At 42.5% G+C, this 144,179-nt stretch overlaps 1 protein-coding gene and 2 long non-coding RNA genes across 4 annotated transcripts; all 3 read left to right on the plus strand.

Annotated features, from left to right (window-relative positions):
* The first annotated feature begins 28,300 nt into the window (after window positions 1-28,300).
* FOXA2 (forkhead box A2) lies at window positions 28,301-33,642 on the plus strand. 2 transcript variants are annotated; one of them, XM_066386971.1, is made up of 4 exons: window positions 28,301-28,444; window positions 29,936-30,241; window positions 31,102-31,171; window positions 32,186-33,642. In XM_066386971.1, the coding sequence occupies exons 3-4, from the start codon at window positions 31,103-31,105 to the stop codon at window positions 33,491-33,493; spliced, it is 1,377 nt and encodes a 458-aa protein (XP_066243068.1). In that variant the 5' UTR covers window positions 28,301-28,444; window positions 29,936-30,241; window position 31,102; the 3' UTR covers window positions 33,494-33,642. The 2 variants fall into 2 exon arrangements, with proteins under 2 accessions (XP_066243068.1, XP_066243067.1); XM_066386970.1 differs by lacking the exons at window positions 28,301-28,444; window positions 29,936-30,241 and having other exon boundaries at window positions 30,455-31,171.
* Window positions 33,643-36,819: 3,177 nt separating this feature from the next.
* LOC136406799 (uncharacterized) lies at window positions 36,820-78,188 on the plus strand. The gene is made up of 4 exons (XR_010751708.1): window positions 36,820-36,871; window positions 60,869-60,962; window positions 77,418-77,573; window positions 78,168-78,188. It is a non-coding gene; the product is annotated as an uncharacterized lncRNA (long non-coding RNA).
* A 24,602-nt stretch (window positions 78,189-102,790) lies between these two features.
* Window positions 102,791-111,048, plus strand: LOC136406800 (uncharacterized). The gene is made up of 4 exons (XR_010751709.1): window positions 102,791-103,774; window positions 104,275-104,468; window positions 106,486-106,727; window positions 108,047-111,048. It is a non-coding gene; the product is annotated as an uncharacterized lncRNA (long non-coding RNA).
* Window positions 111,049-144,179: the final 33,131 nt, after the last annotated feature.

Genomic DNA, 144,179 nt, shown 5'->3' on the forward strand with positions numbered 1-144,179 from the left:
AAATTGTCTGCAAATGTAAAATGCACATATACATAGACCTTTTTATGCAAATGGAATTAAACTATTTATACTGTTCTCTCCTTTTCGTTTTTTCAAGCCTATATCTTGGCTATCTCTCAATGTCTATACATTCCAATTAGCTGTTCTTTTACATGGTTGCATAGTATTCCTTTCCATAAATATTTTGTAGTTTATGTAAGAAGTCTCTTATTGGTTAGCATAGATGTTTTGTCCATGTTTTGCTATCACAATAAATGCAATACATAAATCTTTGTTCTCTTCTACAGTTGTAGGATAAATAACTAGAAGTGTTGTTGGGGGGTAGATTGTGCTGCCAATCTATCCTCAAATGTCACACCCATTTTATTCTCACACCCAATCTTAATAATCACAGGCTAGTCATACTTTTGTCAATGCTACATGTTAAGAAATTTAAAAATCTTTGCCAATGTAGTAGGTAAACATGCTGCCTAACTTTTTTATATTGCATTCATCTGAATTTTTCCATCTCTTTGCAGAATTAATCTGCTGAAAGGATCCAGGATATTAATAGAATTTGACATTAGGAATAAAACTCCCAGGGATGAAGGGGGGAGAATTATTGTTGTGTAAGAATATTCACTGTAATGTGCTCTACACCCCACAGGTGGTCATGATCTTGGCAGACACCCATGAAGGTTTGGAAACTTCCTTTTTTTCTTCTAAGTTGCCATATAATCTGCCTAGGGTGTAATTAAAGCATTATTAGAGAATCAGTATACATTGAGCACAATTAAGATATACACTGATTACTTAATGAATATCAGAAATGACTTGTTACTGGAATGTCCTTCTATAGCAATCTTTAGGAAAGGAAAGTTTAAGTTTCTGGGGTGATTGTTATCCATAGTGTGGTTCATGCTTAGAGGTTAAAAGAACCCAAACGCTTTTTCTTTTCTTTCTAGTTCTTTAAAGCTAAAGAAAATTACTTAACAAGACCTTTCTTATAAACCAATAGATGTTATTAAGAAAATAAACCTCACAGATTTACAGAAGACGAAAAAAAGGAAATGCTTAGTTAACATGTATTAATATTCTGTTTCAACTGTGTTCAACAACTTTGAACTCCCGATGAGCTCACCGAGCTGTGGGCTCGCTGCAAAGGAAAACACAGCAAAAACTAAAGGGGCTACTCAGGTAGCTCCATCGTGGAAGAGACTTTGCCAAAGACTGGATTATTTTTTAAGTCTATTTTTGCAGTGAAAGGAAGCCACAGGCATCTGAGTCCTGGCTCCCCAGCCCGACACCTCATTTCTGCCAGGACATGAAGAGCACCTTCTGAAACGACACCTCTGGAATTTGTGTGGGTTCAAATTGAGATGGAAGCCTTCGGGTGGCTTTTGTGTTTGTTTCCTACCCAGTTCTCCTTCATCCTGGTATTTCTTTCCTCCAAGGGACACTGTGTACTCACCACACTTTACTCCCCATCATCCCAAAACACAAATCCAGGTTCATTTTTTAAACACTCATGACTGAGGGCTTGTCCTGTATTTTTGTTTTCCCTCAGCTATAGTATACCTATGCCAACAAAAATGAGTGTATTCATTTATTTTTAAAAACCTCCTATAAATCTTCAGTGACTCTTTGAGTATAAAATATTCATACCTTGACTCTAAATTACAGCTGGGAGCATAACCACTCAACAAGTACTTTTAGTTCAGATTCATTTTCGATTCAGACAAGCAGGGGAAGGAAACATGAGATACACAAAGTATCCTTTGAAGGAACAAAATCCTGAATGGAGAAATGGGTGGGAAAAAATTTGCCATTTCAAAGCAACCCCTACGCCTATGGCGCAGGGTTAAACTTATTTAGGGTGGAGGAGCCAGCTTTGGCAACTATAGAAGGCGGCTGCAGGGCAAGGACCACTGAAATGAGGAGCTTCCTGGGCAGTAAACTGCTTTAGAGAATTATAGTAAATCAATTAAATATGACGATGTCCCAGATACACATAGTTTACCGTAACTATTCAGCACTTTCAAGAGAGCTACTCTGAGCATTTAATCCCATATCTTCCAAACAGCCACAAAGTTGATTTTACTATGGATTTGGATGCTGGGAGTGGGGGTGGCAGTGGAAATGACCTAGATATTCAAAACCCACTTCTTGATTTCCATGAAGTGCTACCTGGCAGGTCTGGTTGCAAATTATTTTGCAAATGCAAATCCCAATCCCAAAAGTTTTGGGATTTATTCTTTTCAGTAATCTTTATAGTTGTTTTAATCTCAGTGTAGATGTTTCTAGAAGAAGAAAAATCTATTTTTATAAAAACCTCCAGACTTTCAAATGTAAATTAGAAATGAGCATTGCCTTTAGACGGTGGTTTGAGGGATATTTCCCAGCACAGGTGAAGTCTAATGGGCTGTGAGGTCTTCGAGAGGTGCAAACGTAGAACTACTGAAGGAGTTCTTTTTGCTAATAAGGTTCTATTTTGCTAACAATTTCAGCTAACCCAACTAAGCCCTTGATGGGAAAGACCACTCCCAAATTCACACCAGAATGAGCTTCAGGGATCATGTCACTGGAGGCCCAGAGGGAGGGAATCTTCTGAGTCAGTTTGATTCAGAGGTAGAGTAGGATCATCAAGGCCCTGGATTCATCCTGTTTTTCTTGTCTTCCTCTATGTGATCGGCTTCATACAGGACTGCAAATACATCCTAGCAACTCGCACAATGACAAACTTCCTCTACTACATCCAGGAGGAAGAGTGGAGCTCTCTTTGCAGAAAAGCACCTTTTGTTCCAGAAACCCCTCAGCACATGCTCGCTGAGGCCCATTTTGAATGCAGAGTCCACCTCGCAACTCACACGTGTGGCCAGGAGAATGAAGGTGAGTGAACTAGCTCAGGCCTGACCCCCAGCACATGTGCCACAGCAGGCGGGCAATAGCATCCCCCAAATGCAAGGACTACATGGAAAAGGTATGAATACATAAGATAGAGTGTTAGCAAGAAATGACCAGGAAAAGAGGAAATGGATGTTGGGGAGCAGGCTTATCTAGAAAGAGAAGCCTGAGCAGTCACAGCGTGTCCAGGACTCCAAGTAGTCCCAGTGTCCTCCAGACCTGAGCAGGTCATTGACTTCTGGGGCTGCTGGCATGGTTATAACCACTTTTAAAAGTGGGCATCCTGAAATGTTCCCATTTTCCCTGTCTGCCTCTGCATCAACTTGTAGAACTGTCCCAGCCACCCTGTCCCAAGCTTAGACCAAATCTGTCCCTAGGAACCAGGAGCAGGTTGGTGCTGGCAGGTTGTTGTGAATAGACCCTAGCCATGTGGCTCTCTCCATAGGTCAGCTTGCCACATTCCAGCTCCTGCGAACCAGTCAGGGAGAACCTCTGACCTCGATGAGGGTGTAGGCTGCATTTAAGAGTTCACCTGATGAAGTCAGCCTCAGCTGGGAGCATCATCCTTGATCCATGGAAAGTCAGCGGGTTTGGGACCTCTCTGACATCCTACAAAATCCCTTCCCCTTTGCCATATTTTTTGGGCTAAAGCAAGTCACAGGTACTGTCATGGAGGGGACTCTAGGTCATAAATACCAGCAGGTAGGAATTATAGAGAAAATTTTAGAATTTTTCTTCCCAGGGCTTCTTCATCCATGCCCTCCCGCATACAGTGCACCTGCTAAATGTTTCACATGCAATCCCTGCATCATATCAAATTCTGGATGTGCTGCCCTATGTCCATGAGAATCAGTACCTAGAGGGAAACTACTTTTTGTGCTCAGTGGGCTTTTGCAGTATGTCTGCATATCTGTTTCAAGGACTGCAGAGCCAACTGGAGATTTTTGGCCAGGCTTCTCTTTCTTAAAACACATGCTTGAACCAGTGAAAATAATAGGGTTTATGAAGTTACCCAATGATAGCCCTGCTTCATGTGTCTAACTGATCACCAGAAGTCCCTCTTATAGACTTGAATCAATTGGCATTGTATCAGGAGCCAAATATAGCCCATGGGTAACTTTTGAGTGACTCAAGTAGAATTCACTATATGGCATTAAGGACAGGGGTGTTATGCAGGATTGTTGAAAAAAGTGAAATAGGGTAAAAGCTTTTCAAATATTTGTACCCTAAGTATAGTACTACCAACAGTCAACATAGCCCATAGGACCACAGGTTTCTGATTACATGACCCAAAGCTGAAAAAAAAAAATAATTTAGAAATTCCCAGTGAGTTCTGATGGTCTAAACTCCACTGAGAAGAAGAGTAAGTAGGGCTTTCATCCCCATCTCTCTCCCCACCAAAGGTCGCCTGGGCATGCACCCCATGGTGGGTGCCTTGTTCCCACGGTGAATCTGCACTGAAGCTTCAGGGAAGAGCCTTCTTCTGAATGGACACCAGGGGCAGAGTTGAGCTGGTACACCCATTCCAGGGCCAAAAAGAAAAACAGCAATACTGGCAAGAAAAAGTTAGAAAAGGTTCAGGGAAATTGAAAACAGCCAAGAGAGAATGCCTGCAGGGCTTGTCTGAGGGGGCCAGTATGGGCCAATGTGCCCATCTCCAGGGGTTACCACAGGAAGACACCATGTCCAACGTTTACCCAGCCAGTCTACACCATCTTGATCCTCAGGTGCTGCGTTCTGAACCTGAGTTCTGTTATAAATATGCTAATGTTTGCAGTCAGCCGAACCAATGATGCTCATCCCAGCCAGCCTCAGAAAAGGCAGAGACTTCCAGCTCTTCACACTTTCAGATTTGGCACGTGGCAGCCCGATAAAGGATGCCAAACTGTGTTGAATTATTTTATTTACCAAAAGAGAGGGGAAAGCAAGTGCCGCATCCTGACATCTTCTCTCCTGAGCCCCTTCTCGCCCTCTTCTCCGCTGACGCCTGGAACAGTACGGCGTCCATCTATTTTCCTATTTCCAGTACAGCGTTCTGCATTCTGGATGTTTCTACCAGGCTAAGCTACCACTTAATCATATGAATTCTCAACTTAAAAAACTTAAGTGACTCCCCTTCCCCATTGAATAAAATCTGGGATTCTGGGCCTGGGATCCAGGCCTAGCATGCCCTAGCCAGAGTCTGAACTTCCTGCCCCCCTCCGTGTCTGGCCCGTATTTGCAGTCCAGTCACTACTTTTAGAATCTTTTCACCACCTGCCTGCCTCCACGTTATTGCTCACACCGTTCCTCTCAGATAGGATGTTCCCACATTTCACCCACCAAAAGCCAACTGAGTATCACCTCCCAGACCTTCCCCTCCGAGCCACTCCAGAAATTTTTATGCTTCTTATCTGATCTTCTAAATTGCCACATAGTGGGGGGAGTGTACCTGGATGCACAGCCTTTAGGACAAGGACTGTGTCACCTGCCACAGTCACCACAGCATCTGCCATGCCCCATACACAGAAGGCACTCAGTAAACACTTGTTGGAGGGGAAAGCCAGAAGAATTTACAATTCTAAGTCATCTCTAACTTACTAGAGTATTGTAGGAATTCATTATTTACTATAGAAGGAAGATTTATAAATTTGTCTAATATATATAGTCATGCATTGCATAATGATGTTTTGGCCAAAGAGGAATAACGTATAATCTTATGGTGGTCCCATAAGATTATTATAGAATTGAAAATTTTCTATTGTTAAATAACATTTTAACATTGGGAATGAGGCACCCACTATGTGGTGCATGCTTTCTTCTGGGGTTTGTCCAGGCCAAGGATACAGAGCTTCGGTGGGAAAGAGTTGGGGATGAGGGACCTGCTTACTACTTATGCTACTTCTCAATGTTGTAGAGACCATCAGAACTCACTGAGAATTTCAAGAATTTGTTTTCAGCTTTCGATCACATAATCAGAAACCCATAATCCTATGCATTAAGTTGACTATACTTGGGATACAAATATATATTTGTAAACCATTGTTCACCCTATCTTCTTTTATCCCCCAATAATCTCACATAACATCCCCAGTCCTTAATGCCATATAATAAATTCAACTTGAGCCCCCTGAAAAGTTACCCGTGGGCTATGTTAGGCTCCTGTCCCAGGTATCAAGAGAAAAGTGATTTCTTTATTTCCTGTAGTTGAACTCAACTTTACAGTCCTTCTCACTTTCATGCCTTCTAAACACTATGGGGTGTGGGGGAGGGGGGGAGGAGCCTGAGTAAGCCTGCTAATTAAAAGTCACACAGTCCCCTCTATTTAAACACCCTCGTCAGCTAATTATCACATTTATTCAAAAGCCACCTTCCCACCAGAGCCATTTCTCCCTGTCCTTCTGCCTCTTCAGGAAGACTCCAGTATCAAGAAATGCTTCCGTATCCTCAGATGATAGGGGACCCCTGATCCCATACAGGAACTCCTCTTGGTCTGACTAATCCCCAAGTGTGGAAATTCTCTTACATAGTCTAGACATTAGCCCCTGGTGACATTGTGCAGTGCTGGCCCTGCCTAGTTCTTCTGGGGAACTGTGGAGCCCCCTGTGCTGAAGTATCTGCATAGCATACACCTAGATCAGGGCAGGGGGCGGGGGGTGCTGGCGCATGCAAGGACTGCTGACTCTCACCTTCAGGGACTACAGATCCTCTGAGTCCCAGGCATGTTTACATTCAGTCCCACCTTGAAACCTTCACCAAACAGCATTTGCCAGAAGGGTCCTTCTGACCCTCACCCTGCAACCCCCAGCAGGCAAGATAGAACTCATGGCCCTGTGCACTGCCCCTGGGTGTGCCTGGAATGCCTTCCATCCACAGAGGCCGAGGAGGAAGATAAAGCACCCGTTCAAGACCCTCCACCCCAAAACCACTTCCTTCTGTTCTGTTCTACAACTGCCCTCCCATATTGGAAAAAAGAATATACGGCCAGATGCCTATGGAATCTCAGCAAACATCTTCTAGATGTTTTCATACTCCTCCCTCATCCTGGGATTTGCCCTAAGGAGGAACAGCCAGGGTCCCGCCTGTTAATCCAATCCCTCAGACCCTCTTGGAAACCAGGGGGTCTTCCCTCCTGTTCACTGTTTGCTGGAATGGTTTAACATCATGTCCTGCAACCCTCTTTTGTTGTAGCTTACGGTAAAGTTTTGTGGTCAGAATCTGTCTGCTTTTATTCTTCAGATGGAAAGAAAGATTTAGAGTGTAAAATATTTATTTCTCTTTCTCTAAAACTTGCCTTTCAAAGGTGTTTCTTTGCTATGTACTCAAGATAGAGAACTTTGAACCTTAGAACTGGTTAATTGCCATTTTATTCTTGACTTCTGCTGCTCAAAGACTGGTCCCCAGAATGACAGATTGGCATTACTTGGGAGCTTGTCAGAATGCAGAATCTCAGGCCTACATAGACCTTCTGAATCTAAATCTGTCTTTGAATAAGACCCCTGGTGACTCGTGCAGAGTAAAATTTATGTTGCATTGGTTTAGAAAAGATCTTTATTCTTTCCCTCATGGATTCACTTTCATGGTGGACAGAATTGAAAGAGAATGTAGCTTACAAAGGGACTGTTTTAACATTTTCAATAATAGGGGTCTATTCCTAATTATCATAAATAGGTGTGTATACCTTTGTAAAAATGAAAACAAGAAAAACCCTTGAGAAGAACCAAACTCTTTCCATGCCTGGAAAACTGTGCCTGGTTTCTTAGAGCCTTTCAGCTTGCATCTCCATGCTTCTAAGCATCAGACTGTGAGTCATGGCCTCTGTTCCTCTACAATATCATATCCACCTTCACAATCTCTGATCACAGGACAGGCTAAGTTCCCAAGGCTCAGTGAAATTAACAGCTCACTCGGGATCACCAAGCTCCCAAGAGATAGTGCTGGGGCAAAACTGGGGCATTCAAGTCCATTCCCAATGTCTTTTCCAAGCTGTTGAAGAAAGAGTATGCCAGTAAAAACCTTGTTTCTCTGATTTTAGAAATAACCACAAAAAGAATAAAAATGCTTGCCCTGAGTCAGAACCATTGGTTCTTCTATGTAATGTTTTGTAGAAGAATAGGATATGCCTTCAAAATATCAACCTCAGGCCCTGGCTGAGTTGCTCAGTGGCTAAAGCATCATCCCAGGATGCCAAGGTTGCAGGCTTGAGCCCTGGTCAGGACAGATACAAGAAGAAATTAATGGGTATGCAACTAAGTGGAACAGAAAGTTTATGCTCTCTCTCCCTTTCCCATCACCCTCTTTCCCTTCCTCTTTCTCACTCAAATCAATGGGGGAAAAATTAAATAAGATCTCAACCTGGGACTCTCAGAGCTGTACAAAGGGAATTTATCAGGTACTACACAGCCTGTATTGTAAGTCAGACCAGATTCAGTGACAATCTTTTAAGCTGTTTCTACTACCTGCAATAACCATTGTATAGAGAAATCTTACTGTATTTTTACAGGTCACGATTAATACACCTAGCAGTCTTACTGTAAGCCACCACTGAGTGCACAGCAGGCATGAGGTCCATGATGCTTAGAGAAAGGAATAACCATTATCTTCTTGAGAGGTGAAGAAACTGAGTCTGAGGAAAGCTAAATAACCTACCCATGGGTACCCAGCTCAATAGCGGCAAATCAGAGACTTAAATCAAGGTCTTGATTCTACAGCTCATGATCTTTACCACTACAACCCATCAATTTATATCCTCAATCAATGAAAAGCTTTGGTCTAGACCACCTGTTAGAAGGGGTGATAGCCTCAGGGACGAGCAGTCACTGACAGAGCCCTGAAGGAAAAGAATGCTCAGCAGTGCCTGATGAGGATCTGTGGGGACAGAGAGGCAGGAATGCCCAGACATCAAAGGTGGTGGTGACTAACAGAGACGATCCTGTCCACCACATTGACACAGTTGCAGAGAAAAGGTGGTGCTGATAACTAAGGCCAAAGCAAAGCTGAGGATCCCTCAGCCCCCGCCAGTTCCTTTCCACACACCCTTTGGGAAACAGTGATTTCAATACCTGCTCTCGTAGTGTCTTCACCTTTCCTCGTAAAATCTTAAACTCAATCATAGCTATTCTAAGGACTGAGATGCTGCAGTTTTAACACAGACCATGGAATATTTTAACGTAGAACTTTTATTACCAATCTGATGGCTAAAGGTTCCCTTTCCAGTCCACTTTCCAGCACATTTTTCCATAAGATAAGAAAGTAATCCATGCAAAAGCCTACATAAAACCAAGAAAAGGATTATTTCTGTAATTTTAAACCCTAGGAAACAGGATATTTCTTGCTAAGGAGATTGTTTAAAGGAAGGAACCATCCCCATCACCTACCCTTCAGCAACTGCATACACACACAGCCTCTCCACTAGTTGGTGCAGCCTGCTGGCCACTCAACTCATCCTTTCCTGCCTTCTCAAGTCTAGTCAAAATAAAGGCCTCCACTTTGATTCCTTATGATTGGCTGCTGTTGAGCACTGATGTCCAATCAGCATGCTCAGAGAACACAAACCCTGCAGCAGACACCAGCCATTGGGATGAATACAAATTCTTCTGCAAAGACCCCTGGAGAATTCATTATGTGTGTTCTTCTTCTGAACACTTCTTTAAACATGCAAATCCCTTCAGCACTGCTATACTGGTGATGGAATAGAATATGAATCAAAGGCTCAGCCATTTCTTTTATGCTCATATCATGAAGTATGTTAATATCTCAAGTGTGTTTGTGTGTGTGTGTGTAATTTTTTTAACCAGAGGAAGTTAAGGCATTTTGTATTATTCAGGACTGTCCCTAATGAGACTAGGAAATGGGAAGTAGTTCCTCAGATGTTATCTAGATTCAAAAATTAAAATGATTAATATCTGGAACATATAATTCAATTATAAGAAGGACCATTGGGATAGTGATAAAAACAATGAGAGGGTGGAATTTCTAGATAAAGACTGAAGGATCTTGTAACTGATTTAAGGTCCCATTAACCTCATGGGGAGCTAATCAAAGGCTTTCTGTTAAAGTAAATCGGAAACTCACAGAGTAAGAGTTCTTATAAAGACAATAGAAATTCCATCAGTACTTTGTGGAAATGGCCCTGAAAATGGGATGTTTCTCCTCACACATGATGGGAATTATCACAGTCCAGGTATTTACCCAAAAGTGCTGAGGATCAAATTATAAGAGCTTTACCCTGTGATCTAGACTCTATTTGAGCATGCAGTGAATTGTACTTTCTGGCCTCCAAAGTTTAGGGAACAGCTAGAGATTTGGTACTCACTATGATAATGTTCCATGCCTACAAAATTTTGTCATGAGTCTCCTTTCATAGCAAGTGAATCATCTCACCAGGAAGCAAGGCAATAGTTTAACTTCTATTTAAGGGGGAACAAAGTTCACCATTACTCAGTACGTCAGCTGCCTCTTTCACACTGCACATTAGAAATGCATGGTTTTAAAATGTTTCTGCTTAAACTGGGTATTTCTAACTGTCTTTCTTCAAGCAATAAAATGACCTGTGATTTAATGAGCATTACAATGAAGACAGGAGGATTCTGAATCCTGTTAACCCTTTAGTTCACTTAACCCTGACTTCATTATTCCTAGATGTTATCCCTAAAATGTGGGGTAATAAAATTACTAAATTCTGAGGCATTTTCCTGAGTAGTTCATTTAATAGTTCTAGAGGTAGTTGAAAAAATGTAACTTTTGGTGAACGCAGGTGATTTACATTTGGAAGGTTGATTCTATCTTGAAGATGTCGGAGGGGACTCATGGCATCTCCTCACTTGGGAATGCAATTCTGAAGTCCAGGGCATGTGATGACCATTAATATTACTATACAGATACTTGTCTCTTTTTGCCACATCATTCATTCTGAAAGATGAAGATATTATTTGAGAACTAAAGCAAAGTCACATTTAAAGCTCACAAGCATTATGAGGCACTTATTATTATCATTTTATCATGAAAGAGCTGAAGCTCGTGGGGGCTAAAGCCTATAAACTCTTGCCATCAGAAAATACAGACACTAGAACTTAAACAAATGATATCAGGGCCCTGAATATGTTCCTAAGCCCAACTTCCATCTTCCTGCACCTGTACCTTTGTGTTTGAGGTGATTTCTGGCAGCAGAATCCTACCCTTCCTGCACAGGATTAGAAATGCCTAGAGAAGTAAGAGCCCCCAGCAGAAGCTGTCAATCAAAAACTGACAGGAATTTGTGGATAAATATCTCAGCTCCGCCCCTACTTGATAGGAATATGTCGGAGGAGCAAGTTCTACCCTGCCTCCCAGAATGCCCAGCAGGTTAAGCCTCAGTTGCCTACAGTAAAAACTAGATCCATTGGCCTTTTAGTGGCTGCCATCCCTCCCTAGAGTAAGTTCTCAACTTCTCGTTAGTGTTTCTTGGGCCAAATACCCTGTTTCCACTTGAACCCTTGCATTTACTTCTAGGAGAGCCAAAACTAAGACACAGACCTTTAGGATCCCAGGTTATGTTTTCATTTCGAGCTAGGATAAAAAGAAGTTAGGAAAAACTGTTGACCAGAAGAATGAGGAAGTAGGAGTGGACACCACAGGCTGATAAGCCCTTTGTCTGTCCTTACACCAGAGCCCGCACCTCTGCACTTGATCAAAGGGAACAGTTATGGCAGGAAACGCCTGTGGTGGTCACACAAGTCAACAACAGCAAGAACTGGCTAAAATCATATCAATCCAAGATGGAGAGAAAAGTGACCAGAGAATGGCCTCAAAGCTCATTATACTATCAATATAATAAAAACTGGCAGCATATGCAGAAGGGAGACCAAGGCTGGCAAAGCCATGACGCTTCCGGAACAGATTATAGTGGAAACACAACCCGCTCCCACCTGGAAAATGGAGCTCGAATTTGGTGCCACAAATTTCAGAAACAATCCACCCTTGGAAACACATAGAATCCCAAGAACTGACTGATCATGGTACACAACTTGTGAGTCTCCCACGTTCATTTGGACGTATACTTTTACTTCTTTCACAGCGGTGCCCTGTGAGACTTGCAGCCAGGGGAACAGAGCATGGTAGCAGTTACTTCTGGGCTTACCTCCTGAGTCTATCTCCAGGAACCTGTGTCTTGGCCTCTTTTTTTCTATATCTAAATAAACCTTGCTTTTGTTCTCAGATGGACTTCTTTTTTTTTTTCTTTTCAGAGACAGAGAGAGAGTCAGAGAGAAGGATAGGGACAGACAGGAACGAAGAGATGAGAAGCATCAATCATTAGTTTTTCATTGCACATTGCAACACCTTAGTTGTTCATTGATTACTTTCTCATATGTGCCTTGACCGCGGGCCTTCAGCAGACCAAGTAACCCCTTGCTTGAGTCAGCAACCTTGGGTCCAAGCTGGTGAGCTTTTGCTCAAACCAGATGAGCCCGTGCTCAAGCTTACGATCTCGGGGTCTCAAACCTGGGTCGTGCACATCCCAGTCCAACGCTCTATCCACTGCACCACCACCTGGTCAGGCTCAGATAGACTTCTTGAATGCTTTCTTGTGAGAATCCAGAGCATGGAAATCCTGGACTGTGCCAGGACAGGGTTGCCCCAACTCAATCCAGTCTAGTGACAGCCTTACTTGACACTTTTCTGTCTGTATCACTTTGGAGTTTTATGGAGAGAGGTAAATCTCTCCCACCTAAACAAATCATCATGACTGTGTAGTAGAAAACAGAGAATGTTGGTTCCAGGTAGCAGCCTCCACACCTAGACCAGTGCTCAAGTCTTAGCCCCTGAACTGGAGTTGCACATGTGTCAGGTTCATGAACAATAAGTGGGATCAATGCCTGGGGGGTGGAGGGTGGAAGAAGAAAGTGGGAGTGGACAGATAGAGCAGTTGAGCTGCTACAAATCCCCAAAGTACCCTTGGGGGCCTCGCTGGGATCCCCAAGCCTGTGTAGCACTCAGCTTTACCTAGAGTTGGGCTAAGATGGCTTGGGTTTGCACACTCTCATCCATTGGTATTGGATGTGGGCCACCCAGGAAGGGCTGTGATCTCTAGAGCCAAGGTGACCCTGAAGAAACTGACAGCTAAGGGTGGCCTATGGTCAGCATTCTCAGTACCAGACAGTAAACTCTTTCTTGGCAAGGGCCAGCAGAGTGGTGCGTGGGTCCAACCTCACTTCCCTTCACACTGCTGAGACAGCAACCTTTCCAAACCCTCAGTGGCTCCTCATCTTCTAGAAAAGAGGCCAAACTCCTTAGCCTTTAGCTTCTTCGGTGACCTTCCCTTCTCCCACCAGCTGGTTTCCTGTCCCAGGATGGCCCTTCCCCAGGCTCACTGTTGGGTCAAGCCTGTGCCTTTGAACACACTCATGCCCTTGCACTGGTGCTTCCATTTACTAGAGGAGCCCTCGGTCTCTTTCAGTCTTGTGAACAGTTCTTCCTCCAGGGTTTGACTTAAATATTGACCCCTCAGATGTCCCAACCCTTCCATCCAAGAAAGAGCATGTTGCTGCTATGTCAGGGATGCACGGTCTGCAGCAACGGTAACACAATGCATTGTCTTTATTTCTGGTGGGCTCCCAAACTGTGAACACCTTGAAGATATCTGTGGTGCTTGAAGATATCTATGGTGCTCCGTGAGCAATGAACCCATGAGAATATTGGGGATTCTGTAAATGTTTGTTAAATGCATACTGTTTGAGCCGCTCCAGGAGCATGGATAACTATACCTTTAAATGACAGCTAATATCAAGATTAATTCATACCCCCTGTCACAATTGTGGCAGGAATTAAAAAAAAAAAAAAAAAAACAAAACGAGGCTACATCAGGATCTTCAGGACCACAGAATCCCTGATTCCCAAGGCTGTAAGCAAAAGAGAATCAGGTCACATCTCTTCTACCAGTGGCTGCTTTTCCCAAAAGGAAGAGGGTCAGGTCGAGGAGAGACTTGGCTCACTTATTGACTGGAACTGCTAATCTTTACAATAGTTGGCACTCTTGGAAATATTTTAGCATAACAAATGCACAAACAACATGGAGATACATTCTCTTTGCAGAACAATTAAAATATTATGAATAAGGGCAAACTTTCCTATAAACCCCTCACCTAGTGTTCCCTCTTCCCTCCCATAGATAACCATTATAGGATATGGTGCAGATCTTTCCATGTCCTCCTCCATGCACTAGAAAAACACAGTTGCCCTGGCCGGTTGGCTCAGTGGTAGAGTGTCAGCCTGGTGTGCGGAAGTCCCGGGTTTGATTCCCAGCTAGGGCACACAGGAGAAGCGCCCATCTGCTTCTCCACCTCTCCCCCTCTCCTTCCTCTCTGTCTCTCTCTTCCCCTCCCGCAGCCGAGGCTCCACTGGAGCAAAGATGGCCCGGGCGCTGGGGATGGCTCTATGGCCTCTGCCTCAGGCGCTAGAATGGCTCTGATTGCAACAGAGTGACGCCTCAGATGGGCAGAACATCGCCTCCTGGTGGGCATGCCGGGTGGATCCCGGGCGGGCGCATGCAGGAGTCTGTCTGACTGCCTCCCTGTTTCCAGCTTCAGAAAAATACAAACAAACAAACAAAAAAAAGAAAAAAAACACAGTCATGTTCATACACAGACATGTACAAGAATATTCACTGCAGTACTCTTTGCAATAGCAAAATTTGCAACCCTCCTGTGACATAAAATGTTAGTACACCACCTCGCTTTCCTCAATTTAATTTTACCATTTGATGTGCCTTTGGTGAGCTTTTGTACCTGCTACTGTATCACAGCCTGCCCGTGGACTCTGGAGCCACTTGGTGTGCTTCCACAGAGTTCCAAATGTCTGGGAATGTATGGCGTGGGACCAGGAGGGCAAGCAGTGAGGCTTTGCTAGAACCAGAGGTCCCTGCAGGCTCTTCTCTGTGGGGCTTTGCCAGAGGTGTGCCTTGCTTGGATCCTCCACCTTCCCTTATTCGCACTGACTTCCACTCAAACCACCACCTTAACCCTTTGAGTAGTACGAATGTTCATGTATGTCCTTGTGCCTCCTGACTGTCCAGAGTACGATCAAATGTGTGTAAGTCGACATTAAAAAAAGGCAAATGTATATTCTTATTGTTTCCATAAATTGGTTATCAAACAAACATGATTTTAGGTTAATAAAACTAACTGGAACTAATTTTATTTTTTGAAAAAAAAAAACCAAAACAAACCTTACTTCCAGGGGTCAGTGAACATGAAAAGAATTCACTACTCAAAGGGTTGATAAATTACATACACATGAGATACCCAGCCCCTTTAATCCACCTGCTTCTGGGGAGCTCACTTGAAATACTGACAAAAGTGGATTGACTAAAGAACACTGGAATATACATGTTGCAGTACGATGAAAAATAAGGTCATTCTGTATGCATCAACTTAGTAAGATCCCAAAAGCAAATTAAAATACGATATAGCAATATGTGCTAAAAAAGCACTGAGTAAAAAGAATACCACTGAGCAATGCTATTGGAAAGTCAAGAAATGCACACATCCCTCTGACCCTGCCCAGGCGCTCCCGCCATGCTCCTGCTCCTGCTGTCTATTACCCGCCTGACTTCTGTTTTTCCAAACAGTGAGCAAAGTGGCTGCTGATCAGGAGACCTCTGCTCTCAACAGCAAAGCGGGTCCCATGGAAAAAGGTAAATTTCCCATCACTAAGAGCAAGGTTTCTATTTTCTTATAGAACAGGTGGCGGCTATGCTTAGCTTAAGTTTATGAGACCCTCAGCTGAACTCCAAACTGCAGTTTGGCTTTTTTGTTTTCTTGTTTATCTAATGGTTGAAACTTGGAAAATGCTCTAAGAGCAGGTCCACCAAGTTGGTCTGAAGCAGCCAGTGGAAGAAGGGGGCAGACCATTGGCAGCTGAGGTCCTTCTGTGAAGATGGATGAAGCGAGCTTCTGACAGATTTGGGTCACCTGGAGAACATCTCGGGTGGAAGATGTCTTGATAAGTGGGAGAGAAAGGGAGTCAGGGGTCCCCAAACTTTTTACACAGGGGGCCAGTTCACTGTCCCTCAGACCGTTGGAGGGCCGCCACATACAGTGCTCCTCTCACTGACCACCAATGAAGGAGGTGCCCCTTCCGGAAGTGCGGCAGAGGGCCGGAAAAATGGCCTCAGGGGGTCACATGCGGCCCGCGGGCCATAGTTTGGGGACACCTGGAAGATAAAAGAAGAAAAATCAGAGAAAGGAATGGCAAGCAACATGTATTACTTGGAAGGGCAAAGAGGGGAGATACAAAAACATTTGGAAGGTGAGGCTTTCTGGAGCAACTGACTTCAGGATGAAGACAGAAAAAAATGGGGATGGTTTTAGCATGGAGTAAAGGGTTTAGAAAGAATTGGAAGCAGGAAGAGGTTGGGAGTTATTGTCAGCATAATGCCACTATGATTGTCAGTGGCTGAGGCCAGACAGGTCCACATTGGATCCTGGCAGACCATAGAAAAATTGTGGAGCCGGAAAGTGTTGGGCCATTACCATTTAATAAAGTCGTGCAATGGTGGATGAGCAAACAGATAGGGGAAAACCTCTTCCCAAGACAGCAAGTGAATGAACAGCAAAAACAACCCTCCACAGCAGTGGGCAGGCAATCCGCCATCTTCCATCCACCCTGAGCTCAAGCACCCATAGCCTTACATAGACTATACACACTTGACACTGCCACGCACTCACACACCAGTCAGGCAAAGTGCTTTCAGCAAGTAAACCGTGAGCAAACCTAACACAGCTATTTCCCCCACAGCAAGTTTGGGTGTCTTTCAAGAGGGTTGTTTTTGGTTAGAGTTGAGAGGACAAATTGTACAATGTAGGACTAATGCCTCTCTCTGCAAAGCAATGTGATCTTCCTCTGTGATGGTGAGACACTGCACAGGACGCAGGGGAGGAAAATCAACATTGGTCAGATGTTGTCAATATGCCAGGTGCCCCAACCCATTTTGTCCTCACCCAGTCCATGAAGATGGCTCCTGCTCATACCCTGTTTTTCAGCTGAGAAATATAAAGCTGCTTTGCATAGACACCTAATAAGTCCTCAGCCTCTAGACTACTTGGTCTTTCATTCAGGCTTTTCAGGTGAGAACCCAAAATAAGAAATACATTTTCCCTCCTCCTGATGCAGGTCACACATACTTATAATGGAAACAGGTTTTTCAAAACTATACATGCCTTGCCTGACCTGTGGTGGTGCAGTGGATAAAGCATCGACCTGGAAATGCTGAGGTCGCTGGTTCGAAACCCTGGGCTTGCCTGGTCAAGGCACATATGGGAGCTGATGCTTCCAGCTCCTCCCCCTTCTCTCTCTCTGTCTCTCTCTCCTCTCTCTCTCCTCTCTAAAAATGATAAATAAAAAAAATTAAAAAAAACCTATACATGCCGTTACTATGTGAGATGCATTGACCTCTATCTATTCTATTCCCTTCCTTTTTTGTTTAATAATAGTTTCAGTGAAGAAATTTGCAGCCACAACATATTAATGAGTCATCAACTGAAATTTGAAAAGCACTCACCTAATATTTGTTGTAATATGATGTTATCCCTCCAAAACTAGTCCTCACAGGTAAACTATGAATTTTTAAATCAAAGTCACAAAACATCTTTCTCTATTCTTTTATCTACCCAACCATTTATTTACTACGCATTCATCCCTCCATCCATTCAGTAAACATCTATTAGCATGCAGAAGTTGAACCAACTTTAGGGTCTGAGGTCCCCATTACAGGAATTGATACTATCTTATTAATCCTCAGCTCCTAAAATGGAAAAACTCAAATAATTGAACCATGAAAACCATCAGTAAATAGCAGATATACACCCTAGAAACACCCAATAGAGCAATTATAGATAGTTCCAGAGCTAACATCTTTGGGCATAAGCCATGCCCCTCAAAAATGAAAATCTTCCTTCAGACAATCAGTCACAAAGAAAAAGAAAACGCACAAGTAAAGATGAGTGAAGCAGTCACTGCAGCATTCCAAGATGTCGGTATTGAAGGTCTCATACAGCATAAAAAATAAATGGGGAAATGCAGAAAGCTAGAACCACACACACTGTCAGTGCCCACAGCCCTCTCACTTCTCGCTTCTGAATGTGTTCTGAGTCCTGCTAACCGTGACCACAGGCTGTTTAAAATTACACCGTTTGCCTTATTTAATTTTCTTCTGCAGTCATAAATATTAATTAAGCTCAACCACAGTGAGGCTGCATTTCAATTCATTCACTTCCTGAGGACCATAAGCAATTAGGACCCACAGCACTTTAAGTACTAGCTGGTTCTTTAAGACTGCCCTGTAACATCCACTTTTTTTTATTTTTAAAATTAGGTCAGATTTATTAAATCTTAGTGGTTTCTTTTTCCTACTTAACATTTCCTGCTCTGTGGGTGTTCAAAATTTGATTCCCTTTTTTGTGAATGTGATCTGTGCTCCTCCAAAGGACTTGCTCATTTTCTCTAAAACGGGATGCAGCCAAGTGTATGTTTTGATTAATAAGGAACAAAAATTTTTGTGTGCAGCCATTCAGCTATTTAGTGGCAAAGAACATGCTTTACAAAGTTTGTTCATTTACTATAATGACAAAACCATTAGCGTACTAGCGACAGTGGTAAAAAATGAGAAATATATAGAAAATGAAAGTCTTCTCCTGACTCCTCCCAGACCCAGCTTTTGGAGGTCAGTTTATGAGAAGTTTTGTGTATGACCTTCAAATATTTTCTAAGCATAGAAAAACAGTCAGGGTTTATTTTTTATAAAAATTAATTCAAATTACCCATCTCTGTAACTATTGAACCCTTTACCATAAATTGGATATACTTTCCATATGATTTCATAGAGATTTATATAATTTTTATAACAGCTGTGCAATATTCCACAATAAAGTTGGGTTATTGCTTATTTGTTAATTTTAAATTATTTTTTTATTTTTCAATTGATATACAATATTATATTAATTTCAGGTGTACATCCCCAGTAATTAGGAATTTATATAACCTTCAAAATGGTCACTCCAATAAATCTAATACCCATTTGATACTGTATATATTTATTACAATATTATTGAATATTCCCTATATTGTAGTTTGCATCCCTATGACTATTCTGTAACTACCAATTTTTACTTTCTAATCCCTTCACTTTTTTCACCTATCCCTCTAAACCAGCAGTTCTCAACCTGTGGGTCACGACCCCGGGGGGGGTCGCCTAAAGCCGTCAGAAAATACATAATGCATATCAGGTATTTACATTCCGAATCATAACTGTAGCAAAATTACAGTTATGAAGTAGCCACCAAAATTATTTTTTGGTTTGGGGTCACAGCAACATGAGGAACTGTACTGCGGGGTCACGGCATTAGAAAGGTTGAAAACCACTGCTCTAAACCCTCTATCATCTGGCCACCATGAAAAAATTCTCTATGAGTCTGTTTTTGTTCTGCTTGCTTGTTTATTGTGTGTTTTAGATTTGATATATCAGTGAAATCATATGGCATTTGTCTTTCTCTACCTGACTTATTTCACTTAGCACTATACCCTCTAGGTCCATCCATGCTGTTGCAGATAGCAATATCCCATTCTTTTCTATGGTCAAGTCATATTCCATTGTATAAATGTACCACTTCTTCTTTACCCATTCACTTATTGACGGATATTTAGGTTGCTTCCATATCTTGGCTACTGTAAATAATGTTGCAATGAAACTTTGGATGCATATGTCTTTTCAATTTAGTGTTTTTGGTTTCTTCAGAGAAATACCTAGAAGTAGAATTGATGGGTCCTTCTTTGTCCCTTGTTATAGCCTTTGTTTAAAAGTCTGTTTTGTATAAGTATTTCCACCCCAGATTTTTATTTCCATTTTCATGAAATATCTTTTTCCATCCCTATACTTTCAATGTGTGTGTGTGTGTGTGTGTCTATCAATCAGAAGCATATCTCTTGTAGATAGCATATGTAAGGGTCTTGTTTCCTTATCCCTTCAGCTAATTTATGTCTTTTGATTAAAGCATTTAATTCATTTGCATTTAAAGTAATTGTTGATAGATATGTATTTATTGCCATTTTATTATTTATATTTTTTAACTTCCCCCTTTTTTATTATTTCTTTCCTTTACCACTTCTTTGTGTGTGTGTATATATATGTGACAAAGAGAGGGACAGGTAGGGATAGACAGACAGGAAGGGAGAGAGATGAGAAGCATCAGTTCTTTGTTGCAGCACCTTAGTTGTTCATTGATTGCTTTCTCATATGTGCCTTGACAGGGGGGCTACAGCAGACCAAGTGACCCCTTGCTCAAGCCAGTGACCTTGGGCTCAAGCTGGTTAGCCTTGCTCAAATCAGATGAGCCCGCCCTCAAACTGGCGACCTTGGGATTTTGAACCTGGGTCCTCCGAGTCCCAGTCCGACTTCCTATCCACTGCGCCACTGCTTGGTCAGGCAGCACTTCTTTTAATATTTTTTCCTTTAACTTTTTCCTGACTAGGAAGCTGTTTATCTGTTCCTTGGTTCTAAATGATAGTTTTGCTGGATAGAGTAACCTTAGTTGTAGGTTCATGCTTTTTATCACTTTGAATATTATATGCCAATCCTTTCTGGCCTGATTTCTGGTGAGAAATCAGCTGACAGTCTTACGGGAACTCGCTTGCAGGTAACTAATTGCTTTTCTCCCACTGCTTTAAAGATTCTCTCTTTGTCTTTAACCTTGGTGTTTTAATTATGTGTCCTGCTATAGGCCTCTCTGGGTTCATCTTGTGTGGGAGTATTCTGCCCTTCCTGGGCTTGTATGTCTGTTTCCTTCTCTAGGGTAGGAAAGGCTATTATTTTTTTCAAATAGAGTTTCAATTCCCTGCTCTCTCTCTTCTTCTGACACTTCTATGATGTGAATGTTGGTACACTTGAAGTTGTCTTAGAGGCTCCTAACACTCTCATTTATTATTTTTTTGGATTTTTTTTTTTTTTTTTTTTTTTTGCTGTTCTGATTGGGTGTTTTCTGCTACCTTACCTCTTAAATTTTTGATTTGAGCCTCAGTTTCATCTACTCTACTGTTGACTCCCTGAAATGTCTTCATCATTTTAGTTACTGTATTCTTCGTTTCTGACTGTTTTTTGTTTGTTTTCTATCTTCACTTCTATGTTTTTTATCTCTTTGTTGAAGTTCTCACTAAGTTCATCTACTCTTCCCTTAAGTTCATTAAACATCCTAATAATCAGTGTTTTGGACTCTGCATCTGAGAGGTGGCTTTATCTCCATTTTGTTTAGTTCTTTTTCTGGAGTTTTGTTCTGTTCTTTCATTTAGGACATGTTTCTTTGTCTCCTCATTTTGGCAGCCTCCTTGTGTTTGTTTCTATGTCTTAGGTACAGCTGCTATGTCTTCCAGTCTTGGTAGGGTGGGCTTATTTAGTAGGTGTCCTGAGAAACCCAGTGGCACAGCCTCCTTGATCAGCAAAACTGTGTGCTACAGGTGCTCCCCAGTGAGGGGTGTGTGCACTCTCCTGTGGTAGTTTAACCTTAATGGTTGTTGGCATGTCAATTGGAGGGATTTGCCCTCAGGTCGGTAACCTATAAGAACTGGCTAGAACCACAGCAGAGGAGCTATTGCAGGTCTGACCTCATGGAGCAGGACTCACTTCAGCAGGGCTCTGGTGTGTGCCAGCTCTGCTTTTTGAGTGTGTCACTCATGGAGATGATTGGGTGGTGCCCTTGCATGGTCTAAAGCTGTTCACCAGGTGCATTGGCTCTGGGGTCTCCCAGGAGGTACAGACCAAGATCAGCCACCACTTGAGCCTTGTCTATGGCTACCTAGCATAAGCTACAAAGCTGCTTGTGCTGGGTTTGGAGGTGCCCAAGAGAGGCCAAGCTGTGAACCAAAGCCAGTTGCCACTAGTGCCGAGATTGGGTCCACCTAGCAAGAAGCACAGAACATGCCAAGGTCAGATGTTGCTTGTGTGGGATTTATAAACCTTTGAGAGATTTCAGGAAAGTCCAAAGCATGAACCAAGACAGACTGTTTAGATGGAAAAGCCGCTAGAAATATCTTGGGCAGGACCACAAGTTAGATGTGGTGGAGTCTCCAGGTTAGTGGAGACTCAGATATTGTACCTGCCTGAGCCTGAAGGAGGAGGGTTTAGCAAAGGAACAATGGCCTCTGCCAACACTCTGTCTAGGGTAAAGCTGCCCTCCAGCTCTCTCCCTGAAACCAGAAATTCAGTTCCTCCCCCTATGTCTCCTGCACCTTTTGAGCTGTTGCCCCAGAGATGGAGTTCAGAGCAAGGGAGTCCAATTGAGTCTGTTTGCAGGACTTTTAAGAGGAATGCCTGGGACTCCATCAGCCTTCTGTCTCACTAAGCCACAATTCTCACTGGTTTTCACAGCCAGAAGTTATAGGGGTTTCTCTTTGTGGCACTAGAACCCTGGGCTGGGACCCTGGTATAAGGATGGGACTCCTGATCCTTAAGGGAGACTTCCACAGCAGAGACATCCCTCCTGGTTCTCATCACAATGGGTGTGGGGGCAGCGCTTTCTATGTCTCTGCCTTTCCTATTAGTTTAGAGGGGACTTCTTCTGTACGTCCTTAATTACAGGACTTCTGTTCAGCTAGATACCAGACAGTTCTGAATGATAGTTGTTCTGTCATTTAGTTGTAATTTTGATGATCTTAGTTTAGGCATGTTGTTAATAACACACACACACACACGATACCAATAACTGAAAACTTCCTGTGAGCATTTTATTTTCCCATCTTCTGATGTCTTCTTCATCTCACTGAAAGAGTGTCTATTGGTAAAAAAGAGGACACAAGGTGGACAAAGGTCAAGATTTGGGTGAAAAGCTTGGGCTGCAATTGAAGGGCTGGACAACCTGAGGAAGACCCTCCACATCTCTCACTCTCATTCCCCTGACAACAGAGAAAGCAAGCTCCCACATGGGAAAGGCCTGCTTGAAGCATGAAGTCTGAGGGAAGACCCTCAACATCTCTCACTCTCATTCCCCTGACAACAGAGAAAGCAAGCTCCCACATGGGAAAGGCCTGCTTGAAGCATGAAGTCTGAGGCTGCTATGATCCCCTTCCACAACAACTCTTTGCTCTCCAAGACTCAAGTCATTGGGGGGAGGGGGGCTTGAGAAGTGAACATAAAGAAAAACCTTTGCATTTCTAAATTTGATATGTTAAAAGGGAGAAAAAAATGAAAGAAACCAGGCAGTAGAGCTCAGCTTTCTCCTTCCAGTTTCTATATATTGAAAAGCGGGTCTGAGGTCTGAGACACAGAACCCCTATCAGGACCAGATGTTCCCCTTCATTAACATCTACTTAGCACTTTATTTTGAAGACTTAGAGAAATACATTTTCTCATGTGTTAAGGTTTTTCTCTTCAAAGGAAGTGCTGAATTCAGGCTTTTGTAGGTATAGACCTATGTAGACTATCCTGGGGAATATTATACAGCACTGTTATTTTTCATTTGATATAAAATGATACATCTAAAGTCAGCATCATCTATGTCAGTTCTCTAGTCTGACAGAGGCAACTAATGGGGAGATTTAGGAGCCAGGTGTGAAGGGAGTAACTGCAAAATAAGTGTGGACTTTATATCCAGCTTCATCCAGGGATCTCAAAGCAGCTCAGTACAATCTCTTCACCCACTTTCTTGTTCCCAATTCACACTGCTTTAACAGCAAATGTAGATGAAGTACTTGGTCCAGAATTTTCACTGTGTTTACATTAATTCTTTGTGTGCTTATATAAATGTGGAAAAAATAAGAATTTTCTCACAGGAAAAAAAAAATGTTTCCTCCCTTTTCGCAATTCTCACCTGGAAGAAAGCAGCTGTTTTCAGAATGAATGCCCTATGACAAGGGTAAGATGATCCTAGCACTAATTATGAGTGAATATTGCAAACAGAATGAGCCTTAAGGAAACATCTTGAATTTTGAAGTTCTTCTCACCTTTGATAACCAAATTTTATTCCTAGATGTTTTCTATTCTGTGTGTTGGGAGGTATTGGGTGACAAAGCAAGGGAAACAGTGTGTTTCTTAACAAGGGAGTTAATTGAGATGTTGTCTGTGGGCTCAGTTTCCATTACCTAGGTTCCATTCCTTTTCTCATGTGTTGGCAGCTGTGCCACTTCTGTATCGGGCCAGATTCTATGGAGGAAAAAGACATTCTCAGATGCCACTACAAGAGGCCAGCTATTGGGTCTTCTCCAGGAGGAGGACATGCAAACCCCTCCAAAACTCAATAAACAGAAACCTTCTTGTCACTTTCTCTTCCTTTTGATCTTTCTATTTTGCTTCTTTAAAATAGATATTGGGATCAAGCATTTGGGGATGTTTAGGACCTGGTCAGTCCTGTACATTTTCTTTTGGGGGAGAGGTTCGCAGGAGGCAGGATAAACCTGGGTTTCTTGGGACCTCTTCCTTAAGCAGAAAACTTAGCAGAACTCGGTGGACCTTAGCTGGTAAAGTATGATTGCTGAAACTTTGCTTTGACTGTTTTCCATGTTTGGAAAATGACAGCTTCCAGATTTCAAACAGAAATTGCTGCAGGTTTCCTGTGCTCCCCAGTCAACCAGGGAGGTCCCTGTTAGGAGACCGGGAAAAGAGATGCAGGAGGTGTTGGGGGCGCTAACAATGTGCAATGGGGGTGGGAGGCTTTGCTTGCAGCAAATTTATCCCACTACTTAGGTTTCCAGCAGCAGATGGGTTCTGAGTCCTGAGTCTGGCGGGCTAGGAAGGGGAATTCTGGCATCCTGGCAGTTAGGGAGGGTCAGTGTGGTTGGAGGCAAATGGGCGGAGAGAACTGTCAGGCAATGAAGACGGATTTACCACTTCTAGTTTTATCAAATCACATCTCTACATCCAGCTCTGGACATACACAAGATGAGTGAGAAAAACAGTCCTTTAAGGGCAGGGCTATTCCACCTGTGGTCAGAAACCTGTGCCACTAAGAAGCTTGTAGAATGCAAACTCCCAAGCACCTTCCCAGATCTGCTGAATCCGAATCTGCATTTTAACAAGATCCCCAGGGAGTTCCTGTGCACAAAAAGATTTGAGGGGTGGTAGAAGGTCTAGTTAATTACCTCAGTCCCAGTGGGTCACCTTTGCTGTAACATGCTGTCCCTCCCTGTAAAATAAAGCTCCTGGTTTTTCAGGAAACTCCAGGACCTTTCCTCTGGACTTACTTGTGGAATTAAAATTGACACTGAGTGAATGCCAGCATGTACATCAGAAACATCCACACATTCCCTGTGAGCCAGCCCAGAGCTCTCACACAGACAGGACAGGGTTCTCAAGCCAGCGTCCACTACCAGTGGGAGCGCATCCCTGCTGCCTTTTTCCTTGTTTTGAAAGTGAGAAGCGTGTGTGATGGAAAACTGAAACTCTAGAGAGATTACAGATGGTGGTGGGACAGGACTGGCCCACCTAGTGCTCCTGTGCGCCCGCACTCTGGCCAGACCTATCCTGCTGATGTCATGCTGACCGCTTCAAAGGGCTGAGCCTTTAGTTTTTCTATCAATTCTGGATCAACACGGGCAGAATGTTTGTTGGGTTTTAGTGCATCCCTGACAGCAGAAAACAGGGGAAAACAAGTGCTGTGCTGGAACCTGTGGCAGGAAGAAGGGAGGAAATAAAAGAAGGAAACAACCTCTCCTAACACCTGACTTTGCTACGTTGTTCAGGGCTGTTTTTCCAGCATCTGGAATATAGTAAGTCCTTGTTAAATATTGGATGAATGGACCAGAAATACATGAACTAGTCTTCACTGTCACTTCTTAATGTTAGAGCAAGCTATATATTATTCTTTTGTGTTTACACAGAGTCCCCCCCACACACACACACACACATCACCCCTTATCACTTTGAAATGGAAACAAGAAGTAAATAAGTGCTGCATAAGCATAAGACTCAAAATCCATGCTTGGCCAAACTCTTTCTGATCTCCACATCTGTCAGATGCTTCATTTTTTTCATACTTATTAAAAGTATGTTTATCCACGTGAGTAATCAGTATCAAATGGAGCTACCTCTGAATTATCTCCCTGTTTAAGGCAAAGGCTTCCTAAGAAGGAATACCATGGGCCTGATTCTCCAGGTCTGTGACTCACTCTCCACGGCTTGTGTTCTTAATGAAGTTTACTGCTTGCCTTTTCAGCAGGAATAGCTGAGATTTCCTCCTAGAATAACATCTAAATGTATGAAATAGCTCACAGGGCCACAAATGTAGACTCATCTAATTTAGGCATCCCTCAAAGGGCCATTTATTCTCACTCACGTTGACATGTTATTATTGCTACTAAAAGTTGCTGTTTCTTTATTTTTATCTCTTCTAATTATTTTAATTACCTGTTATAATAGTCCCACATACCAGAAATGTGCTTTAAAAACTCAAGAATGGTAGACAGGATGCCAGGTATATACCAGAAATATTTGTCAAATCTAGGATCCAAGTGGGCAGAGCATACCAGGCTCCCCAAAGGCCCACACAGATGGGCGTGGAGTCAACCCGACAATGAGAAAAGCAATAAAAGATGAACAATCCATAAGTACACCCAATCTTCTAAACAGTATCCAGTTCTACGTCCACAGAAAAAGATCTACATGCCTAATTCCTAACAGTATCCTGAGGACAGGATACTCCTTGCCCTGCAACAAGTTAGGGAATCATCGCCTGTGGTTGGCATGAATATCACTGTCTACTTTCTGACACAGGTAAGAGAAAATCCTTGTTTGTTTTTCAGAAGTCAAACCCCTGATTTATTGAATGATGGCTTCACTGATCTTTTTTCAAGTGTAAGAACTAAACAAGTAGCTGTACCAGTTATTTTGCTAATGTTTCCATGACATCGAATCTAATAATCTAACTCCATATTTTGACATAAAATAATAAAAATGCAATGAGAAAATAATTATGAAATAAAATTATACTAATTATACTGCACAAAATAATGTAAATCAAAGATATAATTATTCTACACCCAAACACGATTAGGGCAGTTATCACTGTATTGATCTTATTTTATTATTATTTGTTATTACTTATTTTCCATCTTTTCCTGTGAATATTACCGAGGAGAGGCAGATTGTATGCAGGTGCGCTGTATATTAAACTTTTGCCCACAGTGATCACCATTTTTGGTGTTTCTGCAGAAAAATGTAATATGCTGAATATTTCCTGCAGTCTTTCCCATAAATCTCCTTTGATAAGATAACACTTAGCCTAACTTTTCAATTGTCCCTTCCATAAACAACTTGTGTGTTGGTCATCCAAGAACTAGGAAAGCCAGAAAAAGAGTATCTAGCTGAAGGTGTGCTCAAGTAGATTACTTTTAATCGTCTGATTTTTTTAAAAAAAAATGGAATTTCAGAAATAACAACCCACCCACAGAAAGTGAAATGTTGATTAGAACCTTTGACAAAACTATCAAATATATATGTGCCTGTTCTTTATTAAGACCTAGGATTCACTGAGAATTCCACCCTGTGAATATAGAAGTGTGGGCCTCTGACGTTTTGCCAGTCCAAAGCTGATTTGAAAGTGAAATTTGTATTTTCACAAGACTTTGCCAAGTCACCTTTCTGTCTCCTCTATCTTAACCTCACCTGCAGACCTGCCTGATCATGCCTAAAGCAAGGCCTGTCCAGGATGTGTATTCTCTGAAAGGCTTCAGGAATTGGATACTGATCAACTGAATGCGGCTTCCCCCACATTTGATATTTGACCGGTTATCGCTTAAGGAAGTTGAGTTCTGTTTGTCGATGTCGCGTTCCCCAGACTAGTCTGACTAGTTTCCTATGACAGAGGGCTCTGGGAGGAAGGAGTTTGGTAGGAGAGGCGGGATCATAGCGTCCTCTTTACAGGAAGAAAAGAGGAGGCCCAGATTTGAGCCCAAGTCGAATCCACCGGTACAGCATCTAGAGGAAAAACAGCATGCTAACCCCAAGCATAGTCGGTTATAAGGCGGCTTTATAAGGAACCGAGGTAGCACCGAATGAAAAGAAAAAGAAGACACGAGCCAAGGAAAGCTTTGTGGGTCTCAGACCCAGATGGGTTTACACTAAAGGGGGATCAGGGGAAATATCTGTTTTCAGCCCGAGTTACCCGGGAACTTTTTCCTGGAGAGAAGCTCCCGGAGCAATTTACAGCATTCCAGCGTGGGGCCGTCGTGCCAGACGCTCTGAATAAACCTTTAGAAACCGAAGCTGCCGGGAAGGACCAGGAGTGAGGAGGGGAGGTAGCGCCTCCGAGACCTGGGCGCTCGGATAGGAAAGCGAACCCCAAGCTGGGCGCACGTTCCTGATCCCTGTGGGACCCCTCGTGCTGGGTTCCGCCTGCTCGCCTCCCCCCACTCCGTCCCACCCACCGACCCCTCCCAGCGAAGGCGCGAGGCGGCAATCCCGGACTCCGGCGGTGTCACCGCGCCGGGACCCTCTGCGAACCCTCGTCGACTCTCGAGGCAAGAGGAGGCCGACTGAGTTTGCGCAGAACTTCGGGGGACTCCAAAGAAATGCCAAACCCCCTAGAGGCGTTTCCGGGAAGACCGAGAGGCAGTGAGCCAGCGTTGCGGGGTGAGAAGCACGGGAGTAAACGGGGGTTTGCGTTGATCCCGAGGGCCTCGCGGCCGACAGGGGGCGCCCTGTCCCTGCGGACGCCGGTGACGAACGCTCCCCGGAGTTGGCGGATCCTGGCCATCGAGGGGAGGAGAACTTGCAAGGTCCGCTTTTTAGGAAAGTAGCACCCCTTCCTTCCGCAGACCTCTTCTCCCCGCTCCTCTCACTCCTTTTGCTCAAGGAAATTTCTAGAACCATATTTCGACTGGGAGCTAAAAGAGAAAAGGGAGTGGATACTAATACACATGCACAGACTATATATATATATATATATATATGGCCTGTGTGTGTGTGTGTGTGTGTATGTGTGTGTGTATGTGTGTGTGTGTGTGTGTGTGTGTGTGTGTGTGTGTATATATATATATATATATATATATATATATATATATATATATATATATATATATATATATATATATATATATATTTCATTTTCAGTTCCACACACAGAGAAAACTGGCGTTGTTTCTCGGGATGTCTCTATCTGCTTGGAGTCTCTTTTCTATTGAATGTGAGAAGCACCTCTGGGGAGAAGAAACAATTTAAGGGTGTGTGTGTGTGTGTGTGTTGTGTGCTTTTCTGCCCTCGGCCGGCGCAGAAAGTTTTGAAAACCAGGCAGCTCTGCCAGTGTTCACCTTCTTTTCCAAGTCCTTGGAACTCTGTAACAGATGCTGGTGCTCTGGTCACTCTGGCTTTCCCTTTCCACTGCCCCTCCCAGAAGCCCTCGGCGGGACACTCGGCTTCAGGGTGAAGCAGACCTTGGCTTTGGGGGGTCCTGCCCTGAAACTCTCTCAGCGGTTCATTAACGCCCTCAGTATAAGTGAGTCCAACCGTCCTCGGCATTCAGCGCAAGGACGCTGCCACCGGCTGCAGGGTTGGTTCGAAGGGATGCAGGGCCCGAGGGACCGGGGACAGAGGGCAGGGCCGGGAGCGCCCTGAGTCTGCTGCTCTTCCCTGCTGGCCTTCTAGCCTGATTCACCCGGACCTCCCCTTCCCAGTGTGCATCCCCTGTCTGCCTGCTACCTCGCTTGTTTTTTGCCAACATTACCCAGAACTTTGGAGAGGTGGGCCAGGTGCCCACGGTTTCCTAGTTTTCCTCTGTCTCTGAGGTGGAGATCGCAGGGCCGGATCCTCAGGCCCCGACGGGTGTTTAGAACCGAGGAAGGGCATCCAGTCCGAGCACCTGTAATACCACACTTCCCCCCAGATCTGGGCCCACTGGGCTCTTGGGGCTGGCTCAGGGCAGATGACAATTGGAACGCAGAAGCTGGAGCAAAAATTAAAAGGAAGTCTATGGTTGCTAGGGTTTCTAATGCTTATAAAACAGCCTCCTCGGGAAAGCAGAGAGGACGGAGACCCTCCTGAGGTGACTAAATGTGTCTAGTATTGATTCCTGTCTTCCTTTCTCTCCTCCTGCCTCACCCCCACCTCCTGCCCTGTTTGTTTTAGTTACGAAATTCTGTGGGCACCTCGGTTGTGACTGAAAAGTAACCTTGAAACACAGCGTCCTGAATGTCAGAGACAAATTACAGCCTCCCAACCGTCGGCTGCAGCTAGCGGGGCCGCGCGCGCCCCGCGCCCGCCTCCCGGACCGCGTTCCTCCCGCCGGCCGCCCCGCCCCCGTCGGCCGCCGGAGGAGACGAGAAGCCGCGGCCGGAGCCGGAGCCGGAGCCGGCGCCCCGCGCCTTCCGGGCCGCTCCGAGTCCCAACTGGAACTGGGAGGGGCCTTCCAGGAGCCGCGCGGGCGAGTTGAAGGTGTGTACACAGTTTTCCTAAATGCGACAGCGCTTTGCAAAGTGGCTCTGTCGCCGTCTTGCTGTTTTGACAGGGAATGAGCCCTGAGAGCGGAGAAACCGCTTTTATAAGGCTCCGCGGAGGGAACCGGGGCGCCGAGGCCGGACGCGCCCTCGGACAGGAGCGCCGGGCGCCATGGGACGGGGCGGGGGGCAGAGCGCGGGGCGGCCCCCGGGACGGCTCCCCCCGGGGCCGCGCTCCGGGCGCCCGGGCTGGACGTGGAGAGAGGGGGCGGCCCGGGGAGGCCCCGAGCCCGCCGCCCGGCTCGCGGGCGCCGGGGGCAGGTGCGGGGCCGGCCGCGCTCCCTCTCACCTAGGTGTGAGCTGATTATTCAAATGCGCTGCCCGGGGTCTGGGGATTGGAGGCCCGCGCCGCGCGCCGCGCTATATCACCAGGCGCCCACGTCACTGCGGCACTTGGCGGCTCCGCGGGCCGCGCCGCCGCCTCTCCCCAGCCCCGCCCGCCCCGCGCCGCGCGCAGCCCGCCGCCCGCGCTCCGCACTGCCAGCCTCGGCCTCCGCCCGCAGCCCGCGAGCTCGACGGCGGCGGGGACGGGCGGCGGGAGCTGCCGGCGCCGCGGCTCCGGTCCGGGCCGCCTCCGGCCCTCGGCCCCCTCCTTCCCCGACTTCCCTCTCCCGCCCCCTTCCAGCCGCCGCCTCCGGCCGCCCCGGGAGAGGGAGTGGAGCCGCGAGGGAGGGAGGGGACAGCGCCCGGCAGACTTTTTTTTTTTTTTTTTTTTTTTAAGGGGGTGGGGGTGGGGGGTGATTGCTGGTCGTTTGTTGTGGCTGTTAAATTTTAAACTGCGATGCACTCGGCTTCCAGTATGCTGGGAGCGGTGAAGATGGAAGGGCACGAGCCGGCCGACTGGAGCAGCTACTACGCCGAGCCGGAGGTAGGCACTGCCTTTCCGGGGGGACGTGGGGTGGCGGCGCCAGCTCCTTCCCCAGCCCCGGGACCGCTCTCCCCGCCGGCATCCCCCCTCCACCCCAGCAGCTCTGGGCGGCCGCCTTTTCCACCCTCCTTTCCCTCAAATGGGTCTCTTTTTTATACGACACACTGTTAGCCTTGAGATAATATTAACTTTGTGATCAAATATTGACTTGCGGCGCCTCCAAATCCTCTTCGTGGCCGAGCCACGCACTATCCTAACAGAGTTATGTTTGGCAGCGCGCGGCTGGGGAGGGGTGGGAGGCCGGCGGCGAGGGGGTGGGGAGCCGGAGGGGAGACGGCGGGCAGGGGCTGGGGCTGAAGTGCAGGCGGAGAGTCCAAGGCGGGAGGACAAAGAGAAAGTTTGTGGCTGCGAAACCGCAGCTGCGTGTATTTCAGTGCGCGGTTCCCCCCCTGTCCCTCCAGCCAGTGCCTCCTCCCGGCCCCGGATTCCGCACAGGCAGCGGGTTTCGGTTCCCCTGGGGCCAGGAATGTGGTTCCGGGAGGGAAACTGAACAGAGAGGACCCTGTGCCAGTCTCCTCTGGAGGCCACCTGGTCGCCCCGCACAGGGTCCCACAGGTTGCTCGTTGAGGTCGAAGCGGCGTCAGAGGCGGCAGCACCGACTTGGTCCGCTGGCCGGAGCGCTGCGGAGACTGGGGAGGGCAGACGCACTGGAGGTGTCCGCACCGGGCCGCCCCGGAGCCTCTGTTCAGAACCCTGAGCCAGTGGGAGGGGGGCTAGCGACTAGTCACGCGCGCAGACCCGAACCTCGCCGGCCGCCTCCCCAGGGCCGGTCGTGGCTGTTTCTGAGTGAAGCGGCCTCGGTGTGCCGGTGGGGGGGTTGGAGGGCAGAGCGAGGAAGGACCCCCCCCAGAGGCCTCCCCGGAGGCGGCGGCCGCAGCTGTCCCGGCGGCTGCGGGGTCAGGGCGCGCTCAGGTGGTAACGCCGTGCGCCCCCGTGTCTGCGTTTTGTCCGCAGGGCTACTCCTCCGTGAGCAACATGAACGCGGGCCTGGGGATGAACGGCATGAACACCTACATGAGCATGTCGGCGGCCGCCATGGGCAGCGGGTCCAGCAACATGAGCGCCGGGTCCATGAACATGTCGTCGTACGTGGGGGCCGGCATGAGCCCCTCCCTGGCCGGCATGTCCCCCGGGGCGGGAGCCATGGCGAGCATGGGCGGCGCGGCCGGCGCGGCCGGCGTGGCGGGCATGGGGCCGCACCTGAGCCCCAGCCTGAGCCCGCTCGGCGGGCAGGCGGCCGGGGCCATGGGCGGCCTGGCCCCCTACGCGAACATGAACTCCATGAGCCCCATGTACGGGCAGGCGGGCCTGAGCCGCGCGCGCGACCCCAAGACCTACCGGCGCAGCTACACGCACGCCAAGCCGCCCTACTCGTACATCTCGCTCATCACCATGGCCATCCAGCAGAGCCCCAACAAGATGCTGACGCTGAGCGAGATCTACCAGTGGATCATGGACCTCTTCCCCTTCTACCGGCAGAACCAGCAGCGCTGGCAGAACTCCATCCGCCACTCGCTCTCCTTCAACGACTGCTTCCTCAAGGTGCCCCGCTCCCCCGACAAGCCCGGCAAGGGCTCCTTCTGGACCCTGCACCCGGACTCGGGCAACATGTTCGAGAACGGCTGCTACCTGCGCCGCCAGAAGCGCTTCAAGTGCGAGAAGCAGCTGGCTCTGAAGGAGGCCGCGGGCCCCGCGGGCGGCGGGAAGAAGGCAGCCGCGGGGGGCCAGGCCCCGCAGGGCCCGCTCGGGGAGGCCTCCGGGCCGGGCTCCGAGGCGCCGGCGGGCACCGAGTCGCCGCACTCGAGCGCCTCCCCGTGCCAGGAGCACAAGCGCGGAGGCCTGGGGGAGCTGAAGGGGACCCCGGCCGCGGCGCTGAGCCCCCCGGAGCCGGAGCCCTCGCCCGGGCAGCCGCAGCAGGCCGCGGCCCACCTGCTGGCCCCTCCCCACCACCCGGGGCTGCCGCCCGAGGCCCACCTCAAGCCCGAGCACCACTACGCCTTCAACCACCCCTTCTCCATCAACAACCTCATGTCCTCCGAGCAGCAGCACCACCACAACCACCACCACCACCACCAGCCCCACAAAATGGACCTCAAGGCCTACGAACAGGTGATGCACTACCCGGGCTACGGGTCCCCCATGGCGGGGAGCCTGGCCATGGGCCCGGTCACGAACAAAGCGGGCCTGGACACCTCGCCGCTGGCCGCGGACACCTCCTACTACCAGGGCGTGTACTCCCGGCCCATCATGAACTCCTCCTAAGACGGCTGCGGCCCAGCTACCCAGGACAAGGAGGAGAGAGGAAGCGGGGTGGAGACTCCGAAGTAGGGGTGTTGGAGACGTGGAAGGGGGAAGAAATCCAAGACTCGCCCACCCTCAGGACTGCAGTCTGCCCTCACCCTCTGCAGCTCTTCCCTCCCAAGCACGTGGGCCACACTCACCTGTATCGTTCTGTATGAGGAAGGACAGGGGGGAAAAAGACAAACAGTCAAAAAAGACAAAAAAAGAAAAAAAAAAAAGGCCCCATAACTCCCCGGTTTCCACTACTGTGTAGATGCCTGCTTCTTGAAGCATCTGCGAGTTCTGATTTTGGTTGTTGTACTCCATTACTGTTGTTGCAGGGAAGTCTTACTTTATTAGAAAACAAGCAAATGAAAAAAAAACACAAAACAATCCCCCACAAACTTTTGTGACTCAGTGTAAAACAATGTAGTTTTAACAAAGAACCAGAGAGTTGTGCTGTTGTTTTAAAAGAGGGGGATAACGATGTAAGGGTCTATTGTAAATGACCAAGAAAAAAAAAATGCATTCCCGCTCTTGACACAGTGAAATCCAGGTCTTGGGTCTGATTAATTTATGGTTTCTGCGTGCTTTATTTATGGCTTATAAATGTGTGTTCTGGTTGCAAGGATCAGAGTTTCACAAATCTATATTAAAGTGTTATTGCCGGTTTTATTTCTTGAATTGTCAAGATTTTTTTTTTCCTTTTTCTTACTTTAAAAAATAAACAGGTCTGAAAATTATTTTCAAGTGGAGGGAGGAGACCCCAGCTGGCTGCAGGTTTTTATTTGGGGGGGGGTGTTATTTTACCAACATTTTATTAACACTTTTATACATCTTTAATTTGAATGGGTTTTACAGAAAATACACATGTACCCATTGACCAGATCTTCAATTATTTCACTGTACTTGTTACATTGCATATCTGTCCCTCTAGCTACACACCATGGTCAGTTTGTCTTATATTTTAAGGGCATTTCAAAATAAATTTCAGACATCAGTACACTTCTCCCTAAACACTTCAATAAACACATCATTCAGTAGAACTCAATACTGTTTATGGTTAACTTTTAGATTTTGAGTTTATCTTTACACACAATGAAGCGGAGATTTCAGGTTGACCATTCCAGGGATTTGAAGCAAGGTTATCTTTCAAGCTGGGAGCAAACCACATACCTTGCTTTTCCAGCTGGGCCATGTAAAGGTTCAATGTTGTTGACATCTTGGGCCCTAAGGTTGGCTTCTCTGGGAAGAAGCTTGGATTTTATGTTTTGCTGTATTTTCCATTCTAGCCTCCCCCCCCCCCTACACACACACACCTTCAAGTAAGTGAGCCCAGACTGCATTTGCAATTTCCTGATGCTGCACTTTGCCCTTTCATCGCTGCCTCTCTGTGGCTCCTCGTCACCCTCCTGTGAAATTGGAACGACGTCTGCACTCCAGGTCCCTATCCCAGCTTTCTCCTTCACTTAGGTGTTCTGCATCACCTTGGCAGACCTGGCTGAAATCTGGGAATAGTGCGGCATCTGGAGAAACAGATGGTTTTCTCCTGGAATTGGTTATACGGGGATTGCTTAGGGTGATGTTCCACGTCTCTTTTTAAAAGTAAGGAGTGTTTGGGGTGAAGCAGAGACAAGAGGGTGTCTTACGGGGCTTGCCAAGTGAAGGTGGCCAGTGGAGAGACCCCAGCGTCTAGTGGGTCTTCCTCCCCATCTCTCCCCGCGCCAGCGCCCGTGTGCAGCGTCCAGTTAGCCGGATTGGCAAACCGGGATGGAGGGGTTGAGATGATGAGGGGTGTTTTGTGAGCCTTAAAAAAGAAATCAAACATATAAAGAAATACCCACAATAAATTATTTCAATCATGCTGTCTCTCCCCACAGACGCCTTAAATCGGTTGCCAATCACAGTGGAACCCCCGGAGGCGGACCGGGCCTGGGTGAGCGAAGGGGGCCTGACTCTGGCTGTGCCCAGCGCGTCTGCGGGCCCGCAGGCTGGCGGGAGAGGCCAGGAGCCGGTGTCGGCGCGGCTCCCTCAGACGTAGGGCCCTCCAGGCCCGGCTAGTGTGCTGTGGGGAAGGCCTCTCCGCAGGCCTCCGAGACCGGCACGTTCTGCCTCAGCTCTGAAGCCCAGGCTCCAGTTTCGGGGACTAATCTTTGAGCTTCCTGGCCTCCCAAACCTGGAGTGTCCCAGCTTCGCCCCAGCCCTGGAGACCGCCTCTCTGCGCGCCCTCTGCCACCTTCAGGGGTCTCTGCCCTCGCAAACACCAGCCTTCCCACGCGCTCGAAGGGGGTTGCCCTCGCTCCGGCCACCCTCTCCCGCCTCTAAATCCTTGTTGTTAACACGCCACATTGTCCCGAGCAACACAAGGCAGAGAGATCGGGGCGGTGGGGGGGTGTGGTATCCGGAGGCCGAGTCCAGCTCTCTGGGCCGTCTCTGCCCCTGGCCAGGACACACACGTCGTGAGCCCGGCCTGAAATGTGTTTCATTATCACATAAAAGGCTCCCGTGGCGAAGGAGCGAAGAGGCAGGGCTGGGGGCCGAGTGGGGCACAATGGAGGCTGAAAGCGCTGCCCTAACCTGCTCTGTTTCGTATCGCGCGCCCATTGTGCGAGGGTCGTTTTAAACTACTTAGCGGCCCCCCTCCGCCGATCCCGCCGATAAGATAGAGTTCTGTCCGAATACATAGAAAGGATGTCGGGCAGCGGGCGCTTCGGGGTTTCTGCGCCTCTTCTCTTGCACACCCCACCCTCCGACCGCCGCCCCCCGCCCCAGCCCCCAGCTGACGAGCTCACGGATCCCACTCTGCCTGCCTACCCCGGCTCCAAGTACTGTTAAGGTGCAGCGTGTCTTTTTTACTCTCTCTCTCTCTCTCTCTCTCTCTCTCTCTCTCTCTCTCACACACACACACACACACACACACACACACACACACACTTTAAATTCCTTTTTACCCCCTCCTAACGCGCGCCGGTTTAAGCAACCGTGATCTGTGAATAAACAAAGTCAGTAAACAACCGAAAAAAACATTCTAGATCCGAATTCCAGGAGGGTAAACTTTCCGTGCCACGTCAGACTTCAGTAAATTTGCACAGATATTATATTGCCTCCCCCTCCTTTATTATTCTTTTTTTTTTTTTCCAGGATCCCATTGTACTTAACTGAATTTTATAACGCTGATCGATATCTTGGTAAAATATTCATTTTTAAACTAGCGGGCAGTGAAATCTTTGCTTTGTGTGCTAAAGTCAACAGTCGCTGGGTTTGAGCTCAAATAAATGCGGGGATGCCTGGGCTGGGAGCAGTCGGCCGCCACCCTCCGCGCGCTGGACGCTCCGCCGCCCGCTGGCCCGAACTCCGCAGGTAGGGAGCGCGCCCGTCGGGGGCCGCGCCCCGGGCCCTTCCCAGCGTCCGCCCCCCGCAGCCGCTGCCCGCAGCTCGCCTCCCCTCTCCTCCCCCAGGTGGTACTGATCCCTTCCGAGAGCTCCGACCCCTGGGAGGGGAGGCAGGATTGGCGGGGGTGGGGTCATGAGAAACTAAATCCGTGAAGACGGAGGGATTTGTGAGGTGGCCCTTTTTGGGGGGGATTTCCGAGAACGCACGGCCTGGGAGGATGAGGAATGGACGAGGTACAAACTCGGACTAAATCTGAGCTCCGAGCAGAGTTGGATGGAGCCCCAAGCTAGGGGAACGCAGGACTAGTCCCTGCAGCCCCTCGGGGCTGGAGACCCAAGCACCGCGTGTTTCCTAAAGACAGTGGGACGGTGAGGCGGGTCACACGCTCGGCCTCAGAGTCAGCGGCGGGGGTCAGCGGGAAAGGTCGTGCTGGTAGTGGGCTGGTTGCAGAGACAGAGGCTTGAGAGGGGCGACGCCCTTCCCTGGCGTGCACGCGTTCGAGACCAGCCTCTGCGTTTTCCCCGAACCCTCGGGCGTAGGCGGTGGTCCGGGTGGACACCAGGCGGAGTCAGGGGAGAGGCGGCGCCACTCCGAAAAGCTAGTGTGCTTTCGTTCTGGAGCCAAGAAGCGGCTGGTAACCTTTAGGTTCAGGCGCGCCAGGCTGCAGGAGCGTCCGAGAGCCTCCGGGGTTACGGGCTGGGGCCGGCAGGAAAGGGCAGAAACCAGCCGCGGAGCTTTTTATCGCTTCCCTCTGCCGGCGCGCGGCTCGACGGGGGCGCGCTTCGGCGCCCGAGGACACGGGTTGGGAGGATCGAACAGAACCGAACGCATCTTTCTAGGAGGACGCGCACTCGGGAGACTAGCGGTTCCGATTCCGCCAGTTGAGACGACAGGGCCCTCAGTTTTCCAGGGTACGAAAAAGTTGTTTTTCCGTTGGGGTCTACCAGGTACTCCCCTGAAATCTGCATTCCCCCCGGGTGTTTGCTTTAAACGGCCTTGAAAGAGGCCCGGCCAGCTCAGTTACCCTGGATATTTCTCCCGGCAGTGAGTAGCTATAGATACCCAGCCCGCCCCAACTGCCCGCCACCCCTACTGGAAAGCTCTTTCCATCATGCCAGATACCCAGATCCCAAACCCAAACGGGCAGAAATCGGTCTCAGTCATGAACAGGATCAGTTACGTGGGCACCTCCATGTGTGGGCACCTTGGGTCTCCTGCCCTCCTGCGCCGGCGCCCCAGGGCGCGCGCCTTTGTCCACCGCCCCAGAGGCCGGCTGAGCTGCTAGTCCGCGTCTGCCGCCCTCCAAATCCGGGCCCGGCTCGCGTGGCTGGTTATCTTCCCTGAACAAGATGGAACGTCTGCAGGACACACGGCCAGGCTAATCGTTTTTAAATAATTAATGCCTCCCCATTCCGCTGGTAATGCGCGGCCTCGAATCCGTCAATTACTTGTCATTAGACGTGTGTCGCCCCACGGCCTTCCCTCGGTCCTTTGATGGCGCCAGGTCACCTAGCCCAGCCCACTCCACGGCCGAATGAAAGGTGTCCGGCCTTTGAGAGCCGAGTGGGAAGTGGCCACAGCCCTTGATTCAGTGCAAGTTTTGAAAGAAAGACCCTCACTGAAAAGATGTAATCTTCCAAATGGCCAATTTAGACGCTTGATCTTTATCACTAGCCAACTGCCTTCTCCCGGCTTTATGAAGAGAAGCCCGTGCTCGGTGCTTCCGGGGCTTTTCAGTGTGCGGGTAGGGAGAGGATAAGCGACATAAAGCTTAATAGGGCAGGGACAAGGGTGTTTGCCCAAGAAGGCACCTGAAGGTACTTCAGGGTAGCTGGTTTGATCAGGGGCAGGACATTTGTCTTATCAGAAGTGGGGCGGGGGGGGGGGGTTCCACTGGGAGGGAGGGTCGCCTAGACAATTTCTTCTGGAATGTGTAGGTCAGAACTGTTAGGGAAAGCAGTAGGGTGTTTTCTGGATGCGAATGCTCAGCCTGCAGGAGATGGAAAAGAAACCTTCTCTGAGTCCCCACCCATACTTGGACCAGGCATTGCAGAATATTCCGTGCCCTCTATTGTCCATAGACTGGTAGGCACCAAGCCTTGCAACACAGTAGAGGCATCACTCACTCACACACACACACACACACACACACAATTTAGAGCCACCAGTCCCAATCTGCTGTCCCCTGCTGTAGCAGAAGAGCTGGATTTTAAACCTTAAATGTTTTTGTAGAGGACACCAGCCCTTCCCAAAGCACCATAACCAAACCAGGCCAGCCAAAGATTGAAGTGAAATTTACAAAACAAAAGCACAAGAAATAACTTTCCCAAAGCTTGCAGCTTCATTTAATTCCATTACCGTTCCTTCCTTCTCTCATCAAAAGTTCTTTTTTTTTACAGTAAATAAATATCTGAGGTTCTCAGCACCTTATATGCTCCCCTTTGAGCCAAAACTGTGTGCGGGATCTACAACTGTCCTTGACTAGGAGGATGTCTCCTCCCAGTTTTATAGCAGTTTTCAGATCACAGTTTCCTATAGCGTCCACCCCCAGCAACTGGCCTTCCTCTGGGAGATTTAGGAGATGGAGAAAAAGATTGTAGGCATGGGAGAAACTGTTTAAAAAACAAATGGAGAGAGACCGACTGGAACCTGCCTGTGTGCCAGCAGGCCCTTCAGCCTGGGTTGCTCTTTAGGCTTTTGGCTTCACACTCACATCCTTCCTAGGGCATGTCACAGTGATTGGGATTAAAAAAAAAAAAAAATCCTTTTTGATGAGATGCGCCAGATATGGGCAGGATGTTACAGGCACCTCCAGAGATCAGCAAACAAAAATTTCATGGAATAGATGCAGGTCCTCAGTGACACTGCAGCGGGATCCCAGCTCCTGCTCCCTTTGACAAAGCTCCCAGGGAGCGCTTTACCTCTGAGCCTTCAGGGGTTGCCACGGAAGCCTAAATCCCGAGGCATCTTCCCCATTCCGTTCACAGCCTTCCTGCCCACTCTCTTATCCTTTTTCTCCTTTCTTCTTTAAAACAATCATGTGCGTACCCCACCCCCACCCCCTCCTGCCATTGTATTTGTTGATGACCTAACACGCTCACACCAAAAGCCACACACAGAAAACCAACAATGTGGGATGGGAGGAGAGACCAATTATGATTGAGGCTAACAAGCCAGGAACACCCAAGTTGAAGCTGGCTGTCTCCTGGGAAACTGATGGAGGCTTATTTTACAAGCTGTCATTCCACCCTGGTCCCTATTGCCAGACTGGAGGTGATTCCTATTCTCCCCTCCCCCTCAGCCCCTGTATCCTTGGGCTTATCCTCTGTAGACGCAGCTGCCACCAAAGCACCTCTTTTGCACAGGTAGAGAGATCAGGGCTGTATTACAAGCACATCTTCATGACAGTATGCTTAATTTTTACCTTAGTGCCTGTTTGTCAGAGCTTGAGCTCACTGCCAAGAAGACAAGGATTGTTCAGATGCCACTGTCACACATGCCCTCCCTCCCTGCCAGGTTCCCTTTAAAAGACATTGACTTTTCCCTTTACACCATTCTCTCTTTTTCTCTTTCTCTCTTTTGCAGATGGAGTGTTTTACTATTAGATAATACAACTAATAGCTGGGAATACTGAAAGCCTCACAAATAAAGTTGCAGTCATTCATTCATGCTAAACTAGAGGTCTCATGTTCTCATTAGAACAAAAGCCTAGGGTTTACACTGTCCTGAAGCTAATTGGAGGCGGCAATAATCCCTGCAATGTCAGGACACCATGGCAGCAAAGCCATATATATATATAAAACTTAAAATATCAAATTAACTGAGAGGGAATAATGACATACTTGTGTGAGAAACATACTGGCACTATGCACATTATAATTTTTGAATGAAAGTTGTTTGTTGTGTTTTGGTTTTATTTGATTAAGCAGTTTCACTTCTCCTTGATAAAGTGATTGAGGACTAGACTTTTTCATAGGAAAATCAGCTTTTCATTTGTTTCATTCATTTGAAAAGGACAAAACAGAGGTTTCAATAACAAGCTGGGATGTTTTTAGACCAGGATTGTTCATGACCTGAGCAAATCAAAATAGGATTGAATACATGTCAATTTTGACTTGCTATTTCATTAGAAATATGATCTCCATTATTTATCTTTTTTTCAAAGCAGACATAACTGTGTAATGGATTTTGTTGGAAAGTTTTTGCTCATGTAAAGAAAATTATACCGATCCTAATTTGAGGACATAAATGTTAAAAGCTCATTACTTGACAGTACAAACACCATCTTAGGAAGAGTTTGGAGGAGAGGGCTTGAGAGGAGCTAAGGTATAAAGCGGGTGGCTGGAGAACTAAGAAGGGAAGATAATGATCATATAACATTTTCTGTGACGGGACAGGGTAAAGTGTCAGCCAGGGGAGGACATGGGTCAAAAAGAGCTCTCTGTACGTAGGAAGAGGCACCTTTTGCGAAGAAGTCAGGAAATCAACATGTGAATACTCTATACTTAAACTTGCCATACATTCCAAAATCCAATCTAAAAAAATTTTAAAAAGAGAGACCAAGTCTACTATATAGTCTTCATTTAGTCTGCAATTCTGAACTATGTTAATCTGTTGTTCACACACTGAAAGAAGTTCCAATTTAAATGGCTCGCTGGTTGAGAAAATTCACCTTTTACCCAGAAAAGTGAATATATTTCTTGGTAAAACCTTGCCCTTTATTCTATCATTGTAGGTTTCTTGCCTCTTGCCCTCACTCTTTTTTCCTCACCAGAACTGTTTTTAATCCAACAACCACAGAGTGGAGTTCTCTGAATACCATGCAAGGTATCTGATGAACGTGACCTCATTTTAGCTTCCTCATCCCCACAGGTGGATGGCAGACTCTCGGTGATGGGCCTAGGACAGAGACAAAGGAGGGAAACTGCTCCAATTTTAAAGCTCAGTGTTGAACTCAAGTTTTTCATCTCCTTGTTCTTTCAATTTATCTTGGCTTCATATGACCTGCGCTCAGGACTCTGACTCAAGTTCAGTAGGAAGCCTGCCTTCACCGGAAACCCCAGGTTTCGAAGTGAGCTACTTCTGGTAGTAGAGTGAAGCCTGAAATGTTAGAAAAGGCTGGAAAGAAAGAAGAGCTTGAGAAGACTGAGGCTTGGCCATTCTTCTTCCAAGGATGGCAGAAATCTCACCCACTAACCTACAGGGCAATAGGGTGGGTTACGACTGGAATCAGGCTGAATTCTCCTTTTCTCTTTTGCAGCACCACAGTTAAAATTCTCCTGTGACTGTAGTCCCCCAAAGCCAGCCAGAGGTTCAGTCAGGACAGGGCCAGCCACTCTTGCCCATTGAAGGTTTTGGGGCCAGCTGGTGAGTGTGGAAAGAGGAGACAGTTCTTGCATTGTGATTAGAAAGAGAAAATGCCAGAGAAGAGAAAAATGTCAGGGGCAGAAACAATGGCCTGACCCATGGGCTTAAAACAATACACATAGCCAAATGATTTCTTGAGAGGCAGCCTGTCAGCCTTATTCCTTACTGGGGAATTCTGAAGCAGGGCCAGGAATGTCCTGAGTCTCTTGCCTCTGACCTCCCCCTGACCCACACCTGGTGGCCTGACAGCACAGGTGACAGCGTAGCTGCAATACATGTGCGCACACACCGCCCACAGCTGGGCTTTGGTGTGTTCTTGTGCCTAATCCAGCCTCCTCCCCTACAGCAGCCTCCCTCCCACATTATACAAATGCAGATCTGTATAAAGCACCTGCCTCAGAGGTTTGCCGGGGAATAGTAGGCCGGTCTGGACTGACTGCCTGACTCCATCACAGTGGGAGCATGTGCCCCAGCACTCAGTAGGCCTACAGGCTAGGAGAATAGTGCCACTCACCCCGGTGTTTCCTGCTGAGCTGCACATGGGTGTGCAAGCCAAAGATGGCTGACACCTGCTTGAGCCAGGTCCTGGTTACACGGGGCTGATTGAATGCTGACTCTCCTGACAACAGGGTCTCAGGCTAGACATGGAGGGCTCCTTTCCCCACAATGTTATGGAATATAAGTTCCCCAGACTGTCTTGTTTCAGTGGTGTTTTTCTTCAGACTTAACATCTTCCATTTGGGGATTTTAGGGGAGGCTCTGGACAACTGGATAGATTCTAAAGCCAGTTTCACACATAGTGATGTCTAGGACATGAGGCTGGACTCTTGGAAGTGGATGGGCTCCTAGTTTAAACCAGATTCCCCATTCCAAACTGGATAATGGAGGGGTTAGGTTAAGGTAGGGAGAATACATTGAGAATATCAGTTACTCAAACTCATATCAGGTGTAGAATCCTCTAAAGATTTCAAGAAAAGGGGAATGAAATTTTAGGATTATTCATGGGGTAAATGTCTGTGGGAGGACAGGTATCCAATCTATATTTTGTCCATTCTCCATCTTAGTTACCATTTCCCTCTCACCAGCACAGTTTGCCAATTAAAGGCCAATCTCTCTTGATTTCTTTGCTTTAAAAGGACATTTTGATTCACCCAGGCAAGCAGTTAAATCCCCTGCCCACCTCTCCTTCCCCAAAGCTCTCATACAAGTTGCCTCCCTATCTCTTTTCAGCACTGAGCAGTAGAAAGGAGTTGATCTCGGGTGCTAACCTGCAGTTATCAGAATGCCAGACTCATTTAGGGAGCTCAGCTCTGAAACCTGAGGCAATCATTTCATTGATTGCAGAAAGCGCTGTTTAGATTTCACCCTTGCTCAGTAAACAACTAAAAGTAACTGCAGAATTTCTTCCTTGCATTCAAGGGAATCTCTCTCTCTCTCTCTCTCTCTCTCTCTCTCACACACACACACACACACACACCCTCCTTTCCTTCTTCAGGCTAAGAAACACCCAGATTGTGGTCTTTTTATAGCAGTCTAAGCCCTCAGCTGACCTCCCATCCCCAGCAGCTGACTCTTTTAGGAGGTTTTAAACCTTCCTCTGAGTACTCAGGTCTCTCCCAAAGAATATAGGCTCACAAATTTCTAAATCTACAGGGAACACTGAGAAGGTGTTGACCCTTTAGGCCCCCTACGCTGTTACCTCCAGAAGTCCCCACCTGGCTAAAATACTTCCTAGGGACTTCTCGGTGCCGCTCCTCCCTCGACTCCCTCCCCCCACGCAGAGGTCATCATTCTCGGTCAGTCTTTGATAAGCCTGTTGCAGTTCCCACCCAGCTGACTAATGTTGGGGATGGAGCGTATTCGTATATATAGTCCCGGTCTGCAATGCATGAGCGCTGTTTCTGCACCTGGCCCTCTGGTCGTGGATACAGATCTCTTTGAGGGTAAAGCAAATTAAACTGGTGGGCTTACGCTGATGATCAAACTCTTAAAATTTTCAACAAGATCCCCACTTTACTCCTCAATGATGAACAGGAAAAGAGAAATATGTTTCCTGTTGTCCACAATTTGCAATTCTCTGAATAGACCATTCATTTAAATCGGGTCCCTTCATTTAGCTCTATCTCTAGGAATAGGTTCGCTCTGAAAGGGCCCTCTGGAATGTGCACACGCTGCCACCTATTTGCAAAATAAATAGAAAGACATAATTGCCAGTCATCACAACAATGTAAAAGATCAGTACAAATCCTATATAATGATAATTTTAAATTCAATAATTCTTAGGGGGAAAAGAAGAGTTGATAAATGATAAAGAACAGTTTTCCTGAAGACATTTAACACAATCAACCTGCAACGAGTATATTTTTAAAAATTAGGGAACTAATTTTTTCAAAGTTGGTACTATTTCAAATGGAATATATTTTTTGTTTGCTTAAATGCCTTTCACATGATAAAAAAAATATTTTTGAAATTAGGTCACTCAACTTAAAATACAATTTTCTGAAATATACCAGTCTTGATCTCAAGCAAAGAGTTTTTCACAAGTCTCATAAATTTAATTTCTGAATCTGTTCTTGCCAAGATGCCAAAACTCTAATATCTTTTAAATTTTAAAATCGCTATATTACCCATCAGCCTATCCAATTGAACAAAATCCTAAAATATTTTTAAAACACTGATTTCTTAAGATTTAAAATGTAAAATACCTCTCACAGTATTGTGTTCCACAGAAATGAACATTAAGCAAATAAATATTTTTAAAGGACAGTCCCTGAAATCAGATTGCTATTTTATACATTATATTAGGCACCATGGACAAACCAATCAAGTATTGACATTTCATTGTCCTTACCTTTCTATCACCATTTTGTGAAGTCTAACATGCATTTGGGGTTTTTATATATTTATTATGGGCCATCTACCTCCATATTTGATGAGGCTCAAATATGTCTTTGCAGTATGTATAATCTATGCTGTGTCCTGAGAAATCGAAAGAATGACAAATGGCCGTCTAGGCAAGTACAGCCTTTGGTGTAGCTGTTCCCGTGCAGTCCAAAGTATCCTCTTTGGGCTGTACTGACTGCTATCTAAATATCAGCTTTGGTACGGCTGAAGCTAATTACCCAATTTGACTTAACATTTTCCTCTGAATTTTCCGTTTGATAAAATAGCTCAATGGCGCTAATTAAACCTCTCTTTACAAAGACTATTTCCTTGTATTTCTCAATGTTTGTCTTTTTAGCCATGAAATTTACTTGAAAAAACATTTTTGCGGGAAGCGAATCCATTAATCATTTTTTTAGTTGATTGAAACATTTAGTGAAGTCTATAAAATGTTTCCGGGTAAAAATAGAATAGATACTACGTAGAATAAGAATTTGTTCTCCTTAGCTCCTCTCTTTGTGCGGGTCTCCCGACACCTGGGATGTTTAGATATTTTGTAATAGTTCACCACCTCTCGAGCCCAGGCAAGGCCGCGCTAAGTTCTGAAATACAGTTCAGGAGAAACATGCAGATACGTGGGGCATAACCTCCCACCGCACTCGGAGACGAGCGACATTCGGTTGGGTGCAAGGAGCGAAAACCACGACCTAAGTGTTTACATGTGTATTCAGCCATGAAATTGAATATTATCAAAGTTGAAAAAATGCAAATCAAATTAAAACCAAGGAATATTGTCTTTGGAATTACAGAGACCCGGAACCCCCAACTGTTTGCTTAAATTGAAGCATTTAGAAAATGAAAAACCTCTGAATTGCCCCTTTCTGTTCCCACACCTCTAGGTATGAAATTGGTTCTTTAATTCTACTAGAAATGTATTGAGACTCAGGCATCAATCACGTTGGGATATATATATATATATACCCTTTTCTTAAAAGTTAAAACATCTCCCTATACCTAAGTGTTACTAAAGTCAGGCCCGGTTCCGAAACCGAAGGGACCCGCTTTCCTCACTGGGAAACGAGCTCCAAGCCTCTAGCTGCGAGTGGCGGCGGGCACTCTGCGCAGCCGGGTCGAAGCGCGCACGCGGGCGCGCGCTGCGGTGGGTGCGGTGAGTCAGTTCCGGCCGCCGCCGCCGCCGCCGTCCCCCGGCACGCGCAGCCGCCCGCTCGGCGCCAGCTCTGCGGAGCCGCGGGCCGAGCCCCGGAGCCTCCTCGCGCGCCCCGGAGCCTCCTCGCGCGCCCCGGAGGCTTCCCCGCGTTGGCGATGTGCGAAACACGAACATGTGAAAGGGTGCCCGCGGAGGACTTTGCCTTGCCCCCCTCAATGATCACTTCGCCAACACAGCATTTTCCATGGACTTGGTGGAGGAAGCTGAAAAAGGGAGGTGTCAAATATATATATATTTAGTTAAAGAGGGAAAGAAACAGAGTGTTCTAAAAAAGCAATATGCAGACCAGCGGTTATATTTTCTTTTCCCCAGTTCTAAAGCGCAGGGAACCAACCCACCCGAGGGACCCAGTCCCACCCCCAGTCACCTGGACGCTGCAAACTCAATTCCCTTCTCCTCCCTCTCGCCCCGTTCCCCTCCAGCCTCGGAGAAAACTGGAGCACCCTGGGTGCTTCTGCAGGTGCCGTGGGAAATGTGATGTGGTCTGCACGGTCCCGCAGCGTCCTCAGGAGGAGCGCGTGGACACGCGCTCTGCGGGGACCGGCTCTGCGGTCAAGGGTGGGAACGGGTCCCAAGCAGCCACGCCCACCAGCCTGAACTAGAACAGTTGTGGACGCTGGGGAGTCCAGCAAGGACTAGGGGGTGCTGGCGTGGCCTTGGAATAACTTCCGTCTCATTCTCGGACTTCTGAAGATTTTCTTTAAGCCCCCCCAGCCTCTCTTCCTCCCGTTCTAACACCCATCTCCCCCACCTAAGCTCAAGAGCCTGGTGTCAGGCCTGCGATGGCCAGAGGCGGTCGGGCTCTTCTCACCTGGAGAGGAAACACAATTGGTGGCCTTCACGTCACTGTGTTCTCTCTCCTGACCCCCTCCTCAGTCGTACATTTGCAGGGAAGCCCCTGTTCCAAAACTCAGTAACTCCGGTCCAGCCAGCTCCGATCAAAACCCGGTGGGGAGTGGTGGAAGCCGATTTTTATTCGAAGCCTATACTTCCTTTACAGGAACCCCTGGATGAGACTCATGCTCCCCAGAGTTTTTAATATGCTTGTCAACAGTGGCCGCGTTTTGGAGATTGGAACCCTATTTCCAAGGAGAGCTATGGGGGACATGTTTATATTTGTTATTTTCAAAACTAGGCGGAGGAAACAGTAGCCGATTAAAATGAAATATTATTATTTGCCTCGCACATTGTCAGTGATTTGTCCCTGGGGATCCACAATTTTCCCAAGCCTGTTAACGGGTGACAATGAATGAGTGCCTCGAGTAATTTAATTTTCCTGTCACACTAAATAGAGCTACATTGTAAACCTTAGATCTACTCTTACTGATAGGATCGCCTTGTTTTTTCATTTGCACCATAAAGACCCCCAAAAGGGACACTGTATTGTGACCTCTACTCTTGAATTATTCAAGAACTTAATGACATTTTCCATTTAAAAAAGGGAACTAATTGCCATTGATGTAAAGCATGTGACCTTCTTTGGGTGCCCAGTATGAGAATGTAACCATCTGTATTTGATGCAGACATCGGACAAAAATTGGAGAAAGATGTAAACACAAAATGAGTTCAAAATGGTCACTGGAAAAAAGTATATTATTTAGTTTCACCTGAAGCCATGCTGTATATTCCCACAAAGCTCTTGTACCTGACCTAAAACCGGTAGGAAATCTCACACCAACTCAGGCCTGTTTTCTGGACATGACATGACTTGCTATCGAAGACAGGAACATTTAAATTTTTGAAATCCAGTATCCTTTCATTAATGTGAAATTACTCTGTGCAATGTCAAGCAAAATATCTACTAATGTGCTCCCCTTCCCTCTCTCTTTTTTTCTTTTTGTCTTTTCTTGACTTAATTATTTCTTACTCAATAGGAAAAAAAAACTCACACTGTAAAGAAATTGCACCTCAGTACTTGCTATTTGAATCAGTCTTGAGTTTTCAGGAATGCTGGCATTGAAATTCTTTGTAACAGAATTCTCACTCTTCAAATTATTTGAAAATAGATGCTTATCTTTTCTCAAAATAAAAAGAATGCCAGTGTATTTTTTCATACTGTCCTTCCCCTCTTTCCCTAGCTCCTGGAGGATACCAAAAGAGAGAAAAAAAATGAGTTTCTGGTGATGTTCTTTGGTTTCATAAATTCACAGATTGAAGTACAAAGATACTTTTCCTGGTATATCTGACAGCCAACATTAACCATTGTAAAAGCGTGAGTGAATAGGGAAGTTAAGCACTTTTTCTATGCTGAGCTGCAAATACTTCTTTGGAACTTTTAAGTGATGTTTGTGACAAGGAGTCATCATTTCTGCAGTTCCCTTTAAAATGATACTCTCAATAAACATACCCTGTTTTCTTTGAGAACTATCCTCTTTGTGAATTCACATCTCTATCTTGTAGAATTTCTGGGAAAGAATATAAAGTACATTTGCACACCTAACTTGATTCTAATGAATCCTACATCATAGCAACATATTTGACTTGACCCAACTGCTGCAGTTGTAGTCTGGAGTCATGCGTGAACGATGCCTGCTGAGCCAGCTGTGGAAGTATAGTAGGGAGACTGTCATAAAACCGTTACTACCTACACTGTGTAGTAAAGTAACTGTTTTTATATTTCTTTAAAAGAAGCCAGTTTCCCTCCTTGATATTATGTACAGTCTTTGTGTACAGTAACATGGCAAAAGAAATTGAACAAAGATATGTAGTTTTTATTAAATAATGACATACTTAAAATATAATTAAAATGTTTTCAAATTGAGTCAGGTTGGGACATATCTGGAATGAGTGGTGATCCACCTTCATGAGTGTTTCTTGTAATAAATCACCATTTTATGTGTCAAATGTTAACATAGTTTTAGAGATTTTTCATTTAGTTCTCCACATTTAAAAATGTTTTAAATAATTATAAGACAAGGAAGAAATTATAAGTCTCTCATAGCATGTCTATACTCTCTAGCATTTTATAGTTTATAAAAATTTTTTTCCACTGTGACAGTATGCATTCAAAATGAAAATTTTATTTACCTTTCAAATTGTCACTAAGAATTAGGTACAATTATTTTTTCTTTTCATCTTAAACAACTCTCTTGATCTAGGACCACTTGGAGGAGATTTTAAATACTGTGGAAAGTTTGTGGCATGTTTCAGGTGCAGCAGAACCCTCTCCTGGCCCTGTTTCTACATATTACCCTCTTCTGAGTGGATTTCTGTGTTGACAATTCAGAGAGCCAAGAGGAGGGACTTTATCCTCACTGAGCTCAAGTGAACGGTTCTGGGGGAGAGTGTGTGAGATTCTGATTTAGGGCCATGCAGTTATCCAGTTCCCATTTTCACCTTCCCTCCAGAAACAACAGCAACAACAATAAACAAACAAAACCACTTTGACAAGCTTCCCCGATTGGCCTTTATAAAAAGTAAACTTCATACCTCTACCACAGAGGACAGGGGTGACATTTCAGTTCTTCATCTCTAAAATGGGTTCCTCATTTCTCCATTAAGCCTGGTGTGAATGGACATGCTGGGGCTTTGCAGCTGAGTCCCTTATATTGGTGAAGATCAAGAGTGCTCTTCAAAGCACTCTTCGAATAAAGAAGTGTACCTTCGTTATTTTCAAAGATGCTGTGCACGCACTAGAAGGCAAGAGAGAGGCAATTATTGAGGGGAAAAATGAGTTAGCTTACGATATCTTGGCAGATAAGTATGATCAGGCCTGCTTGCACTATCCGTGTACAGTTCCCGTCTCCCAGGTACTAGCAGATGCCCCACCACGGCAGCACGCCAGCAGCCCGAGAGTCTTGCTCTCAGTCCAGACAAGGGGACCAATAGGTGCGTATGTGCACCCTCATTCCTGGATTTGTTTACACCCCTCATCTCTTCTTTAAGTATTCTTACCGCTGAGATATATATTTTTTCAAATATCAGAGCTATTACTTGGACTTCTGCCTGTCCATTTTTCTCCCCTTGACATTATTCCTAAAAATACCTGCAAAATTTTCATTTCTTCTGTTGAATAAATATTTATTTTATAACCACGGATTGCAATCTGACTCTGTGTCAGAATTCTGCTTGTCTAAAGAGCGCTGCCCCTGACTAAGAAGATGGTGATAATGTCAGTCAACAATGACATTCTTAGGGCATAAGCAAATGTGTCTGTGGAAGTGGAGTACCCTGTTTTGGGATGTTCTCTTTCCTCAGGGAGCTCAGGGATACAAGACTTCTGAAGGACTGTCTATATGATGGGTAAATTTCACGTATCATTATACTTGTTCTCTAGTGCTCAGAGTAAGTGAATGTGGAGTAATTAAACCATAGATAAAATATACCTCAGGTTCATGGAGGCTGATTACTTGAGAAATAGAAGGTATCAATTTTGTAATTGAAAATATAGGGACTTTTTGAAACATTTCATCAAGTTGTAATTCACTTTTCAAACCAGACTCTAATGAGTGTCTCAGTTTTTCAACCAACAATCTTATGTTTTCTCTAGATTTGCTTATTCACAGCTGCTGGAACAAAAAAGATGAGGTGTAGGGAGGATATTTGTTTTCCTGAGTTTCACATGACTGAAAGTGCATAAGCGAGTTTCACCCCATGCAGAACTTTGACCATCACAAGTGTCCCCAAAAGGTCGTAACCCTGTTTTCAGATTGTTCCTGGATGTGATCCTTAAAAATTTCCATGAGGATGTGACAAAAAAGAGACTGTTAATAGGAGAGAGTCCAGGTCTGATGGACACAGAGCTCTTGGGATAAAGGACAAGGGCACATGAAAGTAAAGACTTGCAGATTTAGACCAGCCTCCCAGACCGATGACTGTTTGGATTTATCAACGCAAAGATATTAAAATATGAATGTTGATTTGTCTTACTGTTGGACAAATTGAACTTTTGACAGCCCAGGAAGACATTTAACTTTCTCTGAAGTTACTAAAGCTTGCTATGAATAAATAATGATTAGTGAACAATTTTTATAAATCCTTGGCCTAAGAGTGAATGAACAGCTTAAGACATCATTACTTTTCAATGACCAGAAATAGCCGCTGTACTCAGAGTGACTGACTGACTGACTGACTGACTGGAGAAAAAAGTGATCTAGTGCCCATAGCTTGTGGGTCTCTCTTTGCCAGCTCAAAAGGCATGGGAATGAGTTTCTCTATCATAGGAAGGAGAAGAGTGACCAGAGTGTAAAGGGTCCTTTGAGGTCCCCAGGCCAGCAGAGTGGGTACATTTTCCCTAAAGATCCCTGAACCTGACTGGGCACTTGACCAGTCCAGGGCCCTCTGGCCACTGTCTCGGCCATCTGCCCCCCCAGGGCTCACACATGCAGTGTAGACAATGTCACATTCCGAAAGGAAGGGGGTCTCCAGGACTGGAACATGGCTACTGCAGAGAGAGTTAACTATTCCTAAACCATTTGTAATTACTGGGGTGAGGAAGAGCACGCAAAGGATGTAACTCAACTTGTTTACAGTAAAAATAGCAACCCAAGGCGAGCAGCCCAACTCTCTTTCCCTTTAGAAGGCTGAGTGTCCTTCACAAGCTGGCCATTTCTGCAGATTGGGGGCGGGGGCTGTTCTAACATAGTGTGATTTTTCAGTGTGCTTTGTCTCTATGGAGAGGCTTCAGAAGGCCCTTGAAGTCCTCAGCCCTAAATCCATGTTAATAGGGGAAGGTATTTTTTTTTTAAAGCGGGACAGTTTGTTTGGGAGGAACACTGACCCAGACCGCACTGTGGTAAACCAGGGCAGAACACCTGATATCATCTGCAGGGTACTTATTAACCACTGCTCATTCTGGGATCAATATTTCCAGCTAAGCAGTCAAAACCAAGATATACCACTATGTCTCGTTTTTTTTCTTTTTTATCCTGACACAGAATTTATTTTATAAATGCATCTGCTGGAGAAGAAAAGGCAGTACGAAGGACTGTGTCTTTTATCGTCAGGATATGCAAAGCACATTTATTTTCAGCTTTTATCTCCGGAATTGTATGTTGATCCCATACATATAGATTGATTTTGTTCAGGTAGATAATGAAAAGTCAAGTGGAAAATTACACAATGGAACTCACGATCCTGGTCTTATATCGGTATATAAATTGGTTTATTATTTCATTCTATTAAAGAGCACTTTTTTTTTTTTTTTTTTGGTACCAGAAAAACTTCAAATTGAATCATGTTCGCAGCTTCACTAAATTTTGTTTTGGAGGAGGAAGTTGAGAGAGGAATAAAGAGAGATGCTTTTTTTCTGCTCCCTTTGCTAATTGTATTGGCTAAATGAGTTTTCCCAGGGTGGTGTCTTTGCAGCTTTCTGTCCCTCAGTCCACTTCAGGGTCACACATGCAGTTTCCGTAACTCTGGGACGCTCTGGGCCAGAACAAAGGTGTCTATCATACATATCTCATTACATAGGTGAATATTTTTTCACTCCAGGCAATTCTAAATTTTGTCACAATGACTGAAAGAGGTGAGCTTCCCTTCTTCCACACCCCCCCCCCCCAGCACTATGAAGCCAGGGGTGAGAGGGTGGCTGCCAGATGAAGGCCACCACCAAGGGACAGCTTGAAGCCAAAATCCTGGAGGAAGTGTTATTAATAAACATCTCCTGGACATTTGGTAGCTTGTGGAGCTTGCTCCAGCTTAAAGCAATTAATTCAGGACACTGACATCAACTCTCCAGGTCTTTGACAGCTTGGAGCTGAAATAAAAATGCTAGTTCTCCGGGGAAGAGAAGAGGCTGGCTAGCTCTTTTCTGGACTGTTTGCTTATAGGCCCAGAGAGCAACCTTCCTTGCAGAATGAAATGCAAGGGCACAAACAATGTACCAGGGAGAGAATAGAAGATGGGAATGAACAGTTTGAACTATTTGCTCAGCAGAAGGGCACCACAATGCCGGAGCAGTGGTTTTCCCAGGCATCCACCACCCCTTCTTTTGGGTCTTTTGTTGTCCCCTGTCTCCTTTGGCCAGATAAGAGCACAGCTGCAGCATTGCAACTAAGTAAGACTGCACTTATCCCCCTAAATCTCGGGGTGCCTTTACTGTAACGGGTTAGCCTCTGCTGCTTTCTTTTATTTTACAAGGCAATGGATGGGAAGGGAGAGAATGGGAGTGAAGGAGAGTGGGGGAGATAAGGCTGTGACATCACCTGTGTCTCATTTAGGATTTTTTTTGCCTTTCTTTTTTCAATCCAGGTTATGATCAGACATAATCTTTATGGAGCTTTTAAATTGAAGGGTTCAGTGATTTGTATCAATCACCACGCCAAAATGTTGCCTTTTGGCAAAAGGCAGAGAAGGAGGTGTGTCTGTAGTTTGCGAAAGTGGGGAGGGGGTCGAGGCAGATTTTTGGTATTAATAACCAGGCTTCTCTAGCAGCTGAAAAGAGGAGAAATTTTTGAATTGGCAATTTAAAAACTGTTCAGTGATGACTTGTCACTTCTAAAATCATTTTAGAATTCTATTTTCCCACACTTATTTTGTTCAGAATCCTAATAAAGAGAGGTTGCTGGATTGAGTAAAAGGTGGATGAACTGGAGATCGGACATAAAATGTACTTTTATAATTGCCATAATTTGCACCTCTAATCAGAGTAAATGCCACCTAAAATGTAATCAAGATGGTATTTCCCGTTTGCTCTTTGAAGCAGATCCTATTTTACACATTGTTAGGGAAAGTAGATGTGATGATAGTATAAATATAAGCACAAAGTATGGTTTACATTAAGTTGATTTTAAAGTCAAAATCAAAACTAGGTTTTCAGTGTTGGATTTTCCAGTTCTGTGTTTTGCCCCAGATTTTGGTTTTGAGAGGCAGGCTACAAAGGCTTAATTCTATTGCAATAAGGTTTTATTTAGTCTGAAAGGTTTTCTAAGGTGAAAAGGTAAACAGTTTAACAACAAAGGAAATTAGAAAATAAACGGTTTAGTATTATGATTGTATTAAACATTCACAGGCTAGAAGCGCACCTGCGGGAAATACCAAGGTTCAACGCTGTTTTTTTTTTTTTTTTTTCCACACTGACAAAACTCCCTGGAAAAAAAAAAACCCTTCTGTATATTATTCCTGCTGGGTGGTCAGAAGGAAAGGCCAGGAAGCCAAAGGCCTCCCATTGAGACGCTGCTCTGCGAAGAGCCGACCTCGTGCCGCTGCCCGGGAGATGAGAGCACCTGTCGGTCTCCGCGCTGGTGCTGTGCTTTCTGCGGGGACGACCGCGCGCGCGCTCCTATGGAGGGGACTGGGGGTTTTCTGCAGGGAAGCTCCCACCCGATGAGTCTCACGCGGGGTTCAAGACATCCTGTAAATATCCGTGTGACTATTGTCCAGTAGAACTGCTAAGTAGTATTAAGAGTTTTATTAAATTTAGTTTAAAAATGTATGTGGGGTTGGGGGGGGTGAGGGCGGGGGTGTGTGACAGAGCAGGCTAGCTGTGTTCTGGCTTGTGTGTGATGCAAGGAGAGAGGATAGAATGTGGGGGGGGGGGTTCTATTTAGATATTTGCAAGTGTTTGATGGCACCATGAAAAAAAAGGGATCCTATGAAACATCCTTTTTTTTTGCTATGATTTTGTATCATGTAAGTATGAATGGCAACCCTTTTTCTATACAGATTGCAATAAAACCATCAAGTACAAGTTCTGCATTTTCTTTGCAAGCATCAATTTTGAAATTTTTATTTAGTACAGAAATATTATCACATAATAAAGGGAAAACCCTCAGCTCCATTAGGTGCTTAGGCTTAATATATTTTATCATTAAGAAAACTGAGGCCAAGATGAGGAAATTGTAGTCTGCCTGGGTAAACGTGTTGTGTTTTGTTTTTTTTTTCCTTTTTTATCTCTCTCTCTGCTCTTGACATGAAGAAAAACTTGTCCAGGGAAATTTTTCCAGCACCGCATTTTAAGAGTGATCTGAAAACACCATGTTGAATCATTGTGGATAACCCTGAAAAATGACTTTCTTCATTTGAGGTCGTCGGTTTCCACATGAGGGGCATTGCCAATTTCTGCAGAGTGAACATGCACCTGGTATGCAGTAGGAAGCTGCATGTGGAGGGAGACCTCCAAGGGAAGAGTGCCACAGCAGAGGGCAAATGTGCAAATACTGAATCGAGTTTGAAAGACTGTGGTCAGAAGCAAGGAGCAAGTGATACTGATCTTATGTGAGACTGGCTTGGTCATCACACCAGCTGCCACAGGGTTTGATTAATGAGGCATTAAGGAGATCGAGTGACACTTACAGCTAGTTACTTATGGTGCTAATTTCAAAACACTTTGCAATAGACAAAGAGACTGCTCATAATGCAAAGTAATTTGTGGTGTCTTCCTGGTGGATGCGTTTAGTGAAGCAAATATAGTTATGCAGAATTTAAATTAAGGTTGACACTAATGTAAACAGAGCCCACGAACCACTGTCCAATAATTTGATGAGGACACAGGTTTTAATCAGGCCTCTTCCACTAAAATAGCAATTTAAATCCCAATCGTTTAAACTGGATAAAATGCTTAAGCCATGAAGATTCGGTGGAAAAAATAGAAATTTACTAGAGAAGAAAACCAGCATCTCTTGGGGGAGCTGTGACTAGATTTTGACCCAACAAAAAGATCTCCATGTTGAGATAAATATCACATTGACTTCAAGGGAAGATTCTGGAAATTTGAAGGCATTTTCCATGTATTTTGTTGTTGTGAAGTGATGGTTTAACACATGCTGGTAATACTGACTTCAGAATAAAAATGATTCTGGTAATGAGAAAAATTAGACTCTAAGCTGATTAAGAGGCCCCGGAAGTATTTAGCTTACTTATTAAAAGGAGAAATATTATATTCCCCTGCTTCCACCTATAAGCGATTTCTATTTAAACTAAAAATTTACAAACTGACTTGGGGTGGTGGGCTGGGGACAGGTCTGGTGAACCGTTCTGAAGTTTGGCTCTTGCAGGAGGTATTCACACTCATGCATGGCTTTTCCCTGGTTTGCTAGTTTACTTCCCTTACTAAGGAGCAGTGTGGGAGGGGTGCAGGGTCAACCGAGGCATTAACATGAATCAAAATGCCAGCAGCCCAGGTTTCAGGGCCTGAGAAACCTTATGGGTGGGACACAAAACAAAACAAAACAAAACAAAACAAAAAACAAAACAGCAACTTCTTCTCTCACCGCTCTGGGAAGCAAAAACCGGTGAAGGTTTATGCATTTCCTAGGGTGACCCCGGCTTCACTGCTGGCCAAGAAGTAGGAAAGTGAGAAAATTCTAAATTCTCTGAATTGTGATCTGACTGCTCCAGATCATGTTCATCATGTGAGAAAAAGGAATTTGTCTATGCCAAAGAAAGGGCCAAAAGCTATTTCTTAAAAATAGTCTTAAGTGTAAAGTGCTCTGAAAATGTTCCTAGCAGTTATGTATATTCATGCTCACCTACATTATGGAACTTAGTCAAAAGGGAGAAAACTGGAGACTGTCACATACTGTGATGAATGACAGCATTTTTCTTGATTCCAACATCACTGCAGGGGAGCGTGTCTTGCACGCACAGAAACTGAACCCAGTGTGGTAAGTCATGTCCCTAAGGTCATATGGGCAGTAAGGGCAGGGTCAGCCTGCTGTGACTCCAGACACCCTGTCCTCTGTCCTCTTAGGAAAGAGCCCAGTGCCCTTTGTGGTACTTTTCCCTGTGTGGTGGTTGGGAAGCCACCATGCAAACTCCCTGCCTCCAAGAAAGTCTAAGGGAAAAGGGAAAGCTGATATTCTCAGAGTTAGAGAAAATGAACTGAAATACATCTATCTGTGTGAATCACACCTGCAGAAACAGCGATTCTGAACTACTGAGTCCACATTGCTTTCTGTGTCCTAAAAGACGGATTTTTGGCATCCTAATCTCAGGGTCAGAGGAGCCAGGAGGGGCATCTTTGGAGACAAATGGAGGTGCTTGAGAGCCAGTGTGGCCGAGGCCCCCACACTGGGCAGGCAGCCGCGGGCTCCCTGCCTCTGCCCCCAGAGGAGCTGCAGAATGCCTGGGCATGGTGGGTTGGGAGGACAGAAGTGTGCCAGATGGACTTGGCATATCAGCATGCCTTCAAGAATAAGGTAAGAAAGAAAACCTATGAAATAACGCTTTGGGCGGCCTCCAGTGTTTGGGAATGCTTTGGACGTGGACACTTTGCTCCATGTCCCAGCCTCTTCACCTCATCTCTGATGCCTACTGTGACAGTGGAGATCCATCCCTGAGGGCTGGGGTGCACCTGGCATTGACACAGAATGCTGATTCCGCCTGTGGGAGGCACAGCCCTGAGTGTGTTGGCCAGAGTTTGACAAACATTGCTCATGGCAGTTCCCAATCCCTGGAGGACAGGGGTGTGCTCCTCCTCTGGGGACAGCTCTGACAGGTATTCTTCACAGTGTCCTGGTGGGCTGGAGCCTGTGTCGCATGTGGCGGTACCCAGCCCAGTGGTGCTCCCCTGAATCAGAGTTTTCTCTTCACTGCCGCATCTTCTCCCGCTTCTGAGGTCCCCTTCCCGGGGTCCACACCCACACTTTCCTGTTTCCAGATGAGAAAGCTGTCCTCCACACTTCTCCGTGTGTTCGCTAGTCCTGTCCACCAGTCCACATTTGAGGAGCAATGTAGGAGAGCCACTTAGCTCTCCCCTTCATTTTATCCTTCTGGTCATAATTCTAGAGACTGCATACCTCTGAGGTTGCTTGTCAAACCCTCTCAGAAGCACCCGAGTCTTTCTGGCTCTGATCTACTGGTGGTGCACGGTGGACCCGAGGGCTGCCTTTTTAAAAATTTTTTATTTATTTATTTATTTTTATTATTAAATTTAATGCAGCAACATTGATAATTCAGGGTACATATGTTGAGAGAAAACATCTCCAGATTATTTTGACATTTGATTGTGCTGTATACCCCTCCCCCAAAGTCAAATTGTCTTCTGTCACCTTCTATCTGGTTTTCTTTGTGCCCCTCCCCTCCCCCACCCCCTCTCTCCTTCCTCGCCCCATCCCCCCTCCCCCCAACCCCCACCCCCGTTGCCATCACATTCTTGTTCATGTCTCTGAGTCTCATTTTTATGTCCCATCTATGTATGGATTCATATAGTTCTTAGTTTTTTCTGATTTACTTATTTCACTCCGTATAATGTTATCAAGGTCCATCCATGTTATTGTAAATGATCCGATGTCATCATTTCTTATGGCTGAGTAGTATTCCATAGTATATATGTACCAAAGCTTTTTAATCCACTCATCCTTCGCTAATCATTAGAGAAATGCAAATTAAAACCACAATGAGATATCACCTCACACCAGCCAGAATGATGCTCATTAACAAAACAACACAGAATAAGTGCTGGCCAGGATGTGGAGAAAAGGGAACCCTCCTGCACTGCTGGTAGGAATGCAGACTGGTGCAGCCACTGTGGAAAACAGTATGGAGATTCCTCAAAAAGCTGAAAATCGAACTGCCTTTTGACCCAGCTATCCCACTTTTAGGAATATACCCCAAGAACACCATAGAACGGCTCCAAAAGGAGAAATGCACCCCCATGTTTGTGGCAGCATTGTTCACAATAGCGAAGATCTGGAAACAGCCCAAGTGTCTGTCAGAAGGCTGCCTTTTAATCCTCACTGTCCTTTAATGTGTGTGAAAGGCATTGAAATTCCACCTTGTCTTTTTGGCCTCAGTCTGTTTCTCTGTCAGGATAAAACAAAACAATTCTGCAGATCATCTTTAAAAAGTTTGCTTCTCAAAGTTTCCTGAAAATGAATGATGCCAGTGAGGGTGATGTGTTTTGGGCTCATTTCTCATTACAGAAACATGCGGTGGAATACGGTGTGAGCAAAGCCAATTAAGTGGCCAGTAGTCAGCTGTTCAAATTCACTAAAAAACCCTCACATTCTTTCCCTGATCCATAAAAGAAATCCAAACCTGTTTCTCTCCTGCCTTACCTCTGGATTTCGAATCTCAGTCAAATCTCAACATCAACAAAGTTGCTATGGTTTTTGGGGTTTTTTTAATGATTATCTGAAGAATTTGTTTCAAGTGAGGCTTAAGTACCATTGGGGAAGGTGCTGAGATCTCAACCTGCTAGCCTGCTGCTCTCAGCTTAGCACACACCACCCACTTGTCTTCTACACAAGATTCTGTGCGCCCACGTGGGCGGTCCTTGTCAAATGGCAGCATCTGTCGTTGGGTGTCTTCTCAAGGAGGTACATGGGAGTGAGGAGACCCTGGCCCTGCACCAATGTAGATACGAATGGGTTGGCAAAATAAAAAAAAAAAATAAAGTAAAATTTGTTCTGAGAATGCCTACTGATAAGTAGGTTTAGTGACTGGCCAGAGGTTTGTCCACTGAAACCATTAACCCTGGAGATTTACCTTCTTTATGTTAATGTACGGCTTCTAATAAGCTTATTTGGGGTCAGTTCCAGGATAGAGTGGTGGTTTATCTCATATTTTTATATTTAGGTTTGCCCATCTCCCTAACCTGTTCCCTCACCTCCAGGGCCCAGGTCTGGGCTCACAAGTGTCTCAGGTCTCTCTGTAAGTCTTCACACTCCCATTGCCCTAGGCCAGTGGTTCTCAAAGTGTGCGCCAGGATGCACTGGTGTGCCCTAGATTTCCAGGTGCACCCTATGGTATTCCAAAGAAATATGTGCCTTTTGGGGACCAAAAAACCAACAGGGTTTTTGGAGTTTAGATTTTGGGGGGACAGAGGTGTGAGGAATTGGCTGAAAGCTGACAGTCTGCCCCCCCCCTCACTTGCCTGATTAGGTTGCAAAAGGCTGTTAAGCTGTGGTGCTGGATTGTTTACACTACTCCTTCTGTTCTCTGGAAAGACTGAAGACAGGTTTCTTCTATCCTTTGTTTGGTGTAAAGTTAAGATGATATGTATGGTGGGGGTTTTCTGCACTCAACACAATTAAGAGTAAAAAGAGGAATTCTTCAATGTATTGATGAGTAAATGAGAGTTTGCCATTCAAATGTATGCCCAAACATTGAAGAAATCGATAGGACACATCAGGCTCATGTTTCCCATAAACACAAGAATGAAAAAACACATTCGTGCCAGGACCTGCCAAATTTACTAAATCTTACTAAGAATGTATCTATATATATATAAAAAGATAACTTTTTTGTCATTTTTTATTTTTTAACCCCTCTTTTTTTACGAATTCTAAAAAGTGTACCGCAAAAAACGTAACATAAAAATGTTTTTAATGTCAGAATAAATTTAATTTTGATGCATTTATTTCATTTAATTACCATAAAAGCACGCTTGAACTTTATATTTTTTCTTATATATTTGACTTAATTATTATAACATATTTCTCAGAAATTTGTATATAGTATGCCTACAATTATTTGTAGGATTTTAAATGTGCTCCGACTTCAAAAAGTTTGAGATTCACTACCCTAGGCTCTATCTACCATTCCAGGAATCATTAAGAGCATTGACTGTAAAGGAGAGCTCATCATTTTAACTTACTCTGCAGAATTCTTTCCATGTGCAGGGGTGTTGGCAGCTCCCCACTGTATTTACTTAACCAATTCATGACACAGGAACTGAAGCATTTGGATACTTCTCAGGTAAATAGGTTAATGTTTTATTTCCTTAAAACACTATTTGACACATGACTTAGGTTTTTAGAATATCCTCTAGCAGTGGCTCCCCTTGTTATTTAGTAGAAGGTTTCTAAGAAATATAGGGATGAAAGAGCAGATTCTGATGGCTTAGGAGATTTCTAAGGTTATCTGTGTACACCAATTATCTGCATGGTTATAGTAATACCAGCTGGGGTGTCCATGGCCTAAACCAGTAAGGACATTTTTCATGTTCTTGTGAAATTTCCAATTCACATTCTTGTGTTATTTGAGAGTCAGTTGGTCAAGGTATTGGCAATATCTCAACTCTCCTTTCCTTTAATTATTTACCAAATCCTGTTAATTCTTCTTTCGTAATATCTCATTTATCACCACTTTTCCATTTTCTCTGCCAGAACAGGTTCTTTATAACAAGGAGAATATTTATGACAAGGCAAATCAGCTTCTAGCACCATCTGTGTTGCTACCAGTACTTGGCTTCTAGAAGCCTGTGTCAGTGTTCACAGAGGGGCAGTTGCACAAGTTGCTTTCTCCCCAGTTATCATTTCACTTTATATTAGGCATTTTACACCTATTATTTCAATGTCAGCGGCAGACCATTCTGAATGTGGCTTTCACTTTAGAAAAGTAACCTGCTATAGGTCCTATAGTTTATCATGGATATGGGCACATACTTTTTAAATTTAAGAACAGTTCATGTTTTATAGGTATTGTCCTACCAACTATAGTCACAAATATTTTTCTAATCAAAATAAATTAGGTTTTCTGGAAGTAAGTGAGAACCTGGCTGTTTAGCTCAGTTGCTTAGAGCGTTATCCTGAAACACTGAGCTTGCAGGTTTGACCCCCCATCAGGGCACATACTGGAAGCAACCAATAAATGCACAACTAAATGGAACAACAAATGATTTCTTATTTCTGTCTCTGTCTCTGTCTCTCTCTGTCTCTCTCTCTCTCTGTCTCTCTGTCTTTCTCTCTCTGTTTCCCCCTTCCTCTCTCTGTCTCTTTAAAATCAATCAATTAAAAAAAAAAGAAAGTGAAAACTTGTATTTTTCTGCCAGTATAATGAAAGGGATTGGAAATTCACAATAAGAGGATGGGGTAGATGGCCTCTGTTTCCACACATCAGTTTAAATCTCATAAAAAGAAAAGCCACAGACATTTGCATCTACTGATGTAATGCAATAGAAAATATACAGCATTTTTTTGACAAAAATAAAACATAAATGTCATCATGGATTAAATTCTCAGCTGATAGGAAATACAGTTAATAATGGAATTCGTTAAATGGCACTACATGGGTGGTGTCACTAAAATCCAGATAATTAGAAGTGGAACATATTACCTTGTTTTTCAACAAATAATCACCAAGAAGAAAAAGAAGGAAGAAGAACTTATACATTAAAAAAGAAACAAAACATATGTTAGCCAAATGCCATGTGTGAACTTTGTTTGGATCTTGATTTCAATTAAAGCACATCTCTAAATAGTATGAAATAATTGGAAAAATTTAAATATTAACTTTTTATTTTTTATTTATTTTATTTTTTAGATTTTTTTAATTTGGGGGGGGGGAGGGAAGAGATAGAGGGAATAGGAGAGGAGTAGGAAGCATCAACTCCCATATGTGTTTTGACCAGGCAAGCCTGGGGTTTTGAACTGGCGACTTCAGCATTCCAGGTCCACGCTTTATCTACTGTGCCACCACAAGTCAGGCTAACTGTTAACTTTTTAAATGTAGCAAGGGTATATGGCTATATCTTTTAAGGTCTGTACTTTTTAGAATAACATTTAAGGAATTATTAAAAAATGGGTGATTTAATATCTAGATTTAACTCTCAAATGAACTAGCTAAGAGACTAAGTGGGTAGTGTAAAGGTGAATCTGGATTGGCCAAGGGTTGGTAACTGTGGGAGTCATCTGATGTGATTCACTACTCTCTCTAATGTATTTGAAATTCCCCCAAATTGGGGGTAACATCCATTAAGATATTTGCCCCAAATCTCAGAAATTTTCAAAAATTTTTTTATTGATTTTAATTTATTGTGTTTATATAGATTCAAGTGTCCCACCGAATATATCTCCCCCACACCCCTGTATTCCCCTCGACATCGCCGTTGCCTCCCTCTCCTCAATGCCTTCCCCCCTTCCCTCCAAGATTTGCTTTCCTGCTCCCTATAACGCTGTGTTATGTATATATAATTTCACTAATCTCTTTCCCTTCTCTGATCCCATCCTCTCATCTCCTTTCCCCCTTTCCTCTTTCCCTCTGGTCCCTTTGATCCTGCTTCTGTCTCTATTCTGTTCCTCAGTTCACACTGTTTATTGGATTCCTCAAATGAGTGAGATCATATGAGATTTTTCTTTCTCTGCCTGGCTTATTTCACTTAACATAATAGTTTCCAGGTCCATCCATGTTGTCACAAAAGGTAAGACTTTCTTCTTTTTCATGGCCGTGTAGTATTCCATTCTGTATATGTACCACAGCTTTTCAATCCACTTGTCCACTGACAGACACTTGGGCTGTTTCCAGATCTTGGCTACCGCAAACAATGCTGCAGTAAACATGGGGGTGCATTTCTTCTTTTGAATCAGTAATTTGGTACTCTTAGGATATATTCCTAAAAGAAAAATAGATGAGTCAAAAGGCAGTTCCATTTTTAATTTTTTGAGAAATCTCCATACTGTTTTCCACAGTGGCTGCACCAGTCTGCATTCCAACCACCAGTGCAGGACGGTTCCCTTTTCTCCACATCCTCTCCAGCACTTATTATGTGTTGTTTTGTTAAGGAGCACCATTCTGACCGGTGTGAGGTGGTATCTCACTGTGGTTTTAATTTGTGTTTCTCTAATGATTGCTGATGTTGAAAATATTTTCATCTGCCTATTGGCCATCTGTATGTCCTCTTTGGAGAAGTGTCTATTCATTTCTTTTGCTCATTTTTTGATTGGATTGTTTATCTTCCTGGTGTTGAGTTTTACATGTTCTTTATAAATTTTGGTTATTAACCTCTTATCAGACGTATTGTTGAATACGTTCTCCCATTGTGTGGTTTGTCTTTTTATTTTATTCATATTGTCTTTAGCTGTGCAAAGTCGTTTTAGTTTGATATAGTCCCATTCGTTCATCCTGCCCTATATTTCACTTGCCCGTGGGATAAATCAGCAAATATATTGCTGTAAGAGATGTCAGAGAGCTTACTGCCTATGTTTCCTTCCAAGATAATTATGGTTTCATGACTTACGTTTAAGTCTTTTATCCATTTTGAGTTTATTTTTGTGAATGGTGTAAGCTGGCGGTCTAGTTTCATTTTTTTGTAGGAAGCTGTCCAATTTTCCCAACACCATTTGTTAAAGAGACTATCTTTACTCCATAGTATGCTCTTACCTCCTTTGTCAAATATCAATTGTCCATAAAGGTGTGGGTTTATTTCTGGGTTCTCTATTCTGTTCCATTGATCTATATGCCTTTCTCAGATGTGCCTTGACCGCGGGCCTTCAGCAGACTGAGTAACCCCTTGCTGGAGCCAGCGACCTTGGGTCCAAGCTGGTGAGCTTTTTGCTTAAATCAGATGAGCCCATGCTCAAGCTGAGGACCTCGGGGTCTCGGACCTGGGTCCTTGGCATCCTACTCCGACGTTCTGTCCAATGCGCCACCGCCTGGTCAAGCTGGTTTGCTAATATTTTGTTGAGAATTTTAGCATCTAAATTCATCAGGATTTCTGTATAGTTTTTTTTCTTTGTGTTGTCTTTGCCTGGTTTTGGGATGAGGATTATGCTCGCCTCATTAAAGAAGCTTGGAAGTCATCCCTCCTCTTGAATTTTTTGAAATAGCTTGAGAAGGATAGGAGTTAATTCTTTGAATATTTGGTAGAATTCGCCTGTGAAGCCATCTGGCCCAGGGCTTTTGTTTGTTGGAAGTTTTTTGATAACTGTTTCAATCTCTTTTATTGTAATCGGTCTGTTTAGGTTTTCTGATTCTTCAAGATTGATTTTTGAAAGATTATATGTTTCAAGAAATTTTTCCATTTCTCCAAGGTTGTCTGATTTTTTGGCATATAGTTCTTCATAGTATTTTCTTACAGTCCTTTGTATTTCTGCTGTATCAGTTGTTACTTCTCCACTCTTATTTCTAATTTTATTTTTTTGAGTCTTCTCTCTGTTTTTCTCTGTGAGTCTAGTTAAAGGTCCATCTATCTTGTTTACCTTTTCAAAGAACCAGAGTTTGGTTTCATTAATCTTCAGTATTTTTTTTTTTTTTTTGCCTCTATGTCATTTATTTCTGCTCTGATCTTTATTATTTTCTTCCTTCTACTTCCTCTGGGTTTTATTTGTTGTTTTTTTTTTCTAGTTTTTTTAGATGCAGGGTTAAGTTGTTTATTTGAGCTTTTTCTTGCTTCTTAAGGTATACCTATAATGCAATAAACTTCTCTCTCAGGACTGCTTTTTCTGTGTCTCATAAATTTTGAGTTGTTATATGTTCATTTTCATTTGTTACAAGGAAATTTTTTATTTCTTCCTTGATCTCATTGTTAACCTATTTGTTATTTAATAACATGCTATTTAGTTTCCAATTGTTTGAATGCTTTTCAGTTTTTCTATTGTAGTTGATTTCTAGTTTCATGTCATTGTGATTAGATAAGATGCTTGATATGATTTCAATCTTCTTAAATTTATTGAGATTCATTTTGTGCCCTAACATGTGGTTTATTTTAGATAATGTACCATAAGCACTTGAAGAGAATGTATATTCTGCTGCTTTATGATGAAAGGTTCTGAAAATATCTATTAAATCCAGTTAATCTAGTGTATCGGTTAAGGCTGCTGTTTCTTGGTTAATTTTCTCTCTTGAGGATCTATCCATTGATATTAGTGGGATAGAGCCCCTACTGTTATACTATTGCTGTTGATGTTGGCCTTTATGTCCATCAAAATTTGCTTTATATATTTAGGTGGTCCTTTATTAGGCACATAGATTTTTTTCATTGAATTTAATTTATTGTGTTTACATAGATTCTAGTGTCATCTCGAATGCAACCCACCCTTCCCCCATATTCCCCTCAACATCTCCCTCAGCCCCCCTCTTCATAGCGACCTCCCTCCTTCCCTTCAGGTTTATCCCATCCTATCATTCCCTTTCCCTCTGTCCTCTTTTCCTCTGGTCCCTTTGATCCCTCCTCTGTCTCAATTCCATTCCTCAGTTCACATTGTTCATTGGATTTCTCAAATGAGTGAGATCATATGATATTTTTTTTTCTGCCTGGCTTATTTCACTTAACATAATAGTTTCCATGGCCATCCATGTTGTTGCAAAAGGTAAGATTTCCTTCTTTTTAAAGGCCCCATAGTTTTCCATTTTACATATGTACCATAGCTTTTTAATGCACTCATCTACTGATGGACACTTGGGCTGTTTCCACATCTTCACTATTGTGAACAATGGTGCCACAAATAGGGGGGTGCCTTTCTCCTTTTGAATCAGTGATGTGGTGTTCTTGGGATATATTCCTAAAAGTGGGATGGCTGGGTCCAAAGGCAGTTCCATTTTTAATTTTGGGGGGGATCTCCATATTGTTTTCCACAGTGGCTGCACCAATCTGCATTCCCACCAGCAGTGCAGAAGGGTTCCTTTTTCTCCACATCCTTGCCAGCACTTACTCTGTGTTGTTTTGTTGATGAGCGCCATTCTGACTGGTGTGAGGTGATATTTCATTGTGGTTTTAATTTGCATTTCTCTAATGATTAGTGATGTTGAGAATTTTTTCATCTGCCTATTGGCCATCTGTATGTCCTCTTTGGAGAAGTGTCTATTCATTTCTTTTGCTTATTTTTTGATTGGATTGTTTATCTTCCTGGTGTTGAGTTTTACATGTTCTTTATAAATTTTGGTTAACTCCTTTTCAGATGTATTGTTGAATATGTTCTCCCATTGTGTAGTTTGTCTTTTTATTCTGTTCATATTGTCTTTAGCTGTGCAAAAGCTTTTTAGTTTGATATAGTCCCATTTGTTTATCCTGTCTTTTATTTTGCTTTAGGTACATAGATATTTATAATGGTTATATCTTCTTGTTGGATTGCTCTCTTTATCATTATGTAGTGACCTTCTTTATTCCTTACTGTATCCGTTGTTTTGAAGTCTATTTTGTCAAATATAAGTATTGCTACTCCAGCTATTTTTTTATTTCAATTTTCATGAAAGATTTTTTTTCTATTCTTTTACTTTCAGTTTATGTGTATTTTCCGTTTTGAGGCAGGTCTCTTGTAGACAGCATATGTAGCATATGTACAGGTCCTATTTTCTTATCCATGCAGCTACTCTGTGTCTTTTGATTGGACCATTTATACATTTAAGGTTATTATTGATATGTAGTTGTTTGTTGCCTTTTTGTTCTTTAAATCTACATTCCTCTTTTACTAGACTTTCCCTCCCTTTTGTTCTGTTTACAACAGGACCCTTAATAATTCTTGCAGCATTGGTTTGGTTGTAATGAATTCCTTGAGTTTTTTTGTTGTCTGGAAAGCCTTTTATTTCTTCTTCAATTTTAAATGATAGTCTTGCTGGATAAAAAAAGTCTTGGTTGTAGGCTTTTGTTTTGCATTACTTTGAATATTCCCTGCCATTCCCTTCTGGCCTCAAGTGTTTCTGTTGAAAAGTTGGATGTCATTCTTATGGGAGCTCCTTTGTAGGTGATTGCTTTTCTCTTGCAGCTTTTAGTATTCTTTCTTTGTCTCTTAGCTTTGATATTTTAATTATGATGTGTCTTGTTGTAGGTCTCTTTGGGTTCCTCTTTAGTGGGATTTTCTGTGCTTCTTGAACTTGTGTGACTTTTTCCTGCATCAATTTAGGGAAGTTTTTACCTATGAGTTTTTAAATCAGGTTCTCTATCTCTTGTTCTTTATTTTCTCTTTCAGGAATCCCTATGATGCGGATGTTGTTTCTCTTTATGTTGTCACAGGGCTTTCTTAGAGTTTCCTCAGACTTTTTGATCTTTTCATTTTGCTGTTCTTCTTTGTGCTTTTGTTTTACTTGTCCTTTAAATCGCTGATTCTATCCTCTGCTTTGTCCAGCCTGCTTTTAATTCCTTCTATTGTAGTCTTCATTTCTGATATTGCATTTGTCATTTCTGTCTGATTCTTTTTTATGATTTCAATGTCCTTTTTGATGTTTGCTACCTTTTTATTTAGGTGCTCATTTTGTCTGTCCATTGTTGCTGTAAAATTTTTGAGCATCCTAAGAGTCATTATTCTGAACTCTGCATCTGGTATCTTGGTTATTTCTGTCTCATTCATATCTTTTTCTGGGGATTTCTCTTGTTGATTCGTTTGAATTGAATTTCTCTGTCTTCTCATTTTGTGTCTGTATAGACTGCTTTTTTTAATGTGCTGTTTGTCTAGCTAGCTGAGTATAGCGTTAGTGTTGTCTGCCTCCAGCTTTCAGTTATGTTCTTTCTAGATCTTCTTGGATTAGCCTCAGTTGTTGTTTGTAATTTGCTGGGGGCTAATTGTCTGCTGCTACTGCTCTTTTTGCTATTTGCGTCTGCATTTTCTATGTCTTAGCTGGGTCACGTGTGAGGAGCCTTTCCTTAAGATACTGCTCAATTTAGGGTTGTTATGTCCTGAGCTGATGCTCTCTATATCTGGCCACTGGATGTGCCAGCCCTGTCCCTCCCTGGCTGGAACCTGGTGCAGACCAGTGGGGGTCACTGCTTATGACTGACCCTTAGTAAACTTCTTGGATCTGCAGGTGATCTACAATTTGTGGTTGCCTCTGTTGGACCCAGATGCCATTGTAAATGTCAGCTACACTACTAAGCTAGCTTTTATCTACTCTTGTCCAGTGTGTGTGGTCTATCTATTCCCAAGGTGTGGTCTGACTGCTGGCCTGCCACTGCCACCTCCTCCTCGAGCACTCAGGCACCAGCACTGCTGGGTGCGTGGTTTTATGGGCTGCAGCTTGGGGTGTCCTACTGATGTGCCACCTCCTCGCAGGGCCCCACCCCCATCACCAAAGCATGAGCCCCCGGGTTCTACTCCCAGCCACTGCCATGTGGGCTGCCTCGTTGGGTCCTGCCCCATGCCACTGCACAGTCCAAGTGCCACGGCTGCTGCCACATCCAGTCCCTCCCACCCTCAGAGAGTACTCAGCAGTTTTTTGGGAGGCGGTGTATCCCAGACCTCAGCATTCAAAACCTGTGTCCCTGATATGCCTCCTGCTTCTAAATGACTCTTTTCACTGACTGGAGCAGGAAAACCTCTGGTGGGCTGGGTAATTGCTTCCCTTTGCTGGTGTTGGTTCTCCCAGGAAAAATGGCCACTTTAGGTTTGGGGAGTGACCCAGTACTGGGCTCAGGGTGGCTGTCCCCCACAGTCTCTCCATGTGCCTCCTAGACTTAACTTTCCTCTCACAACTCCAATCCTCTCTGTGCTCACTGCTCCTGGAGCTCTGGGTAAGTGTCTGTTAATGAGGTTTTCTGTGCAGTCCCTTTAATATGGAGCCTGGGTCTGAGAGTTCTGTCTCCCTCTCACAAACAGTAACCCGGCTTTTCTTTGAGCTAACTACTATCCATATGCCTCCTCTAGTCTCTGGGGCTCCAGTCCTGGGGCTGTGGACCCACAATTCTCTGGGCAACCTACCCCGACATGAGAGACCCTCTGGACCACCTCTTGCTCCTGGGAGTGGGGCAGCCCTTTCTGCATCTCTGCTCTTCCTATCAGTCTCAGTGTGGTTTCTTCAGTGATGCTTGGTTATAGATTCCTCTTAGTTTAGTCCAAAGTTGATTTTTTTACGATGATTGTTCCTAAGTTAAGTTGTAATCCACTTTGGTTTTGGGAGGTGGGAGTTGTAATGTCTGCCTACTCCATTGCCATTTTCTCCCTCTCTTAGTGATTTAATGTTAAAGGTGGATGAGATTTTAGAGTGACCATCTTCCTGTCCACTCAAGTCACATGCTCTTCTTGACTCCTCTGCAACTGCCATCCCAGTGGTGACTGCTGACCTCATTGAAGAAGACTCCTGTGGGCAACACTGGAACTGCCTTGCTACTTAGGTCTTCCCCAGCTCCCTGAAGTTTTGTTTGCTAAGAAAGGGAGCACTTGCAAAGGTTGATCTCTGAATCACAAAATCAATGGCCATCTATCTGTGACCATAGCAGTTTTGACACATTCATCAACCTCTCCTTCTTGAAAGACCCATCTATGATGAGATAGCTACTGGTTTTTTTCTGAGGCTGTAATTTCCTTCTAGCCATCCATGAAGGTGCTCTGTGGGTCTGGGTCTCAGCTCTCTGTTCTTTCTGTTAACCACTCCATCTGAGAGGCTTCATCTGCTCTAAGTACAGCTATCAACTTTGTGCAGAGTTCTCTCCACTCCGCATCTAGCCATGCATCCCTCCTGAGCTTTGTTATCTCACCTTGTCAGCTGCTTGCCAGACATCCTTACTTGGAGGTTCTGTTGCTTCCTCATATTCAGTGTTTCTAAGAAATGAGTTCTTTCCACCCCCCACCCTCCCACATATCCTGAGGGACCATATATACTGTCAGCTCTTCTTTCATAATGTCTCTTCTCACACTGTTCTTCTTTTCCATCCTCACCTCCAGTACTCATGTCCGGGCCCCTCTGTCTTACCTTCTTGATGAGTTTTCCAGCATTTTCAGCTCTGTAGACTGGTATACAAAAGGATCCTTGAGCCTCTGTTTCTATGTTCACCCTTCTAAGACCATCAGAGCGATCCTGTTTCTTGCAAGATGATAGTCTCAGCTGATTTTTCCATCATTCCCTAGGTGATCTCTAACTACTATTTCAGTCCCATTTCTCACCACACAAATTCCACACTAACTTCCTCACTGTTAACACTTTTCCCCCAAGTTCTGAACCTTTCTAATTTCTTCCTCCTGGGGGTGAGACAAGTCTTATCAATGTCTCAAGACCCAGCTCACTGGCAGTCATAGAGAAGGACTTCATTATTAGTTTGTCTCACCTGACCTTCACTTTGCACACAGTAGAAAGATGACTCTGAGATGGCTAGTCCTCTAGGGTGTGTGGCCTTACACCAGTGTTCAGCCTTTTATGTGCATTTTAAAATGGAGATAAACCCAACTCAAATGCCCACCATGGATGGGTAAGCTGGGCACTGTGCTCGGTCATTAGAGCACATTAACTTGTTATTTTTCACTTATTTATGTGTTCATTGACTGATTCTTGTATGTACCCTGATTGGAAATTAAACCCACAACCTTGGCATATCAGGACAATGCTCTAAGCTACTGAGTACCTGGCCAGGGCTAAATTAGTTCTTTTCATTCTCAGTTCTTTTCTCTCTTGGATGAGAATATAAATTTTAGGGTTGAGTCACTTACCTCGTGACTCTCAGTCCTCAGCACAGTGTTGACAACTGAAAGTGTTCAGTATGGGTTGTTGAGTAAATAAATCATTTGTGATCATCTTCCCTTCACCAAGTCCGAGCCCATGCTCCTCTCAGAGATGCCTATCTGCCCAAGCATGAGTCAGCAGGTTTTCTGGGACATGCCCATTTTCAAACACTCTGCCATTTATTCCCAACAAGTGTTCTTGTCAGATTGTGCACTTGCATTTCTTGGTCTTAAGAATATCACTGACTAGAGCACACTCTGGTTTACATAGACTGGAACATTCTAGATGATATTCTTCACGGGCTAGCTAAGGCAACTTGAAGTGGATGTTTGAGCCCACCGGGTGGAGTGGGCAAGTGTACGCCATGAAGATGTGTGGCTGTTATATATAATCACCTAGCCTGACTCCTCTACCTTCCACTTCTTCAATACATTCTCTGTATGCTGCCTTTTTCTTTTTAAATATGTTCTGAAATATAATTTCTAAACATACTTACTTTTTTTTCTTTGTATTTTTCTGAAGTGAGTAGTGCAGAGGCAGAGAGACTCCTGCATGTACCCGACCAGGATCTACCTAGCAAACCCACTAGAAGGCAATGTTCTGCCCATCTGGGGCACTGCTCCATTGCAACAGGAGCCATTCTAGCACCTGAGGAGGAGGCCATGGAGCCAACCTTAACACCTGGGCCAACTTTGCTTCAATGAAGCCTTGGCTGCTGTTGGGGAAGAGAGAGAGAGAAAGGAGAGTGGGAGGGCTGCAGAAATAGATGGGCACTTCTCCTGTGTGCCCTGGCCAGGAGTTGAACCCGGGACTTCCACATGCTGGGCTGATGTTCTCCCACTGAGACAACCATCCAGGGCCTAAACATACTTTCTATATGTTCTAAACTTCAAAATTAAAATAAAAATGTTATTACTTCAACACTTTTTTATTTATTGAACATATTTGTACACTTGTCCTGTTTATATAAACTGGGGGTGCAAGTGTAAAATTTATGTTATACCTTGACGAGTTTCTACTCAGTGGGGAGAGAGATAAACCTGCAGAAAGTGAATTCAGATTCTCAGTGGATAAGAACAACATCTTTGGTAACAGAATGTATTTCTTTTCTATGGCTATTTTGACAAAGTACTGCAAACCAGGTGTTTTAAAGTACCATCAGTGTATTGTTTCATAGTCTGGAGGCAAGATGGTGATGTAGCTGCCTCCTTCTGAGGCTGGAAGACAGAATCTGTCTCGTGGTGGTCTCCTCTCCCCTGGTGGTCTGCTGGCAGACTTTGGCTTATGGATGCATCACTCAGTCTTCATGTGGTTATTCTGTGTCTCTGTCCCTTTACATTGGGTTCCCCCATGTGTGTCTCTCTGCTCAAATTTTCCCTTACCGTAAGAACACCAGTCACTGTGGATTAAGGCCCACTCTAGTGATCTCATTTTTACTTGATTATCTTTTTAAAGACTGTTTTCAAATAAGATCACATTCTAAGTTTCTAGAGCTTAGAAATTCAATATACCTGCCTCAAGGGGGAAACGATTTAACCCATAACATAGAGGGAAGAAAAAAGAAACTAATTTCAAGTTCAGTGTCAGACTGTATTACTCTTGAACATTTTCTTAAATCTCTAATGTATAAAATCAGGATAGCAATATCTCCCTTGCAAGGTTGTTGTGATGATCAATTTAGTTAAAAAGATGGTGCCCTTAACAACTTTCTGGGTATACAGTAGGTATTCAATAAAAATAAACTATTATTATAAAAGCTATATTATATATATATAATTTATATATTAGTTTCATTGTATATTTTAACTGAATTTTTTCTTAATTAAAATGTTTTGATTACTCTGGCTGGCTGGATAGCTTGCCTAGTTTGAACATCACCCTGATATGCAAAGGTTGCTGGTTCTATCCCTGGTTAGGGCACATACAGACATAGATCAATGTTTCTCTCTCTCTCTCTCTCTCAAATTAATAAATAAACTTAAAAAATAATTTGTAAAAAATACATTAAATAAAACATCATAAAATGTGACTAAAGAGATAGTATGATTTATTTGTGACAAAATTAAAACATATTTTATTACTATTAACAAGGCATATGGTGGGTATGGGAAAAAAAATTACAGGAGTTCCTCGGGTTACAGCACAGTTTCGTTCCTATAACAGTGATGTAACCTGAATTTTGGTGTAAGTTGAAACACACCTTAGCCTAAGTCACTTTTCTATCCTAACACAGTTTTAAAATCATAATATAAAGTATAGAAACACAACTAAACCATAGAAAAAGAAAAGGACATAAATATACTGTACTGTACACTGTACTGTAGTAATAGAAAAAATGTAAAGAAATGACTAAAAAAAATTTCTTACCTTTATTCCTGTGGTTGGCTTGCCCACTGGAAGGGGCACTGCAAGGTGGGAGAGAGTGACCTATTAGGAGGAGGAAGCTGGAGAGGCAGGAGAACCTGCAGAAGGTGCTGGAGACACTGGGTCAGGTGAATCAAGATTGCCTAAGGGACATGCAGGAGACGCTGGAGATGAGTCTACCTGTACTACAGGTGTTTCATTTCGAGAAGTAGCTTATATAGAGGGTACAGGATCTGTTGCAGGCCTCTCTACCTTCTCAAAGAATTGTTCCAGGCTAGTCTGTAAGGTTGATGACTTCTTCTCTTCCAAAATCTGCCTATAGCATTGCAAGACATCCACAGCAGCTCTGTAGACCTTACTGAATCTGTCATCGCTGGGGTCCTCAGCCTGAAAATTTGCCAACCCATCCTCTACCTTAGAGAAACCTTCCACCAAACCCTTGGTAGTAAAGCTCCTGGTCCTGAGGTTCCTATCTCTTCCTCTTCAATCAGCTGTTTCTCCAGCTGAATGAGGTCCTCAGCAAACGATTCTGCTCCATGTAATGCCAGTAGCCCTGTGACATCCATCATGATGACTTTCCTCTTCTTTGAAGCACTACCTTCTGAAGACTCTGACTTTCGCTTAGGAGTCATGATAAGGGCCAAAAAGTTGCCAAACAGAGCAACACAAATGGAACACTTGTGCTTTTAACAGTACAAAATGGCGTAGGTAAGAGTACTGGGGGATGCCAACTCCCTCACTCATATGCTGCGTTACTGTGAATTCTTTCTTTGTGTGCAAGCAAACTAGTTCACCCCTGTTGTTCATAAGTATGATGTTAACCGCATAAGCTGAAATACTCACATCTCAATTTTTTAAAATTTTATGGGAGTGAGAACCATAAACTAAAAATGTCATATGTTGAGATTGTCATAACCTGAGGAATCCTGTAGATTGAAAATTTTAATATATTTTTTCATATTTTATTATTCTATCATCTATCTATCTATCTATCTATCTATCTATCTATCTATCTATCTATCATCTATCTATCTATCATCTATCTATCTATCATCTATTGCCTATGTTTCAGTTTATCTGATTGCTTCTCTGTCTATTCATGTCCTACAATACAAGCCAATTGATTGGGTGATGGATAAAAACACCTTCCATAGTTTAGAGTTTGGAGGGGAGGTATAAACATACAAACAGGTAGTTTTAATTATAATATAGAATGTGCTAGAGCAAAGGGATGGAAAGGTGTCTGAGTAAACCAAAGAGAGCTATTTATCTCAAACTGGAGGCTCAATGAAAGACTGTTTTTGACTTTTAAAGAGTAAGACTCATCCAACTGAGCGAGATAGGCGGCATTCTTCATAATCTGGGTGCATGAGTTGGTGCCACCAATATTGGAATCTCAAGCAATTCAATAGCACCACAACAGTCATAGTAGCTGACATTTACTGAACACATATATACCAGGCATGATACTGAATTCTTTACATATTGTTTTTCATTTAAACTTTACAAAAACCTCTGAGGAATCTTTATTCTCATTTTACAGAAGAGGAAGCTGAGCATGGGTAGTCTGCATGGTTTGCTGATGGCTACCTGGCAGACTCCTCCTTTTAAGTACCTTACAAACCGAGTGTCAAGTTTTAGGGACTATCTCAGAGAGAGGGGATCAGAGCTCTCAGCAGAGATATCAGCAGGGTGGTGAGAAAAGAGGGGTAGGACCTTTCTAATTTTTGCACCATTTAATCCTCCAAGGAACCCTCTTCCTCCTTGATAGGTAAGAAAACTAAGGCTCTGCAGAGTTGAGATCCTTTTCACAGACCTTGTGACTTGTGTCCTGGACCAGCTGCTCTGTAGTCCAGCAAGTGGGGTGGGAAGCACAGGGTTAGACCCGCAAGCCTAGGGACTGCAAGTAGTGTCATGACTCTGCCACATCATGATGGTGGATGGTGCACAGAAGCCCTCTTGTTTCCAAAATATCAGGACAAATAACAGATTTCAAGCCTAATAAATTTCTACCATTTTACAGATTTGCTGATTGTTTGACCTAATGCTTTTAACAAAACTGCCAAGAGACATTTACAATTTATTTTAAGTACAAATGCTTGTCTTAAACCCTTGAAATTCTCATCTCAGTAGAGACAGCATGAGCAAAGTACAATGAAAGAATGAAGGACAAACATCTAAGTTGTTGGGGAGTTAGAAGTGGTTTTGAAGGATGAGTAGGAGTTTTCTAGGCAAAGTTTAGAGAAAGACTATTCCAGGCAGAGATCCTCTATACTGTCTCTTAATCCTGAATTTCCTGCCTGTGTAAATGGCACTACCTACTCTGAGTCAGGTGGGAAGGGAGACTGCTTTACCTGTTTTGCCCTCTGCTGTGTCCACAAGTCAAGAGCAAGAGCAGTGCCTGGAACACGGTAGTCAGTCAGTCACTCAATAAATACTTGTGCAAATGGCGTTGCCATGTCCAGCAGTGCTGGCAGTAAGAAGATTCGACTTGACTCTCTTGGTTCTCAATCTGTCAGTTTGTCACCACCACCTTTTCTTCTGTTTCTCCTCCCATCCTCCTAGCAAGAGTCTCTGTACTGAAATGAGGGCAGTGACCTCACAAATAATCTCTCCACTTCATTTATGTGAGTACTTCATTTATCCTACCCATCTCTGTCAACTCGGTATTCCTGAAGAGCAGTTAGAATGCTTTCTTCCTCTGCTCAGAAACCATCGGTGCTAAGTACCAACATATCTCAGCTTTCAAGACACTACAGTATGAGCACTCTGCTTTTTCATTTTAGGGCTTACATCTCATCTACTTAAGTTCTATGTTCCAGAATGATGCTTCTTTTTCCCATGACATGCTCTCTATTTCCCTCACCTTTAAACTTTTCCAGGATATGGAAGCTCTCTCTCCCTTCCAAGTATACCTGTTGATATCAGCCCATCACCCATGGCTAAACTTGGGCACCACTGTCTCCATGAGGGTCTCCATGAAGCTTTTCTAACACTTTACAGCTTTGTGATGATACTTGGAATTTTATTCACTGTACCCATATTCCTAGCCCAGATGCTTGAATAGAGTGGACATTATACACTATTTGACTAAGCACCGGTTAGGTACCAACCGCACTGCTAGATGCAAGGATCACATTTTGAGGATGGTACAAGAGAAGCACATGAAATTATTTTGTATGCACATTTGAGGTAAACAAAAATGAGGATGAAGATGATGGTGATGATATGGAGATGGTGGTGGTGGTGATAGTGGTGGTGAAGCTGAATGTGATGTGCAGAGTATTCACATTTCCTTTCCAGATCTACTCTCCACCTGTCTCATCCTGTTCTTTCCCTGAGAGACTGCTCCCTGTGACTGTGTCAGCCAAGCTCCTTTGCCTTTTGGTTCCTGTTCAGTTCAGCCAATAGGAAATAAATCAGTGGGAAATCAGAGAGTGACAGGAGAGACTGTTTGGGTATTTATCCCCCCAGCTGTCTTTGCTGGGCCTCAATTTGACAGTGGTTGCATTTGGAAAGCCACAATACCTTTCAGTTGATCCTTCCTATATATTAGAGTCTCATAACTAGTCCCTACCTTGCCCCTTCAGGGCCAGGATACTAATACCCCCACCCCTCATTGTTGTCGGTCTCTAGTGTGTCACTGATAAGTTCCCTGAGCTGTGCCATAACCACCTTTGCAAAACTCTCAAAACTTTTCCTTTGTAGTGTGGCATGTGCATTTCATGCTGAGACCAATGAAAACCAATGATGATGGTGGTGGTAAGAGTGGTTGTGGCGGTTTTACCCCCAGCTGGCAGTCTGAGAATTCTAATATACAACTCCATGTGGAGAGGATGGAGAATTGTGGCAGAGACTAGCAAGGCACTCACTGTATTAGTTATCTGTTACTGTGTAATAAGTTACCCCCAAATTTAGTGGCTTAAAGCAGTAATAATGATTTATTATTTCTTATCTTTCTTTTGCAAGTCAGAAATTCAGCTAGGTACAGCAGAATAGCTCATTTCTGCTCCATTATGTTTAGAACTTACTGTAGAATGTTGAAGGCTCATTTACTGACAGGTCTAACAGTTGACCCTGGCTGTTGGCTGGGGAACAGTTTGGGGCTTTCCACTGGAACATACACACGTGGCCTAGGCTTCCTCACAATATAGTAGCTTGAGTCCAAAGGTGAGCATGCAGAGACACGCAGAGAGTGAACCAAGCTGAAACCATTTGTCCTTTATAATGTCGCCTTACGAGCCATGCACTGGCACTTTCACTATGTTCTATAGGCGGAGATAGCTATAAAGTTCCTCCTAGACTCAAGGGGAGGGAATGTAGACCCCACCTCTCAGTGGAGGAGTGTTAATGTCTGTGATTTATTGTCGACTCTATAGTGAGGGCTAGAGTGAAGTAAGCCACTTCTGGACCTACACATTAATCTCCATGGACTAGCTACTCTTTTACCCCATACAGTGGCACCTGTGCAGAATGCATATTGAAGATGACAATGACACAAAAGTCAAGGAGCCTGAATTCCTGAGTCATCAAATGGAGGAGCAGCAACCATCCATATTGACCTTTGTGAGTATGATAATTAAACTTCATGTGTGTTAATTCTCTGGGATTTTTAATTATCACAAGAATTTTATAACCCCAAATTCTGTTTGAGCCAATGTATCCCTCTTCCTGTATTAACAGCGGAACTGTTAGGATGACACATCTATGATGAAAACAAGACACTAGGGTTAAGTTCTTCTCTTCTGTATGATCTGTGCACCTATCTCCCCCCTGAGTAGTGCTGAGCAGTAAAGTGACCATGAAAAGAGAAGAATATAGTCATTGGGACTGCCTAGGTCTTGACCAGCAGGATCACTGACTGTATCCAAAAAGGTCTTGTTCAAGTCAAACAGAGGGAAAGGGCAAGTGTTGCTATAACTGCAGTAACTATTCAGTCCTTCTTTGGAGGGTCTTGGAGAAAATGGATATTGTTGTGTTGAAAATGACTGGCAGGCCAACATCCACAGAGGCCTTACCTCACCACAGAAGGCACTGTCTGAAGGAGAGAGTGTGCATGACGTCCGTCCCCATAAAAGGCCTGGAAGAACATCTGTCAAGTGATATTTAGAACTGACATTTATAAGGATCCAGCCTACAGAGGGTTTCACTGGGCTTGCAAAACCACGTTTTCCATTCTCCCCCCTCCCCAAATTCTGTAATTAAGCAATGTTCATGGTGTTAACTGTGTGTATAAAATGACATGCTTAAAAGACTTTATTTTCAAAAGCTTTTTTATTTAGAAATAATTTTGACAATAATAACAGTTTAATAATAATACAGATAATAATTTAAAAAATAATATTTCTTTCCTAAACAGTTTGAAAGTAAGTTGCACACATCTTGGCTCATTATCCTGGGTATTTCCTCTTTACTCTTAAATAATTCCTAGCATATTTTCTAGGAGTAAGGACATTTTTACATTACCATGACAAGCACAATTGTCAACCTCAGTGAATTTAGCATTGACAGTATTTTCTCCTAATCCACAATCAGTATTCAGATTATATTATTGCATCAATAACGTACTATTTAGCGTTTTTCACCTCAGCACGTCAGTCTCTGTGATCATCTGTAATCTGAAACATTTCTAACTTTTCTTTGTACTTACAACCTTGGCTGTTTTGAAGAATACAATTCCTTGTCTTTGTTTCTCCTGTTTTATCACGATTAGATTCAGGTTGCCTCCCGGACTGGGTACCCACTGATGATGCCATGTCGGGCCTGGAGCATCTCCTCTGTTGTACAGTGTCTGTCTTCCCTCATTGCTGATCTTGATTTTAATCACAGTGGCAGTTACTTCTGTAAAACTCTTAAAAAGAAGTTACCTCTGAAAGTATAATTCCCTGAAACTATTTGCCAAGTGTAAGTCTGTGGAGTTTCAGTCTCTTCTAAGAATAAAAAAATTAGGTGTAAATGTTTTCCTGATAGAATAAAGTCAATCAAGTCATCCTGAGTGCAGCAACTGTGCTTCTAAATGAGCCTGGTAGGGTGATGCGGATTCTATACTCAGGCAGGGAGACCAAGCCAGAACACAAACAGGTGAAGTCCAATGTCAATCTGGGAAATTAGACACAGAAGGAGGTCCTATGTTTGGTTGCTAAGATTTGGGAAATAGAAACCCAGACTCTGAAGTTATTCTCCATCAAATGGAAAGTTCCTGAAGGAGAACATTGGCTGGAAGGCTTTCTCATGGATGGATCTCAGTTTTCTCACCATGAGTGCAGTCCGGTCTAATATATTCACATTCTGCTTTGGTACAGAAATAGAAGAGATGCTCACTCCACTTCAGCAATGCTGATTGCAAAGCAGTAACTAACACATAGCTTCAGGGTCAGAAAAGATCTAATAAACTGTACCTTTACATGATTAAAGTCTATGCTGAGAGTCATGGAATTACCTTGTGCATTTCTCTGGTTCTAAGAGAATTTTTTCTAACATTTATTATTTCTGAACTTTAGATGTCTATATCAAAGGCAACTAGCTATAGTATTTATAGATAGAGTAGTTGTAAATAGAAAATCTATCTTTATGTTTTTAAAGATTCAACTAATTGGAACCTAATTTTTCCTCCACCATTGGCTGCACTATAAAGAAATACATATTTTATTGAGGAATAATTTATATACGCTAAAATGTATCCTTCTTAGTGTACAGTTCCAGGAACTTTGACAAATATAATAGTCATGTAACCAAGACCAAAATCAAGGTACAATTTCCCTAAAAATTTCCCTAATGCCCCTTTGTAGTCAAACTCCCAACTCCAGCCTCTTGCAATCATGGAACTGTTTTCTATCCTTATAGTTTTGCCTTATCCAGAATGTTATATAAGCAGGTACATATATATATATGTGGCCTTTCTGTGTCTGGCTTCTTGTGCTTAGTGAATGCAGTTAAGGTTAATCCATGTTGTTGTAAGTATTAGTAGTTTGTTCCTTTCCACTACTAAGTAGTGTTCCATTGCAGGGATGTCCCACACAATGTTCACCTCTTCATCAAATGACATTTGTGTTGTTTTTGGATTATTATGAATAAAGCCATTGCAAAGATTCATGTTCAGGTTTTTGTGTAAACACACATTTTCATTTCTCTTAGGTAGTTAAAAGTAAAATTTCTGGGTCATGTGGCAAGCATATGTTTGAGATTTTAGGGAGCTAGCCCACTGCTTTCTAGGTGCCATAACAGTTTGCAGTCATGGCAGCAATGTATGAGTGTTCTGCATCATGATGTTAGCATTCTTTAAAAGAAATTTTAATATGGACAATTCCTTCCTTCCTTCCTTCCTTCCTTCCTTCCTTCCTTCCTTCCTTCCTTCCTTCCTTCCTTCCTTCCTTCCTTCTTTCCTTCCTTCCTTCCTTCTTTCCTTCCTTCTTTCCTTCCTTCATCTCTCTCTCTCTCTCTCTCTCCCTTTCTCTCTCCCTTTCTCTCTCTCTCTTTCTTTCTTTCTTTCTTTTAAAAAAATTTTATTCAGTGAGAAGAGGGGAGGCAGACAGAGAGACTTCTGCATGCTCCCCAACTGGGATCCACCCAGCAAGCCTACTAGGGGGCGATGCTCTGTCCATCTGGGGCATTGCTTCATTGCTTGGCAACTGAGCTCTTCTTAGTGCCTGAGGAGGAGGCCATGGAGCCATCCTTAGTGCCTTTGGCCAACTTGCTCCAATCGAGTCATGGCTGTAGGAGGGAAAGAGAGAGAGAGAGAGAGAGAGAGAGAGAGAGAGAGAGAGAGATAGAGAAGGAGAGAAAAGCGAGGGGGGGGAGGAGTAGAGAAGCAGATGGGTGCCTCTTCTGTGTACCCTGACTGGAAATTGAACCTGGGACATCCACACTCCAGGCTGATGCTCTACCACTGAGCAAACTAGCCAGGGCTGACATTTTTTTATATGATGATTTGTCCATATTCTGTGGCAAAGTGTCTGTTCAACATTTTTATTTGATTTTTTTGTTTCTTTTGTTGGGTTAAAAAGTTTTTAAAAGTTCTATATCTAATATGTATTTTGAAAATATTGTCCTTCAGTCAGTGGCTTGCTTTTAATTTGTTAACAGTGTCTTTTTTAGAATAGATTTTCATTTCGGTGAAGTCCAGTTTATCAATATTTTTCTTTCATATGTTTATTTTTGGTGTCATATTTAAGAAATATTTGTCTAATCCAAGGTCACAAAGATTTTCTGCAATGTTTTCTTTAAGAACTTGTATAATTTCACATTTAAGTCTAAGGTCCATTTTTAATTTACTTTTATATGTGGCATGAGGTACAGATTAAAGTTGTGTACATTCATCATGGTGAATTTTTTATTTGTTTTTCTTCTTAATATTAAAGATAATATTAAGTCAAAGGTGCAACTTATGAAAGATAAAGTTTTTAAGTAAAAGAAGTACAAGAAATACAAGATCAATGCTGCCTGGGTGAGTTTTTGTGAGAAAGACCTAGAGTCAAGGTAGACTCCAAGCTCACCTAGTACGGTCAGGGTGCCTCAGCTGTTTAGATAGGTTGGCAATGTGGCATCCAGGAAAAAGAAGGCACTAATTCTATTGTTTTCCATCCTGGACAAGCTCTACTTGAAGTTATGATTGTGTATGATTTTTTTTTTCTTAGGGACACAATGTGACAAAAAGAAAAAAAGACGAGTATAATCTTGGTAGGTTTGGCCTAGGGATGGGAACAGGAAGGCAAGGGAGCAGAGGGTCTGAACATCATTTCTGAGAAGCAATAGTCTTTGTTCTTTGGAAAGGCAGCAGAAGGTTAAAACTCAAACTTTAACATCAGGCAAACTAGTTTAAAAATCTCAATCTTTTATCATTCTATCTGTCAAACTTTAAGTGACTTCGTTAACTTCTCTGAATTTTTGGTTCCATACCCACAAAATGTACATGAGAAAACTTCCTGTCTCATAGTTTTTAGTGTGAGCAATTAAAATAAGATAACCCATGCCAAATACTTAACTCAATGCCTTAAGTTTTGTAAGTGCTTTAAAAATGTTAGCTATTTTTCTTGCTATTTATTATTTATTCTTTTATTCATTGAACTTTTACCATGTTATCAGGCACTGGGAGTATCAAAATGAGATAATCCCTTAAGAGGCTTAGCCTAGTAGAATTGGAAATTGGACCAGTGGAGGCAGGCTAGGAGTGATTGAACTTTGTTGTTTGCATAGGAGCTACCTTGGGTGCTTGTGCGTGTTTGTGTTTGTGTGTGCAGTGTGAGATATGATTGTGGATGTATACATTTACCACGGTGGGATTTTTGTTTTCTTGCAGAGAGATACTATTAAGCCAAGGATGCATCTTCCAGATGATGGAATCTTCAACTGAGAGACGTATAATAAATAAAAGGTTAATGAGGGATCTGAGACGGCCTGGGGGCAGAAGGCCAACCACTGTTTTCCAGAGGGCTGACCCTTGAACTAAGTAAGACCTGTAAGAATCAGCCAACCTGGAGTGGGGTGGATGAGGACATACAAGGTGGTCCACAATGAGCAGCTAGCCAGCTTTCTAAAACATGGTGGTAAAGAGCATGGATTGTGCAGCTACTGATAGACCCCATTTTGTGAATTCTGGACAAGTGACTTAACCTCTTTGAACCCTATTCTCTTCATGTGTGAGACAGTAATTCTACACGTCACGTAGCTGTAGGGATAACAGGGAACACTTGTGTAGCTTCTAGAGAGCACCCAATGGGCTTCACTGTTTTTCTAATTATCCTCATAACTCAAGTGATCTTGGTAGTCTGGAGCAGAGGGGAAGCAGGGGATGCTGGGGGAGACCTGAGAGGCAGCCGGAAAGAAGATAAATGAGCCAGGTTGTATGATAAGGAAGGGAGACGTTATCTATCCTACAATGATTATCCAGGGCAGGGTCATAAGCAAGGACTACTGATTTTTAAAGAAGCACTTGAGCCCTGAACAGGACTACAAGTTGCAAGCGGTCTGACTGGAGGCAGGGAGAGTAGTCAGAGGACTTGCAGAAATCCAGGCAGGAAATAAAGCCTGCAGGAATGGAGGCCATCACAGATGGGTAAAGAGTGGAGGGCAGAGGGGCAGTATCCAAGAGGCGGCACTGGAGGCTTGGCTGGGTGAGAGAGAGGAGCAAAAGCTGGAGTGCAGGTGACTTCCAGACATCTGACTGCTATGAGATGGAGAAGACGGGAGGGAACACATTTGTAGGGAAAGAAAATGAGTTCCCATTTATCTTGAAGTAGCTGTGGTTCATCAAATCGAGAAACCCTGTGCGCAGTTAATATGTAAGTGCAGAGCCTGAAAGAAGTATCTTCCCCGGAGAAGCTGACATGGTGACGCCCTCAGATGGTAGACAGAATCTTCAATGATAACAGACATTGAGCAATAGCTAAACAGCCTATGTTTACATGACTTCTCCGACAGACAGACCTTGGGCATGCTGCTTAATCACCCTGAGCCCCAGTTTTCTTAACTGTATAGGGCAAGCCATGTTACCTCATGTAATACAACACGTCCACATGCCCACTATCCTCATTTGACAGCTGAGCAAACTGAGGCTCAGAGAGGTTGAAAGACTTGCTCTAGGTCACACCACTGGTAAGAATGGAGTTTGATCTCAGATTGACTTGGGTTTAAACTCTAAATCCAATAGGTGAAGGTAGAAGGCAGGAAAAAAAGGGCTCAAATTAAAAGGACATTTTAGCAATTAAAAACACCTGGGGATGGACTAAACCAAATCACAGAATAAGGACGCGCCTCCAGGGGGGGTGTTGGGGCTCAGCCTGGATGACGAGCCTCCAGGAGGACCCGTTGCTTGTATCGTGTAGACATGTTTATGTGCTTGTGTCCCGCTCTGGAGGATGAGTTTCTTGAAGTTTTATTACATGTTGAATCTCCTGACTTACTGCAGGGCCTGGGGGGTAGTGAGAGCTTATTAGGTGTGCTGGCTGGCTGGTTTTAGAGAGGACTGTTGTCCTAAGAAGTTACACATGCTCTCTGTGTCCTATGACCCTTTCTTGGGCTGAGGCTCTGAATTCTCAGAGACATGAATAAAACATCTCCACTGGACATCAGCTCGGAGTACCTCGGAGGCTGGGAATGGGAGACATCAGCAATACAAAAAGGAGCATGTACTTGATCTCCTTTACCCAATTCACAAATATATGGTAACATAAAAATACTAGATGTTTGGTATTGAGCACACAATAGAGTATACAGATATTAAATTATAATGTTGTACACTTGAATTTTTTTTTATAAATAAATTTTTATTTTAATGGGGTGACATCAATAAATCAGGGTACATATATTCAAAGAAAACATGTCCAGGTTATCTTGTCATTCAATTCTGTTGCATACCCATCACCCAAAGAGAGATTGTTCTCCGTCACCTTCTATCTAGTTTTCTTTGTACGCCTCCCCCTCCCCCTCACTTGAAATTTATATAATGTTGTTAACCAAGCTTACCTCAAAAAAAAAAAAAAAAAAAAAAAAAAAAGGACATGAAAGGAGGAGGGTGGTGATGGGGATGTGGAGATGTGGAGACCCGGAACACTGAGGGTTTACTACAATGCCTGCCTTTAGACCAGTCCCAGGATGGAACAGAAGCCCATTCTCAGGCTCTGCTTTGTGGGGTAAGCTGGCGAGTAGCTTAGACTCCAAGGGTCTGGGCCATGTTTGCATTTACACCCCAAGAATCCTGAGTGAACTGAAGTGTTTTCACCTGGGGTTGCTGGGAAGGAAGTGAAAAACCCTTCCCTATCTGGCTGGACAAGGTTAGACAAGAGTAAGTGCCTTGGAGGATCCTGGCAGAAATGCTTCATAAATGAAGGGTCAACAATGAGGTACGTCATCTACGACTTACATGACTCAGTGCTGAAAGCAAACCAGCCAAATTGGTGTGATGATCCTGTTTTTACCCTGACTGCAGCTGAAGCTCTGAGAGGTGCAGCATCCAGCCTAGGATCACACAGCCAGGATGTGGGAAGCTGCGAATTAAGCCCGGACTCCCAGGGGTAGGAAAATAGAGCTTCTCAGGTCACAAAACTTCTTAAAATTGTTCCTTTCTCCTTAAAGATATCAATATCAGAGGGAAAACACTGATGTAAGATTAAGGTAGTCTTTTCAGAGCTGAGGATCTCGGTTGGAAGAGAAGAAAAATTTTGTCTCTTAGGTTGTGTTCGTTGATTCCAGATGCAGGGCTAACAACCCCACCACCCCTCTGGATGTGATTGGATTCTTCTCGGAAGTCAGAGCAGTGTTTGGAATTGCTGAGGAAACTGAATGTGAGATGATAAGTGTGTGGTGCATATGAGCGTGTGCAGCTGTTGTGTTAATCTTTTCAAAGAATTCTGCGGGGCACTTGTTCTGTGCAGAGCGTGGAAAGCACTGTCCAGCAGGCTCCTCATGGGAGCTGGATTCCAGTTCCGTGGATGGCAGGCGCCTCTCCAAGCATCACACCTGGAGAATGACCTCACGTCCTTGGGAAGTGCTTTGTTCTTTGCTCCCTGCCTCCACTGACCTTTGTTCCTGGCTGAACTAATTTGCCTCAGTGGTTAATTAGCAGGCTGCAAAGTTAAGGAGAACAATGCAGAAGCACAGCTAGTTCCCTCCACTTGGCTTCTCATTTGTAGAAGGTGGGTAATTGGGGCTGGAGGTCTTGCCTTCACACCCTCTCTTTCAAGCTATTTCCTCAGTCACATAATGTGCTAAATTCTGTCTTTTCCTAAACTCACCTGTTGGCGCTGTGACATCCTAAGCTCATGGGTTGTCCTAGTGACCACTGGGACCCATTTGTGAGAAAGCTAAAGTTTTGTTTTTGTTTTTTTTCCTGGAAAGTTAGCTGCCTCTGTCTGCGAGGGTGGAGAAGGCTTGGTGGGGACCACTGGGGTCTACCAGATAACCCATGATAACGTATTTGACCTCATGATGTTCCCCAAAACTCTGGTGCTTGGCTTACTTAAGCTCAGAAATATACACAGATGTTATTAAGTTTCCAAACTTTGCACTATACTTGCACAAATCATCAGTTTGTAAAAAGATCTATTGTGATTTCTACAGATTGGGGCATGGCTCCTTACCCAACCTGGCATCTGAAGGTTAATCAGGTCTGTTTATTTGTGGACTCTTGGTCATAGGAAAGGCTCTTAGAGATTTTTATATCTTATTTTTTTTTACCTTGGGGTTCAGAAAATCCAAAAAATTTATCTGAACTCACTAAGGAGTAACTAGGACCCGAACTCCCTGTAATTTTCAGCAGGACCCTAGCTAGCATTGGCCGACTGACACCCACAGATGTGCTGAATGGCTGCAAGAACCAAGGCAGATCTGCATGGGAGTGACTCTGTCTGTTCTCCTCCCGCCTTCCATTCCTCCCCCCCTAGAATCTCTAGTGTTTATCTGGAGGCTGGTTTCCTTGTAATTAATTCATATCGAGTGACCAGAGACAAAGTACCCCTACTCCTACAAAGTCATACACTGTAGAGGTTAAGATGGAGTGTGTGGTCACAAGGAGGGTTGGGATTCCCAATCGGCCATTCATAAGCTACAAGACCACTGGCTCTGTCCTGTGACCTCTTTGTGCCTCAGTTTCCACATTTGTGAATGGGGATGATAAAACCTAAATTACGAGGTTATTCTGAGCATTAAATGAGTTACTATGTATAAAATAACTTAAAACAATAGATTATGATTGTCTTAGCCTTCCAAAGAAAACAAACAGATGGGTAATGGTATAATTCCAAGATGGTCAATGCATGCGAACACTATGAAGGTGTGGCTTGCTGGTCCTTCCTGTTGGAGACCATTTCAACGTGTTTGGGACCACGGTTGCCCAGTGCTGAAGCTCGTATTCTGTGTTCACTTTTTTCCCCTCATTGCCAGGTTTTCTACATGCTTTGGTTCTGGAAAAATCATTTTTAACAGGCATTAAAAAAAAAAGTTTAATAACCAAATATTATATAAAAATTTAAAAGTATAAAAATTGTTCTCTGTCTGTGGCATGTGGTCTCTAAGAGGAAACCCAGTGGCGCTAGCTCCTGGCTTTGTGTGGTCTTTTCCTCGTGAGCACTGTGCTTCTGACGAATGGAGCATGGGCACAATGAGGGGATGGCTCTTCCACTACTACCTTGCAAAGGATTGTGACTCCTTGCCAGCAGCCTCTCCCTCCTCCTGCTTTGATGGAGCAAGCTGCCATGTTGGAGTGGCTCACATGGTAAGGAACTGAGGGGTAACCTCTGGCCAATAGCCAGAGAGGAACTGAGGCCCTCAAGAAACTGAATCCCACCAACAATCATGCATGTGAGCTGGGAAGTGGATCCTTCTCTAGTGGAGTTTTCAGTTGAACATCTCAACTATAGTCTTACAAGATATCCCAAAGCTGAGACTCCAGCTAAGTCATGCCTAGGTTCCCACCAACAGAAACTGTGAAATAATAAATAGGTGTTGATTAAGGTAGTCCGTTTTACATGGACTCATTATAGAGTAAGAGGTAACTAATAGTACACACTGGATTATCTGATTTTATCCTTGTGTCTTTTCTCAGAGAGGTTATGTAACCATGGTCAGATCACACAACTATAAAGTTGTTGACATGGCACTTGAACCCATTCACAGCTGCTTCTCAGAAAAGGCTACAAAACATAGGGTCTCAGAGTGTCTCTTAAGATTTCCTTTATGAATCTTAGCTCTGTTTTTTTAGAATGACTACCCTGCTTTCATTGTCTGGTGTGGGAAAGGAACAAATGATCACTGATCACCAATTCTGCCAGGGACCCTGGCTGGTTAGGTCGGTATCACTGCACCCAATGCAGTACTGGGCTTCCTAAGGTGGCTTTTGCAGGCACTGGTCCCTCCAGGTTCTCTGTTCAAAGTGTCCCATGGCCCAGTATGTTTGGGAAAGCACTGTATGCTCCTCTTGGAAACTCACTCTGCACGTGATTCCTTTAAAGGTTCAGAGGAACTGCAGCAAGGGGACCTGCTAACAACATCATGGATCTAGTTACGTCAGACCATGGGATGTGTCATCTCACCACTCACATCTCTAGGGGTCATCCACAAAACACTCTTTTGGAGATGTTGGTTTACAGGCAGTTTTGACACTTGGGTTTTTTGTTTGTTTCTCCAACAATACCTCACAAAAACTTTGTAATTACAAAATAACATTTTCAATTGTATAGATGAAAAAACTAGGAATCAAGGAGTTGTGAAATAGTGTCTCTCCTGGGATGATGGCTGAGCGCTGCAGCCTTGAGGTTAACCCCACATCCCCTTCCCTCTTTCCTCCCTTTCCTTCTTTCTAAAATTTCTTCTAAGGTCCCTAGACATATACATATAAAATTTAAAAATTAAAACTTCTCCTGTGACTTGGCAACACTGTTTTATATTCTCTTGTACTTTCAGATCACTCTTCATCCTCATCGCCCTTTTCTGAATCCTCACTGTCTCTGGTGCCCCGAACGTCTACTTTCTGTCAGTTGTGTCCTCTTTGGTCCCCTTTAGCACTCTCCATGGGTGATGACCTCACTCACAGAGCTTCACCTTAGCCCCGAAGAGTGGACGTCCTCAAGTCCAGCTCCTTCCCCGGATCCATCCCCTGGGCTCAGATCCTATGTACAACTTTTTTTCGATAGTACTCCTGATGGACCCTCTATCAGTGTCTCAGATTCAGATTATATTGATCACCTCCCTTCATACACATCTTTCAGACTTTCTTTTCTTTTGTGTGCCTTTTTTTAAGCTGGGTGACATTGAGTCCATGAACCTGGGACACATCTAAATTCTTCTCTCCTGATCAGTTACATTCAAGTCTTAACAATCCCATATCCCTCACTCCTCTCTTGGCCTCCTGTGATCACTGTCTTCTCATCATCACCATTCTCCCAGCTCCCTCCTTCCCTGGGCACTTTTCATATGTGCACATCTGACCTGATAGGCTTTGTTAGGCACTATAGACGGGGGCCCCATTATCTCCACAATCCAGTCCTTATTCTTCAATAATGTGTGTGAGGAAGTCCTTCCACTCACTTCTGTCTCCTCCAGTGCATCTCCCAGGGGTTCCATGAAGTTCCTACTTTGTTTGAAATCTCTTATTCTTCAGCTTGGACTCAACTTACATTCCTGACCACACATATCCTTAATTCCTTCTTAAAATACTACTTGACAGGCGATCAACTGCTAACAAGTAAAACATTCAGCCTTGTAGTGCACTGTGGAGTACAATATACAATATATACCAAAACATTTTAGAAAGGTTCCACCTTTTTTATTTGTGTGTGTGTGACAGAGACAGAGAGACAGAGAGAGGGACAGATAGGGACATACAGACGAGAAAGGAGAGAGGTGCAAAGAATCAAATTTTCATTGTGGAACCTTAGTTGTTCATTGATTGCTTTCTTATAGAAAGGTTCCCACCTTTTGATTCTGTAAATCCACCTCTGAAAATTCTGGCTTGGGAAACAATGGAATGTATGAAACATGCTTTAGACCTAGAGAGAGCCATCACAATGTCATTTATAAAGAATATTATCAAAAGTACGATGATGGTCAAGTTGATTATTGAATAACCACCGGATGGAATACATTAATGTGATATATTAAAACACGATGCAACAACACTGTACCTGCTATAAATGTAAGTGAAAGGAACACAACTGGGGCAAATTGTTCTGTGTCAGATTATTGCAACTGTTAAACATGTGAAGAAAAGAGGAAAAAGTAGGCAAAACACCACCGGGCTATGGAGCTCTGAGATTACACAAAGATGTTATATATATATATATTTTTTAATTATAATTTTATTTTTTTAATGGGGCGACATCAATAAATCAGGTTACATATATTCAAAGATCAACAAGTCCAGGTTATCTTGTCTTTCAATTATGTTGCATACCCATCACCCAAAGTCAGATTGTCCTCTGTCACCTTCTATCTAGTTTTCTTTGTGCCCCTCCCCCTCCCCCTTTCCCTCTCCCTTTCCCCCCTCCCCCCGTAACCACCACACTCTTATCAATGTCTCTTAGTTTCACTTTTATGTCCCACCTACGTATGGAATAATGCAGTTCCTGTTTTTTTCTGATTTACTTATTTCACTTCGTATAATGTTATCAAGATCCCACCATTTTGCTGTAAATGATCCGATGTCATCATTTCTTATGGCTGAGTAGTATTCCATAGTGTGTATGTGCCACATCTTCTTTATCCAGTCGTCTATTGACGGGCTTTTTGGTTGTTTCCATGTCCTGGCCACTGTGAACAATGCTGCAATAAACATGGGGCTGCATGTGTCTTTACGTATCAATGTTTCTGAGTTTTTGGGGTATATAACCAGTAGAGGGATTGCTGGGTCATAAGGTAGTTCTATTTTCAGGTTTTTGAGGAACCACCATACTTTCTTCCATAATGGTTGTACTACTTTACATTCCCACCAACAGTGTATGAGGGTTCCTTTTTCTCCACAGCCTCTCCAACATTTGCTATTACCTGTCTTGCTAATAATAGCTAATCTAACAGGTGTGAGGTGGTATCTCATTGCAGTTTTGATTTGCATTTCTCTAATAACTAAAGAAGATGAGCATCTTTTCATATATCTGTTGGCCATTTGTACTTCCTCCTGGGAGAAGTGTCTGTTCATGTCCTCTTCCCATTTTTTTATTGGATTGTTTGTTTGTTTGTTGTTGAGTTTTATGAGTTCTTTGTATATTTTGGATATTAGGCCCTTATCTGAGCTGTTGTTTGAAAATATCATTTCCCATTTAGTTGGCTTTCTGTTTATTTTGTTATCAGTTTCTCTTGCTGAGCAAAAACTTCTTAGTCTGATGTAGTCCCATTCATTAATTTTTGCCTTCACTTCTCTTGCCATTGGAGTCAAATTCATAAAATGCTCTTTAAAACCCAGGTCCATGAGTTGAGTACCTATGTCTTCTTCTATGTACCTTATTGTTTCAGGTATTATGTTTAGATCTTTGATCCATTTTGAGTTAATTTTAGTACAGGGGGACAAACTGTAGTCCAGTTTCATTCTTTTGCATGTGGCTTTCCAGTTTTCCCAGCACCATTTATTGAAGAGGCTTTCTTTTCTCCATTGTATGTTCTTGGCCTCTTTATCAAAAATTATTTGACTATATATATGTGGTTTTATTTCTGGACTTTCTATTCTGTTCCATTGGTCTGAGTGTCTATTTTTCTGCCAATACCATGCTGTTTTGATTGTCGTGGCCCTATAATAGAGTTTGAAGTCAGGTATTGTAATACCCCCAGCTTCATTCTTTTTCTTTAGGATTGCTTTGGCTATTCGGGGTTTTTCATAGTTCCATATAAATCTGATGATTTTTTGCTCTATTTCTTTAAAAAATGTCATTGGAATTTTGATGGGAATTGCATTAAATTTGTATATTGCTTTGGGTAATATAGCCATCTTGATTATATTTATTCTTCCTAACCAAGAACAATGAATATTCTTCCATCTCATTATATCTTTCTCAATTTCTCTTAACAATGGTTTATAGTTTTCATTATATAAGTCCTTTACATTCTTTGTTATGTTTATTCCTAAGTATTTTATTTTTTTTGTTGCAATTGTGAAGGGGATTATTCTTTTGAGTTCATTCTCAATTGTTTCATTGTTGGCATATAGAAAGGCTATTGACTTCTGTATGTTAATTTTGTATCCTGCGACCTTACTGTATTGGCTTATTGTTTCTAGTAGTCTTTTTGTGGATTCTTTGGGGTTTTCGATGTATAGGATCATATCATCTGCAAAAAGTGATACCTTTACTTCTTCTTTTCTGATATGGATGCCTTTTATTTCTTTGTCTTGTCTGATTGCTCTGGCTAGAACCTCTAGTACCACATTAAATAAGAGTGGAGAGAGTGGACAACCCTGTCTTGTTCCTGATTTAAGGGGGAAAGCCTTCAGTTTTGTGCCATTTAATATGATGTTAGCTGATGGTTTATCATATATGGCCTTTATCATGTTGAGATATTTTCCTTCTATACCCATTTTGTTGAGAGTCTTAAACATAAAATTGTGTTGTATTTTATCGAAAGCCTTTTCTGCGTCTATTGATAAGATCATGTGGTTTTTGTTCTTTGTTTTGTTGATATGGTGTATTACGTTAACCGTTTTACGTATGTTGAACCATCCTTGAGATTCTGGGATGAATCCCACTTGATCGTGATGTATTATTTTTTTAATATGTTGTTGTATTCGATTTGCTAGTATTTTGTTTAGTATTTTAGCATCTGTATTCATTAGAGATATTGGTCTGTAGTTTTCTTTTTTTGTGCCATCCTTGCCTGGTTTTGGTATGAGGGTTATGTTGGCCTCATAAAATGTGTTTGGAAGTATTGCTTCTTCTTCAATTTTTTGGAAGACTTTGAGTAGAATAGGAACCAAGTCTTCTTTGAATGTTTGATAAAATTCGCTGGTATAGCCGTCAGGTCCTGGACTTTTATTTTTGGGGAGGTTTTTAATGGTTTTTTCTATTTCTTCTCTACTAATAGGTCTGTTTAGGCTTTCTGCTTCTTCTTGACTCAGTCTAGGAAGGTTGTATTGTTCTAGGAATTTATCCATTTCTTCTAGATTGTTGAATTTAGTGGCATAAAGTTTTTCATAGTATTCTACAATAATTCTTTGTATATCTACGGTGTTCGTGGTGATTTCTCCTCTTTCATTTTGGATTTTGTTTACATGAATTCTTTCTCTTTTTTCCTTGGTAAGTCTTGCCAAGGGTTTGTCAATTTTATTGATCTTTTCAAAGAACCAGCTCTTTGTTCTATTAATTTTTTCTATAGTTTTACTGTTCTCTATTTCATTTATTTCTGCTCTGATTTTTATTATCTCCTTTCTTCGGCTAGTTTTGGGTTGTTTTTGTTCTTCTTTTTCTAGTTCCTTAAGGTGTGAAGTTAAGTGGTTCACTTGGGCTGTCTGTTGTTTGTTCATATATGCCTGAAGTGATATGAACTTCCCTCTTATCACTGCTTTTGCTACATCTCATAGATTCTGATATGTCGTATTGTCATTTTCATTAGTCTGTATATATCTTTTGATCTCTGCACTTATTTCTTCTTTGACCCATTCATTTTTTAAAAGTATGTTGTTTAGTTTCCACATTTTTGTGGGATTTTTTTCCTCCTTTTTGCAGTTGAATTCTAGTTTCAAGGCTTTATGATCAGAAAATATGCTTGGTACAACTTCGATTTTTCTGAATTTGCTGATGTTGTTTTTGTGGCCCAACATATGGTCAATTCTTGAGAATGATCCATGTACACTGGAGAAAAATGTATACTCAGTCACTTTGGGATGAAATGTCCTGTAGATGTCTATCATATCCAGGTGCTCTAGTGTTTTGTTTAAGGCCACTATATCTTTGTTGATTCTCTGTTTGGATGACCGATCTAGAGCCGTCAGCGGTGTATTGAGGTCTCCAAGTATGATTGTGTTTTTGTCAGTTTTTGTTTTAAGATCAATAATTAGCTGTCTTATATATTTTGGTGCTCCTTGGTTTGGTGCATATATATTAAGAATTGTTATGTCTTCTTGATTCAGTGTCCCCTTAGCCATTATGAAATGGCCATTTTTGTCTCTGAGTACTTTTGTTGTCTTGTAGTCAGCATTATCAGATATTAGTATTGCTACACCTGCTTTTTTTTGGATGTTATTTGCTTGGAGTATTGTTTTCCAGCCTTTCACTTTGAGTTTGTTTTTATCCTTGTTATTTAGATGCGTTTCCTGTAGGCAGCATACAGTTGGATTTTCTTTTTTAATCCATTCTGCTACTCTGTGTCTTTTTATTGGTGAGTTTAATCCGTTTACATTTAGTGTAATTATTGACACTTGTGAGTTCCCTATTGCCATTTTATATCTTGCTTTCTGTTAGTTTTGTGTCTTGTTTGATCCTTCTCTTTCGTTTTTCTATCTTTTGTTTTTATTTGGTTGTATTCCATACATCTTTCCACTGTTGCTATCTTTTTTATCTCATGTGCTTCTGTGGTGGTTTTTTCAATGGTGGTTACCTTTAGGTAATGAAAAGGGTTCCTACCCTGTTCATTGTAGCGTACTATTTTGTGAGTACTTTTGCACTCCATCGTCCTTTGCTACTGTTAATCTCCATCCTCTCCCCCCTTTCTTTTTGTTGGTGTCACAGTTTAAATTTGGTTTTATTGTGTTCTTCTTGGAGCTTTTACTTGTGGCTTTATTTTTTTTTGTTCTTTGTATCTGATTGGAGAACCCCCTTTAGTAATTCCTGGAGTGGGTGTTTTCTGATGATAAATTCCCTCATCTTTTCTGTATCTGTGAATGTTTTTATTTCTCCTTAATATTTGAAGGATAGCTTTGAGGGGTATAGTATTCATGGCTGAAAGTTCCTCTCTTTCAGGACTTTAAATATTGGGGTCCACTCTCTTCTAGCTTGTAGGGTTTCTGCTGAGAAATCTGATGATAGTCTAATGGGCCTTCCTTTATATGTTGTATTCTTCTTTTCCCTGGCTGCCTTGAGAATTTTTTCTTTGCCATTGGTTTGTGCCAATTTCATTATGATGTGCCTTGGAGTAGGTTTGTTGGGGTTAAGAAAACTCGGAGTTCTGTTTGCTTCATGAATTTGAGGCTTTAGTTCTTTCCACAGGCTTGGGAAGTTTTCATCTATTATTTGTTTGAGTATGTTCTCCATTCCATTTTCTCTCTCTTCTCCCTCTGATATACCTATTATTCTTATGTTATTCTTTCTGATGGAGTCAGATAATTCTTGTAGGGCTATCTCATTTTTTTTTAATTTTTGAGTCTCTTTCTTCCTCTCTCTGTTGTGCCTCAAGTTGCTTGTCTTCTATTTCACTAATCCTCTCTTCTATCTGGCCTGTTCTATTAGCCAAGCTTGTTACCTCGTTTTTCAGCTCGTGAATTGAGTTTTTCATCTCTGTTTGATTTGTTTTTATAGTTTCAATTTCCTTGGACATATATTCTTTGTGATTGTTGAGTTGTTTTCTGAGCTCCCTAAATTGCCTTTCTGTGTTTTCTTGTATATCTCTGAGTATTTTTAGGATTTCTATCTTGAATTCTCTGTCATTAACTCCAAGGTTTCCAATATATTAAATTTTTTCTCCATAGATTTTTCCTCTTCTATCTGTGTTACCTCTCTTTCTTTTGTATCCATGATATTCGATTTTCTCTTCCTTAATGGCATCTGAGGGTGGTTTTGTTGATAGTATTAATGAGATTTAATAAAAAATAAAAAGTTAAAAAAAATAAAAAATTGAAAAAAGTTTTTTTTTTAAATTAATAATGAAATAAAGAAAAATAAAATAAAATAAAAATTTTAAAAAAGGAAATTATTCCCCCCCTCCTTTTTTTCTCTCCTCTCCTCTCCCCTCTTTCTTGAGAAAATCTTGTGGTGAACTGTGAATTATATTGTATTTAATAGAACAAACAATGCCTGTAATGGAGGGCCTGAATTGGGGAAAAGTAATAAAGGGGCAAGAAAAATAAATAAATAAAAAAAAGGGGTGGTGGTATGGACCCACAAAAAGCAAATAATGAAAAAATTTGGATCAAGAATAAAATGATTTGCGTTTAGGTGTTGGTTGACTAAGAGTTACGATGAGAGGAGTAAGAGGGAAACAGGAAAATGGGGGGACAAATTAAAAAATTACTATTGTATTTAGTGGAACAAGAGCTTGATACAATGGAGAGCCAGGGATGGGAGCACTGCTAGTGAGTTAAAAAGGTGAAGTAAAAACCCCCCAAAGTGCCACAAACATAAGTTTGAGTCCCAGATAAAATAATTTGTTTGTTATTGAGGTTTGAATGAGAGGAGATGTAAAGGAAAAAGAAAGAAACTAATATAGAGGGAGAAAAGAAGAGAGAGAGAGAAAAAAAAGAGGGAACCACTAAAAGAAGAAAAAAGAAAAAAGAGGAGAGAGAGAGAGAGAGAGAGAGAGAGAGAGTTAAGGGTTTTAGAGTGCAACCCTCATAGAGAGAAAGGAAGAGGAAAGAAAAGATAATGGGAGATGTAACACTTATGGGTAGTGTAGTTCAAGGAGAGGAGAGAGTAAGACCGGTAGGGAGTTAAACGACCAAATTGGAGGAGGAAAAAAAAAAGAAAAAAGAAGAAAAAAAAATCAAGGATGAAGATAAGAGAAACAAACGAACAAATATAATAAAATGGGATAGGTTATAAAGTCTGCGGATTATTCTGATTTTGAGAGGTTATCTTCTTGCTTTTTCTTTTCTCTCCCTCTTCCTGGTCGGCGACTCTGTACCCCGGGTTCTGCCCCTTTGGCACGCTCAGGTAGAGGTTTGCAGTTGATAAGTCTCTATGGCGATGTCATGTATTGTGCTTCAGTCTCGTTGGCAGTCGAGGCTCATTAGCGTTTATAGGCTCCGACAGTGAGAGAGTCCGTGTTCCAGGAGCCTTTCTCCTAGTCTTTCCTTCCTCAACCAGCAGCCTGAGAATCCAACTATGGGGTTGCTGCTGCCTCTGCCTGGTTAGTAAGAGGCTCTAAGAGCGGTCAACTCCCCACTCTTATTTCCACTCAGCACAGGGCTCTGGGTAAGGCTCAGTCAGTCAGAGCTGCTAGCATAATCAGCCGGGGCTTTCGCCTACTCAAAGACCTCTGGCTCTGTCACTCTGTCCGGTAACACGGGCGGGTCTGCGCGCGCAGACCAGGATGTTAGACCAGTAGTCTCACCCTCTGAGTGAAACCCCCCGCCTGCACTGAAAAGTTCCAATGTTGGAATTGGCTCTCGCTCGTCCCCGTGTGCCGCTCTTTCAAGGCGCTGGGGCAGCCCGTGACTCCGCCCTCGGCCCACACAAAGGCCCCCGACTCTGCCCCTCCGTGGGACAACACGGGCTCCCACTCCGGAGGTGCTGGGAGGAGTCTCCTTCCCACTCTCCGTGCGCGCAGACCAGGATGTGAGGTCGGAGTCTCGCCCTCTGAGTGAAACCTCCCGCCCGCACTGAAAAGTTCCAGTGTTGGAATTAGCTCTCGCTTCCTCCCTGTGTGCGGCTCTCCTCGGGTGCTGGGGCAGCCCGGAGGCTTTCGGCCCACACAAAGGCCTCTGACTCTGCCTCTCTGTGGAGTAACACAGGTGCACCCTCCAGGGCTTTGGAAGGAATCTCTCGCCCACTATGCGGCTACCAGGGGATCAGGTAAAATGGCCGCTCCGCTTGTCTTTCTTTGTCTGGGTTTGGCACGAGTATTAGCTGTATTGCCCGGGTTGTCACAGGAACAGTTTTTCCTCAGTTTGGATCTCCGTGCCACAGTCTGGTTCGGCCGTTTGTGCCGCGGCCTGGATCTATTCACCCCCTTTGCCCGCCTCAGTTTCTATATTCACAGTTACCAGAGAAAGCCGCCCTGTTTAGGTTAGTGAGGAAGGCGGAGCATTTCTTACTCCCTATTTCCTTTGGGGTTTGGTTATATATTTAGCCAATTTTTTGCTCGATCATACCTTTGGGTGTATTGCGAAACATCTGGAGGCTCCAAGGATAGGTTTTTCTGTTTCTGGTTGAAGATCTTATTGAGGTTTGGGGGAGATTTATCGGTATTGCTTCCTACTCCGCCATTACTCTGACGTCATCTCAGATGTTATATTTTTTGACAAGAAAAATTTTTGTAGTTTATTTTGTTTTTATATTGAAAAAACTATATATTTTTCTTTAAAGTCACTCAGATATTTTGAAATAAATAAATGAGGATTTTTAGTCTCTAAATTATTATTCTTTTCCTTTAGTGAGAAGCAAGGAGGCAGAGTGACAGACTCCCACATGTGCCTCACTGGCATCCACCTGGCAAGCCCCCTACAGAGAGATGCTTTTCCATCTGGGCCGGTTGCTCCATTGCTTGGCAACTGAGCTAATTTAGCACCTGAGGGGAGGCCATGGAGCTATCCTCAGCTACCAGGCCCACTTGCTCCAACTGAGCCATGGCTGTGGGAGGAGAAGAGAGAGATAAACAGAGAAGGGATAGGGGAAGGGTGGAGAATCAAATGGTCACTTCTCCTGTGTGCCCTGACTGGGAATCAAACCCAGGAAATTCATACTCCGCCAATACTCTACTACTGAGCCAACTGACCAGGGCCTCTCTGAATTCCTAATCTGAAAAACCCACATTGGAGTAGCAAACTTCCAAGTCACCTGGAAAGGTTCCCTAGCCTTCCTATCCAAAGCTAATGTCTCATGCATGAGACAACCTTGGGGTGGACATGGGAGGTTAGGATTGCAGGCTCTAGAGCCAAACTGCCAATGATCACTTCTCTGTACCTCAGTTTCCTTTTTTAGAAAATGTGCATGGTAACAGAACCCACGTCATAGAACTGTTATGAAGATTAAATGAGTCAATTTAGGGAAAGTCCAGAGAATGGAGCTTGGCAAGGAGTAAGGGTCAATAAACATTACATTATCATTATTATTATCATTATTATTGCCTGGCCTGTACCTATCTATGCTGATTTTTGTGGGTCCCTTGAGGGTATCTTATTTATATTTACCAATTTAGCTCCTTAAATATGAAAGTTCTTTAAGAAATATTGGTGCTAACTCATTGAGCCAAGTGCCCTAAAGAGAGTCTAACATTCTCCAAAACAAAATGTGCACCTGGGACCTTCCCCAGGAGGGCTGGCGCCAGAGCTGGAGCTGGGACTGTGAGTCCTCTGGCAACCCAGGAGCAGGGCAGGGGCAGAGTTCCTGGTCTGTAACCTTGGCGCATGCTCAGCACACTGCTGCTCTTGGATTCTGACCCTTCAGCCTTGCCCGGTTCTGGTTGGGAAACCAGGAGCTTTAGATGTGATCTTCTGGGATGTGACCCTGACTCTTGCTCCTAAAACAGAGGGCAATTATGGCTCTATTGTGAAGGACAGTTTATGTGGAAGCAAAGGGCTAGTTTACCCAAGGCTGACCTGATTGCTAGATCATTTTATGAAATAAATGCCCTGCCTGTACCCAGTATCCCTGGTGGTAACATCCCAGTCTTTGCCTGGAGGTCTCCAGCTTTCCCCAGTACTTTTCTGGGAGTTATATTGATCTTTGGGATCATTTTGGAACAACTTGTCCTCCACTCCCTAGTCTATGGTCTCCAACATAATAAACTTCATGCTCTGAGAAAACAGGCTTTGTGAACCGAACTTCAAAGCTTGGCCATGTGGGCTCTTTGCAGAAGTACTGAACGCAACAATGGGCTTGAACCAGGGCTGAGTAAGGCTGCCCAGCAGTGCTCCTTAACTTGGCCACTATTGTATTCAAAGTCATTTCTGCGTCCCCAGTTGAACAATGCATCTGGCACCCCAACGAAGTCTTCCTTCAAAGCAAAGTTACTCTTGCCAGCAGTGCTAAGTGGAGGGTCCTGTGTATAAAAACCTTCATTATATTTTTCAAAATCAAAAAATTACAATGAAATTGTAATTCTAAATGAAATAATAATATGAAAATAATAACAATATAAAAAAATGTCCTATAGCCACACAACAGGTAACATTTGCATAAAGAAAGAGAAAGCCTTCCTGGAATCCTAGCTCCCTTATCAAATCATCAAGATCTTTTTAGGTACTTCTAGTCTTTCTTTTTCCTTTTTAACATAGTTGTAATAAATATATACAAATTTCCCTCTCTGTTGCTTGTTTTACTTAGCATTATAATAGGCATAAAATTGCTATATTATCTTTTTTACCTAATGTTTTAATAATGGGTGTAGAGCATTCTCTCAGAGTAATGTGAGACAACAAATTCAAAGTTTTGTGGGGGACAGTTGTGCTATTATAAATAAGACTATAAGTATCTGGGAATATAACATTTTATATGGGTCAGAATTTATGATATTTTATGCTTTGTTTTGCATTTTGATAATGCTGCCATTTTTTCCCCATAAAATGAAGACTCTAAATGTATTGCAGTACAAGACTGCAGTTTTTGGTTAAGATAATTTTAAAAAATCTCCTGATATTATGAAACATCTCAAACATATAGAAAAATGGAAAGAACAGAATATACTGATTCAGGGTGACTTTTGGGCACAAATACATGTCTTGGAAGAGGCTAAGCAGAAATTAACCAGTGCGCAGAGAAATGTGGCATCTTTCAGATAGTGCTCTTTGGGCATAATAATCATTGCAGTGTATTGGTATAATATTTTATAGGCAGTGATGTTTTTTAAAATGTCTTCAGGTCTAGTTTCTTGCTGGGTCCTGAACACCCTTAAGGTCTAGCCAAAGCAGATGGTATCAGATGTGACTTTTGTGTTCATAGGTGAGGAAACACGTGATCACAGAGGTTGGGGGTTGCCTAATGTCGCATAGCAAGAGAGGTCCCACTGAAGTACAAGTTCCGGGTTCTCAGCTGAGCTGCCATCTACGGGAACATCTTTCCTTTATTAATCGATAACAGATTTTTCTACAGCCCTTCCAACTCCCTGATTCTTCTTGTCTGTGACTTGGGACATCTTTAGGATATCAGGGTAGGGGCATGTGTCATCGTAGTCCAATCGTTATAAATGCCAACATGAGAATTAAAAAGCAGCTACTACAAAGGGAGTTCAAAGCTCCACATAATTCCAACACTTTTTTTACGAACAGAATTTCTCCTTGTGTGTAAAAGTAGGGTTAATATGGAGAACAATTAGATCCAAAATGTAGGTGTACATTTGTGCTGGGTTGTCTCCCTTTAAAGAAGAATCCAGGAAGAATTGGATGGTTCCGCACGCAAAAGGCTCACCAGCAACATTATTCTCTCCTAGACGTGGTGGGGACTAGCAAAGACCAAAGCCCTTGCTCGCGACTCCAATGTGGATTTTCACTATTAATGGTGATTTCTCCAGAAGAGCTCAAGGGTACAGATTTCAATTTCTCACCTTAGGGATGCAGGTGTCAGCACTCAGAAATGCAATCAGTGGTGGGACCTCGGCCCTCATCTGACGTGGCATCCGGGATCTGGAGCAGGAAGAATTGTCATTGAGCTCACAGGCTGCACTTCTCCAACTTTCTTTCCTTCATTTCTTTAGAAAAACAAGTCATCTGTCTCCATCTCTGCTCTATTAACACGTTTAGCAGGCACTGAGCACACTGCCAACACAGACATTGCCATTTCATTCTCTGGTTGCAGAAACTGAGACTGACAAAGAGTAAGTGGTGTGTCCATCTTGGAAGAGATTGACTCATCTCAGAAGCTATCTACCAGGGTTAGCGACCAGTCCTCTTGACTCTGTAGTCCTGTTTTTAATTGCTGTTGTTTGTTTGTTTACTTGCTTGTTTTCTGTTTGCTTTTTTCCAACCGAGTCAGGGGCATACCAGGAGAGGCTGTGCTTATGCAATTCAGCGCTTCTCCAGCCTTGTGTCATGTTGGACTCTCGGGCCACTCACACTTTGTGTAAACAAAGCTGTCCTGGTCATGACAAACTTTCGCTAGTGTGGAAACAGTTACCGCGATTCAGAGCCAGAAGTCACAGGAGCTCCCAGAGATGGCTGCACTGGAGGTGTGAGGTTTGGGAGATGTCCTTCTATCATGGGCAGCTTTTTTTTTTTTTTTTTTTTTACAGAGAAATGCACTCTGCCCTTCCACAGTAGCCAACCTTAGGTTTTCTTTTCTTTCTTTTTTTCTTTTCAGCCTCCAGAAGAGCAGCTGTTCAACATAAAGAATAGTTAGGATTGGAAAAGTATTAGGAAGCCTTTTTTTTTTTTTTTAATGGGGCTATCTGCTTCTACTTGCTCTTTGAAAAAAGTCAATGAATTTGATTTTTAGACAGTCAGTTCCTTAAGCCTGAAAATATTCATTGACATACTGTGGGCAGACGAAGTCCACCCTTCCAGCCCTCATTGACTGAGGTTAGCTAGATACTGTCAGGTCCAGAACGTTTTGTGGTAAAAACAGCACCCAGGAGCTGCCATGAACTAGCAGTGGATGGCTGCAAATGGGACAGAGGTCTAAGCAGAGGATTTTTTCTTTTTCTTTCTTTCTTTCTTTTTTTTTTTTTGAGACAACGTGACTCTTCTCAGAAACAGATACAAATTCTGTAACAAAATCCACTGGACCAGTAGAAATCCATAGAGATGCTGTCATAATTTGGAACTTTATACCTTGTAACTTAATATTTTGTCCCAAGATTCATGCTGAAAAAATTTTTATAAGTGATTGGTTATGAAATTCATTGCTAAGTCGGCCTCCTTCTGGGGCTGGTGGGCAGGGAACCCAGTCAGTTCTGATGGATTATAGAGAAGTGAACCTGGGATGGAGGCTGGGGAGAATTTGGTCCAAAGCACATACCTTGGAGGCTCACATATTCCAGCTCCTACCCAGAGATTCACATGCAATTTTACTCCCTTATAGAGAAGGGTTCAGGCCCCTCAAATGCAAGTCTGTCTTCACACTGTGACTTGTTAACCTCTTCCTTTAGTCAATAGTTTCAAATTTATTTCATGCCATCATTATTTCTGTGGCCCAGACATGCCAATGGGATATCAGTATTATTTCTATGAGAATTTTATTTCATCATGAAGATTTCAGGCAAATTATTTAACAGCTTTCTGCTCACCAAGGAATCTCTGGCAAACGGGACAGAGACCATATAATCCAGGGAAGGGAGGAGGGCACTAACTTTCATTGCACTCTTCCTAAATCAGATGCTTTACATAGATTAAGAGGAATTCATCCTAGGCAATAGTCCTGTGAGGACTGACAAAGAAAGGAAAACTTATGGAGGTTGAAAAAGTTATCCAAGGTCTCAAGACCAGATTTTAAAAGCAGGCAGACAGAAGGCCAACGTCTACAGTCTTTCCACTTACAAAGCACCGGCTTTCAAATGCAGAATGCCGTAACTCTTAGACCAGCTCCTGAGGTCTGCACACCAGCCAGGGAAGAAGGGACAGCAGCCACGTAGTATCTGGGAGTCAGGAAGAGCCCATAAGAGCTCTTGGGAGCCCTAAATAAACCAGATTCCCAACAACTCAAGACTAGTCTTCCTCCTCCTGGATGCAGTTCTCCTTTGCTTGGATGGAAAGGACGGTCTGACATTGGTACAACAGGAGCCTAACCTTCTGTTCAGGGCTGCAGCTTGAAGGTCTCACTTTGAATGATCCAAGCCCTCACCTAGCTATCAAGGTATGTAGGGCTGACTTGTCACCTTCAGCCTATACCAGGGAACAGCCAGATGGCATTCAGGCTGATTCTGTGTCGCTGACTGACTAATCTGCCCAGGTACAAGAGTAAACAGAAAGCTTGGGGACACCATATGTCCCTGACTCATCATGCTTGCCAGAATCACCATAATTCTACATGGCATATGCTGTCCTGGGCCAAGGTGAGAGGTGGGTCAGAGGAAATGTTTCTTGAAATTGAAGGCTGAATGATTAGAAACATAAAGGCATATATAGGGAGTGTGCATCTGTTAATCATATCCTGACGGACTTTTTGTTTGTTTGTTTGTTTGTTTTAAATGGGCTTTGTTTCCAGTGTTCACTTTGTCACCCCTTCCAGCACTGCCACTTGCAGGCCCTCGGAGATGTGCACTGAATGCAAGTGTTGAATTCTTAATTCATTTTCTTTGAAAACTAGTCTAGAGTTTCACCCTAAATTGAAAATTATGTGCTTTACACTTTCAGCACTTCTCAGTTTGGACCAGCAACTTTTGAAGTACTTAAGAGCCCCAACCTTTCCAGTGCTTCATAGTCATTTAAGATTTTGAGACTGTGATTGACTGTGGGAAAGAAACTGCAGAAAGGAAACCACAGATAAGGAGGTCTACCGTACTTGATTCGGCATTGGGAAACTTTTAAGTATAGTTGAAAGAACTTGGGTATGTAAATCTGCTCTTTCAATTGTAAAATAAAATCTAAATACACAGCAACTACATCTGATGTGAATCTGGTATTTGTATTGAGATGCACACTAAGTGTAAACTTCACCCTAGATTTCTGTTAGTTTATACAAAAAAAGAATGTGAAGTATTCCATAAATACTTTTATATTGATTATACATTAAAATTATGCTATTTTGGATGTATTGATTTGAATAAAATACATAAAATTAATTTTATCCATGTATTTTTACTTTGTTATGTAGTTTCTAGAAAATGTCTAATATATATACTTAAGTATATATTATATAAATATGTGTTATATATAATATATATTTACACATTATATATGATTATACAATATATAGCTATGTGGCTTGTGTTATATATCAATTGGACAGCACTGATCTACAAAGGAAGCTTCAATAAATACCAAATAATCCACATACACAGATCCTACTCTCTGATCGTAATGAAATAAAATAAGATTAGTAACAACAACGAGAAAGCTTTAAACATCTCCTTGGTCCATTAAAAAATTTACTACGTGGTCATTGGGGTTAAGAGGAAAATTTAAAATGACAAAATATTTAAAATAAAACAAAAAACGCAAGTGTCAAATGTCAACTTTTGTGCTCCATAGTTAAAGTAGCACTTGAAGTTTTGTATAGTTTTTAATGCATTAATAGTAGGCAAAGTATATTAAAAACCAAAGACCAAAGAGCATAATTAAATATATTAGGAAAAAAACAAAAATAATAACAGAATAAAAGCAAAGCAACAACAAGGAAGGACATAAAAAAGGTAAGATGGGAAATCAACAAAAGAGCCCAAATTCCTACTAAAATAGGATGCTTTGAAAAGTAAGAGGATAATGGTGCGCATGAAACCCTACACACTCATATATTTTGAAACTAGATTAAATGGGGAGTAAAGAGGAACAAATACATACCCCAGCCAGGTGGGATATAAAACTGAGAGGCAAGGAAAAGTGGTTATCAAGGGAATGGGGGTGGGGGAAAGGAGGGTAAAGAGGTTCAAGTATACCTGATGGGAAAGGATTTGACTTTGGGTGATGGGCACACAATACAATCAAGACTTCAAACGCTATAGAGATGTTCACCTAATACCTATGTACTCTTCCTGATCAATGTCACCCCATTGAATTTAATTTCTAAGTTAAAAGATTTAGTTTGAATGGGCAATGTCACAAAGAAAAACAGTGATCCTGACTAGAGGAATCCAAAGAGGGGAAGCTGGCATGAATCAAAGGAGGCAGCCCACTCCCTGAAACACACCTTCAGGGCAGACTGCACCATGCACCTCCTGAGGGCTCTGCGTGCGTCCCTCACCGCACAGGGGCTGCATGCGAGTGGGTGCTATGTCAGCGTCTTGGAAGCCAGAATGCAGACGGAGGGTAAAGGGGAAGTAAAAACGTAAAGTAAACCAAGAGAGGGATCATGTGCGCACCTGAGGTGTTACAGCCTGGATATTGTTAATATTTCAGTTCTTTGCACTTGGGGAGATGTATAACGTTCTTTTCAATGTTTTAAAGAACTTTTGGGTGATTGTCCCAGCCCATGTCTTTCTCCCTCTTTCTGGCATTCTAAAAACATGCTAACACAAAATTTAAGTATGTCACTTCCCAATGGTTTGTCTTGTTCTTTAGTTTCTAAATAGAAAGCTCCTTAGAACTGAAATGGCTTTTATTTCCCCAGGATACATTCTTGTGCTTAGATGTTCACTAAATCAGTAGTGCTTAGGGGTTATTGATTGATTCTATATGACAACACTTGATGCTAAGTAGTGATACTGAAGACTAGATGTGTGTGTGTGTGTGTGGGGGGAGTTCAGAGAGAGAGACAGAGAGAGAGAGAGAGAGAGAGAGAGAGACTAAGGGAGATAAACTTTCTTGGCTTCCGTAGATGCAATAAAAAAGACTAATATTGGGCTTATCTGCTGGTCACAGTATCTTAATTTTATAGCTGAAATGATCTGATTTATAAATTAAATGCAGCACTTGCTCAGTGAGCTTGGGTGAGCCATGCAACACCCAGAAAAGAAGATAGAGACATCTGAACTGTCTGAAATACCCAACTGATCAAGACATCGCTGTTTACCTCACATATCTGATAATGACTAAACCACCTTTGTGCTGGGCCTGTCTGCCCCTCCGCATCAGCTGCAAGGCCTCTATCTTTGTCTGCACACAGAGGAGAGGAGCAGCAGGTTGGAGCCTCAGGCTCAGTTGATCTCCAGGTGTGTTTCCATTGGTTGCAAGGGCCAGGTTGAGCTTGATTTGCTTCAGTACATAAAGATAAGAAGCTAAGGGCCCCTTCCGAAAGCAAACAAGTTTAATTTGCACCACCACCTCCCATGATTCACTGGATGGAATTTATGATGGTGTTAACCCTTTTCCACAAAAGTAGCAAATGAATCAGTCTTAATAAGAAACAAATTCACAGCAGATGCTCATTGAAACCCACAGGGGAAATTTCACTGAGAAGGCCATTGCCCCTCCACAGGGTCCCCCAGAAGTAGGAGTACAGACTGGCTAAGATCTTTTAAGGAGAAGCAACTCCAAGTACTAACAAAACAAGTCTTTGCATGTGCCAAGACCTGCCGGCCTCTCTCAGCAGTGGGAATTCAGACAAAACTTCAGGAATGCTTTGCGGGCAGCTGTGGCGCATTCAAAGCAGAAAAATGGCCTAATCTTTGCAAAACCAACAAAGATAAGCAATAGCTTTAGCTGGGTTGAAATTAGCCAACACACTGCTACACAATGTCCTTGTGACCATTATCCAGGCTCTGACCGCCGAATGGCACCGCTCAAGTATGCTGGCAATGTTTAACAAACCATCTGTCTTGTACCTGTTCCCACTGAACAGGAGCCTTTGTCTGAACCCTGGCCCCATCCAGCATGTCTGCCGTCTGCTCGCCAGCCAGTGAAACCTCCTGGTTGCATTAATTTCACAAGCCCCTGGCTGTGGTTTGCTGTTCGCAGAGTGGCTCCAGTGGAGGCCAAACTTGAAAAGGGGGCTAAGAATCTTGTCTCTGTCCATCTAATACTTTACATACCACCCTATGTGTAAAAAGCCTTCTTGCTTATTTGATTTTTCCTTGCATTTTCTTCTTTTAGAGGAATTTCAACATTCATTCAAAAGTACCTATTGGTGCTTTTATTTTTTACTTTGGCCAATTGCTCTTAAATTAGAACCACTCACTCTCTCATATATATTTTTTATTCCTCAGTGAAAGATTTTCTGCTGAAATATCATACTTTCAGGACCTTACTGATGTTTATGTAAGTGACAAGGTAAAACATTTGAACTTAATATTTTCACAGGTCTAAAATAATCAGATATTGGCATTTTCATCTGATTCAATATATATATATATATGTTTCTTGGTAAAATTGCCCATTTTATCTAAAGGTACAGGTGTGAGATAACTAAACCAATATATGGTTTTATTTTGTAAAAAAGAAAAAAATCATTTATAAAGCAAAATTCTCTTTTCAGAATTTATTTCTCCTGCTTTGCTCAGAAGTAAAATGTCCCCATCTTTTTTTCCCTCAGATGTCACAATATCCATATAATTACGATGATCTCAGGCACACCTTCAAACAACAATGGAGGGAATCCTCTTCGAAGCTGAAGTCATCTTTGAAACTCACCCATCAAGCCCTTACACCAGCGGACTGGAGACTGGAACCTGGACACCAGACACCTCCCTCGCTTGGACTCCCCAGACAAGAGATTCTTATCTATTAAAGGGACTACATTTGGCAAGAGACAAACACAGGGTTAGATGCATGAGGGGGCTCCAAAACAGGTAGAGTATAAAGTTGAAAAGAGTTCTGTATTTAAAAATCTTTGAGTATAGGTTTACAGCTCTGAGTAAGGGAAACACAGAGTTAGTGAAGCTACTGTAACAGCCATAACCTGCACGCCTGTTTGCATACTTACCACTGTCATTCTAAGTTTGCCCACCCTTGGAAGCGCCCACTTCTGCGTTATAGCAGCTCTTTGGTAATGTTAATTTCATTGTTCTCCCAGGGACGTCCTAAGCACAGTGTTGTCTTTAGAGAAGAGAGATTCTCATAGGTATGTTGTCATTCCAGAATAAGTTTAGAAAACAAAACATTTAAAGCAGCAGCATAACAAATGTTGTTCTTAAAGTCTTACTGAAGCCAGAAAGGAAAGCAGAAAGTGTGTGTGTGTATGTGTGTGTGTGTGTGTGTGTGTGTGAGCGTGTGTGTGTGTGAGTGTGTGTGTGTGTGAGTGTGTGTGTGAGTGTGTGTGTGTGTGAGTGTGTGAGTGTGTGTGTGTGTGAGTGTGTGTGTGAGTGTGTGTGTGTGTGTGTGAGTGTGAGTGTGTGTGTGTGTGTGTGTGTTTCTCTTTAGATTCTAACCATCAGGGTTTCTAAGCCAAAGGAAACAGATGAGGGAGGGTTCTGCCAGATCGGTGGCCCCGGTACAGGCTTGAAGAAAGAGAAATTTCTTTATATTTTTAATCTCATCTTTTAATTTCAATTTAATATCATGCGTAATATGTTTTGTAAGGTAACCTAATATTCGATGCATTCTACATTAATACATTTTAATACAATATATTGTTCATTAAACAATAATGTATATTTTATGATATAGAAACATTAATACAATTATATATAAATACTTATATGTATAATTTACTCATGAATATATTCGTTCCCCTGCCACCTGGACTGTACCCACTTTGGCTGTGGCGAGCAGTGCTGCTGTGGCATTCACGCACACGGGCTTGTCTGAACCCCTGCTCTCAGTTCTCTTAGAGTGGAGCTGCTCAGTTGTGTAGTAATTCTATTTTCAATGTTTGAGGAACCACCAGACTGCCTTCCACAGGAGCTGCATGCACCCTTTTACTTTCCCACTAGCCAGGTACAAATGCCAATTTCTCCACATCCTCCTAAACATTCATATTCCTTTTCTAAAAATATGTATGGCCCTTTTGGTGGGTGTGAACAAGTATCTCATTGTGCTTTTGATGTGCATGTTCCAGGAAACATTTTTGCTCATAGGACCTTTGGAATGAATGTCAAGAACAAGGATACCTTAATAGGGTCCTTCTTCCTGAAGGACATCATTGCCAGTGGGAGAAGGAGTGGCAGCTGTGTACCCAACTGTAAGGGGAAAAAAAGAAGAGGTGTTAACTCCATACAGAGAGGGGAGAAGGTCCCTGAGCCCAGAGACTGGAGATGGCCAGGCTTTGGGAACTGAGGGGAAAGAACGTATTGCCTGTAGATGACCTCGTAGTGGGCCAGACTCTTAAAATCCTAATGACTGGAAAGGCACAGAAGTGTGTTCTGAGTCCCCAGGCCAACGGGGCCATCCTGATGCAAGAGCAGGCAGGAACTCATAGAACACAGCAAGATCTTGGGCATGGAAGGAGCAGGTGGGAAGTGTGGGTGCAAAATACATCAGCAGATGTACAAATACATGTTATCCTGGAGCAATGCTTGTTTGTAAGCCTGCAAAGCCTCTCCTCTGCCTTGAGTGTGAATGGTGAGGCTTATCTTGGTCATACTTTAGAATCACCTGGGGAACTTCAAAGCTCCCAATAGCCAAGCAAACAAAATCAGACACACTATGCATGGGACACAGTGTTAGTGTCTTACTGTTCTCCAGGTGATTCCAATGGACAGAGAAGAATGAGAAAAGTAGAATTTTAAGTTTATAATAGTAGATTTAAAAAGCAGACCTTATAGATTGTTGTTTTGATTATAAAAGAAATAAGTGCATGCTATAGAAATTTGGATGGAATGAAGATGTTGACAGAAAATGCCACTTGTAACCTCATGGCCTGTGGCTGCTGTACATGACTCAGCCTAAGCCCTGTTTGGAGCTCCATTTTTGGAAGGGTAGACAGGGTTGGCAGCCAGAGCAGGGCTTTGGTCCTGAGGACACACAGGATGTGATGGATTTTCTGGATCCCAGCACTGTGGCGGGCACGGAGAGAGCTGCACTCAATAAATGTGTGTAGGGTGACTGAATGGAAGCAGAAAGGCATGAATTCATGAAAAGCAGTCCAAGACACGGTCCCTGCCCTCTAGGAACCTACAAAAGGGCTGTTGAATAGGCATTACAATGACAATAATCAGATGGCAATAATAGTTCCTGCTTCGGTGGCTCTGTGTGTCTGTGCACGCAGCCCCGCAGCCAGGGAAACCAGGGGAGAGTTTTTGAAAACTCTGTTTGGTAGCTATGGCTTCTCTTATCTTTATTAATGCCCTGCAAGGCACTGACACATTGCCCTGGTTGGATAAAACAGGTAAATAGGTGCAGAGCAAAGCCCAACAAAACAGGTTGCTAGCGGTACCCAGAACCCACCTGATGGTCACAGAGAGGTCAGTGAGAGAGGAGAAAACTCTGCCTCTCAGATAGGAGTTATTCTGTTGCTTGTTTGCTTCTTTGTTTAATAAAAGTTTCCTAAGTTCTCTGGCCTACAGATAAATTACCATATTTCCCCATGTATAAGATGCTCCTGTGTATAAGATGCACCTTAACTTTGGGGCTCAAAATTTGAAAAAAAAAATAAAGTGTTACACAAAGTTATTAAACTCAAGTTTTATTTATCATAAAATTCATACAACTCCTCATCACTGTCAAAACTCCCATCCATTAGCTTGTCCTCATCTGTGTCCGATGACAAATCACTGTCTTCATATACTGCCTTGTCCTCAGTTCCATCTATGGCATTTGAAATGCCACAACCACTGTTATAAGACACACCCAGCTTTTAGGCCCCAAATTCTTCAAAAAAAAAAAAAAAAAAGGTGAGTTTTATACATGGGGAAATAGAGTAAGTAAGTTGATAAGCTGATAGCATTTTCCAATTAAAGCTTCCTCTTCTGAAATGGTAGGTGTGCTACAAAGAACACTTCCAGGCCCTGGCCGGTTGGCTCAGTGGTAGAGCGTCGGCCTGGCGTGCGGGGGACCCGGGTTCGATTCCCGGCCAGGGCACACAGGAGAAGCGCCCATCTGCTTCTCCACCCCCACCCCCTCCTTCCTCTCTGTCTCTCTCTTCCCCTCCCGCAGCCAAGGCTCCATTGGAGCAAAGATGGCCCGGGCGCTGGGGATGGCTCCTTGGCCTCTGCCCCAGGCGCTAGAGTGGCTCTGGTCGCAGCATAGCGACGCCCTGGAGGGGCAGAGCATCGCCCCCTGGTGGGCAGAGCGTCGCCCCTGGTGGGCGTGCCGGGTGTATCCTGGTCGGGCGCATGTGGGAGTCTGTCTGACTGTCTCTCCCCGTTTCCAGCTTCAGAAAAAAAAAAAAAAAGAACACTTCCACGGGAGATCTGGGGTCTCTTCTTGTTGTCAACTATTTATATGACCTTAAGAAATTTCCATAATCTCTCTGACCTGCAAAACAGGCAGCAGTTTCTGTTCTGCTTTCCTTGGCTGGTGTTTATACAAATTCAGCAAGATAGATGTACTGATCCAAAAGGCACCTTTTACCCCTTAGGTGTTCTTAGCCTCCTGCTACTTGCAGGGTTAGGGGTCCCGAGGTCCCTAGTCACAGAGCAGACCATACTGACTCCAGCTGGGTGGCAGTCATGACCCCTGCTGCCTCTTCTGTGCTGGGGGATGGTGGCAGCCCCAGTCGCTAGTCAGTACTAGATTTGCACAAGAACATTAAAAAACAACACATGCAGTTTTATTAGCCACTGTTGCTATTTTAATTTTATCACTTTTTCTACCTGACACTTCCATTACTCTTCTCTTCTGTTCAAAGAGAAAATGGCCTTTTCCCTCACAGCTAATTCCATTTCTGTTTTTTTTGAAAAAAAAAAAAATTTTTTTGCAATCCAGATCGAAATGTGTTTGGGTAGCTTTAAATGGCTGATAAGTTGGTGATGAAACTGGGGGTAAGGACTCTGACCTCTGCTGGACACACCGGAGCCCTTCCATAGAAGAGCATTGCGGAACTTTGCTCTGGGCCTGTGCAGAGGCTGTCACCGTGTGCGGCAGGGTCATGGGGATGGGCTGGCAGGGGCCAGGTCACAGCTTGTCACTATTCTGTTTGAAAAGCTGGTGTCTCAGGAGCTTTGCATTTCTACATTTTATGTTATTTTAAAATTTTATTTTATTATATTTTATTTTTGTGACAGAAACAGAGAGAGACAGAGAGAGGGACAGATAGGGACAGATAGGCAGGAAGGGAGAGAGATGAGAAGCATCAGTTCTTCATTGCAGCACCTTAGTTGTTCATTGATTGCTTTCTCATATGTGCCTGGACCAGGGGTCTTCAGTAGATCAAGTGACCCCTTGCTCAAGACAGCGACCTTGGGCTCAAGTTGGTGAGCATTGCTCAAACCAGATGAGCCTGTGCTCAAGCTGGTGACCTCGGGGTTTCTAACCCGAGTTCTCCACATCCCAGTTCAATGCTCTATCCACTGTGCAACCACCTGGTCAAGCAAGATTTTATATGTTTTAGGTTAGCTATATCACAGAATTTTTTGATGTGCTTTAATTTCAAAAATGAATTTGAAATCCTGACTTGTTTCTGAGCTTCTTGAAAGGAGAGGGGTAGATTAAAATGTACATCTTTTTTGACCTAGAGAGGGAAGATACTACACCTGTCTTAGATCTGCTGACTAATTGGGCCACAACTTACTAACTCCTCTCTGGGCTTCATTTTTCTCATCTGTAGAATGGAGAAGTTGGAGCATTCCTGAGTACTTAAACTTAAAAACAAAAAGTCCTGAAGATAGGCAGCATGGCAGAGTAGGTAAGAGCTGCAGTCACCCCCTCCCATGACCAGATAAAAATTACAAATAATTTACAGAAAAATACCAGGACGACTATCTGAAGTCAGCTGACTAAAAATCTTATAACTAAAGACATATAGAAGAAGCCATGTCAAGACTGGGAGGAGGGACAGAGATGCAAAGTAGGCTTGCTCAGCACCCTCTGTGGTGGTTGAGAATCAGGAGTGTTATCTCAGCTGCAGAGGTCCCCTTGAGTACTGAGGGGTTTCAACAGCACACTGGGATCCCCAGCTCAATCCATCAGTGCCAAGAAGAGGAGCTCCCCATAACATTTGTATGTGAAAATCAACAGATATTCCATCGGCTCAGGTGAAACAGAAGGTGGTTAGAAACCCAGTCATTCTCTTAAGGTGGCAACACACACATTCTCACTGACAGCCACGCATCCTGACCTGCAGCAGAGAAACAGCAGCTCAAGTGAGCTGGAGTCATACAGGGAGAGACTGAGTTGTGTGACTTCAGGAAAAGGCTGGAGGAACAGCCACCAATATTCTTGTGTTCAGTTCCTCTCCCACACAACTCATGGACACCATCTTCCTGGGTTGAACATTGACCCCACAATGGCATCGGCCTAGGGAGATGCACTAGCCCCAACATCACAACTCCCTGTGGCTACACCATACCCAGCTTGTACCTGCCTGTGGGCTCTGCTGGTAGTGGCCAGCCTGAGCTCTATTACAGTCTTTAAAAAAACTCTGGAGGAATTCTGGGAAAGCTCAGGGTTACCAGAGACATACAGGGAGAGACTGAGTTAGACTGCAGACCTTCTTCTCACAGGTGACAACATTCCTGTGCTGAGCCCTACCTCCACACGGGCAAATCTTAATTTGTGATTTTTTGATGAAATATACAGGCTCCACCCCAACCAACCTCAAGACCCTGCCCCACCACAAAGGTTCACAGGTACCAGGTGGGTAGTAGCTGGCTTCTGTGTACCCAGAGACTTTAGCTAAGTGGCCTAAGACCCATCACTGGTGCCAAGTTAGAATATATATCAACCTGGTGAACACCATTCTGCTTTACCTGGTGACTCCCTGACAACCTGCCTTACCCAACCTGTGTACAGTGTTAGACTTTTTCAGTGGTTGAGCATAATAGGAAACTGGAAGGCAATGGCAGGTCTTAGGGTGGTTTGGTCTTTTTGTGATAAGCCACAGGCCTGGTTTTGGTGATAGTCAGCCTCAATATGCAGCTAGAACCCTCTCATATGCACTCAGGCCAAACACAGGTAACTACCAATTGTGGATTTCTTTGGTGCCTAACAGGTAACCCAGGGCCAGTTACAGGCAGTGACTAACATAGACCTGCACCAGAGTCCCTTCCAAGAGGTCCAAGAATCAACACATCTAATGGCTGGCTTCAAACCACATCAAAACAGGACCCAATTAGCTCCACAAGTGGTACATACTAAGGGAGATCCTGACAGGCAAGATAACTGCTGAGGTAAATTCTGTTTCATGCTGTTAGCTCCTGCACAGCTACTTCTACATTGTGGTCTGGATCAATTCTCACAGTCAACCAGCATGCGGGTCAACCCTTGCATAGACAGACCAGTAGCAATCAAGACTCAACCACAAAAGGTGGGCTTACATAGCACACACAAGAAACACTCCTGGAGGAACTAGCTTAGGTGATTAGGGACACTGCATCCTTGAACCCATAGAATACCTACTACATAAGGCAGCCCTACCAAGATTGGGAGACATAGCAGATCAAAGTAATACTCAGAAACAAACACAGAGACAGCCAAAATGAGGAGAAAAAGAAACATGCCCAAGTGAAAGAACAGAAGAAATCTTTAGAAAAAGAACTAAATTAATATGAAGGTAAGCAATTAAACAAATTCTTTTGAACTATATATCTATATATCATAGAACTATGATTATAAGAATGATCAAGGAACTTTGAACAACTGTACAAAAAACAAACAGAAACCAAAAAAATTGTCAGAAATAAAAATATAATTATTGAAATAATTACTACATTGGAAAGAATCAGTTGCAGATTAGATGTAGCAAAGGATCAAATCAGCAATTTTGATGGCAAGGTAGCAGAAGAGACCCAAACAGAACAGAAAAGAAATATATTTTTTTATAAAAAATAGTTTAAAGAACCTCTATGACAACATCAAGGCTAAAAGCATTCATATCATAGGGGTATCAGAAGGAGGAGAGAGAGAGAAAGGGATTGAGAATGTATTTGAAAAATAATGATGAAAAACTTCCCTAACCTAGTGAAGGAAAAGGACATAGAATTCCAGAAAAGAAGAGAGTCCCCAAAAAGATGAACTCTAATAAACCACATCAAGATACATTATAACTAAACTGGCAAAGGTTAAAGACAGAGAATTTTAAAAGCAGCTAAAGAAATACAGTTAGTTACCAACAAAGTAGCTCCCAAAAGATTGTCAGCTGATTTCTAAACGAAGACTTCTCATGTCAGAAATATTATCACAAAATATTCAAAGTAATGAATAACAAGGAACTTTAACTAATACTAATCTACCCAGCAAGGCTAATAAATAAAATTGAAGAAGAAGAAATAAAGAGCTCCCTGGAAAAGAAAAAGTAAAAAGAGTTCATCACCACCAAGCCAATATTAGAGAAAATATTAGAGACTTTTTAAAGAAGAACAAACAAAGAAAAACATAAATATGAATAATAAGATTACAATAAACATGTACCTGTCAATAATCACTTTAAATGTCAATGGATTAAATGCTCTAATCAAAAGACCTAGGGTAGCTGAATTGATAAGAAACAAGATTCATATATAATGAGACAAACTTTAAAGTGAAAATCATACACAGATGAAAAGTAAAGGCATGAAAAAAGATATTTATGCAAGTGGAGTTAAAAAGAAGCTGAAGTATCAATATCAAACAAAATACACTTTAAAACAAAGGTTATAATAAGAGACAAATAAAGAGATTATATAATGATAAAGGGATCAATCCCAGAAGAGGATAATACACTTTTAAAGATTTATGCACCCAAAATAGGAGTAAATAAATATGTAAAACAAATATTGATAAACATAAAGGAAAAGATTGATAGTAATATAGTAATGATAGGGGACTTTAGCACCCAATGATATCAATGAATTGATCTTCCAGACAGAAAATAAATGAAGCAAAATTGGCCTTGATTTAATTGATATATTTTGAGCATTTCACCCCAAAGGAGCAAAACATACAATCTTCTTAAGGGCACATGTAACATTTCCCAGGTCACCTACATGTTAGGACACAAAGCAAGTTTCAATAAATTCAATAAGATTGAAATTATACCAAACATCTTCTCTAACCATGTGGTATAAAACTAGAAATCAATCATAAGAAAAAACTAAAATACACACAAACACATGAAGGCTAAATAACATGTCACTAAACATTGAATGGGTTAACAATGAGATCAAGGAAGAAATCAAAAGACACCTGAGACAGATGAAAATTAAAACACAACAACACAAATCTAGGGACACAACAAAAGCAGTCCTAAGAGGGTAATTTATTGTATTATTGCCCTATTTCAAGAAACAAGAAAATTCTAAACAATCTAACTTGATACCTATAGGAACTAGAAAAAGAACAACAAACAAAACCCAATGTGAGTAGAAAAAAGGAAATAATAAAGATCAGAGAAGAAATAAATAAAATGGAGTCTAAAAATATACAGAAGAGCAATAAAACCAAGAGCCAGTTTTTGAAAAGATAAACAAGATTGATAAACCTTTAACCAGACACATCAAGAAAAAAAGAGATAAGACCCAAATAAGTAAAATCAGAAATAAAAGAAAAGTAACAACTGATGCCACAGAAATACAAGTAATTGTAAGAACATAGTACAAACAACTATGTGCCAAAAAATTGGACAATATGGAAGAATGAATAAATTCCTAGAAACATACAATCTTCCAAGACCAAATCAAGAAGAAACAAAAAAGCTGAACAGACCAATTACAATCAACAAAATTAGAGCAGTAAAACAAACAAACAAACAAACAAAGACACTCCCAACAAACAAAGGTCCTGGGCCAGATGGCTCATAGGTGAATTTTACCAAATATTCAAAGAAGCACAAAACTTATCTTTCTCTATTCCAAAAAATTCAAGAGAAGGGGAGAAGCCAGAATTATCCTGATTCCAAAACCAGATAAAGACATTACAGAGAAAAAAAAACTATATAGACCAGTATCCCTCATAAATATAGATGCAGAAATCCTCAACAATATATTAGCAAACCAAATTCAGCATATTACCATGATCAAGTGGGATTTATTTCTGGGATGCAAGAATGGTGTAATATCTGCAAATAAATTGACATGATATATCACATAAACAAAATGAAGGATAAAAATTATATGATTATATAAATAAATAGATACACAGAAAATATTTGACAAAGTCCAGCACCCATTTATGGTTAGAGCTCTCAGCCTAGTGGGAATAGAGGGAATATACCACAATATAATAATGGTCTTATATGACAAAACCACAACCAACCTCATACTAATGGGGTAAACCTAAAGGCATTTTCCTTAAGATCAGGAACAAGACAGAGATTTTTCTCTTTTATTCAACATAGTATTGGAACTTCTACTCACAGCAATCAAGAAGAAATAGAAGGCATGCCAATTGGAAAGAAAGAAATAGCAGTTATTATTTGCAGATGACATGATGCTAGATAGAGAGAATCCTAAAAATTCTACCAAAAAAAGCCACTAGAACTGATAAATGAATTTAGTAGTATAGCACGATAAAAAATAACTATTTAGAAATTGATTACATTTTTATACACCAATAATTAACTATTAAAAAGAGAAACTAAAAAAACAATCCTAATTGTAATTTGATAAAAATTTTTTTAAAAACTAACAACCTGGAAATAAATTTAAGTCTGAAGGTAAAACACCTGTACTTAAAACACTGAAGAAAGAAATTAAAGTAGATAGAAATAAATGGAAGCATATTCCATGTTATTGGATAAGAAGAATAAACATTGTTAAAATGTCCATACTACCCAAGTTGATCTATAGATTTAATATGACTCCTATCAAAATATCATGACGTATTCCACAGAACAATAAAAAGTAATCCAAAAATTTACATGAAACTAACTGCAAAAGACCCTGAAAAGACAGAGCAATCTTAAGAAAGAAAAACAAAGTTGAAAGTATCACACTACCTGATATCAAACTATATTACAAGGCTATAGTATTTAAAACAGCATGGTACTGACATAAAAAAAGACACAGAGATCACTGGAACAGAACAGAGAGCTCAGAAAGAAACCCACACTGATATTGTAAATTAATATATGACAAAGGAGGCAAGAACATACAATAGGTAAAGATAAAAAAGAAATTTATCTATCAATATATGGTGTTGGGAAAATGAAACGTATGCAAACAAATTAGAATAAATCACCTTCTTATACCATATTCAATAAACTCAAAATGGATTAAAGATGTAAATATAAGATTTGAAACCATTAAATTCCTAGAAGAAAATATAGGCAGTTAACTCTCTGACATTTCTTTTAGAAATATTTTTTTCACTATATCTCCTCTGGCAAGGGAAGCAAAAGAGTATGTAAACAAATCAGACTACATCAAACTAAAAATATTTTGGACAACAAAGGAAACTATCAACAAAACAAAAAGACAACCTACTAATTGAGAGAACATATTTGCCAATGATACATGTGATAAGGGGATAATAGCCAAAATTTATAAAGAACTCATACAATTCAGTACAAAAAAAGAAAAAAAGAAAAAGAAAACTCCAAAGAATTTAATTAAAAATAATGCACAGTAAACCTGAATTCATGCTTCTCCAAAGAGGATATTCAGATGGCCAATAGGCATATGAAAATATGTTCAAAGTCACTAATCATCAGAAGAATGTACATTAAAACCACAATGAGCTATCACTTCACATCTGTCAGAAAGGCTATCATCGATAAATCAACAAACAAGTGTTGGTGAGGGTGTGGAGAAAAAGGAATCCTTGTGCACTGTTGGTGGGAACACAGATTGGTGCAGCCTCTGTGGAAAACAATGTGGAGGGCCCTCAACAAGTTAAAAATGGAACTGCATTATGACCCAGTAATTCTACTTCTGGGTCTAAATCTGAAAAACTGAAAACACTAATTCGAAAGGATATATGCACCCCTATGTTTACTGCAGTATTATTTACAATTACCAAGATATGGAAGCAGCCCAGGGCCCCCATTACTGACGAGTGAATGAAAAAGCAGTGGCGCACACACACACACACACACACACACACACACACACACACACACACACACATATATACACAAAGGAGTATTACTGGACTATAAAAACAAATGAAATCTGACTATTTGCAACAGCATGGATAAACCCACAGAGTATTGTTCTAAGTGAAATAAGTCAGACAAAAACAAATACCATAGAATTTCAGATATAATTAGAATCTTAAAAAAAAAACCAAAGTAAATAAATGAAACAGAAATAGACTCATAGGTACAGAGAAGAGGAAGAGACTGATGGTTTTCAGAGAGGGTGGTTGGTGGTCTGGGTTAAAAAAAGGTGAAGAGATTAAGGAGTATAAACTGAAAGTTACAAAATAGTCACAGGAATGTAAGGTACAGCATAGGGAATATAGTTAATAACATTGTAATGGCTATGTATGGTGCAAGGCGGGTACTTTAAATACTATGGCAATAACATTGTAAGTGTAGGATTATCAAATCTGTATGTTGTACACCTGAAGCTAATACAAAATAATATTGAAAGTCAACTGTAAATGTAAAATAAAATTTAAAAATGAATGAATTCATAAATAAGTGCTTCTATTTTCAAAGAAATTTTTATACACAGATCTCAATGTGTACAAGTAAAAAAGGAAATATTTTATTAGTTTGATAACTAGTAGGTATACTATTGTTATTTTATAACATTTGCTTATCATAAATTCAAAGAGAATAAATACTATGATTATTTTATGGTTAACATATAAATAAATATAGCTTTTATTATATAAAAAGTTAAATTTAGGGTCTTACGTGACAATTGCAAATCATGTCAACTTCATCAAACAATTTTTTAACCAATTTTACTGTTTTCACAGTGTGTTTAAAGTTTTGATTTGTAGCACTGAGCATCTGCAAGTGACCCTTTTCAAAGATCAACCTGCCTGCAATCTCAGGCTTCTTCAGAGTCGAAGCAAGGACAGCAGAGGCTGTATCTGTTGGCACCCCCAACCTATCTTCCTGTGCTGGGGTCTCCAGAGTGCTCCAGCTCAGTGGAGTGGGCATGCTATTTGCACATTCAGTTTCAAAATTGTTTCTAGACTATAAAAATAAGAATATAAAAGAAGAATTCAAACAAACATCTTTTGGTCCCTAAAATATCTCTGGAAAGCAAAATGAACAAACTTATTAAACCTCAGCAGTCCTCAGAAGTTGGTCTAGGCAGCAAATATCTATATAGAAAAATAAAAATATTTTGACAATGCTACTTTATCTTTACATTAATTATGAAGCATTAAGACACGAACTGATAATGTAATGCAGCCCTGTGGGTCCATTTCTGATAGGATAGCCATGGAGTCTGCAACGAATCAATGCAGAAATGATTTTGTTTTCCATCACTTTCTCTGAACCCTCACTCTCCTCCCTTATGTTACGAGGAGAAGAAAACTTTTATATAATAGCGTCATTAGGCTTCTCACCCCAAATGCCCAGAATCATGTGCCTGGCCCTCAGAATGCTCAGCTCACCACTATTGAACTTTCTTGCTCCCTGCAAAGTCTACTTGGTAACACTTCTATGTTCTGTCATTGGAACAGAGGGCATCATCCGGTTTTGAGACTATGAATGGCACTGCCTGCCTTGTCAGAGAGAAATACTCTTTCCAACTGGCAAGGGGCAGGCCCAGGGGCAGGAAGGAGTCACTGGTGCAGACACAGCCCCCTGCAGTCCAGCCCCTGGCAACCATCCCTGTGGCCTGGCAGGAGTTGTGGTGTGGGGGTAATTGTGTTTACCCATGGGTGCTGGCACTGCAATGCTGTGGTGCAACATCATAGGTGCACTTAATGTTCAGGGACAGTGCTCCTTAGCTAGAGAGCGAGCGAGCAGATCATGCTTCTGCTAAGCTGCCATGCCACTGGCCCTGACGGGGGACCTGCAAACTCCGCTGCTCCCTTGGTTCCAATCCCCACCTGTTTGTCCTAGCATGAGCGTCTCATTGCATCAACTGTTCAGATTCTCGTGTTTGGGACAAATGAATGCTGTAACTCTAGCCAACACTTCACCAGCTGCTTGTGTGAAGAGACAAGCATTTTCTAATGCTGAAGGAGAAATGGGAAGAGGGGCCTGTACTGGAGACACAACATAGAGTCATCCTTCAAGGTAATCCCAGCATCATCATGCATTGATGGTGAGTTAAGTCTCCTCACTGAAGATCATGAGAGTTTTCTTAGCCTGGAAAGAGTTTGGTTCTACATAGGATGCAGCAGGATATAGAATACTGCTTTATTGTGTAAGTGACCACACACGTGTACATACATACATGTATGACACACATAAAATAGTAACACATATATATGAGGTATAAAAAAGGAGAATGGTTACCTGGGGATGAAACTGGCCAATTAAAAGAGGTGCTACAGACACAAGAATTTTTCCAGAATTTTTTAATTTCTGCTTATTGAAAATTAACAGGCAATATGGGTGTAAAGAGGTGATTTCAAACACTTGTTGGTTTAATATTGTTTCTCATGACGTACATGTCAGTGTCTAGGGAGGCATTTCCAACAGAACTTTCTTTGATGAGAGAAGTGTTGTTCTACATCTGCCCTGTCCAGTATGATAGTCACTAGCCACACATGGGCTTGGGCACATGACATGTGGCTCTTGTCACAGTGCAGTTAGGATTTATTACAGCACCTTTTTTTTTATTCACAGTAAGTTATCATCTTTCTCCAGGGCAACACTACTGAGCAAATCGGGCCTAGGACAGACCTGATCTTGTATGGCTAGTCTCAGGACAGAGCCCAGTGCCCTGAGGACCAAGTCTGACCTCCTTTAGCGTGACCCCTGCATCTCTCACCATTTTGTCCCTCCTCCCTCCACCCTGCTGCGTGAGCTGGGCAAACCAAAGTCTTGTTTCCCCAAACATGCTGCCCCCTCCTCCACATTCTGTGCCTCACTGGGGTCATTTGCTCAGCCTGGGCTCAATTCCTGGACTTGATGCCTCCTCTTCCTCTAGAACTTCATTTTTACTCCCATGTGGCACCCCTTGTCAGCATCGCTCACCTTGCCCTGAGAGGAGGACTTGGTGGCTGTAACCCACTGGCCACTTTTAGGTTTCTCTGTCTCTCCAGCCATCATACCAAGCAGACACAGGACAATCAATTGTTGGTTGTTAACTTTAAAACAGGAGTTTCAAAGGCTTCCTTAGTTTTCTGCCAGCTTTGAGTAGAGGTTTCCTCACTCTGTTCTCACTCCCAGCCCACTACATAGCAAAGGAAAAGAATGACCCTTTGTTCTTCTGGGGAAAACTTTTTAAAACCTTGCTCAACCTGCCCCCCTATAAAAGGCTTATCTTCACTGCTGGTAGGAGACACTTTAATTCCTTCCTGTTTGCTGATCCTTGGTCCTCAAGGCCCTTCAGAGCAAGTTCCTTTCCTGCACCAGGTAAGGTCACCCAGGAGTGTTGGAGCCCATCTGTCATCCGGCACACCATCTTTACAGCCTGGATAGGTCGGGTATGGCCACCCAGACCCTGGAGATCCTTCTAGCAACACTTCAAGAGATTAGGCCCACCTCTCTTCTCACTGATCTCCCTCCTTACTTCCCAGGGGAGGTTTCTTCTCAACTATTTGATTTTGTAACTCCCCTTTCTCCATTTCCCGTTGGCCGTCTCTTTTTTTTCCAACACTTTATATTTAGAGTGAATTTATAGTAATTATTACTTTAGAGTTTTGCAACATTTTTTGACATATATGGAGACCCACACAAGTGTCAGGAATTACTACCGGCTGTAGGAAGTGACTGATTTGGGTTTCAGCCATCAGTTAATTTGTCATGGTGATCACCTTGAAAGTTTCAGAAAATGTGATAAAACATATCTCTGCTGATCTCCTGAAAGGATTCCTGCATTTTGAGAAATGTAGTGACAACTCAAAATGAAGGTTTCTAATACAAATATGTTGCAGCTGAATAAAATTTATTTTCTTCTATCCATAGTCTTCCATGATGTTCTTTACTCTTTCCATTTCATGGTCCTGGAAAACCTAGGCTAAGAATGCCTCAGAGATGTAGCATCAGAGAGGAATCAGGGATACAGTGAACATGCTGTCAAAGGATGTTGTAAGATTAGAAAGGTATTACCAGACAGTTGAGCTGAGAAGACAAGCGCACTCCCACAGAAGAGGGACGATGATGGAGAAGTTTGGGGCAAGATATAAAGGAAGATATTTTCTGTGTAGGGACCACTCTCCAATTCAGTTGTTGATAAGCAGGGCTGGAAGTCTGAAAGAAGTGCTGGACACAGAGAAGAGGAGAACATGGACCTCCAAACCCTAGGGGACACTTGTGCCTCTCTCTGTCCATTATTGCATCCAGCCCCTTGGCAAACTTCTGAGAATAATGGTTATTTCTTTGCTTCTGCAGCACAAACCTTGGGGAAATTCCTCTAACTCAGAAAAATACAGGGAAGGGGATTCCGGAGAATATAATTCCCATTTAAACCAAGTTGACACAGCACATATCACCACATGTATTGAATCCAAGGAACTTGGATAGCAGATAGCAGAGATGGGATAGATAACAGAGCCATTGTTGAGAGAAGCTGCAGGAGAAGTTGGGCATGCGGCACAATGGGACAGAAATGTAAGACTGGGTCTGAGAGAATAGTGCAAAGCCAAGGCCATGATAGCACATCTTCACCTTTGATGAGTAGAGCACATTGAGGGCTGATGATGAGGGCGATAGTTTGAAAGCAAGTGCCTTGAGTTGACTGCAGGTGGTTAATGTTGTGAAACAAATTAGTGCTTTTCTGAGGTGTAGTTAGAGAGGGATTCCCCTAGGAATAGCAGGTCCCTAAATAGCCCATTTCTCTACTCCCTCACTTTATGCTCTTGGTTTGTACATCTGAATGTAGACATCTACCTCCCAACTTGTTGTGAAGATTAACTAAGACACATAGATGGCTATATTGGCCATTATGATTATGTCTATTATTTTTAGGTAGTTAAAGAGAAAATGTTGGTGACTTTCCTGGGACACTGGCCACTGGCAAAGCTGGAACTCATATCCATGTGTCCTGATTCAAAGTTCAGTGTGTTGTCCATTTCACCTGGTAAAACAGTGACAGCAATTGTGTGTTCTGTCTTTTGTATTTTAAAGCAACAATGTAGTGACTCCATTTACAAAGCATGATTTTGGAGTTGGTTTTCTGGAGTTGAGAATGAATTATTGTGATCTTGTCCATATTTTTCTATAACGCTCTTTGCAAATGGTCCGATGATAGCATCCACACAAGTAATAATGAAAGAAAGACTTCTTGGGCTGAGTGAGCTGTCAAGCACAAACCTATAGCCCAACCTCCTGGGCTGATTGACCCTAAGATGGGAGCACCAAGGCCCAGGGTTAATGTGTGGTGAATAGAGACAGAGAGAAGCAGTAGGGCTCCCGATAGGGTATGGAGTGGAAGGCTCGTTTATGGTGCAGGAGGAAAATAGGAGCCGTTTCAAGGATGGTACAAGAAGAGTTACAGTTCGGAGCCTCTCAACATCATCTCTACAACACCTTCTCAGCCTTTTCACTTTTCTCTTTTTCTGAAATGTTCCCTGTCTGGGTATCCTGTGCCCCCTGCCTTGCCACTCTGATCACAGAGGAAACATTTTCATGCCAGGGTCTTAGAGAAAGGTAGAGTTTTTGTGGATAAGAAGACTCAACTATAGGTATAGGACAAAAATATTACACTGAGGTGACTCAAATTTCCTAGAATTTCTCTCGGTTTCCTTCAGTGGCAAGGATGACCCTTTCAGGCACCAGGGCTACCATGGGGAGGGGAAGGCGGAGGCCCCTAATGCTGAGTTAACTGGGGCTCCCTGAAGGTCACTGCTGAGCTGCAGGAGGCTCGGAACTTGGTCAAAATGTTTCTCAGCTTTACTTCCTCTGCTGTTCACACAGGGAGCCTTCTGCCAAGGGCAGAAGCAGGACGGGCAGTGAGGGAGGGGATCAGGTCTGAGGGCTGTGCCAGATGAAAGCTGTTGTTTGCAGAGGGAATGTGCCCTTGGTAGCAAGTCCCCCATTGGACAGCTGTCGGTGGGGTCCTTGATATAAAAAGAGAAAGAAAAGAGCTCTGCCTGTGAATTCACCTTTGGCAAACATCTGCTGAGCATGCAGCAGGCTGCTGGCCCTGGAGAGGTGGGACGCAAGCAGGTCAGTAAACAAGATCTAAAACAGGTGTGTTCCAAGCAGCCCGTGTTGTCTCTTGTCTCCACTCACACCACCCATGTTCTCAATGCGGACACGGAGGTCACGTGAGACAGGCAGCTGCTGCAATCAAGAGGGTGAGGTGCCCATTGGAGTACCCAAGCACACACCTGGGACCTCATTCTGAAGAAGACCAAGGTTATGAACCATCACCATCGGGAGCTTCCTGCAGCTGAGAACACAGATATGACAAGATAAGTGCCCCTATTTGTAGGCAGGTGTTTCTTGGAAATCCTTTCAATGTTTCATTACCAGAGCCATCTGCCCATGAAATCATGACTCATGCCAGGTTGAGTGTCTGAGGCTGAAACTCTAGTTGTGTGACCAACAGCCATCTATTCCCCGTTAAGGTGGGGGAGTTCCACAGTGTCAAGCCTTGACTACTCAGTCAATGAAAGAACAATGTCTCTTTTCTAGAACAGCTGAGAAAAATAACAAAAACTGTTCCTAATGCTGTGGAGAGATTTTTATTTTCCAAAACCCAGTCACATCCATTACCCCATGTAATGCCAGTGGCCATGGCCTTGCTAGTTCACGCTGGATTTAGGCAGATGGTAGAGGAACTGTGAAGCTGGAAAGCATAGGGTCATTTCTATTTAATAGATTCTTGCAACATTGGGTGAGCAAACAGGCAGGGAAAACTGCTTTAAATGGCAGCAGGTGAACAAACTGCAAAACAGCCCCTCATGGTGGCAGGCAAGCAATTTGCAACAACTACCCATAGCCTTACATAGACTACACATGCGTGGCTCTGCCACATTCTTACACACTAATTATGCAAAGTTCAAGTGAGAAAGCCTAACCACAGCTGTTTTCCCAATACTCCACCCCTTTAGGGTTGCTCGCCTCACAATCTACGTGACAGGTAATCTTCCACTATGATCCTTGTGCAAGGACTGAGGTACACTACATAAATAGAAACAGTACAGACTGCCGCAACCACATTATAAAGGCACAAGCTATACCAAAAATGAAGATAATTACAAAAGTGCGCCTCACAATGTTTCCCATGGTAGGTGGGATGGCCTGAACAATCTAGGGCCATGTCCATTGAAGAAAATGTCCTTGGTGTGTCTCTTTAACTGGATGGGAGCAGCTTCCTGGTGCAGGAGGGCCTCCACAGATGCCAGCCAGGTCTCCCTTCCACCATCAGGCTCTTCCATTTGTCCACAAGTGGCATTTCCATCCAACAAGGAAGCTGGTAAGCACCGCCTGTTGCAGTATCTGCTTCAAGAGCCCATTATAACACTTAATAATCAGTCCACAATAGACAGACGAGCAGTCTGTGAAAATTATCTGAAGTGAAAGTCCTTTACAGGCAACTAGTCATATAGATCTTTATTAACAGACCTCAGTGTTTTTCTTGTTTCTGTGAAAATTATCTGAAGTGAAAGTCCTTTACAGGCAACTAGTCATATAGCTCTTTATTAACAGACCTCAGTGTTTTTCTTGTTTCCTTATTTATTTACCTTTTTATTTAAAAAAAAAATTTTAGGTGCAAAGATGAGAGGTAGTGAGGCAGGCTCCTGCATGTACCCTGATTGGGATTCACCTGGCTACCACATTTTGGGCCAATGCTTGAGTATCAAGCTATTTTTAGCACCTGAGACTGAGGCACACCAACACAGCTATCCTCAGTGCTTGGGGCCATGCTCGAACCAATTGAGCCACTGTCTGTGAGAGGGGAAGAGGGAGGGAATGGTGAGAAGGAGAGGGGTAGAAGCAGATGCTCACTTATACTGTGTGCTCTGACTGGGAAACAACACCGGAACATTCATACACCAGGCTGTTGCTCTATCCATAGAGCCACCAGCCAGAACCCTTCAGCACCTTTCCGTAAGTGCTCTGTCTATTGCCACAAGCCCTATCCAAACCCATCAGCAAGTTTACAGGGCCTGGAAGTGTCAAACACATTTAAGGCCTGTGCCACCTTGACAATTCTCTTAAGTGTTGCTGCTGCAGCAAGAAAGTGCCTATTATGTTCTAAGGCCAACATCTGCCGCACATTAGAAGGGGACCAATGGATTGCCAATTTTACACGGGGTTTCCAGCATCCTCTGCCTGTCCTCATTAGACAGGTCCCTTGGCCTTCTCCCTATTCAAACTAGAACAATAGGACTTGGGGATCCTCCTCTTCCACAGCTGTCTCTGTTTTCATTATATAATCCTAAAATCTTGCAACCTGAGCACCGGCCATTTTCTTGGCAGCTGCTGGGGATGCCCATTTCCCTCACTTTTTTAGCAGCTGAAACTTATGTTGTGGCTTAAGCTGCCACCAAAGCTCTAACAGGACTCTATTAAACCTGCCATCCAATTTTTCTTTATTGGCCTCAGCCGCAATCAAATCTACCAATATCTGTGTTCTGGTAACCTTTACAGGTCCATTTCTCTTCTTAGGCAGGGAGTGGGGGTGGGGTGGGCAGCATGGGCAGCAGCCAGCACAGCCTTATGGTTTCATGCTACTTCTACCTCCCTCAAATCTGCCACCATCTATGTAACTGCACTGATGGGCTTCCCCACGTAGGGGCTCAAGATAGCCACTAGTGACCCAAAAAGTCCTAAAGGGGAACTATAAAATATAAGGTCCCTCATTCCTGCCATAAATACTTCCTCATATGGCCCACAGGACCTCAGGTTGAAAGCAGCATTCCTCATACCTAGTTCCTGGAGGACCTGCTGCAACTCAGTATATGACTGCCACTGACTCACTGCCCCTGGCAAGTCTCCAGCATTCTGCCAGACTGTATGACTAGCAACCATCAACTCATCCTAATAGAGTATAATTTTCTTGGTTGTCATGGCAGTTATGAAGGCACTGCCTTAAGTAGGAGTGTGTGGTAATGTCAGCAAATTTTTCCATCTCTGCTCCAAAGAGCATGATGCCATCCACTCCTATGTTCCACAACCACAGCAACCAAGCGGCCAGGGACTCGGTGGGTTTCTGCCTGAATTTTGCCCCTAGCTCCATCTACTCTGTCTGGGTGTAGGGCTGGACCACAGAATGCTCAACAACTTGTGAAGGGGGTTGTGCCTGCCCATGAGGCACTTTTGGCTGCTGGGATTTTTCCTTCTGAGTGACCACCAGCTTGGCTCTGAGTCTGTGGATGGCACTTTTAGCTTGAACCTTCTCCTCCCTTGGTAGAGGAGGAATTGGAAATACCTAGTACCGCTAACTCAGATCCACTCCACTGGCGCGAATGCAGCTTCTTCTTCAGCACCCACTTTTGCTCTTGCAGCTGCCAGCTCTCAGCCTGATGCTGAAACTCAAGCTCTTGAACCTGTAGTTGTTTCTGTAGCAACTGTCATTGTCAGTGTTCTGCTTCTAGGGCAAACTGCAGCTCTCAAACCCCATAATTCCTTCTCAAGTGACCATTCCAATTCCAGGCACCACTGGTGTGCAGCCTGCATTTTACACTGAAGCTCTTGAAATTAGTTGGCCTCCTTCTCTAGTAATCATTCCAGTTCAAGCTGTTGTTGGTTCTCAGTCTGTAGCCTGAACTGGAGTTCTCAAATTTGCAATGTTTTTTCTAGTGATGGCTCCAGCTCATGCCATTGTTGACACTCAGTCTGTAGCTCATCCTGGAGCTTTTTTTTTTTGTATTTTTCCAAAGTGAGAGCAGGGGGAAGCAGACAGACAGACTCCCACATATGCTTGACTGCAATCCACCCAGCATGCCCACCAGAGGGTGATGCTCGGCCCATATGGGGTGTTGCTCCATTGCAACCAGAGCCATTCTAGCACCTGAGGCAGAGGCCATGGAGCTGTCCTCAGCGCCCAGGCCAACTTTGCTTCAATGGAGCCTTGGCTGTAGGAGGGGAAGAGAGACACAGAGAGAAAGGAGAGGGGAAGGGTGGAGAAGCAGATGGGTGCTTCTCCTGTGTGCCCTGGCTGGGAATTGAACCTGGGACTTCCGCATGCTGGGCTGATGCTCTACCACTGAGCCAACCAGCCAGGTCTCATTCTGGAGCTTTTGACCTCACACAATCTCTCACATAGAGCCTTTGATTTCTTCTCACAGGGCTATAAAAAGCACCCAGCCCACGGCCCACAACAGGATAGCCATAGGGAACCATATACTGAAGAACAATGAACACTCCTCTATCCCGCCCTTAAAGGATGTTGGTGGCTCCATGCCTATCTGAGCCAAATTCTGCTCACAGCACCAGATGTAATACCAGTGGCTGAGATCAGGCAGGTTCACATTGGATTTGGGCTGACAGTAGAAAAACTGTGGAGCCAGAAAGCATTGGGCCATTCTGTTTAATAGATTCTCACAATTTTGGATGGGAAAACAGGCAGAGGAGCACTGCTTCTCATGGCAGCAGGAGAATGAACAGCAAAACAGCCTCTCACAGTGGCAGGCAAGTGATGTGCCCTGAGGATAAGTGCCCATAGCTTGCATTGTTTATACATATGTGGCTCTACCATGTGCTCATGCATTAATTTTCCAAAGTGCAAGTGAGCAAATCTAACACAGCTCTTTTCTCTACACCCCATTTCACAGCACCCCTGCTCAACTGCCATCACCACTACCACTGAACAAATGAGAAGCTGAGGTTCAGAGATGTATCCTGACCTCATGAGTGATGTGGTGGAGAGGTCTGTCCCAGAGTTAGTGTTCCACTCTGCTCACTCCAGTCATGCAATGCTGAGCCCACTATCTTTGTGTGCTTCACTGTCTGACAAATGAAAGTGACACTCACACCTATTTCATAGACTTTTTGTGAGCTTTAAGAATTAAGTTTGTAGAGGAATGCTTGGCACCAATAAGAGCTTAATAAATATTAGCATCTTTTATTCTCAGTATGTCTTTCATGCTTCTCTATGCAGTTTCCCAAGGTCACTGAGGTTTCCACTGTGTCACTTGCACGTTGTCTCACTTGTGTGAACCTATGTTGAAGGCACTCTTGGTTCCAGTCTTTCTCCATAATCAATTTCTGCAGCTTATAGCCTTTGGAAGCTACTCCTATAGCATCTCTGACAACCAACGGACCAGCATAATCTCCACGATACTGCACCTGGGTCCTTTGGTCTTTTCCATCCCTTTGTTCCTGAGCCCTACCCTGTCCCTGATAGATTCCACCATGGAGCACGTGTTACCCCCACCACCTTATAAAACTAGAGAATGAAGATGTTGTATAACTTACCAGTGGGACTAAACAGTGAGAAACTTTAAGGTGACTTAGTGAAGCCTGCTCCTTAGAATGAGCCTGAATCTTGGCAGTTCATTCAGAAAAATGGTGTCTTAGTTGGCTGGGTTTCTATAGCAACATACCATAGACTAAGTGGCTTAAATTACAGATGTATAGATTGTACAATTCTGGAGCCCAAAAAGTCCAAGAACCAGGTAGTCAGAGATTCTGTGTCTGCTAATATTTCTCTTCCTGGCTCTTAGTATTGTCATATGGCCAAGAGACATAGACAGAAAAACAAAGAGCAAGAAAGCTCTCTGATCTCTTCTTATATGGACACTATTCCCATCAAAGGGTCCCAACCTCATAACCCAATTTCTCTCCTAATTCTCTCCCAAAGGCCCACCTCTAAATATCACCACTTTGGGGTTCCAATGTATGAATTTTAGGATGCATATATAAATATTTTATCTGTAATAAAATGAGGACGGTTCTGTTTTAATTAAGATGTGGAACAGCACCCACAAGCTTATTCTACTAAGCATTCTCTTCACTGAGGCAGTGGGAGGCACATTCTGTCTATGTCCTGAGATTATGGAGGAACATCTCTATTTATTCTGGACTTACAGTGATTGAGCTCGAGGAAGTAACCCAGCACATTCTACATAGATGCAAATCTTGGTTCTGGTACAAATCAAACAGTGCCATTTATAGTCTTTTAAAGTAATAATGAAATTCTGCAAAAATTCTTGTGTAGAAGAGGGTTTTTACCATCATGGCTCAGGGATTGGAATCACTAAGCATGGGGGTAAGTTCATGAACGAGAGAGGAGAAAACTTATTTTTAATTACTTTTCCTAAGGACTATAAAATTAAAATTTTCATATGCAAAAAAAAGTTGAATGAATTGTTCAGTGAACACCCACATCTAGACCACCCGATTTACATAGTTGTTAACTCATTTCTCGTTAATTAATTTCTCACACACACCCCTACCCATCTGTGATTGTTTCCAGTGTGTTTCACAGTAAGTTGTACATATCTAGGCATTTCATCTCTAGCCACATCAACATGCAATTTATTATGATTAAAGTTCAATATCCATTCGCTGATTTTTAAGGTAAAAATTGACATATAATTAAAGGCACTAACCTTTCATTTACCAGCCACTGACTTTTGGGAAGTGTAGAGATCTATGTAAGCCAAGCCCCTGTCAAGACTAAACATTCCTATCACCCCAGAAAGTGCTCTCCTGCTCCTTCCCACTCTATCTTATTTTCCCTTCCTTCCTGGTTACTGGAAAGATTTTACTACAAGTTAGTTTTTCTTGTTTTATAATATTATATAAATGGAATCATACAGTATGTAGGCTTTAGAGCCCGATTACCTCTCACCCCGTATAATGTTTTTGAGATTTATTCATGTTGCTACATGAATCAGCAGTTCATTATTTTTCATTGCTGAGTAGTATTTCATTGTATGGATGCATCACAGTTTTTCCCTTCATTTGTTGATAGATACTCAGGCTATTTCCAGTTTGATGTTATAAATGGGTTAATGGTTTTAAGTTGATTCTAAGAGTCTATCACAGGTAAACTATCAAATTTGGAGGTGGCATGAAACTATCCAAAAAGTATGTTTTATGTTTGAAATATTACGCTGGGGCTTAAGAACTCCTTGGCCCAAGGCTGTGTCCCTTTGCAAGGGCATCTCCTTTCCTGTGCCTGATTAACATGGAGGTAGAGACCCAGCCTGCTTGCCCCAACTACGTGGGAAACACTCAGAAGACCAAGCCTGCTCTAGAACTACCCATGGTATAGCTAAGACTTTGTAGGGATTCCTTCTGCTCAGTATGCTTCCTTTCCTTCCCTCCGGCTGGTACAGATCTCACTTCCTAATAAATATCCTGTCAGTTTCCATTTCAGTATCTGAGTCCCACGGAACCCAACCTGCAACACCTGTGTAGACAAGTTTATCCTTACAAATACCATTAGGAGGCACCACATTGGACACTGACATTGCTCCTTTCAGTGGACCCAAGGGGCAAGCATTCCCTTTGGTCAGAACAGATAACAGGGTATTCAGTTGAACTGGCACCAGGTTGAATTTAGGTACTATTGTGTAGACTTCCATTATTTGCCCCAAATGGCCATTTAATTTCTAGCTAAATCTTAAGAAGAAATTCAGATAATTTTGCCTCCAAAATAAGAGAATATTTTTCAATTATAATCCTTTGTGTACTGAAATATATTTGAATGTGTGCATAACCAATAGCTTTTGCCCCTTTCAAAACCAAAGATTGCATTCTAGAACAACTGCACATAATAGAGGAACAAAGATGGATTTTTTAAGTGAGTAGAGTCAACTCTACCCTTATACACAAATCTATGGTTGGTGAACCCGTGGTGAGACGGACAATGTAAGGTATATACTTTTGTTATCCTTCCTGAATGACGAGCATATTGAAAATTAGAGGACAATCATACCACCAACCCTGCTCATTATGTTAAAACTGATAACGTTATTTGAATTGGATGCTTTCCACATTCTAACATCCAGGCATTCTGAAACCAGCAGCTTCTCCTCCCTATGGAGTTTTCAGACCTGGAACAAAGCTCTAGCAGGATGGAAGGCTAAGTCCTTCCATCCTGCAGCACTTCAGTGGGCACACATGTTCTTCCGGTGCCGCCTTTATTCATGGTTGATTCTTGTCTCCTAAGCTGCTTCTCAATAGCGGGAACCATACTGCCTCCATCTTTATTCCCTCCAGAGCTAAGTGTTCTGTAGTACATAGTAGTCAAGTGGTAAACTAGAGAGTGGTTAAGTAAGTTTCTTAAGGATAAAACCTGACTGTAGGGCACAGGCTGCAACAATAAGCAGCTAATTGGTCCTGAAACACTGACCACACCAAGCAATCATTTGTCTATTGTTACAGTTCCTAGACAGATGAAGCAAGTCAACCAACTTTCACTTCCACATCAGTTAAAAAACAGCAACAACAACAATAGGAAAAAATAGAAATAAAATTTGTCATCACCCAGTATGACCCAGATGTTGTAAAGATTAATTGGATAAAATCTTGAAAGGCATTTTGACTTTGGTCAAGGAAAAATATATGAACACATGGTAGTGCCACATTTTCAGTGTAATCTTTATCGATAATGTCCTTATACACACTATCAACTGTCAGAAACATTTTCATGTGCTCAGTTCCTAGAAAAAAGCTTTAGTCTTTAATGACCAAATATTAAAAATCTCTGCCCCTTTGTAAGGCAGGCTTCAAAGATGTACTTTCTATTCACTTGTTTTGAACTATTCTTTAAAGGACAATGGGGCATTCATGGTTTATATCTTCACAGCCAGCTTATGTTTTAAAGGGGCTGGAAGGAAGTTGGCTACATAAATGCAAAGAGTGTTTTCAGCAATCTGGAGGCAAAAGCATGTATTCGAGAGGGGTAGCATTGCATATCTTGTTCCTGGAAGGAAGGCAGCTTCACGAAGTCATATAAATGGACTGGTCGCAAGGTTTTCATGTGGTTCCCATTTACCCTAACTCCAGTCTGTTGACACACAAGCTACTTACTGTGAAGACTGTTAAGGTGGAGTTTTCCACTGAAAGAAAAAGAAAAAGCTGTCAAGGACATCTGCATTTTAGTTCCTGAGGTGGAAATATCAAACTATATCCATGGGTGATTCTCTGAGCTAAATTTTGAGAACATAATACCGCATCACTATAATACCAAATTAGTCCTTTCCTGGTCCACATGAAAACAAATAAAAACTAGATTCAGTTTAGCTTTTCTCCTGGTTGGGGGAAAGATAAGCATTGGAAGGGGGAGTTGAAGCTTCCTAATTACATGTCTCCTAGCCTTGCTGTGCTGGACTCGGGTAGAAAATATCAGAACCATGCAGAAAAAGCAGGACTCCAGCTGGATGGGCTTGGTAGGGCATAGCCTGGCACTGGGGGTGTTTTTGGAAAATAGGATCCAGGTGGAGGGCCATGCTCAGGGCCAGATCAGGCTACCAGCACTACCACTGCCAGGCAGGGAGCCCGAGCTCCTTGGTACCTGGCTGTGACTGCAGCCGCCCAATGGCAAATACGGACTATCAAAGCCTTGTCAGCACTCCTGAATGGGACAAAGAAAGGCGCATTAATGATTAACTCTGCTAAAAGCTCCGGCTTTTGTATTCCCATGGTGCCTGGCCTATCTGGCTGCCATGTGACTGGTCCAGGCCATTTTCTCGCAGATTGGGGAAAGCTAGTGAGCAAACACAGGTGGTTCTTAGTCGGCCGCTGTCAGGGACAACCGGAGCCAGCAGCAGCTATGCCTGCTGAAATTAGCTGCTCTGTTTGTTGCCAGTTTCGCTTCCTGGTGCTCTTACTTTCTAAGTCGCATGTCACTTTTTGCACTCATTTTTAAATTTTCAGAAGAGGTGCTAAAGCAGTGGAGGGCGAAATACCCACGCAGAACTGGGGAAGGGAGATCCAGCATCATGTTCTTTGAACCTCCCAGTAACATGTGGCAACCAAACACAAAGCCTGGGTCAACTGATTCAAACCTCGCAGGCCTTTCACTCCCCGCACAGCCAATTTATTCCTCACAGAGCAATGATTTTAGTGATTCTGAGCAGCAAGCTGCAACAAGGATGTGATACACTTGGTACTCCGTGCCTTGGTGCCTGGTATGAACTGACTCTGCAATCAGCCACAACACTTGTACCCACCTTCCAAGTAGTGCAAGGAGAGGGTGACCTTGCCTCGTTCTGGTTTAGAGTCAAGGTCCCTCTAGTGGCATTATTTGTTTAAATGCATTTCTTCTTGGCCTACATCACACAGACTTTCTTTCTCCTGTTCAAATATTTATATGTGTGTATTACTGCACGCTGCTTCCACCTTTCCCAATCACACCAGCAGCCATAAAGCACAGATTATCAGTGTGAGGTGATAAAGGCCCTTTGTGTCAATAGCAGAAATGAACAGAAAATGAAATAAAGTTATAAAAAAGGAGACAGTGTAAATTTCTACAAAGAGTATATCAATTTGCAGATATTCAGGCAATTAGCTACAATAAGAAAGGCATTCTATCCATACTCATGATACTGCTGAAATGATTACCTATGTTTGGTATTTAAATAAAGCATTCTGCTGGATTCCCAGTTAAAGGGGGGGAAAAAAACCCAAATAAACAAACTCACAGCCCTGTGAGGTCTTTCTACTCGAATGCAGTTCAGTTGGCAAATGTCAACTCAAACACAGCTGCCATGTGTGGGGCACTGCTGTCCTTGTCCAGTTGATGCTGACCACAGAATTCATGTTAGCAGCTTCTAGCCCAAACACCCTGAACACACTACTGTAACCTATTAGTGGTATTTGTTGGGGGTGGTGGGGTTATTATTCTACATACGTTCCCATCACCCTAATGCTTTGACTCTGTTTTAGATGATGCTGGTCATAGATCTCAGCTGCAGGGAGATGGTTACCTCTGCTGAGCACAGGCACACAGTGTGGATTTCAATGACACCAAACAATTTTAAAGGATAATTATTTTTTAGCTGGAAAAAAATGGCTTTTCTTTTGCAAATGCTTATAGACGGGTGGTATTGCTGATAGCTGAATTACCTAGAACATAAAAATCACAGTTAAATAAAAACGATTTAGTAACCAAATCAGAAATAAATAATGATGAGGAACATGATTGTGAAACTGGCATACAGTAACATTTTTACAAAGATTAATTAAAAATTCAGCTATTGGTATATTCCCAAAGGCTTTTATTTCCCTTTATGTTAGTTAACAATATAAAAAGATATAATTGCATTCCTTAAATGTTTTAAATTTATCGATAAGGATAAAATATACTATAGTACTCCTGAAAATAAGCACTTGTTGCTTAAATCATGATTACTGTTTGGTTTTTGTCAGAAAACTATTCTTTTTTTTTTTATATATAATTTTATTTTTTTAATGGGGTGACATCAATAAATCAGGATACATATATTCAAAAATAACAAGTCCAGGTTATCTTGTCGTTCAATTATGTTGCATACCCACCACCCAAAGTCAGATTGTCCTCTGTCACCTTCTATCTTGTTTTCTTTGTGCCCCTCCCCACCCCCTATCCCTCTCCCATTCCCCCCTCCCCCCCGTAACCACCACACTCTTATAAATGTCTCTTAGTTTCACTATTATGTCCCACCTACGTATGGAATAATACAGTTCCTGTTTTTTTCTGATTTACTTATTTCGCTTCGTATCATGTTATCAAGATCCCACCATTTTGCTGTAAATGTTCCGATGTCATCATTTCTTATGGCTGAGTAGTATTCCATAGTGTATATGTGCCACATCTTCTTTATCCAGTCATCTATTGATGGGCTTTTTGGTTGTTTCCATGTCCTGGCCACTGTGAACAATGCTGCAATAAACATGGGGCTGCATGTGTCTTTACGTATCAATGCAGAAAACTATTCTTTCACATATCTGTTGTAGTTTTCAAGTTATTTATTATTTGGAAAATTTAATGCATATATATGGTACACATTCAAAATAACAAAACAAAATACATATAAATAATAACAATGAAAACACTTAGCCCATATATGATGCTTACTATGTGCCACACTGTTTTAAGCACTTTTTATATATTTATTTCTATGATCCTCACAATGGGCATTAGATATATGCTGTCATTATTCCCAGGTTTCAGAGAAGTTAAGTAACTTGCTTCAGATCACACAGCCAGTTGCAGGGCTGGGGTTAACATCCAGATAATGTACACTCCAAAAAGATAAAAATTTCTCTCTCCCTTCTGTGCCTCAATCCCCGAACATTTACTGGGATATTTTTCTAGTTAATAATATTTGAATATATAAATATGATATGTACATATAATATATATATATGTATATATATATATATGTTATTTTAAAACACAATCTTTGGCATTTAGGGTTTAAATCAATTAGAAAGTTCCTGAGAAATTGTGTAGAATATTCCTTAGATTATCCTACAAAGGGTAAGAAGCTGGGTATTGACTCACTAAATTCCTGCTCTGTTTAATTAGTGGCAACTTCTATGATGTTAGTAACTTAGAGATTGTAGCCTACTCTATGTGCAGCTAAACACACTCCTGTACTAGAGAATTCCTTTAGGCAAAGAGAGGGTGAAAGCCTCATGTATGTTTGGAACCTTTGGTATGTGACCTGGGATAGTCCAAGGGGATGTTGAAGGGGCATTGATGGGGTGTGCTACAAGTTCCTAAACCATTTGAACACCAATAAAATAAGTCTCTGATCCCTTAAATAGTTGTGTTCCGGTTAGTTTCTAAAAAAAAGTAAAAGATTCTCTTTTATTATTTTACCCTGTAGTCCAAGCAACCTTGGATCAAGTAAGGTAATTATGGTGGAGGAGTAACTAACATAACAATGGCAAGATCCCTATGGTCTCTGGGTTGGTTTCTGACCAGTGGATACTCATGGACAGTGAGCTTCTCAAGGTTAAGTTTTAGGTTATTTCATGTGTCTTCACATACCAGGACTTGGTTGTCGTAAAAGATTTATAAGTTGGGTCAGTGAATGTGTCTGTGAATTTATAAATAAACAAAAGTTTGAATTAGCAAATAAACAACAGATATATCATCAGTATTGAGAAGAGAAGGATAAGAAAAACATGTGGAGTGTGGAAAAGAGTGAAAATTCAAGATTAAATAGGATGACACCTTCACCTGCACACTTGATTAGAGATTTCACCATCTGGAGGGAGGCCATAATGAGAAGGCAGACCTTAGTAGTATGTAACATAAATGAAACTTTCCCTTTTTACAACTCTAATTATATTCAATTTTATAAATAATTAAGAAAAAGTATAGACATTATCTATTGCTTGCTTCAGCAATTAATATAAATTATTGATCTGAATAATTAGAGAAACAAGTCTGTAAGGGAGATATAAAATCTCAGGTTACAAACCTTTCTTTTTCCTTCAAATTTAAAAATTTTAGTGTTTCTCTATATTTAAAAAGGAGAGCCTGACCAGGCGGTGGCGCAGTGGATAAAGCATCAGACTGGGATGCGGACAACCCAGGTTCGAGACCCCGAGGTCCCCAGCTTGAGTGCGGACTCATCTGGTTTGAGCAAAGCTCACCAGCTTGGACCCGAGCAAGGGGTTACTCGGTCTGCTGAAGGCCCATGGTCAAGGCACATATGAGAAAGCAATCAATGAACAACTAAGGTGTTGCAAGGAAAAACTAATCATTGATGCTTCTCATCTCTCTCTGTTCCTGTCTGTCTGTCCCTGTCTATCCCTCTCTCTGACTCTCTGTCTCTGTAAAAAAATAAAAAAAAGGGGAAAGATTTCAAATAAATAACCTAAAAAATAACAAACTAAATCTAAAGCAATCAGAATGAAAAAAAAAAAAAGAATTACAGTGAAGATAAATAAAATGCAGAATAAAAAAAAAAGCAATAGAAAAAAAATAAAATCCAAAATTGGTTTTATGAAAAGGTCACAAAACAGATAAACCTTCAGCTAGAGTGACCTAGAAAAAAATAAGAACTGAACACCACCACCCATACACAGGATCTCTTTAATATATATAGAATACTCTATCCAACAATGGTAGAATACACATTATTTTTAAGTGGTCATGGAACATAAACCAGTTTTGACCTTCTCCTGGGCCTTAAAACAAATATCAAAATCTTTGTAAGAATTGATATTATACAGTGTGTATTCTTTGGTCACAATGGAACAAAAGTAGAGTCAGTAACAGAAAAATAACAGGAAAATTTCTAAACATCTGGAAACTAAACAACACACTCCTAAATAACATATGGATAAAAAGCAAGTCACAGTAGAAAAAATATTCAACTGAATAAAAATAAAAATATAAAGTACCAACGTTTGTGCTAGACAGCTAAAGCAGTGCTGAGAGGAAAATGTATAGCATTAATTGTTCATGTTATAGAAGAGTTAGTCTCAAATTAATAATATAAACTCCCACCTCAAAAACCTAGAAGAAGTGAAAATAAGTCCAAATCAAGCAGAAGAAAGAAACTAATAAAGATTTTTAAAACTCAATGAAATTTAAAACATAAAACAATAGAAAACATCAATGAAACAAAGAACATTTTTATAAAAGATTAATAAAACCGATAAAATTCTAGCAAGACTGATAATAAAAAAAGAGAAGGTGCAAATTACTAATACTAAGAATAAAATAGGCAGTAGCACTGCAGACTATGCAGACAAAAAAATCCTTAACAAAATATAGAATGCAGTAATATGTAAAAATAATTATATACCGTGACTAAATGGGGTTTATTCCAGAGATGCAAGGCTGGTTCAATTTTTAAACCAGTGCAATTCACCATATTTTCTGGCTGCAGAAGAAAACCCACATGATCATATCATCTACACAGAAGTACTTGACAAAATTAAACACTGATTCATAATAAAAATTATAAAAAGAAAAAAAGAATAGAGGAACACACCCTCAACTTAATAAATATCACTTATAGAAGTCTACATCTAACATTATCCTTCCTGGTGAAATACTGAATGTTTTCCCCAAGGAGTAAAAACAAGATAAGGATGTCCACTTTTACTACCTGTATTCAACACAATGCTAAAACTTTTAGCATGTGCAATAAAGCAAGAAAAGTAAATAAAATGCATGCAGATCAGAAATAAATATATACAACTGTTTCTATTTTCAGATGGTACAATTATTTATATTAGAAAAGCCCAAGGAATCTACAAATTTTTTTCTAAAACAAGTTTGCCGGTTACAAGATAAGCATACAAAAATTGCATTTTTAAACACTAGCAATGAATACATGGAGAGCAAAATTAAAATATATCATTTAAAATCTTTTAAAAAAGAGAGAGAAATGCTGAGCTATAAATCTAACAAAAGATATACAGGACTAGTATGCTGACAATTACATAATGCTGGTGAAAGAAACTAATGACGATCTACATAAACAGAGAATACGGACAGTGTTCATGAATTGGAAGACCCAATATGGTAAAGATGTTAATTCTCCCCAAATTTACATACAGATTTAATATACTCTTCCCCAAAATTCCAGCAAGATCTTTTGTAGATATAAGCAAGATTATTCTAAAATTTATATGGAATGGCAAAGAGACTAAAATAGTTGAAACAATTTTAATAAAGAAAAAAATAAAGTTGGAGGAATCAGTCTATTGAATTTCAAGACTTGTTTGCCAGCTCTAGTAATCAAGACTGTGTGGAATTGGCAGGGGGATAAACACCAGATCAATGGACCAGAATGGAGAAGCTGAACATAGATTCATACAAATATGCAAAAAAAGATTTTTGACAAAGTTGGAAAAGCCATTTAGTGGAGAAAAGATAGCTTTTCAACAAACAGTGCTGAAGTAAGTGGACCCATAGGTGAAATATGAATCTTGACCTAAGTCTCTAAACTTAGACAAAAATTTACTCAAAAATAGATTTTTGTGTTGGCTTAAATGTCAATGTAAAGCTATAAAAATTTTAGAAGGAACCATAAGATATCTTAAGGATTTAGGATGAGGCAAAAACATTTTAGACTTGACAGAGAAAGGATGATCCATAAAATTAAAATTTATAAATTGAACATTGTCAAAATAAATAACTTTCTTTTTTGGTTAAAGATACCATTTGAAACAAGAAGCTATAGATTTGGAGAAATAACTGCAAATCTTTTATTCAAAACTACTATATAAAATATCTAAAGAACCTTCAAGACTCAACAGCAAAAATAAATCTTATTTGAAGAGACATTTCATGGAAGAGGCTATACAGATTGCAGATAAACACATGAACACTAACAAGGAATTAAGGAAATCATTAACCATTAGAGAAATACAAATTAAAACCATAGTGAGGAATAGTGACAATACCAAATACTGGCCAGGATGCAGAGAAACTGAACTTATCATTCTTATATTTCTGGTGGGAAGGTAAAATGTTCCAGTTACTCTGGAAACTATTCAGCAGTTTCTTTAAAAACAAAACCTGCTACAACCATATGACCTAGCAATTGCACTCCTGAATATTTATTCCAGAAGAACAAAAACTTACGTGCTCACAAAAATCTATGCAGATATTTATGGCAGATTTATTCACAACAGGCGAACATGAAACAATCCAGATGTTTCTTAATGAGTGAATTGTTAAATAAAAGTGGTATATCCATACACTGGGACACTACTCAGTAATAAAAAGGAGAAAAATATTGATACATGCAATGTTCTGGATGAATTTCAGAGAATTATGCTGAACGGAAAAAATTCAGTTCCCCAACATTGCATTGCATAGTATGTGATTCCATTTATAGAACATTCTAGAATTGACAAAATTATAGAAATGGAGAACAGATGAATTCCTCCTTGCCAGGGGTTAAAGAGAGGATGAGATGGGAAAGACACGGGTTTGACTATAAATGGACAATATGAGGGATCCTTGTGGTGATGGAAATCCTTCCTATCTTGACTATATCAATGTCAATATCTTCACTGGCATATTGTACAATAATTTTACAAGGCGTTACCATTGGCTAAAGGGAACATGGAATCTCTCTATTATTTGTTATAACCTCATATGAATCCATAACTATCTCATTACCTAAAAATAAAGGTTAAAAAGAGGACTTTCTCAAGTTTAAAAAAAGGACTTTTAATTGTTTTTGGTTTTATTTATTTATTTATTTATTTTTACTTTTTTTTTTTTTTTTTTTCCCTGAAGCTGGAAATGGGGAGAGGAGCCATCCCCAGCGCCCGGGCCATCTTTGCTCCAATGGAGCCTTGGCTGCGGGAGGGGAAGAGAGAGACAGAGAGGAAGGAGGGGGTGGGGGTGGAGAAGCAAATGGGCGCCTCTCCTATGTGCCCTGGCCGGGAATCGAACCCGGGTCCCTCGCACGCCAGGCCGACGCTCTACCACTGGGCCAACCGGCCAGGGCTGGTTTTATTTTTTAAAACTTTTTAAAATGTTTTTTATATTTGCAGAAAAAAACATGAAGAGACTATTGCAGCCAGTGATCCCAATGTGACCCACTGGAGCTTACAGGAGCTCATAGGCACTAACACAACACCTTTCTTCCACATCAGCTCTCCCTTAGACGACCAATTCTAAGTTTCTCTCCAGAACCAAGATAGCAAAATGAGAAACAAATTTACTGTCAGAATAATTTGTTTTAAAAACGAGAGGTTAGGGTACTCACAGTATATAATAATCATGAATCAACCTTTTTATACTATGTTTAACTAGTAAAAATGTCCTTCTCATAATGCATAATCATTATTTTCAAATATAGATAATTTAATCCACCAGTTGTATTGATTCAAAACTCACATTATTAGTTACAGGAATGGTTGTTAACAAGAACAGAAGATCAGAGAAAGAGTTGGTGTTGAATCAATCTTTACCAATCCATTTATTTAGAAGTTGTACTCCACCCACTTCTTGATAGGAACTGAGGCAGCCTCAGGTATTAAAACACTCATAGACCAGCTTCTCATTAATGTCTTCTGTAAACTGTAAATCAAGTTAATATTGCTGATTGGCCTCTAGCCCTGCTTTCTCATCATTGGCAAAAACAGAAAAAAAAACAAAGTAAAAATAAAAAGAAATACGAAACTTCAAGAAATGTAACTTGAAGCTTATCTTCCAGGTCAGGAATAATGTAGACATTTTGAAGTAGGAATTCGGCTCTTGAGCTATGCCACTTTCTAAAGATCGATGCATCCTACCATGAATGCTGCATCTCACTCTGTCACAACCATTTTGCTCCCTGATTGGCTCCCCCTGGAAAAGCATAACTGATACTCAGACCAGCTCTGGAGGACGGCGACCGGCCTTCTCCTGGCAGAGGGGCTCTCATACCTTCTTGAAGCTCACAGTGCTTCATAGCTGTAGGAGCACTGGTGTCTCTTGAGCCCTGCAAAGCATTGAGTCCCCAAGGGGAGCTTGTTCCCTGTGTGAAAGTGTAAGGAGGGAAGTGATATGGTGTTAATCAATACACCTGGTAATAAATGTTTATCTTGAGCAGAAAGCAAATAAAGGCAGGTTAGCTGGCCCTTTATTGCCTACCATGCGGTCAGATCCACTGGTAGCAGCTGGACTCATTTCCAGGTCATGTGGCTAAACATTTAACAACCTTTTTTTTTCTCCCCCCCCTCCCCCCGAAATGCTGAGAACAGGTAGGGAGAGATTTGCCACATCTAACATTAATTTACTCTAAAAATTTCACAAATGTGTAGTATTTTG

This window comes from Saccopteryx leptura, chromosome 5 (genome assembly GCF_036850995.1).
Source record: "Saccopteryx leptura isolate mSacLep1 chromosome 5, mSacLep1_pri_phased_curated, whole genome shotgun sequence".
NCBI lineage: Eukaryota > Metazoa > Chordata > Mammalia > Chiroptera > Emballonuridae > Saccopteryx > Saccopteryx leptura.

Excerpts from the sequence above, each read along its gene's own strand:
- FOXA2 (XM_066386970.1), top strand. The coding sequence starts at position 31,085 with ATGCACTCGGCTTCCAGTATGCTGGGAGCGGTGAAGATGGAAGGGCAC. Across the intron at positions 31,172-32,185 it reads GCTACTACGCCGAGCCGGAG|GGCTACTCCTCCGTGAGCAA; the intron begins GTAGGCACTGCC and ends TTTTGTCCGCAG.